The 126,998-nt window shown below is 35.2% G+C and overlaps 3 protein-coding genes and 2 non-coding genes across 8 annotated transcripts; 3 read left to right on the forward strand and 2 right to left on the reverse strand.

Annotated features, from left to right (window-relative positions):
• The first annotated feature begins 9,449 nt into the window (after positions 1-9,449).
• On the forward strand, positions 9,450-9,523 carry TRNAN-GUU (transfer RNA asparagine (anticodon GUU)). The gene has a single exon. It is a non-coding gene; the product is annotated as a tRNA-Asn (tRNA).
• Positions 9,524-9,869: 346 nt separating this feature from the next.
• TRNAY-GUA (transfer RNA tyrosine (anticodon GUA)) lies at positions 9,870-9,961 on the forward strand. Its single transcript is given in 2 exon segments — positions 9,870-9,906; positions 9,926-9,961. It is a non-coding gene; the product is annotated as a tRNA-Tyr (tRNA).
• An 8,463-nt stretch (positions 9,962-18,424) lies between these two features.
• Positions 18,425-111,548, forward strand: LOC114351665 (alpha-N-acetylgalactosaminidase). Of its 3 annotated transcripts, none has more exons than XM_028302951.1 (10): positions 18,425-18,594; positions 57,445-57,857; positions 58,899-59,073; positions 100,605-100,698; positions 104,156-104,331; positions 104,899-105,060; positions 105,896-106,093; positions 106,623-106,787; positions 109,763-109,838; positions 110,591-111,548. In XM_028302951.1, the coding sequence occupies exons 2-10, from the start codon at positions 57,688-57,690 to the stop codon at positions 110,698-110,700; spliced, it is 1,326 nt and encodes a 441-aa protein (XP_028158752.1). In that variant the 5' UTR covers positions 18,425-18,594; positions 57,445-57,687; the 3' UTR covers positions 110,701-111,548. The 3 variants fall into 3 exon arrangements, with proteins under 3 accessions (XP_028158752.1, XP_028158751.1, XP_028158753.1); XM_028302950.1 differs by lacking the exons at positions 57,445-57,857; positions 58,899-59,073 and adding exons at positions 67,076-67,488; positions 68,612-68,786; XM_028302952.1 differs by lacking the exons at positions 57,445-57,857; positions 58,899-59,073 and adding exons at positions 67,076-67,488; positions 68,612-68,786 and having other exon boundaries at positions 109,763-109,835.
• Positions 111,549-111,679: 131 nt separating this feature from the next.
• On the reverse strand, positions 111,680-114,344 carry LOC114351666 (uncharacterized). Of its 2 annotated transcripts, XR_003655798.1 has the most exons (4): positions 114,195-114,341; positions 112,945-114,089; positions 112,761-112,831; positions 112,333-112,424 (listed from the first exon to the last, which is right to left on the reverse strand). XR_003655798.1 is itself a non-coding variant. In XM_028302953.1 (3 exons), exons 1-3 carry the CDS (start codon positions 114,213-114,215, stop codon positions 112,310-112,312), a joined length of 1,281 nt encoding a protein of 426 aa, XP_028158754.1. In that variant the 5' UTR covers positions 114,216-114,344; the 3' UTR covers positions 111,680-112,309. The 2 variants fall into 2 exon arrangements, 1 of the variants encoding a protein (XP_028158754.1); XM_028302953.1 differs by lacking the exon at positions 112,761-112,831 and having other exon boundaries at positions 111,680-112,424; positions 114,195-114,344.
• A 136-nt stretch (positions 114,345-114,480) lies between these two features.
• Positions 114,481-116,058, reverse strand: LOC114351667 (uncharacterized). The gene has a single exon (XM_028302954.1). The coding sequence runs from the start codon at positions 116,010-116,012 to the stop codon at positions 114,801-114,803; it is 1,212 nt and encodes a 403-aa protein (XP_028158755.1). The 5' UTR covers positions 116,013-116,058; the 3' UTR covers positions 114,481-114,800.
• Positions 116,059-126,998: the final 10,940 nt, after the last annotated feature.

Here is a 126,998-nt window from a genome sequence, read left to right on the forward strand (position 1 = left end):
TACTTGTAAGGATACGAAATGGTTTTCCACAAACCCATAACATTTGCTATGTAAGACTGGCTTAAGTCACTAGATGTCGCTAACTTGGTATTTCACGTTAATTTATAATTATGAAACTAGATGGCGCTATATTACGTATTCGAAATAGTGCTCTCTTTAGCTTAGGGAAATACTTTTTGGTTCCTGATTAATTTTGTGTTGAATATTTAAAAGTTAATTATTTCTGAACGTTATGTGTCTATGGCCAAAGTGTGGATTTTGGTGATACTCTGTTGTCTATGATCGATAATAAAAAAAAAAGATGGCTGCGGTCAAAAGTATTGTTTCATTGTGCTCCTGAAAAAGTTCAAAACTCTAAGTAAAATACTCGTCCTTCGCTAGTAGAAATCCCAACAGCACGCTTCCACTGCGCCAAATAAAGTGCGCATAACGTTTGCAAGTGGAAATAAGCAAAAAAAAACAAGTTTTGTCAAGTATAACCTAAGTGACGCCACATGGAGAAACTGCATAATCTACCTATCCTGCGGGAAGGAGAANACCCGCCAAAATACACCTACGCGCATGTAAGAGTAATGTAAGTTGTGGTTCCATTTTAAAACTTTAGATGAGATATTGCGTTTTTAAAATTAAACACACGTGTGAACAAGGGCTTACCTGTTCGTAGCTGGACTGCTACATTCGTAGCGATGGTAACGCGGTGTAGCACGCGCTACGAGCTACGACGTAGAAGCTCCCCCGTAGCAGCTTTACGGGGCTATCTTTAGACGGGCATTATTAGATAGTGCTTTCTTAACAGCAACTATCGGGCTGGGGTAATTGTTCTTTAATCAAATTGATATCTGTGTGGTAGTAGCGCTGTTTTCTTAAAAGCTTTGTGGATCGTTTTGGTTCTATTAAAGGTTTATAAACTAATTCGGAAGCTCTTTTGTTTTGTACTAATTTAGTAGCATATTTATAGTATCTTTCACCTTTAAAGATATTTAAATAAATCCATTTACTACACATTGCAGGTTTGACAGGTGCATGAGGTAAATTTTGACCTTAGAAAATAATAATACTTATTCAGTTTTATCAACAGTCACATTGTGTTCTAAACTAATGATTTTTCGATACCTTTTTTTTTTACGGGAAAAAATTGCGTTGAATCGCATACCTACCCTGTGGGGACAGGGTAGGTTATAAGTTAACTTTCTTACACTCATGTCATGTCATCTCATGTTGATAGATATTGTAGAATTTTGACATTAGATAACTTATAAGCCATAGAGCAGTCTTTCCCAAAGTGGGCGATAACGCCCCCTTGTGGGCGCTGCAGGCTTAAAGGGGGGCGGTAAGAGACCCAGAAAAAAAATCGGGACGTTGTGTAGAGGCTTGGGAGGCGTCATCTACTAGGCGGACTCTTAGACATCGACTGAGCTCGACTCTTGACTACAAAAATGGGGGGCGCTAAAAAATAATTTATTCTCAAAGTGGGCAGTAGACTAAATAAGTTTGGGAACCACTGCCATAGAGGAATTTAAGCGCTGTCACTGTGTGTTAAAAATATCCCAAATAATTTATTTTACATGCATATTATGTTGAAATGAATCTTAGAGGCCTATAACAGATTGATATCTCAAGTGCATTCATTTGATTGCCTTTAGAAGGATCGTCATCATAAACCCACATTACTTAGCTTGGTAACGGCGCAAGAGAGTAACTACAAACTGCCATATTGTTAACTACTAGAGAATAATACTGTTCTTTCTAAAAAATAACAGTCTAAGATGGTTTGATGGAATAATAAAAAAATATACCAGTTACGATACCATGGTAAGCGCTTGCGGGCTATAACTAATGTGAAATAAGATTGCTTATAAGTTTTTTACCAGTGATTTTACCGCTGAACGTTGAAGCACATGATATCGTGCCCTGAGTGCCCGAGCAACTGCACGCAGTAGGATTTATTGAATGCTACTGAGAACGCCACTCTTGTGGCGTAGTTTTGGGCTGACATTGTGTAGGTTTGTTGTCGACACGACAAAAAGAAAAAGAAGACCGCTCATGAGCATAGCCATCTCGGTATAGCAGTAGTGAATGGGTCTGTACTCATTTTTCTCACTCTCCTAGGGTTAGATTGGTTTTTAACCGTATCTTCACAGCATAAAGTTCAAATTGATGTGGCCACCAGAACCTGGTTAAAGAATTTTCCACGCTCGTGGTGATGCCTTTTTGTGGCAGAATGTAAAGGAGAGAGGGGAGTATGGGGAAGAGCGAAGGTTTTGAGTACAACGTTGGTATGGTGTATTTCTACACAAACTCCCTTGTTTATAGCAATTGACTAGAACCAGTAAGAAGTAGTGAGGGTTTTATGGTTAATATAGATACGTATGGCATTTATATTATGTTTATATGGATCCTTCATCACCCTCTGCGCCAGAGTTACAACCAGCATCAACCCATCGAAATTGTTATCTATCTTTAAAGTTATATTTTACACAGCAGCGATGAATGGCTAAAACAGAAATACAGATTGCCACATCAATGGGATTTATTACCATTGCGGTGTCTGACAATCAGGTCAGATATATTTTTAGACTTTGCAGAGATTAGTGACGCAATGCGATGCTCAGACGCAGACACCATGGCGCCTGCTAGACCAAGGTCAGACGGGATGCTAGCCAAAAATATATCTAGACATCCATTTGTCTCGCCATGGGGTTGTAAGCGGAATACCTATCGATAAGAGTCTGGTGGTTCTTGATGTTTTTAAAGATGTTTGTATGTTACTTTCATGGAGTACAAGTTAATCATCAACCACGGCTACGTCATGACATACGTCTTATTACAGGATCTGCCTTCCTCAATCAATCCAACGACTATGAAAATTCAAAATCTACTTCATCATCATTTCAGACACGGGACTATTCCCACCTCTCTTTCCCACCACTGCAACTCCTGTGTAGCCAGGATCTACAGCTTGACCGCCAATAAAAACCCAACCATGAACCAGTGAAGGTCAAGTTTGTCCCTGGGGAAAGTTAAACTGTCATTGGACCCGCATCAAAATTAATCAGAAGAACATAAGAGAAGTTCGAAGTTAAGGTTCATTTTCATAATTTCGGACACAGGCCAATTATAATTAGTTAGTATGCAGAATCCTTTTATGAACTGTGATTGAAAATCAGTGATCACCGCCAATACGTATACCTATGGATAGACAACATGATAGGGTAGAGATATATTGTNAAAAAAAAATTTAAAAAATTCAAAATCAACTTTGTATGGATAATTTTTGTATTATTACTCCATTTTCTTCATTAAACTTTGAATTTTTGATAAATTTCAATATCTAATTACAACGTGTGATATATCATTGGAAAGAAGAGAAGCTGGAGATATTTTTAAGATTATTGGCAATCAATTATCACCATTAATTTTTGTTTCAATCGAATTCGAAGTAGAATTTTTTATCGTGGTTTGTACTTTTGTTAGACTTTGGCGGCTCGTAACTAGCTATTCAATCATTATCTGGATCAGAAATTTATTTTATTTGAATAAAGACATATTCGATATTAATATCAAATAAAAAAAACTGTTGAAATCACGCGAGAAAAAAAATTGAAGCAGTTTTTAGGTCAAATTTTGGAAAAATCTGAAAAAAAATATAAAAATTGACATATCTCCTAAACTATAAAACTTTAGCCATAGAAAGTAAAGTTCAATAATTAGCAAATGACCTCCTCTATACGCCTATTAGCTATGGCGGGTTCAGTTCCAGTCACCCTGTATAGCTTAGGGAAATACTTTTTGGTTCCTGATTAATTTTGTTGTACTATTGAAAGATCCTTTATATTACTAGGGAAAATAAGACATAATAATTTAATTTGCAAAACATAAACAAACATAACATGTACAGGTATAAATGCTGCCTCATCGCAGTGTTTTGTCTTGGCTGGGATTCGAACCCGCTACACCGTAGCGGCTACGGTATTTGGGTATGGCCTGGTGGACCACCAGGGCAGACAGACAAGACAACTAAAGGTTAGTTAAGTACACTCGAATGCACGTTAGAATAATATACTTACATTTTTGTTGCAAAAAAATTGTACCATTGCCTACATAAAGTAAGCAAACAGCAACACTATTTGCCTGTACCGTTGCTGTACTATCAAACTGCGGTCAGTATACTTAAAATTCATGACAGTAGAAAGGTAACAACCGTGACAGACATCCTACCTGTCAGAAATGATATACCTACCTACCGCCCAGTCCACAAAATTACTGGTCTATTGTTCTACGTCCGAACTTTTTTATTCTTACGTAATGTAAGTCCAAACAAAGCGTAAAAAATTTAGGTATGCTTAAACTCTACGTAACCCCATAGAATAAGTTATATTAAAATAATCAAATGTTAAAAGCAAAAACAATATAAAAAATATTAGGGCCTACTTATACAAAAAAAAAACCTATGACCACCAATGTATGTATAAGTACCTAATGATTAAACTGACCATTTCTTTTTAACCAATTTTAAAAAAGAGGAGGTTCTCAGTTCGTCTGTATGTTTTTTTTTGCAAAATAAAGCAGGACCAAACAAAATTGAAATTAATCATTTAGGTTTAATTTATTTCAATTAATGATTATTAAGTTTAATTTATTTTGCCTCTTAATATCCTTGTTCCTTGCGAAAATAAAATACAGTTTGGAGAGGTTAACGGCCACCTTGCTTTAGAAACTTGTTTTAATATTAGGTATATCTAAATAGGCTTTTTTATGCAAATTTTATGAGGTGAAAAACCTATTTGAAGTGATTTTGATACTTTGTTTAGGGTTCCTTGCTCCTTTATTAAATCCAAATCTATAAAAGAGAGTGAATTCAGTATTTGAGGTTGGGTCTGCTGTTATCCGTTATTTTAGTCTTTATTTATATAATCAAGGGATTGAATATATTTTATTAGTACCTACTTTAGCTTCTAACATAAAAATAATACAAAAGTAGGTTTGTACTTTGGAGTGCAGATATGATGTTTGCCGAAAGATATTTGGGAAATACAGAAACACCTAAGTTTATGCAACATTAGTAAACAAATAGAAATTCCTATTTTATAACGTCATTTTAAATAACTGTTATTTAAGTAAGCTCATCAATAAATTCACTTCCAATAGCCACAGCATTTCGCACTTTACGAAGAAGATGATTTTATTTTAAAAACTGATTTTGTTCGAGTCATTGGCCTCATTCGTAACATGAGGAGAAGGCTATTTGTTTTTCCTTAATCATCCTTATGAGAATAATGACTTTTTCGTCCAAAATACAGTCAATGGCAGAAGTTAATGACAACTTTTTAATATACGAATATAGCTCAGATAAATAATGGGCTATGTATTGTAATTTCTCATATCCGCGTCGCCGATATGGTGGGTAAAACTTGACGTGTAGTTTTTTTAAGTTCATCTGAAAATGATGACTATAATTAAAAGTTTTCTCAAGAGCAAGTCAATTTGTTTGAACGAAGCAATTAAATAGTCTACTTTTGGAGCTGGCTGTATGGGACTATAAAAACGGTAAGGTCATGACTGATCAATGCTTGTTTTTGTGATTTATTGCTTTGTTCGCTTCTCGCTTGTTTTTTGGCGAGGATGCTCTTCATCGGTGAGTAATCATGGTTTAATCAGCGATGCATTGTGACTTGTAATGATATCAATTTTGTTTTGCCACAAAAAATGCGACGTTCATCACGTCGAGACCATGATAGTTCGTCTGGCGCGATAAAAAATTAGTTTGAGAATCAGGCTTTGAAATAAATAATCAAATGTATTTATGTATAATAAAATTCGTTGATTGAACACTTTCCTTATTATCAATTAGATACAGTCTCTACCTAGAGTTAGAACATTTTTTGATTACCTATGGATTACGTACTTGACATATTCATTGATAAAACCTTTGCATCGTATAATTTTCACGTTCACAAGCTAGTAACAAAACACATGGACTTACAAAAAAGGGCAAAAAAACGTGTCATGCCTACCTAAGTTTCAAAACAAAAACTGATTCATGATCCGTACTTATGAGACACTTTTTGCCTCAGTACCAGTTAAGAAAAGAATAGAGATCTCAGTTTCGTCATACGCGACGTTTCGCATAGTAATTTGAGTTCGTGGGAACTGACTGCTGAGATGTCTCTACCAAAGGTTCACCAATGTGACACCGAACAAGTTAAGTGAAGCTCCAGGTGATGGTCTGAATAAACTCTAGATAGAGTTCTTGCATTTCAAAAAAAAAAAAAAAGTCAAAAGTCAAAATTTCTTTATTTGTTTAGACTAATAAATAGTTCTTACAAATCGTCATTTTGCTCTTAAGGAGCCTCTACATGTCTCATAATCTTTTTACCCTACCAGCGCTTCGAGACCAACANTTTTACTGATTGCATTTTTGGCATCAGTATCGATCACTAATCACCCCCTGATAGTTATTTTGAAAGTATATTTCATGTACAGAATTGACATCTCTACAGATTTATTATAAGTATAGAAGATAAAATTCGCTGATTGAACACTTTCCTTCAATTAGATACAGTCTCTACCTAGAGTTAGAACATTTTTTAATTTAGGTAACCTATGGATTACGTACTTGACATATTCATTGATAAAACCTTTGCATCGTAAAATTTTCACGTTCACAAGCTAGTAACAAAACACATGGACTTACAAAAAAGGGCAAAAAAACGTGTCATGCCTACCTAAGTTTCAAAACAAAAACTGATTCATGATCCGTAGTTATGGGACACTTTTTGCCTCAGTACCAGAAAAGAATAGAGATCTCAGTTTCGTCATACGCGACGTTTCGCATAGTAATTTGAGTTCGTGGGAACTGACTGCTGAGATGTCTCTACCAAAGATTCACCAATGTGACACCGAACAGTTTAAGTAAAGCTTCAGGTTGGTCTGAATAAACTCTAGGTAGAGTTCTTGCATTCAGGGGCTATTCTTGTAGCCATATCACACTGGGGGGAAAATCCAACATTTTTGAGTTAAAATCTAGTTGATCGATTTGAATTCGATTTTTTCGAAGACTGACAATATTATATAGTCAAACAATCGAATGACCGGCTGAATTCAGGATGCGTAATGTAATTTTATTTTCACGCGAAGGATGTTGCATTTTCTCTTTAGTTACTTTACTCTCTATTGCATGAGAATCGCCTACTTTTAAATGAGAATCACATAAGGTCAGTTTTGAAAGTTTTTCTGCGAATCTAGAATCGTACCTGCTAGTGTTAATCTAATTAGTAGCTTCCTAAGACCAGTCAACACCACCACTTTGTATTGACGTAAAGGTTACGTTATATTAAGTAGGTCGAAGTTTGTACATAAGTATACTCAGTAGCAACTTACTGGTGTCCCAGGTGGTCCCAGGATTCAGCACGTTTGTATCGAACTGAGTACGGTCGAGAAAACATAAAATAAACCAAAGCTAAAGTAACTTTTATAGTAAACTTACATTAGTCAAAAAACAACCCTAAAAGCACAGAATAGCCAACCTATTCTGTGCTTTTAGGGTTGTTTCCTAACTACTTTTGTATAGACTAATGACCTCATGACGATCCCTCTGTAATCATTAAATACCTATGTAAATAAAATTCATACAAGTTTCTGCACAAACGAGCTTTTGTCTATTATGGATTGACCTTGTATTTGATTGTCAGAATTTCTTTAGCACATTTTTCATTACAAATGTGATATAAAACAATAGATTGCTAAACCGCTTCTTGTGATACCCCATGGGAATGTACCATTCAGCCGTGTCCATTGTTCGGTCCGAGAAAATGTAACCCAAGTGGTATTCAATCAATGGACTTTAGGGATTAGGCCGAGATAGAGAAACAAAACGTTTCTCATATTGCGCGCCTTCTTGACTGGTAGCCTCAATATGGTCCCGGTCAAGAGGGCGCGCAATCCGCAATCTTCATCGTGTTGGTTCCCGCTGAAAACCAGCTTTCCCCACATGGAGCTTGCTATGTCGCGAATGTAGTTTAATGTTTAATTAATGTTATATGTACTGTATTTTTATTTTATTTTTCTATGCTGAATAAAGTATTCTTATTCTTATATTGAATAAAAAGTGACTGCATTGAACTTGCATGTTTCTTGTTACTGGTAACTTGTCTTGTAATTTTGAAAATAATACGCGTAGCACCTAATTGAGATGCTTTTTGAGAGTGAGTCGTTTCAGATTATAATTTTGTCATCAATACTTAAATAATTAATGCAAGAGTCTTAATTATGAAATTACCTACATCTTTAATAAATGATGCCTACTTGATTGCCACTAATTATTTTAGGTACTCCTATACATATAGCCAGGATTCACCATTTGAACAAGGGAAGATTGAATAGTCCCGAAGATCTCCCTATCTCAAAGCAATTTGAATCAGAAGAATATTAGAGCTATAAGAATATATTACATAAAATCAGTGAGTTAAGCCAGCGTTTTCACGACCTAGTTAAAAAATATTTATGTGGCAAAAATTGACTTAACTGATTTAAAATTATAGCCTTGAACACTGCCTACGTTGCAACGTTAGCAAGCAATCAAGATGGCAGGGGAAATCAACATTTTGGATAGATATTTTTTTTTGTGAGTGATTCCATATTTCCATCTGAAACGGGAGTTCAAAGTTCGCATAATTAGATTGGGTGCTTTTAAAAGAATAGTTAAAAGTACATAATATACCTCAAATTACAACCCGGGTGAAGTAATCGGCAAAAGCTAGTGATAAAGCTAAATAAATAGCTTTTTATGTGGGGAGAGCGATCGCTCCATAAAATGTACTTTGAAACTAAGTACGCCTGCAAAACTGCATATTGACTAGTTTATAAATTGTTTCCAATCTCTGCCTCTATGGCCGGATTTATAGTAGGAAGTGAGTGGTCCAAGTACCTATGTATTTATTGACATAGTGCTTTGTTCCAGTTTAGTCCGGAAAGGTGAAGGCAATCCAAAGGTTGCCGCTGTGACCCGATTCTGCGGTATTCACGTTATGGGAGGATATTTACAACAATGATACAGTTTAGCCGAAGTGCAGGAGTTCGTTTTACGTTTCATTTCAATTTTGTTGGTTGTATGTTATAGTGTAGTCGTACACTGAACTAAAACAGTTACTTACAGTCTTTTAAGTAGGTAATTACTGTTTTAGCTAAAACATTATTGTTTTTTTTATTACCTTAATGTTAAAGGTTTATAAAGCAATAAAATTTTTATTTTCTGTTTTAATGTAAGTGTGTAGAGGTACATGAATAGGAGGTGCTCAACTTTACTTGTCTACTAACGTGATTCTGTACATCAGCTAAAAGAAAAAAAAGATTTTGTTATTAGGACATAATGGAAACGTGACGACAGATGGCACGATGCGTATAATATTACTTATAGAAGGGGACTGCTAATTTCGGACGAGTGAACATCTGCCTCCGTGGCGCAATTGGCTAGCGCGTTCGGCTGTTAACCGAAAGGTTGGTGGTTCGAGCCCACCCGGGGGCGCAACTTTTTGCAATTTTTTTGTGTAAAAGGAAATTAATTTTTAATTTTGATTTATTTTATTTAATCACAGTAGTATTTTATTTGTATTGATTCTTTATTGTACTTTTCTACCTAATTATAAAATATTATTTTGTTATTTACTACAAAATATGAAATTACTGATTTATTTTTTCAATACAATCCAATTTACCTCTTTAATTTTTGGTTCACATAAAAAAAAGAAAAATTAAATAAACATTCATCATGAACTACAGAGACATCATGATAGTAGAAACAGTGAGCACACTGTATTTGTGTGAGTTACAGCTTATATAAACTAAAGAGAAATTTCACTGTTCTCGCTAAGCCTTCGATAGCTCAGTTGGTAGAGCGGTGGACTGTAGAGGCTATTTCAACACTGATATCCATAGGTCGCTGGTTCAAATCCGGCTCGAAGGAAACTTTTTGCATTTTTTCCGTTTGTTTCAAAGATGTTTTTTTTATTTATATTTTATTATTCAAACATTTATTTTATAAACACATCTCAAATTGCTTAGGCAAGTGGTCAATTTAAATTTCAAGGCTAAATGAAGCAATTGACTCTAGATTTTTTGACTTAGAATGACTAATAGCAAATATTTTAACGCAAGCGTGAGAAAATATAGTTTGATATGTGTTCTGATAATAAAAAGGTTAAATTGATCGACTAAAAGTTGTCGAACTTGGTCCATTTATGATTCATACATAATGTCTTGTATTTTTGCTATATTTAAAAACAACCGTAGCACCGGTACTTGCAAGGTTGGTTAGGTTCAGGGTGAGTACCTATGATACTTTTTGAATCCATGATATTTCTATCCAACGGTAGGAATAATTAAGGTTAAAGATTATTTTATAATTATCATGTCATCATTAATGACAGACAATAAAATCAGATATCATAGACATGTAAAAATATCGGAACAGTAAGTTGGAAATCGTTTACCTTCATTTGGTTTTAAATATGTCAAGTTTGCCCAATTCCAGGTGGCATAACTTTTGGGAGCCAAGAACCTGCAAAAAGCTTAATAAAATACACGTGGGATAGGTTAGGTAGAACTAAAAGCCTAGGCTCAGACCACCAACTTTTAGTTGGCCGATAGTTGGATAGAGCTTTTGAACAGTATGGAGATGTATGAAAGTACGCACATTACACCGACTTGGTATCGGCGTAATGTGCGCACTATATCCCAACTATATCCCAACTAATATTATAAATGCGAAAGTAACTCTGTCTGTCTGTCTGTCTGTCTGTCTGTCTGTCTGTCTGTCTGTCTGTCTGTCTGTTACGCTTTCCCGCTTAAACCTCGCAACCGATTTTGATGAAATTTGGCATAGGGGCCGTCCATAAATTACGTCATCGATTTTTTCAGATTTTAGACCCCCCCCCCTACAATCATCCTAGCGTCATTTCTTAATGACCCCCCCCCCCTTCTCCCAAAATTGACGTCATTACCAGTTTGACAAAATTAAAACACTTGTAGAATCACTTTTTATTTTTTTTTAATNGCACTTTTTATTAAAATTTTGACTAAATTTTTGAAACTCTAAACTGTGTACACATCACAAATGTAACAAATTACATTTGGATCGTTGAGGCAACTTCTTGGCAATGCAGACATGATATTAAAATAAATTTCGTTATAAAAATATACCGATAACATTACAAACTGTGCAACCAAAGTACCGATTAAAGCTAAAATTAAAAACTGAGGGTAGATCAAAAACTACACGTAGGAAAAAAAAAAGAAAAATATTTTTATTATTAGTAATACACACCTAATAATAAACTATCAACAGAATCTCGGCACCATTTTAATTTTGATTTTTTGTTGACCAGTGTAATGTCTTGTATTTTTGCTATATTTAAAATTAACCGTAGCACCGGTACTTGCAAGGTTAGGTTCAGGGTGAGTACCTATGATACTTTTTGAATCCATGATATTTCTTCCAAAGGTAGAAATAATTAAGGTTAAAGATTATTTTACAATTATCATGTCATCATTAATGACAGACAATAAAATTATCGGAACAGTAAGTTGGAAATCGTTTACCTTCATTTGGTTTTAAATATGTCAAGTTTGCCCAATCCCAGGTGGAATGCATAACTTTTGGGAGCCAAGAACCTGCAAAAAGCTTAATAAAATACACGTGGGATAGGTTATGTAGAACTAAAAACTTTAAGCCTATGATCAGACCACCAACTTTTAGTTGGCCGATAGTTGGATAGAGCTTTTGAACAGTATGGAGATGTATGAAAGTGCGCACATTACACCGACTTGGTATCGGCGTAATGTGCGCACTATATTCTTCATACAAATTAGAATCGGGCCCAACTATCTGCCAACTAAAAGTTGGTGGTCTGCGTCTAGGCTAAAACAAATCGTAAAGTTCGTTTGACCCTGAGCTTTGCAAAGGCGGTCTACTTACTGACACCTGACTCAGATTTCTTTAATTTATTTTGCCAATAGACATAATATTTTAATTCAGCGACCAGCCTGTCTCACACGTTGGACGGTTTCCGCCAACCAATGTGAACCACCTTGAATTTAATCCGCCGCCTTTCTAAACAATATTTTGCATAAGAAAATCGCGAATTCGATACAAATTTAATGTTAATCCGAATGTTTTGGGCGACATAATATATTTAGGTGATTTTATATTAAAGCGCTTTATGGGGAATCCCTGAATACTTGAATACTGATGATAAAGGCAAAAATCAGTGTTCAAAAAGTCATACAAATAAATTCATAAAATGATTCCCAGCTGTCAAACGAAAATTTCATCGATCGAACGAACGATCAAAAACTTTATCAGTTGAATTATGAATTATCAGACAAATATTTGCTAACTGCAGTTACCTAAGTATCCTTAAATATACGTCGATCGAGATCGTTTTAATATATCGTCATCCTAATAAACCTTCACGCTTCTAGTAAATCACAGATCGATTATTTAGAACTAAAATTTTAACACCTCTAAACTGGTACATCTAAGTTAGTCTGTAGAGTTCCTTTCCTTCATTAGCGGTACGGATCTTCATTAGGAATATTAATTAGTAAGTACTTATCAAAAATATATCAGAGATCCTGATCAATTCTAATTAAACTCCGCGTCAGTACTTACTATGTCAGATCTCAGAACTGATTAACAAGCCGTTAGTAAGTACTTAATTGCAATTAACTTTGAAGTATAGATCTACAGGGTGTTAGGTAAATGGGTATATGAGCCGACACTAGCCCATGTTAACATGGGCATATAAATGGTATGGTGAAGACAGAAATTTGATATTATCATTTTATATTTTAAAATTTTCATACAAAATAAATTTTATAAAATCCGATTTGTATGAAAATTTAAATATTTAAAATGAAGATATAAATTTTCTGACTTCACCATACCATTTATATGACCATGTTAACATGGGCTAGTGTCGGCTCATATACCCATTTACCTAACACCCTGTATACAAGTAGCAGTGATTAATGTCTATCTAGACTGAAAGCATCCTGTTCTATTCAAGGTCTTTGGGATACGAAGACTTTATCTTTTAATTACTAATCGTTAAAGGTAAATAACAATTGATATAGTTACCAAATCATTACTTGAAGTCATTTATCAAATTCGTTAATTATTTCTTAGGTAATTTTATTAATGCGAAGCCTAAGGTTGGGTTGCACCATCTTACTTTAACTATAGCACAAGTTACACAAGTCAAAAGTTTGTCAACCTCCATACAAAAAACACCGGTTATGGTTATAGTTACTGTTAATGTAACATCACAGTAACATGGTACAAGTCAGCCTAAAGAAGATAAAATATTTCATAGTTAGTATTTATTGAAAAATCATCTGCATGCGTTTAGTTCAATTTATCTAGGTATGATATGATTTGAATGGAGAAAAATGATACGTCTGACCTCATTTCGGATCAATCGCATTGCGTTAAAACATTGCCAAATCTATATTTGATATCATAATTCGACCTGTAAGTACTTATTATAAAAATACTCATACCTAATAATTAGTATTTAAATAACTTTCGTAGTTGACACCAAAACCTATAATCCCAAGTGATAACGTCTCTCAAATCACATCAAACCTGTAACCAGATTAAGTTTTAAAATAATAGTAAACATTTTTTTTCCACTTTGATAGCAACCAAAGTTTTGTTAGCGACTAGTGAAGTGCCGACTCCTGTTGCCAAAATATTTGAAATAGGCACCTACCCAAAGTTCATAGTGCAACAGAAAAAAAGACAGACAGAACCAATGCCCGATAAGGATCTCAATGAATAGCCGTCAAGCTTTAATTAATTATGATTGTATATTTCTATAGATAATGTCAATGTTTTCTTTAGAATCCTGACATTATACATGCCTCAATAGGTACGAGTATTTGCGCAAGCACCGCCCGGTAGGATGTAGAACTATATGGAGCATTGAAAACACACGTCTAATAAAGTTGTAATAATAAACTCGTAAAAAAATCTATATTATCCGTATCCATACTAATATTATAAATGGGAAGGTAACTCTGTCTGTCTTTCTGTCTATCTGTTTTGCTTTCACACCTAAACTACTGACACATTTTGATGAAATTTGGCGTAGAGATAGTCTGAGTCCCGGGAAAGGACATAGGATAGTTTTTATCCCGGTTTTTGAAACAGGGACGCGCGCGATAAAGTTTTTCTGTGTCAGACTAAATTCCACGCGGGCGATGCCGCGGGCGGAAAGCTAGTAAAAAATATTTAAATAGGATTTACGGTTCCAGTTGAAAAGAGTTTTCTTTTACATTGTTACAAAACAAAAAAAATAGTCAATTAAAAAAATAACATTAATAATTTTTTTTGGTATTAATAAACGAATTAGACGCAATTAAAATAATAAGGCAGAATTTTGATTGCAGTTAAAAAGGATAAACTATGTTTTCCTGTATATTACGACACCAATATGAAAGACATGCGACGGTAAAAAATCCTACCTAGAAATCAATATCGTTACACGAAAAACTTATAAAATTTTTAAAAATAAAAGGTAGTTATTGCTCGCGCTTCAGTTACGGCATTACGGTAAGAAAAATGCTTTGTTCGAGGAGGCACGATATCACATTACGACTACGATTTAGTTGCAAAATTTTAACTATTTCAACTAAATATCATGTTAACAGTCATGATGTAGGATTAAGTCGCATTTTCAGGACAACGCATGGAAAGACTATGTTTTTAAAACTTGAGGAAAATCTACAATCAAAAACATGTGGTCGATCGAAATATTGAAATCTAACCAATAACCAACCAAAAACCAACTAGCTAACAGGTCTGAATCAAGTCCTACCTATAAATGGTCGAATTTGAATCAAGTTTTAAGTGTGTAAGTATACCTGCTTATAACAGTCCATAAATAAATATGTAGATTGTAGGTAGAAAGTATAATGCTTCTTCATAGCAACGGCCCATTAGTTGTCCCGAAGCAGTGGTAGGGTTATAGTAATACTGGGACGTGTAAAAGAGCTTTTTATAAACTTACATGCAAAAGAAATTTGACTATCAGTTTTCATAGTTTAGCGTCCCCGTCCAAATTAACGAGCCGTATGTTCCACGTAGAAGACTATCGGAATCTATTATCGAAATATTTATTGTTGCTAGATAAAATCTGTATCAAGGTCGCACGAGCGCCTCTCATCCGCCTCGGTTATAAATATTCATACAAACATATTGAGCAACGCTAAGTATGAAATGATCGTCTTGTGTAGTTACGACATTATTATTTTGTCATTTATAGATTATTTACCTATTAAATTTTTATTTCACTGACAGGAGCGTGTAATCAACTCGCAAACGGTTTGGTATGAATGAGAAAAGGTTTTTTATTTCTTGCAACTAATTTATTTATTTTTATTTAATCTTTAATGCCATATACATTGGTATATAAGACGAACTTAATGTCATAAAATAAGTACTTACTTAGTTTTCTAAAAGTTTAAGTCATTTTTTACACTCGACTGTATGTTACTGTATGTTTGTACTGTATGTCGTGGATTAGTAATTTATCGCGTATAGGTCAATAGATTGTAATGTAAATATTTTCACTATTCGTTTGAAAACAATAAATTATGAAAGGTAATAATTGTACCACCCACATCCTGTCATAAAGTATGAAATAATTTTTAAACCAGCTCCGAGTAACGTCTTACGTCCATAGCGAACAGCACGATTTTCTCATGTAGTAATGTACACGAAGTAAAGACGCCAGCACATTAGACTATACATTTTTGTTGTAAAAGCACCCTTATCATAAGTATATTAGAGGCCACAGTGTTAAGCTTGTTGTGCCATCGTCTGTACCATTATAATGAACTCTTTCAAGCGCATGATTCCGATTCTTCCTCATACATACAACTGTTGTTACGCAAAATGAAGAAACGTATTCTCTCAATCTGAAAAAACTAAATTAGATGCCTTCAGAATGTATTAATTTAGTAAAAATAGTTTATAATATGATAATGTTGTCTAATGAATAAAACAACTACATTATGTTGTATTGAAAGAGTAGGTAACTGTCTCTCTTACATTAAGTTCTCAGTAACATATTGAACCATATTTACAAAATTTTGGAAAGAGATTACGTAGTAGATGGGTCCACCTAGGATAGAAACTAATATGTGTATCATATTCATAGTTACTTAGTCCCCACCTAAGGTCCCTCGATAAGTCAAAAAGGGATTAAATAGGGAAAATATTGTTTAAGAGAGCATCATTTTCAAGTGAAAAACTGTATGTTTGAAATTTTGAAATACACAAAACCGCGAGCAGAAAATAACCTAATAGGTGTGTTTCATCATCATCATTTCAGCCACAGGACGCCCACAGCTGAACATAGGCCTCCCCCAATGATTTCCACAACGGCCGGTTGGTGGTGGCCCGAGTGTAATTCATTCAAAACAATTTTCAAAATAAAATAGAAAAATAATTGTTATAATTTTGATTTTTCAATAAATCTGTCGATGAACCATGTAATGATTTTGCACTAATAACTTACTTTACAGCTGTCATTGCAGCATAAATTCAGGCAGGTATTTTACGCGCCTGATGTTAAGCGAGATGCAGTCTAAGATGGTACATAATATCTGCCCTGTAAGCTCACTCTCGCCTTGAAAAGGCCCGGATTATAGCGTTCGGGAAAGACGTTACAGCAGCAGGCAGCGAGTTCCAGTTTCTATCTGTTCGCATTTACCCGCATATCGTTTGAAGATTGTGTAATATAATGAACAAGGTCATAATCCCAGATTCACTTTCGTGTCTGTTGAATTGGAAACGCTTGTAAATGTATGTTTGTTTTTATGATATATTTAGATCGTATAGTAAGAGCGAAGGTCAATATTGTTGATTTATAGTTTATAGGGCTATGAGAGCTTTCAGATCGTACGTTATTTTTATTGGAAGCTTTTACGTGTATGTTTATAAAGATAGTTACACTGAATTTATTTGTAGCTCAATTATTTCCTTTTTATTTATTGTTTACTTTGTAATGAATTGTTTTATAATTATCAATTAAATTAAGTGCCAGAGAACACGCAAATTTTCATGTTTTGTAGTTAGGAATTATATTGATTAATTAGGTTGTAATGAGTATTTTTCAGCTAAGGTGTTCTATTGTAATAAACACAATTTGAATTTGAATTATTCCTTATCAGGGCTCATTATTTGTTTTTATTGTATTTAAAAAAATAAAGAAAATTACTTAAATTAAATTTATACGTAGCGTTTGGTGCAAGTGTATCTACTTAGCGGTTGTTACACTACAGACCTATTATGATTTGAATTTAAAATTTAATTAGACATTTGTTATGTAAACGCATGTAACTATTTGTCCATCATTACGGACCAACTCAACAGGGAAGGTGACTGTGGCACTAAATAAAGTTCTAATTCGCGCTCGACTTGGAGGGGGCACTGCCGTGCCCCCAGATATAGTAGAGTATTAATCCAAAACCTTATAGACTATATCAATTACAAGATATTGACATCAATGAGTCCACAGCAAAAAGTTTACAAAGAAAGATATTATCGCACCGCAATCAAGTGTTTCGCTGAATATGCATGGATCTTCAATTTTTATTTCCCAGAAATCTATTATTTACGTCTCTTCGGAGCATAATAATGACTAATCATGTCTGCCATTAACAGAAAGTGTTAATGCGATAATACATTGCTCGTTGTATACTAGAGTTGTAATAGGAGATGGTAGGGAGAGGGTAATGTATGGGGTGCCATTGTAGAGCATCAGAATGCGTGGATTTGCCTCGTTTTTTGCGAGGGTTGCATTATACAATCGATAGAACTGATTTTAAATTAAGCTGAAATATATTTAATGTTATGACACAGGATCCCTACTATTTGTTATGTATATTAGTGGTTGGTATGCTAGAATCATTGCAGTTTTAACTCTGACTCTGAATAAAAAAAATTCAAACAAAGTAAACACAATTCATTAGTAGCTCTCTCTTCATGATTATTATTTTGTTACCTCCTTTCTTTTAAAATATTGGTATAATGAGTTCAGATTTTGAGTCACTTCAAGCAATATTGAGTTTGGACTTTACAGAAAAGTTTGTTAAAAGCATGTTGCAGTAATTCGTCATACTTAGTGCAAATATTATCGTTTGTTTTGTATGGTGTTTAACTTCAAGTATAGCACTAAGTTGACCAACTTTGGCCTCACCTTATCAGAAACACAGGTGATACCTAAGTGTTTGCCAAAAGGTATGACTCAAAGTTGACCGGCTTGGCCTTATCACAGGTGATATTTGCCCAAAGGTTAAGCCCACAGCGAATCTCTACTGAGTCCGCAATCCTCCCCAAGCGGCCATTCGGGGTAACGAACGCCCGATCGCTCTCAGTCGCCGCTCCGATAGGACCGCGGCCGCTCGTCTCGCGAAGGCACACGCAACTGCCACACCACTCGCCAATCGCTTCCGATATCGAGAAAGTGAGTGATCGTGTTTGAAAATCGAATAGGATTTTGTTTCGAACGCCGTGTCGACTCCCCTTCGGTGAGTTTTTTTTTGTAACCGGCCAGTTTGAAACCACTTAAAAAATCGATGTGTTCTTTTTACAAATTGCAAACCAAAATTAAAAAGAAACAAACTAAATTAACAGCAATAAAAACAATAATTACACTTCCTTATTCGAACCACTTCGCCAAATATTTATACATTTTTATTACTGAAACAATCTTGCAGTTAAAGAAATACAATTTATATTTTGCTCCAATAATTATGAACTCAACCAATTGAATAAAAAAAAATTTTAAGATATTTTTCAGCATTAAAAAATAATTAAAAATGTATCTTTCTCACAGTGACAATTCCCGAACTCTACATATTGCAATTATGAGATCACGAGATAGCGTGCGGGTTTAATGATATCGACTAAGATTCGATTTCTTTCGACTCGATTAGGCGATCGCTTTTTAGGTGGCTTTGACATTAGAATTTATAATCATGCCGCATTGTTGTAATTATTTTAATGACGTGACGTATCGGTAAAATGAAAATGTAATTATTTTTATACAAAATATTAAAATATTTTTCGCGAAGTTAATACGAGTCAAGGAAATACAGTAGACAAGATCGCCACAGGGACTGCATATTTGTGTGTCAATTGAATTTTTCTTTATTTTCTATTATAATACATTGAATTATCCTCACAAATAACAACACCATTTACAATGTTTTACATTAAATCTGTTCCGAATACGATGACCATTTTGTAAAGAAGACTTTCATAAAAATATTAATTAGCTTGTTTTACATAACGGACCATGCTATACGATTGCCTAAAATTAATTAAGAGGTCTCATTAACATAATCTGTTTTTTTACACGTCCCCGACCATCATCTCATAACAGCATCAAAAGACATCAACGCGCAAGTTTAGCTTATGCTACACTTGTCGAAAAAATATCGACTTATCGACATTTTTTATTCGATATATCGATACTTTACTTGAAGATACCCATTTTTAATCCTTAATACGTAAGTTAATATATTTCTAATAGCAACTTAAACGAAATTTGGTCGTGTTTTGAATGCACCTTAATTTTGTTACAAATGTAGGTTGATCGGTTATTTATTGAAATGATTTATAATACTAAACTTAACATGTTACATTTTAAGCAGAAATATTTATAATCATCCATTAACGAACATCGATATGATACATATCGACATTTTCGGCACTTCCGACATCTCTAGCTTATGTAACGAGTTGCGAGTCGTTACACAAACTTTAATATCAGCTTAAAATGTGTACCATGTTATGCTACACAGATCATGAATACGACAACGTAGTTGTTTTATTTTTTAACTTGTTATTTGGACCTCCATACTCGTAATTTGAATAGAAAAATGAGTAGAGTAGTGCATTAATAAAATATAATTTCTTTGTTCAATGAAGGTTTTCGCGATTGAAAAATCCGCCAGATGGCAATACGTAGGCGCGAGGTCCAAATGCTGCATGATTGGTTATTTTTGACATGACATTGACAGATATGTCAAAATCCACCAATCATGCAGCATTTGGACCTCGCGTCTACGTATTGCCATCTGGCGGATTTTTCAATCGCGAAAACCCTCATTGAAGAGTGTCTGATAGCATAGTGTACATTAAAAATGAACACGTAAACATAATCAAAAAAAATTTTACTAAAACAAAACTATTTTATAAAGTGTCTGCAACGAGAATGGCTACTTAGATTTATGAATAAGTAACAACTTTATGATACCTATCAGATCGACGTCATTTAATTAAATTAGTTTGATATGTTTGCCAGAAACATTTGTTTTATTTCATTATTAATTAAAATGTATTGCCTACGATGTCAAATTTATTATACTATCGTAACATTCTTCGGAAGCTCTCGTCGATATTGTTTAAAGAAGTTATAATACTCGGAAGTAGGGGTATATCCAATTACTAAAGAATCTTAATGTGTAGTATATTTAGACGTATTATGACCCAATTGCATTTTATTTTTGTAGCTGTCCAATGATATAACTGCTCGGTCTTCACTCTACATAATTTAAAGTATTATTACATCTTTGTCACTTTGTAGTCGATAGGACAAATTTTTATAAGACTGTATTTGCCCTTAGATTTTAGAGGAGACCACTTTCGTAAATCTAGACTTTATCTTAAACCTAAACTGCATCTCTTACATCAGGTGCGATTGCGGTCAAATAACTGCTTTGTTCTCCATAAAAAGTGCGTGGAAGTCAATGATTAATTGTTATTTCTATAAATTATCAGTATCGAGAGGGTTAATACCACAGATCACAAAAACTAAAGGGAGATGTGACAATGGGGCGGGGCCGGTGTCGCAGCAATATGCCCAAAAACAGAACACATTGCTGTGACAGCCGTGATGACAGCAGCGACGTCATTATGTAAACATTTTACATTGTTTGCGTAGTACTAAAGATTATTCGAACTTAAGTACTGATACCGCAGTGGATAATGAGCACATATTTTGATTACTTTGTGTGTGTGAATCACTGAGTTTCGAACTCAGTGCTATAGTTGGCATCTCTCTATAGATATCTCTATGGTTAATACTAGTTCTAGAAGTGGAACGTCCGTCCGCAGTCCCAATTATCTGTTACGGCTGTGCCATTATGCAGACCATTTGCAAAACACCTTGCATCGCTCTCTTGTTTGTATTGCATCATATGAGATACGTTATTCGTGAATTTTAGATATTATTATACTTCAACATAAATAAGAATGTTTTAAATATGGCACTTTGAGACGAAATGCAGCCGTGAAAACATGAATTTTTACAATCTATTTTTAGGTAAGATGCCAAATNTCCTTTAATTCAAAACAAAACTATCTTATAAAGTGTCTGCAACGAGAACGGCTACTTAGATTTATGAATAAGTAACAACTTTATGATACCTATCAGAGGTGGAATTGTGTAAAGCAATCGTAATCATTTGACAGTTCATAACGTACGATTAAGTCAGTTAAACAAAGCGTTTGACAGAATAATCGTACGTTATGAACTGTCAAATGATAACGATTGCTTTACACAATTCCAACTCAGATCGACGTCATTTAATTAATATGTTTGCCAGGAACATTTGTTTTATTTCATTATTAATTAAAATGTATTGCTTACGATGCCAAATTTATTATACTATCGTAAAATTCTTCGGAAGCTCTCGTCGTTATTGTTTAAATAAGTTTATAACACTCGGAAGTAGGAGTATCCAATTACTAAAGAATCTAAATGTGTAGTATATTTAGACGTATGACCGAATTACATTTTATTTTTAAATCTGTCAAATGATATAACTGCTCGGTCTACAACTTTATATCATTTAAACTATTATTACGTCTCTGTCACTTTGCAGTCGATAGAACAAATTGTTATAAGACTGTATTTGCCCTTAGATTTAATGAGGAGACAACTTTCGTAAATCCAATCCAGATAAGACCTAAACCTAAAATGCATCTAACTTATCATCAGGTGTGATTGCGGTTAAATACCTGCCTTGTTCTGCATAAAAAATAAGTACGTCTTAATTAACACATTTCGTGGGAGTCAATGTGTTAATTGTAATTTCTATAAATTAGCAGTATCGAGAGGGTTAATACCACAGATAACAGAAACTAAAGGGAGATGTGACAATGGGGCGGGGCCGGTGTCGCCGCAATATGCCCAAAAACAGAACACATTGCTCGTGACAGCAATGATGACAGCAGCGACGTCATTATGTAAACATTTTACATTGTTTGCGTAGTACTAAAGATTATTCGAACTTAAGTACTGATACCGCAGTGGATAATGAGCACATATTTTGATTACTTTGTGTGTGTGAATCACTGAGTTTCGAACTCAGTGCAATAGTTGGCATCTCTCTATAGATATCTCTATGGTTAATACTAGTAGTTCTTGAAGTGGAACGTCCGTCCGCAGTCCCAATTATCTGTTACGGCTGTGCCATTATGCAGACCATTTGCAAAACACCTTGCATCGCTCTCTCATTTGTATTGCATCACATGAAATACGTTATTCGTGAATTTTAGATATCATTACACTTCAACATAAATAAGAATGTTTTAAATATGGCACTTTGAGACGAAATGCAGCCGTGGAAATATGAATTTTTACGATCTACTTTTAGGTTAGATAATTTGTGTATCTGTCCAAATCAAATATCACTAATATCTTTAAATAGGACAGAATAACTATGATTAGATTAGAGTAAGTCTTGAAATTCTTCAGAAAAATCGTAAAAATACATACGCTTCTGGAAAATTATGAATTTTCAAGATTCTTATACGATGATTAGATTTATTTCCTAATAATATAAAATTATCATCATTTCAACTTATGACAGCGTTCACTACAGAATGATATAAAACTAAAATATGGAAAGTGAATAAAAGATTTGATGAGTCTACGACTTTATTGCAATTCTAGCAAATATTATTCCAGTTTTATTGCTGAAAGTGGACTAGCATTACAACACAAGGTTTTATTTCGTGTATTTAGTTGGTTATGAAATTATATCATTGGATTAGTTAGGAACAAGTTACTGAATTAACGAACTAATATAATGTAATTATATTAGAACGTGTCTGAACTATGAATATACATTCATTTGTAGCTAAAATTCCTTGTGGGGCATTATTTTAACAACACAATCCATACCAAGATATAGGAATTTGAATCCAGTTTTGAGCTTTGTTCCTTGTAAGTAGGTATCTTATTTTTAATGACCTTTACCTGGTGACTTCGTCTTTTGAATTTCTATAATTCGATGAACCTTAATATACATAGTACTCTTAAGTGGTCGCATGAGACCGTGGTAACAACTGAACTCTATTGTGTCTCGATTCACTGGTACTTGGAGAGGTACAGAAATATATTATAGTGCGCGTAAATCTTTCAAAAAATCGGGATAAAAAGTATGCTATGTTTTTCCCTGGGTCTCAAACTATCTCTACATATTAACCTATCTAAGGTTCAGTGGTTTAAGTTTGCAAAGATATAATAGACAGATAGAAGTACTTTTGCATTTATAGTTACAATTATTGTTTGTTTGCTCACGTGACACCAGTTCACGTGTTACACCGCGAGTGACGTATATTACGCGTTGATGCGCGCGCGCAAGTAGTGCGGAATCCCGAGTGAAAGTTCAATGCGACCGGCTCAATTAAAGCATGATACTTACGTTTACAGTTAGGTATCATAAGGTTTTAATGGCCGTTTTAGCACCGGTTTTCAGTTTCTACCATTCCGGGAGAGAGCAAACGTTGACAATCGTAATTTAAGACCCAGATAGCGCCTTCCAAGTTTATTTTTGGCCTAAAGAAAGAACATTTATTGTCTTGTATACTTAATCATACTTCTCAATCCTGCAGTGCTAACAACTGATTTTATTTTTTAACACAGTTTTCTTCTTTCGGATCGCTCTGTCTCTGCTAGTAGAATAGTGAGAGGAATACATAGAGCGCTACTAAGTTATTAACTATAGCGAGCGATATACACATAAATATAAACATGTAATTTATTAAAATCATCAAATTCTCAGTGTTACTCCTTTTTAACCGACTTAAAAAAAGGAGGAGGTTCTATGTTTTTGGTACACAATCGTCTCGTCTCACACTGATCTTCCCAACGCGTGATTTTCTCAGAAATTGTTCTTCTCCATTGCCTTTCGCATCTTCTCTGTCCATTGCAGCAATGGCATTGCTACTAAACTAAGTGAATACATAGATCATATTATGATACATAGTATACGAAAAGATTTATAGATAGATAGAAAAAACAATAACACGGTAAAAAAAGTTCACATAGCTAACAAAGCTGGAAACTGTTTAAAATGGATTACACTATGCAAATTCATCATATTAAGTTGCATCATTAGCCATTTATCATGATAATTATCTGTTCTCGGGAAAGGCTAGACTTTTGTATAGTCTGATGTCCTGTTGACTGTACAATTTCCCAGTACAGAGAATGCCATCCGGCATTAAGTCCGCCACAGTACATTACTTGTATGTATGTGCAAAAAGTTTAAATAAATCAATACTTAACAATATTGTAAAAAAAACTGCCCATTCCGATTCTGGTACTCACAGGTTTTTATGGAAACCAACATCTTTATTTCAAAAAACTTTCCCATATGTTAGAATGATCAGCTGTTACAATTTGTTTGTTCAACTTTTCAATGTTTATTTTTAATTGGTTACTTATTGCAAAAGAGTAGGTTATAATAGTATAGAATAGTAGGTTTGCAGGTGGATGTGCCACATTCTGCACACCCTTATCTGTACGAAAGGCAGAGATTAATTGTATCTGTTCAAACCGTAACTTCTAAAAGAATATTTGAAATTCCTTAGGCTTACACATACAATGTAATTTTGTTGGAATAGTTAAGCAATATAGTGAAGAAATGATATGCGCCGTATATTAAGGAATGCTACTTTATTTACTCGTATGTGGTTTATTACTTGCATTTAATAGCATGACAACAAATAAAATATAACTTTCATATTTATCTGTATCATAATTCTTGAACAGATGAAATCATAATAAAAATAAAGCTTAAAAGGCTGATGCGTGCAAAACACTTCATTATTTTGTATTTATTTTACAACTTAACTATATGCAGTTATAGAAAGAAGTTATTAAAACAAAAAACATTATGCTGAAAGCCATGCGTTCTGATTTTAACTTCACTCAATACAAGTGCGAAATATTTAGTGTAAAATGTAAATTACATCACTCTATACACGCGAGAGTCTTTACTATAAAACTCACATGTTTTACCGACTTACAGCACGTATTTCATCACCATTGAGGACTTTGTACGCGATCTGATGAAAGGGAGCTATGCACTGTTGCATGTATATCGAATAAAACTTTAGACTATCAAGAATTTTAACTTTCACGCGGAAAAAAACAGGTTTTACGAAACCGGACGAACGGAAGCGAGGCAAACACGAACGTGCTGCAAATATATGGACAATTAGACAAATACATTATCTCAGATTATTATGGGAAAGTACGAGGACATGGCATATTGTTTAGGAGTCAAATTTCTTTGATGGGCTCACGTAGAGCATATATTAGAGAAAGAAGCGTGCGGCGCATGTAGACTAACGCCCGTACTCACAAAAGATGCTTGCTTAAGTGAAGCAGCAAATCGAATACACAGCGTTGAATAGAGCTCTGTAATTGGGCGAATTAGACAGTGCCAATATGGCAATTAGAATTTTATTGATATCAAAGTCTGATCATCACTTTCCACCAGGCGAGACGCAGGCCGATTTAGCTTCATCGTTGTAGATATAAAAGTGGTTATATGCCTTCAGGGACAGTCGTAAGAAAGTGAGATTCTCAGATGGGACAAAATGAGTGTAAAAAAAACTTTGTTTTTCTTCCCAATTTGTTCAGGAAACTAAAAGCTTGAAGTAACCTAATTTTTCTAAAAAGACAATTAGGTACGGCTTCAGAGGGCACAGTAAGCTGACTGACGCCCGTATTCACAAACATTACTATGAGGACCCACAGTGCGCGTGGACGCACAGGGTGACACACGAACCAATCACAGAGCTCTATTCAACGCTGTGCGTTCGATTTTCTGCTTCACTTAAACAAGCATCGTTTTTTAATACGGGCGTAAGTCATGTCAGACGCCTATTACGGTTCATCATGTTTGACGTTATAGTTGTGATAGCTAAAAAGTTACACGATATAAAAAGTGGTTCAAATTCGTACCACCTACTTCGAAATTAATTGATGTTTAAAGAGTGCAGACGTAATACCATTTCTTCAGGAATTGTTTGTTCCTGTTATAAGAAACAGCCGTATATGTAGTTGATGAAGTGTAACTAACGCACAAATACACGTTCGTACTCATTGATTGACTTTTATTTATCGTGCTTTGATGTGTGAATTTTATCATTTAAACATATATTCGGCGAGAAAAGTTCGAATAATTTCCGGGAAAACCATAAAAAAACTCGAAACTTCACCCTTAAGGGGGTAAAACGGGGTCCACGCGTACGAAGTCGCGGGCGACCGCTAGTATTTAATACAATGTAATACATTAAAATACATTTACAGCGGTTTTTACACAAACGAATAAATATTTTATTGCTTGAATAATACGCTAACTTCAAAATAAATTACTTAAGTACATCTTCATTATGGCCGCGGTTCCGGGTGCGAACATTATTACTTTACGAAACAATCTTCAGTACTAATTATTTTTTAAATACAAGGTCTTGGTAACACTGACTTAATTATTATGCTACTAATAACACTAATAAGTACATTAGTTATTGCGGAAACAATGAAAAGGTATTTATTTTCTTTAATATCTTCTTGGAATCCGGTCCGTGCTGTGAATTGCTGTGTAGCGTTTGGTTATGTTGCCACTGAAATTTTGGTAAATAAAATTACTATGGATCGTTTCATCCACGAAGACCCGCCCCACCATTATTCCACGAATGTTTGAGTGTTATCGGTACACGCTAAATTATCCATGAAGGCTCACGCACACTACAGTAATGACGCGCGGATTGCTCGGATGAAACTCCCCGCACCCTGCGCTTCCCTCGACCAAAAATTGGTGGGGCGCGTCTTCTTGGATGAAATTATACTAAACTATTGAAACCGTTTTAGGTAAAGATGCAGTTTTTCCGGGAAATCCTTTGAAATATTCTCACAAAAGCGCACAATATTTGTGTTTTTATTTACTTGCACTAATAACTTAGCAAAAGAGTAAAGAACTGACCAACTAACTTTCGAAACCGTAATATTACTACGGATGACGTATTGACGGGTGACCATTAAATCATGTTTTATTCATTACAGGACGTACGCAAACTGAAATCGAAAGGCTATGATTAAATATAGTTAGTGGTTTCACAACTAAAATGGTCTTGGAAAAGAAATGGTTGCTATTTTGTAACGAAAATGATGAAAGCAGTTTGCATGCAAATAATTTATGAATGAAAATGGCATACGAAGCAGTCCAGTGTTTTAATTGGATCATAATTTAGCCGTCACATTCTTCGATTCCTATTAGTCAGACTGTTTGTTTATTTGTGAAACGTCAGTTTGTTACTTACTTTAAATGACATGAGCTATACGATCACTTTATGCCAATCATTTCGTATAATTTATGACCGCTGCTGGACAAAGATCTCTCTCACATCCCTCCAATTCCAAGGCCAACGTTGGCCACTTCTTCGCGCGGCCTTCCAAATCGTTGCGACACCTTTTCTAGGTCGTCCCCGCCTCGTATCATATTATAATTCACTTTATAACGGTAACCCGATCAAAACCCGTATCGAGCTATCTATACGACCAAGCATCATAAATATATTATCACAACATCAACAACTATTCAGTTGCTTAACGTTGCATCGAACTTGCTCACGTTTTTGACCTCAAAATGCCGTTCGCGTGGGCTTTTATGTGATTTATGTGCATATACATAAAAGCTACATTCGGCTGCACAAATCGGGGTTATGGAGTCAGTAGTTGCTCTATTATTTGGTGCAATGGCGCGTGTTGCCAGTGCAAGAATATTGCAATATAGTGCAATGCAACGAAAGGTATGCCCAATGCCCATCAGTCGTTTGACTGATCGGTGCAATACAATTGTACTTGCTTGAGGCAGTAATGGATATAGATCTTGTCTCTACTTCAGGAAAAGCTTGCAATCATGTCATCATAACTGGATGAGTGATGGCCGCTGTCATGAATATTTAAAATGGAAATGTAATCTTCGATAGAAGTGGGTGACAACTGATGTCTCAAACTTGGTGTCAGATTTCGTGGTGACCGACATCACACTGTTTGATTTCATCGGTTTAACGTGTCCTTTCTTATGTCCCTCCTAAGCATCGAACCCGGGCTTGATCAAGAGATCAGAAAACAATAACCACAGAGCGCTAAACACAATTAAAGTATCAGCAAGTTTTTACTTGAAACGTTAAAACAGCTGAACACTATTTTATAAAAAAAAATACTTAATAAATGTTAATATTTTATATTGAAAAATATTTTCTTATTTTCTGCAAAATCAACTAAAATATTTGTTTTGCTTTTTTCTAATTTGCTCGTACATTTCCTCTACAACTTGATCATTTTGCTCTGTTTACTCGATGCAGTTTTTATACCTATACAGTGATGGATGGTGACAGATAATCATCTATCTTTAGACACTCGGATACTTCGTGGCTGAAAGCACATGTGTGCCAGTCTTCCTTCTTCCAATTGATTTAGCGAACATTATTATTGATTGAATATTATTTGAGTAATAATCTTGTAAAAATGATTATCTTTAAAAAATGCACCAATAAATAAACTGTTATTGCCTAAAAGATGTAAGCATGAGTTTTATTAATTTAAAAAGTAGAAAAAATACATTCTTATTACGTGGAGATCAATAAGTTAGTGTAAATATTATATGAGTAGTATCTAGTTTTGGAACATTCACCTTTTACGATACGCTAGATAAATTTTATTTTTGCATTTTATTATTTTGAAATCGTACTACTTAATCATTCAAAGTGTTTTTACTTAGGAACCAAACTCAGGACAATTTGCGAGTTCAACATATTAAACTAGACCACGGAGACAAACTTCGCTTCTTTTGGCCATTGATTATACGACAATAAAAGCCTACCGCATATATTTGCTAGTACAGTTCCTCAAAAGTACAAGCTAGTACAGTTTTATTTATTTTTCGCATGAATCACTTAATTTGATTTTCAGTGGTTATCAGAAAATAACGTTAATTGATTATTCGAGCAACTCAATTTACCTATTCGCATGCCACTTCAAGTATAGTGAGATAGCGAATCTAGGTCCATAATTATGCATGTATGCACATTAGTAATGAACCAAGATGACACCTGAAGGCAAGCCCGAGGTCTCGATTAAGAGGTCTGGACGTTACAATTAGAGGTAGGTCGTATCAATGGAGGCAAATGGATGATAACACTGACCTTGCTCATTTGCGTAATTACGTACATCTGTTAAGTGCATAGAGATGCATTATTACGTTATGAAGGACATGCGTATTTTTTATACTGCGGTGTGCGTTAACGATGTCTGTCTACCTTTATGCAAACAACTGACTTTATTGTTCGTATTCAAAAACATTACTATGAGCTCTCTCAGTGCGCGTGGATACACAGGGTCACACACGAACCAATCACAGAGCTCTATTCAACGCTGTGCTTCAATTTCAATTGAATTTGCTGCTTCACTTAAGCAAGCATCGTGTGAATACGCACAAACAGCAACAAACTAAAAAGTACAGCTTTTTGTCTTAACCAAAAACTGAAAAAGTTTAAGAAGCAAAGAAATATTTTTTGAAATATTCTAGCATAAAAGGAAGAAAAGTGACTTGGCGTTGTCATGTAAACCAGAGAACAACATCTAGCTAATAATAAGATTAGGAAATGTCCTACAAGACATGTTTCGGACAGGTATGACGAGATATAAATCGTTTCTAAATAATAATAAAAGTTGTGAAATAGATTTCTCTCAAATTATTGAATTTCGATGAGCTTTCCAAAATAATATTTCCAACAAAAAATGATTAAATTTTTATTTTAAATGTTTTTTTCGTCACGTCATATTATTTTACAAGCACGTATACAGGTAGTTTGACAATGTTTTTTGCTTTCGAGTATTTCAAAAGTTTTTAGAGGTAAGTTTTTGTTCAGGTTCATATTATTATCTCACAATCATTCAATCTTTTACTTCTTAAAAGTATGTTGACTTACTTGACTTAAGGTCCTGTGTCCCCTAGATGGGGCAGAGGGCGTCCACAACAGTCCTCCATCGCGTTCGGTCTTGAGCTTCGCGTTAAATCAAAAAGTATAACTACATAGTTACTAACTAAAATATAACTTTCAACAGTTTTCGTTACCGACCTTGTCTTTCTTGTAACAAATGGAACAATTACAGCCGTGGGCAGACAAATGTGGGTTTGACAGAACTTGTATGAAAAAATTAATGGCACACATAGACATCAATTAGCGATGACGTTTCAAGGATATGCTAAGTTACAAGTTACGAAGATGTAGGTTACTGAAGTAGGTGTACTTAACCTATTCGTTATCCATTGTTATGTTAGTTCGCTATGGAGCAGTGAGAGAGACCCATCACGAGTCACGGTTCGATTCTCAGATAGAAAATAAAATTGTTGATATTATTTCATTGCTACATAAATTTTTAATGTCCAAACGCAACCAAAGCAAACTGACCAGTTCAATCTGAAATTAACATAAAATATTTACATTTGTATCATGAAACGATAAAATTATGAGACATAGGTTAAAAGTAGAGCAATAATACTATGTCCAGACTGTTTCTATGTCATTTATTCAAAAATAAACTAAATGTCACAGTTTTCTTTGAATATTAATAACATCTCGTGACACAAAACGTGCTATAATTGAATATACTGGTTTCACCTTGATCATATACCACGCTCTTAATAGTTAGTTGATCCTGCAATGACCTATAAATGCATTTGCATATGATTTTATCAAGTCACTAGCGGCCGCCCGCGACTTCGTACGCGTGGCGTGGATCCCGTTTTACCCCCCTTAGGGGTGGAATTTCGTAAAATCCTTTCTTAGCGGATGCCTACGTCATAAAATCTACCTGCATGCCAAATTTCAGCCCGATCCGTCCAGTGGTTTGGGCTGTGCGTTGATAGATCACTATGTCAGTCACCTTTGAGTTACATACATTTAGATTTAATCTCCACTAGATGCACGACGACCTTCTCTAATTTAGCAAAGACGTTAGACGTAGACGTTGGCCAGATGGGTAAGGATCNTTAAGGATCTAACGTTCGTAGGGTAATCGTGGAGAAATTTGGTGAGCGTATTCATAAATCGATCAATCGATTCATTCCACAAATAAATGAAATGACATCAATCAAGTGAGGCTCGTATTTTAATTTTAAGCTTCATTCTGTGATACGCACTCTATGCACTTTAGAATAAAAAAAAAGAGTTTTTTAGTTAGATAGAATACGGAAATAATTTTACCTAATATCACGATATTAACACGGACTACAAATTCTAGTTCTAGGTAAAAACTACAATTGTGCGGTATGAATGGGCGCTAGTAACCTTGGTACGATTATTAAAACTGTCAGTTAACGTTTGCGACTTTTTATTCGTGATTCTATTAATTCGTCACGGTCAGGATTCTTTTGTAACATTAAGGAATCCACTAAATGTAACTTTTTAGTGTTTAACCAAACAGATGAGCCTTGAGTTAACGGTTTAACGGATCATTAACCGCTTTAGGCGATGGGTGTTTAATAGGCGTGACACTACTGTTCATGAGTTAACAGTGTTATTAGTGGTATAGTTTTTGTCTTGTTTTTATTGAAGTTAAAAACTAACAATCCATTACTGAAATTAAAGTAATACCTACCAACATAAAAGTTTTTAGGATGATGCTACAAAATAAAGTTTTTAAGGCACATGAGAATTATTAGTAACTCGTCCAATTCTCTTGCCTAATCTATATATACATCGTACATAGATTGTTAACTGATTCGTATTTACAGAACAACTCCTGCCTCTTTTTCCATCTCTGCATTTGCCTAATGTGTAGTCAGAATCTACCACAATTTGCTTTTAATTAAAAGTTTATGTTAAGGATAAGTTTGTGTTAAGGAAAAGTTTATGTTATCGTTTCAGCCAAATGACGTCCACTGCTGGACAAAGGCCTCCCCCAAGGTTTTCCACAATGAACGGTCCTGCGCTGCCCGCATCCAGGCTCTTCCCGCGACCTTTACCAGATCGTCGGTCCACCTAGTAGGAGGCCTGCCCACGCTACGTCTTCCAGCGTCGGTGTTGGTAGCTTGGCATCCCCCGGAGATTCTTCGCACCCCTTGCCCCACCGTTACCGTGACCGCTACCGTGGTCCGGGATAGTGGGGCCGCCGGGGACTAGGGGCCGTTTTTTGTTGTTTGTGCCACCATTTGGAGGGTTTTGCCCTAATTTGCCCTAATCGCCACGCTTGGCTGGCGGGTTGGCGATCGCAGTTTTTTGCTTGGTTTCGCACGCAGACGCTGCTGCCCGTCCGGTGCTACAGGAGTTTGTCACCTCTTACGACACGCCTTCTGTTGGCGGTGGGGAAAAGTATTCTTTTACGGCCGTCCCCACACGGCACAAGTTTATAGGTCATTAGACTCGCAATGCAAAATCGGTTCAAAGCCAGTACAAAACGGATGACAAATTTTACTTAAATTATTAGGTAGCTATGAATTATTCATGAGTGTTAAGTTAACATGCTTTGTTCTTTTGGTTGTACACTTCACCGAAGTCACAACCTTAAGCCCTGAAAAGTTTGACACTCTTGTCAGTAAACTTACAATACAATAAGTAAGCGGCTAATGTCAAAGACCTCAAAACAAAGGCGAAAAGGCCAAAATATTTATCTTTCTGTCATTGTCTTAACATCATTATTTGTTGTGCAAACTGGAGCTGAAAAAGGCACAAAAACGTGGCAAATGGGCAAAGGAGACGAATAATAATTTAATAGACGTTTCTACATATTCGTTGCCAAACAAAGCAAGGCCGGTGGTAATTTTGTACTTAGGTGCGGACGAATTCTTTTAATGTACAGTCCAACCCAATAGAAACTGGCAAAGTTATAAATTCATCACGGTGAAAAAATACTCAAAGCGAGATTTTACTGTCTCAGTATTAAGACTACTTCAATTTGCAATCGAAGGTAGGTTTAGTCATATCACTGTGTTTTGTTATTAGGCTTTATGGGCTTTATAGATTTACAAAAATTGTCCGAGGTTTTTGTCGCGGACTGTATATGTCAACGGCTTATTTCGATTGCGTGTAAAGTACCGTGAAGATACATTTGTACGAGTTTCATGCTTATTTCGTATTAGTGTCAATATAAAAATAAAAGATAACGAAATTACATTTTTATTTTATTCACCAAAATACATTTTTGCAATACATACTTATTGCATTTTGAAATCAACTGCACGCAAGTTTCTGTGTCCTTTAATTTCGTTATAAAACATCTTTATTACACAGGTTATTTGATGAAATATTAATTTTATTTATTTATTTATTTACACTTTTGCACATACAACTGTACAGTGGCGGACTTAATGCCAGGTGGCATTATCTGCCAGTCAACCACAGGTCAAGTAGAGAGACTAAGGCGGTGTAATAAATATGACGTTTAATGTAGCTGTAAATTCGAAAAATAGATAGGTATACCTACCTCTTATTTTATAGCTAGGTATCATTTTTAATCAAAGATAGATTCTTAGTCTAAAATTACTGGGGCCATAGACATTTCAATGTGTAATGTTATTATTTTCCATTATTCGTTTGAAATAACTGTTTTAATTTGTAATTAAAGCAAAACATGATTATTTAAATTGTAAAAGCTGCAAGATTTAGACTTAAACAGCTTCAAGAACATTAAAAAATACGAAAAGGCCAGAAGCCACAGCTGGCCATAATTTGTGCACTTAAATTTTGACTGCATTGTTGAAAATTACTCGTAAGCAGACATGTCGGTTAATTGCACAACGTTAATTTTATTGTTAAAATTAATTACAGTGTTCACACGAAGGCCGATGTGTTAAGTGTTAAGGTTTGACCAGAGCTTTATGGTCAGTTTAACTTCTGGAGCGTTTTGTAATGTAATTAATAATTAGTAACGTGTAGGACGTTATTTATTAACCGTACAAAGGATATTATTTAATTAGAAATATAAAAAACGACCGACATTTATAATGTAATTTTTATGTGACTACGTAAGGAGGTATTTGTCTCTACAATTAGTTTAGAGCAAATTAAGGTATAATTTTCGATGCTGAAAGTGCAATAATTATCCTTTTTAACCGACTTCAAAAAAGGAGGAGGTTATGTAAATACAGTATACTTAAGGAATTCATGAAATATTTTACCACATAAATATCTCTAAATTGGAAATCCTTAAATCCCTTAAAATAATTGTGTAAGTTAAATATGGGCAGGACTAAATTAAAATGCTCAATAGGGTACCAAAACAAATAATATTTGAAAATTATTAATTAAACATGCCTTCTACAACAAACAACAAAAGAACAACAATTTTAAGATTTATAGTATACTTACTAATTAATCTCGATTAACTACAAAACTTTTTGTAACACCTGCTATTACGCGAGCAAGTTATTAATATTTTTTTGACAGTGACATATGTATTTCTGACAACTATGAATATCAATTACTGACTTTGTCCCAGTTTTAATTCTTTTGTTCCTTAATTACTCAATAAATGGGCTTTATTAGAGTTGTTTGTTGCAAGTTATGGACCTTTATGATGGCTGGTAATAAATCACTTTTGGTCAGTGAATTATATTTGAAGTGTCATTAACTATAGAAAATAAATCTTTTCGTAGTCAAACTAAATCAGTATAAAGCTAGGGAAACCTTATAGTGAAAATGCCCATTTTACTGTAATGGTAATTTTTCAAGCATTCGTTAAAATTGATGTAATGTTTATAAGTCAGTAACAACTATTTTGAACTGCTTTAATTAATAATGTACCATTTGCTAGAAGCATTCTCTATAATGTGGAGTAGGCCAAATCCTAAAACCTCTGGTAAATACGTATTCGCGCTCGACTTGGCGGGGGCACTGCCGTGCCCCCAGATTAGAGGTCGTGCTAGATAAAGACTAAATACATGGTCCTTGTGAAAAGCCTTAACCGAAGATTAGTAGTAGGTAAGTCTTGAAGATAACACCATAAGTATACCTACATCAACAAATTGAATTTCAAATACATGTGGGAACAGTATAAAATAGTGATATGAATGCGGTACAATGGTAGAAACCTCGTTCGTGATGGACGACGACTGGATTCGCGAGCGTTTCTCAGTTCTCATAGCATAATGCGTTGGTTGGTCATGCAGATTACAAAGATGATGTTGGATGGGCTAAGATAGAAGATCATGGCGAGTAAAGTATTTTTAGGTTTTATCACAGAATAAGTACTACGTACAGAAGTTTTACTTCGCAAGGGTATTTAAAAAATGTATGCTCTATGTCATTAACAATTAATTTAGCCTGTCTCAAGAGTCAAGCACCATTTTGTTGACAAACGTCAGCGATCGGCACTGCGCCGAAGCTATAGGGCTGACTTCGGTAAAATGATGTGACGTGAGGTGCCAAACTGCGGAAAATGGCGGAGGAAATGCATGATTTAGCATGAATTATCATGAATAATATTAACTACTTATTTACCTCTCAGTGTCTTGAGGCAACTTAAAGAAGTACATTCTGTGTTTTTATTATTATTTAGGCAGTTAAATACTGCACAGTATTTCGTACACCATTTTCTTTATTTTCTTCCATCATACACAAGAATACGCGTGCGTGAGTCAATGTTCGCTCGTATGTGAGGCCTTGTCGAATAGTATCCTATAGGTGGGTCATCGTGCGTGTTTTGTTTTCAATGTAAACTCGCGGAGATGAACACTATGAACAGGCCTGGTTTTATACAGACAATGGCTCCTTTAGCCAAACATTGTAGAAATAGCACCTCAAGATAAATAGTGTTACATCTCATACGGCTACGTTTCAACAAAAATGTAGTCTAACGCCCGTGTTCACAAACATTACTCTGGGGTCTCACAGTGCGCGTGGACGCACAGGGTGACCGCACGAACCAATCACAGAGCTCTATTCAACGCTGTGCGTTCGATTTGCTGCTTCACTTAAGCAAGTATCGTTTGTGAATACGGGCGTAATGTCACCTTTACGTCATCACCACTAAGTTTTATCAATGAAGTTCGGTCAATGCTTTACTTTGGATCGATCTGTAAGCTCACTTGCAAAGTTTAAACTAAATATAAACAAAAAGATTTTGTTTTTGGTCCACTAAATAGTCAAAGTCATCATAAAAGGTTAATACCAACGCTATAAATAAAAGAGAGATCAAATTAGATAAAAAAAAAATTCCCACTTCTCGTTCCCACCACTGCAACTCCTGTGTAGCCAGGATCCACAGCTTGACCGCCACAAAAACCCAACCAATGAAGGTCAAGTTTGTCCCGGGGGAAAGTTAAACTGTCAATTCATCAGAAGAACATAGGAGGAGTTCGAAATTAAGGTTCAACTTCCCTCCATTGTAAAGCGGATGACAGGTGACAAACAAAGGTTTAAAACCTTAAAGGTTTAAGAACAAATTAGTTAATGATAATAATAAGAGTTTCTTACTCAAAATATTACGAGTAGTATTGCAGCAAACTTGAAGAAGTCCTAAGTAACCAAATCAATAAACCTACATTAATGAGAATGCTATAAAAGGAAATCGCGTGAAAATATTTCTTTGCACATTACATAAACAAATCTATCAGTCATCGCCTTACCACCCACACTCTACGCTCTACACCCAGCAACTATGTTGCGATTTTGCATAGAGCGTTACATGTATGGTCGATGTACGGAATTTAAATACATACATACTCGTACTTAACTTTTATGTACTCGTATTATCAATTAAGCAGTCCCTGAGAACATACTTGACTGAAGTAGGCGTTGTTTTATGTATGGCTTAATGATTGTTAGTATGTAGTTAACTATGACGTAAGCATTGGCTTTTTTGTATTCTTATATGCAGGTTTAGTATATTTTTTTAAAATTGATTAAAATAAAAAACAATACAAAGAAGTTTACAGTTATCGTATTAATAAGCCACATTTTGCAAAATGTTCTAAATAAACAACTCTTTCCGTCCTTTTCTGCATCTATTAGAATGAAAGAGACCAAGAAGTGTATTACAAAGTCGATTGAAAATGAAGAAAGTTTTGGAAAGTAAGTTTATTTATTTGCAACAAATTACACTAATTAAATAAGTTTTAATCGGCTTTATTGTGTAGCTAAAATAATTGCAGTTGGCGTTCCAATCTTTGCGTGCTTTAAAAGTTATCTAAGAGATTGCAAATATACAGGATGTCCCCGTTAGTATGTATCACACAAAAAGCAATAAGCAGAACAATATCCGAATCTGAAAAATAAAATTTACTGAACTCTCCCGCCTCTTGGGGAAAGTTGTACCAATTGAGCCGTAAAATCAATCCTTTTTGTTTGATCCATACTTACAAGGACACCCTGTATAAGTGAATTTCAGTGCAATGGCATCGATACAAGTGTGAGATACTGGCTTCGTCTAATTGGCATTGTGGTGCAACCGTGAATAATCGTTTAGCACGAGTTTTTGTGCTCTGTGAACCTTTGTTTCTGTATTTTGCATAATTTGCATGTTCGTCTGTGGATAATGTACTTTGCTGGGTATTGGTTGAAAGCGAAGTATGAGAAAAAATATGATTAAGTACATTATGGAACAATGTACCTACCTATGCTAAATATTCACATTGTAATGTTTCACACCGAGAAAGCTTACGTAGTGCCTGCATAGGTTTTTGGTTTTACTCGTACATACTTATTCCTTCTATTAAAAACTTTTTTTTTTAATTTCGGCGTTGCTCTCGACTACATGATTTGATTTTTTTCATAAGTGTCAAAATATTTTATACTAGCTTTCCGCCCGCGGCTTCGCCCGCGTGGAATTTTGTCTGTCACAGAAAAACTTTATCGCGCGCGTCCCTGTTTCAAAAACCGGGATAAAAACTATCCTATGTCCGTTCCCGGAATTCAAACTATCTCTATGCCAAATTTCATCAAAATTAGTTCAGTGGTTTAGGCGTGAAAGCGTAACAGACAGACAGACAGACAGACAGACAGACAGACAGACAGACAAAGTTACTTTCGCATTTATAATATTAGTAGGGATTGATATTAAGGCTCAGTGTAACCATATTAGGACCATATTATGACCATGTCAGACACTAAACTATTCTTGCAACGGTGTCAGAATAATGTGACCTCCTTTTACACTACATAAAAAAGAGTAAACTATACAATCGATTGCTGAACTATTATGTAAACTATGCGATTCTTATATCATACAGTCCATGCTATAAAATTTTATAATCTTCTAAAATTAAATAGGCACGTTAAAATCTGAATATCAATCGGCAGGTGTTAAAAAGATATGGCGGAATAAACTCAGTCATTGTGCTTTTCCACTATTTCTTTATGTCTTAAGATTTAATCATTTATGACAGAACATAGTATCACAACGTTGATAAAGCGTTAAAGGTAGATAATATTAAATATTATCACCAAATCAGGACGATCTTTTACGAGAACATACTCTTGATTTCACCAGTGGTATTTTCATGCAACCTTGTTACGAATCAAGTGGTATTTATTGTTGTTGCCATTATAATCTGCTGCGTTCCAGGCGTTCACGATGATACCTGCAAATTGTCCTAGATTTAAAGTTCAACGTTTTAAATTAGTCCAAGAAATACTGCGCATTGAAGACGTTTATTATCATGAGTTACTTAACAGTATAGTTTTAGTGATTAAACTTAAAACAGCTTTTGACATTATAGATGGTTGCCAAGAAGGTTTCGTGCTAAATCGAAAAAAAAACTGGTACTTAGCAGTTGATAATAGTGCTATGTCGAATAAAAGTCATACTGGTAGCAATTGAAAGTGGTCTGGCATAAGTTAATCATGACGATGATGATTATAATAATTCTTCTTTGCCTATCGAATGAGCTACAAGTATGTAACGTGATAATTTCAACTTGATTACAGCAACAAAGTGAATCTTTTATCACTGTTTGCTTCACCTTCTAATCCTTGAAAATTAACTACGATACTAAACACTAGATTTCATAAACAAATAAACATTAATCGTTTATGCCTATGATCTAAACGTAATCATAAAATCTATTTCAAATATTGCAAAACGTAGACTTTAGAACGTAACAAGTAGAGGTACGAGTATATTAGACCTTTCTTAGAGATGTAATAAGGCCAGAACAATTTGCGCAGATTGCGTCTCTATATGAAATCAAATGTTCGTAATTAGTCTGGTATTGTAATTAGTTATTGCCGAAATAAGGATTAACAAGCCGTGTCAGTCACTGTGGAAATGGAATAGGTCAGTATGTAACGGCGTACGTGTACGCGAATTAGTACCTGCCACGAATAATCAACGCTGTTAATGTAACTTTAATTGGTAATACATAACTGAAAGAGCCTTTCTAAAAATATAGTTATTTACTCTTGAACCTGAATGTGTGGTTGCCTTAACGGTGTAATTCTGGCAGTAAAATATGACCCTTTCTTCCCTTGGTTGTCATAAAAGGCGCCATAGGGACAAGTATAAATATGTTAAGATTAGGTCTCCCCAACCAGTCTAGCCAGCATAAGAAGTATAGGCCAAATTCCCATTTTCCTCTAGTAAATAGACTATTTGACACCATTCCCCAATAATTCGAAATCACAACTGTTTTAAAAAGACATTTCATTATTTACCTGTAAAATAACATTTTTGGTTGCATTGTAATTGAAAAAAGTAGTTGAATTGAATTGACAAAATGGTGACGTCACTTGCTTGTATTGCCATATAAAATCTATGGGAGACTCTAGTTTTGACAGTTTTAAAAAGTACGTCAATTGATTGGTGGTGTCAATACGTCTACTAGAGAGGATGATCGTACTCCTGCAGTGGGAACTATAAAATGACCTGGTGATAACGATGACCATGAACCCAACGGGTGAAATGGTCTTTCTAAAAGTAATAAATTAAGGCCTAAAGATGTCCTTATGAAATTTTTTACATACTGAATTTCTTGTTACTCTTATCCGTAATGGCATAGGGAACCAGCAACTGGAACGGTTTTTAACGCAGTTCTTGAAACTGTGCAAGAGTTGAACCAGTCATGGCCAAGTGAGACTACAATGTAACGGTCCGTAATTGCGACCAGTGTCATCAACTTTGGTGAACGCATAAAATATACGAGTAAAGATAACATTTATTGCTGCATTTCGTAAAAGCTGGATTAATTAGGTTTGTCGTTTTATGACAGATAAATAAATGAAGATTACGGTTAAAGCAATTTATTTTCTCGTATCTTATTAAAGTTATTTTGATATTCGTTCGTTCGTTTCAGCCAAATGACGTCCACTGCTGGACAAAGGCCTCCCTCAAGGCTTTCCATAACGACCGGTCTTGCGCTGCCCGCATCCAGATTCTTCCCGCAACCTTCACCAGATCGTCTATCCTCGGATTTTGATAAACATATTCTAAATTATTATACTTACACGTTAATCTCTATCATACTTACATACAGTACCTACGTACTCATTGAAAAAAAAAGTAAACTGAATACCATGTAAACCTTTTCAACAGGCTATTATGAAGGCGGTGCTTACACCTCATTGTGTTCAAAGTGAATATTAATACATGATTGTAACCATTGGTTTAACAGCGAACAAACCGCAGCAGGTTTACCATATCAATAGGTCGGTAATGGTCGCCATTATGACCGTTCTAACTCTATAGAGAAAGCACACAATGCTTACAGCCCTTTAAGCTTCGAATTGCCTGACTACAAGTTTGGCATAGATAAACAACAACAGACAGTCTACTTTGTCAAAGTCGCGTCGTAGCAATTTGTCACTGAACATGCGGTCGAAGACTGCAACAACTGAAAATAGGCATGGTTTATTGACTTACAGTGAAACCATCTACATATACTCGTAGCTAATGCATCTATATCTGATTGCCCGTATTTACGTAGATGTTCGAGTAAATAAAGCTTTCTTTGTAGATGTTTTTGATCTCTGATGCCGTTCTATTTTGTATTTTATTTAGTGAATTCTACCTAGTGAAGTAGGTACCTACTGATCTTTTAAAATCTGTGAAAGTCAATACAATAGTGGTTGTACAGTTTTAATTAACTTAAAGATCGTTTATTGCTAATACTTTTTTAAAAGAAAATGCGTAATTATCGCGATCGAAATGGCTCTTCTCATCGAGCTACGTCTCCACTCTAGTTACTTTAACCATTGCGTAATCCCGAACTCTTTGTTTTCACCGCACTTTCGATTTTGTCGCTCGGCGTAAGCACATACCACGTGGTCACATGGGAGATAAGTGCCTCTTAAGTATTTTTGAGATCAGTGGCGGATTTATCGTCAGTATCGGCCTCTTAAATTCGGTAGTTATCTTATTCCATTCAGGCATTGTAACTATTATGTTTTACATTCTTGTACCACAGAAATTAGACCTCAGTAGACGATCTCATAAAGGTTGCAGGAAGGCGCTGTCTATGTTCATTCAGCAGTGAACGCGCTGTGGCTGCATTGATAATGATATTTGACCCCAGATTTTCCTCAAAATCTGCTGCTCTAGGATAAGTAAGATGTATCAAAATCGCTAAAATCAAGTGGCAGTGGGCGGGGCACATAGCTCGTAGAGCTGATGGCCGCTGGGGCAGGAAAGTTCTTGAGTAGCGACCACGAGCCGGAAGACGTAGCGTGGGCAGGTTTCCCACTAGTGTCTGGATGCGAGCGGCGCAGGATTGGTCTTTGTGGAAATCCTTGGGGGAGGCCTTTGTCCAGCAGTGGACGTCTTTCGGCTGAAACGAACGAACTTAGCCTAGTAAATCCGGCACTGTTCTTACACGACTTCTTAGCCACCCACTGGGATTGAAAGTTCCAACTCAGTCACGATTTTGCTGTAAGAATTAGTTGCAGTAGTTTATAATGCTGTACCTTTGAGGAACTCGCCTCGACTTTCGCAATTTCACATTAACAGCTGCGATAGATTTTGGTCCCTTTCTCTTCTTAACAACTGACCAATTAAAGTATGTGTAATCAGGTAAGATACTTTGAACGTGAAATTAAACTAAAACATAAGCATATTCTCGCATCCTTACGTTCTTGTAAAGTAACTAAAGGCAAACAAAAATTGTTAGTTGTCTCTATGTCAATAAACTACTACAAATTCACATGCAGTGGGATTGCCCTTGAGGTTGAGATTCATAGATCTTTCTATGCTAATTTTCATCATCATCATCTATTGTAAAAATTATACCTACTTGATGACCTGGTGAACTTTTTATGATGGACATCTTATATCTATTTCTGCCATGTCTTTTCTCCATTTAAACCTTCCTTGGGCTACGACAAACATTTCTAGACCAAAATTAAAATCGCCCAGCCGTATTTTAAAGAGATTAACGAACAGCGATTGATATTTAACCTTATTGTACCTACTTATTTGCAAATATACAGTTTCATGATCTTGACATGGAATATAATTTACAGCTTGTATATTATCTTAACGGCTCCATTCACTTGATATCAGGATAATCGCTTATTAACATTCCACCTCTATCGGAACATTGCGTGATAAATACCAGTAAAGAGGCATACCTCATTAATGTCATTATTTGAGGTTTTATTAACTTATTAAGAGTACAAATGACTAATTAATAGGGATTAATGATAAATTAGGTGCGGTTGAACGAAAGCTAAAAATTATCAGCTGTTTTGTTTCTGAAATATTCATCCAATGCCTTACGCATACTATTAACTGTTTGATGCCTAACAATTACTTAACTTCATAGTTTTTGTCTACATTATAAATACTAGTATACTAACAAATAATTCGTATCAGACGTTTTATACATTATTTCTCATCGTAAACAATGCATATTGTGTACACATTGTATAATGAGAGAGTAAATACCTGCTGTGGTTGTTAAGGTTACACAATTACTATAAAATTACTTAATATTGAACTACAACTGGTACCAACTAAGAAACAGGGTTTTCCTACGAAATCCACGAACAAATTGACCTACATGTCGATTGTCCAGTCTACAAAATATAGATCAATCCTTACTATTGTCTACATTTCGCAACAGTGGGCAGCCGGTAGATTAATCTTACCAGCCATACGTATTATTATTATTATACTGTACTGTATACAGTTATTATACGTATATTTCTGCAAGTGCAACTGTGACCTTAACCGGTTGGCAATCGGCTAACGTAGCTAAAATTGTATATTAATGTTAGACTGGCCTATTGCTAGTAATTTTATGCCGAAAACTGGTTGGTATATGACTCGAGTAAACTTCAAATCAACTCTATTACGAGGTGAGCCGTTTGCCTCTTTGGAAAAGCTTAGGTAAAGCTTATTGGTACTTAAAAGCTCCAACATACAACTTTTCTTAATATCGGATGTTGCTTTGAAAGTTAATTCATAAGATGATACCAGTTTAATACCTACATGGAAAAACATAAAAATCTAAATGTATGATATGGGTAATAAACTAATTTATTAAATTTTACTACAAAAATCAATTAGCATAGTAATATAGCCAGTTGTAAAACAGAGTGGTTCGGCCTTATTCTGAATTAGGTATATCACAATTTCAATATTAAGTCTGACTGGAACCGGTTGCTGCGACCTATTCTAGAAGCCAGCTTAAAATATGGCTGTGAGTCTTGTCAACAGGCAGCGTATCTATTTAGAAAATATACCTAGGGCCGTATCTTAAAATGTCACTCCAACTCGATCTAATCTCAAACTCAGCTCAAGTCTGTGATTGGTTGAAACCAAGCACTGGACCAAGAAAAGAACATTATTAAAAACTAGTGGCCGCCCGCGACTTCGTACGCGTGGATCCCGTTTTACCCCCTTCATCTATCTTACGCCGTTTAGATTTTTTGATACCAATGTTTTTCCCGCTAACTCCCGTTCCCGTGGGAATTTTGCAATATCCTGTTGTAACTAAGCTTTGAGTTTACTAAGGTACCTAAATGCCAAATTTCAAGCGTCTAACTTAAGCAGTTTAGATTTTTCATAGAAAAGAATTTTCCCGCTAATTCCCGAGCCCGTGGGAATTCCTAAGTATCCTATAACCTGCCCAGGAGTACGAAGAATAATTGTACCAAGTTTCGTTAAAATCCGTCAAGTAGTTTTTGTTTCTATAAGGAACATACAGACAGACAGACAGACAAAAATTTTACTGATTGCATTTTTGGCATTAGTATCGATCACTAATCACCCCCTGATAGTTATTTTGAAAACATATTTCATGTACAGAATGGGGANAAAAAGTAATATGTATCAAAATCGCTAAAATCAAGTGGCAGTAGGCGGGGTACATAGCTCGTAGAGCTGATGACCGCTGGGGCAAGAAAGTTCTTGAGTGGCGACCACGAGCCGGAAGACGTAGCGTGGGCAGGCTTCCCACTAGGTGGACCGACGATCTGGTGAAGGTCGCGGGAGGTGCCTGGATGCAAGCGGTGCAGGACCGGTCTTTGTGGAAACCCTGGGGGGAGGCCTTTGTCCAGCAGTGGACGTCTTTCGGCTGAAACGAACGAACTTAGCCAAGTAAATCCGGCACTGTTCTTACATGACTTCTTACCCACCCACTGGGATTGAAAGTTCCAACTCAGTCACGATTTAGCTGTAAGAATTAGTTGCAGTAGTTTATAATGCAGTACCTTTGAGGAACTCGCTTCGACTTTCGCAATTTCACATTAACAGCTGCGAGAGATTATTGATCCCTTTCTCTTCTTAACAACTGACCAATTATAAGTATGTGTAATCAGGTAAGATACTTTGAACGTGAAATTGAACTAAAACATAAGCTTAAACTTAATAACTTAAAGCACAAATACATTCTCGCATCCTTACGTTCTTGTAAATCTAAGGCAAACAACAATTTAAAATTTAGTTGTTTCAAATATCAAAAAACTCTACTACAATTATTTCAAAAGGAGTGGGATTGCCCTTGAGTTGAGATTCATAAATCTTTCTAAATTTTCATCATCATCATCTACTTATTGTAAAAATTATACCTACTTGATGACCTGGTGAACTTTTTATAATCGACATCTTATCTATTTCTGATATCTTTTCACCGTTCTCATATTTTAAAGAGATTTAGAAACGAACAGCGAATGATTTTTAACCTTATTTGCAAATACTCGTATACAGTTCATGATCTTGACATGTAATATAATTTACAGCTTGTATATTATCTTAACAGCTCCATTCACTTGATATCAGGATAATCGCTTATTAACATTCCACCTCTATCGGAACATTGCGTGATAAATATCAGTAAAGAGGTATACCTCATTAATGTCATTATTTGAGGTTTTTATTAACTTATTAAGAGTACAAATGACTAATTAATAGGGATTAACGATAAATTATGTGCGGTTGAACGAAATCTAAAGATTATCAGCTGTTTTGTTTCTGAAATCTTCATCCAATGCAATGGCTTACGCATGCTATGGAACTATTTGTCGCCTATTATATACTTAACTTCATAGTTTTTGTCTACGTTATAAATACTAGTAACAAACAAATAATTCGTATAAGACGTTTTATACATTATTTCTCATCGTAAACAATGCATATTGTGTACACATTGTATAATGAGAGAGTAAATACCTGCTGTGGTTGTTAAGGTTACACTTACTATAAAATTACTTAATATTGAACTACAACTGGTACCAACTAAGAAACAGGGTTTTCCTACGAAATCCACGAACAAATTGACCTACATGTCAATTGTCCAGTCTACAAAATATAGATCAAGCCTTTTATTGTCTACATTTCGCAACAGTGGGCAGCCGGTAGATTAAGCTTGCCAGCCATACGTATTATTATTATTATACTGTATACAATTATTATACGTATATTTCTGCAAGTGCAACTGTGACCTTAACCGGTTGGCAATCGGCTAACGTAGCTAAAATTGTATATTAATGTTAGACTGGCCTATTACTAGTAATTTTATGCCGAAAACTGGTTGGTATATGACTCGAGTAAACTTCAAATCAATTCTATTACGAGGTGAGCTGTTTACCTCTTTGGTTTGAACTTAGAAAAGCTTAGGTAAAGCTTATTGGTACTTAAAAGCTCCAATATACAACTTTTCTTAATATCCGATGTTGCTTTGAAAGTTAATTCATAAGATGATACCAGTTTAATACATACATGGCAGTGTGTAAAATGTCTATATATTTCATTTATTGAAATGGAAGAATGAAAATATAGTGGACCTACCACATAAAACCAGATTAAAATCAATCATCATTTAAAAACATAAAAATCTAAATGTATGATTTGGGTAATAAACTAATTTATTTAACATAGTAATATAGCCGATATAAAACAGAGTGGTTCGGCCTTATTCTGAATTAGGTATATCACAATTTCAATATTAAGTCTGACTGGAACCGGTTGCTGCGACCTATTCTAGAAGCCAGCTTAAAAGATGGCTGTGAGTCTTGTCAACAGGCAGCGTATCTATTTAGAAAATATACCTAGGGCCGTATCTTGAAATGTCACTCCAACTCGATCTAATCTCAAACTCAGCTCAAGTCTGTGATTGGTTGAAACCAAGCACTGGACCAAGAAAAGAACATTATTAAAAATAAGGGTGGGTTGCAATTCTCTTACAATACAATACAAATAATTTGATTGGTAAACTAGCTGAATATACACACAAAATTTTATAAGAATCCGTCAAGCCGTTTCGGATGAGCTTTGTTGCCAACACTGTGACATAAGAATTTTAAAATAGAAAAAGGTAATTTGAGTTACAAGTTGTGTACCTTAACTAGCTTTAACTTTTGAATGCAATTAAAGAATACGAGTAAAGTGTTTGTTTCTTAAGGAATTAATTTACTTTAATAACACTTAAAGCTTAATTATAAATTCTCCATAAAGTCTTAATCTGTCAATTGACCGTAACAAGAAGTTCCGTCTCCGGTACAACTTAGTTTTGTATGCTGAGCCTGCTGTGAAAGCTAATCTTCTGATCAGACTGGACCTTGGGATTGGAAATTGAACTGTGTTTAATGAAGATTATAGTTCATAATTAAACATATCGACGTTCTAATAGTTGTATAAATGAAGTACTTACATGATAAATTATATCCATGACTGAGAATAAAAGCTTTTTGATTTTACTTTTCATGTCGGTAGTAACATCAAGGAAATGTAGTTCGAGGAAAACGTACATTTAATATGACTGTATCATAAACATAATACGGGAAAATCTACTTATAAGTTTAAATTTGAATAAATATGTGTCGTGACGTAAAAGTCATAACTCTGTGTAAATTGTGCTGAAATACTATGAAATTCAGTGCGGTCTAGTTTGTAGTTATGTCTCAATAGAGCGCATTACCAGTGTCAGGTATTATTTCAAGATATAAATCGTCATTTTGCGATGATTTATGCACATTAATGTTCGTGAATACGTAATGATCTTCGATCGTGTGAGTTACAGATCATAAGTCTGGTATCAGATTATTATAAACAAGCACTTTATTAAGTCTTATATCAGATTATTATTTACAAGCACCTAAACAGGACTGCTGAACGTGATCACGAAAACATGTTATTTAAACAAATTTGTTAAATTTATATCATTTTGTGTGACCTAAGAGAAATCAAAGCCTTAAAATGACCTAAAGTCAGCGCGACATCATAAGCTTTGTTATACTTACTCATATCGGTAAAGTCAATAGACTCAGTAGTGTGTATTTTACATTTGAAATCTTTTACAATAATCATTTTACTTGATAGAATTCCGCCCGTGTTCACAAACATTACTATGGAGACCTCATAGTGCGCGTGGACGCATAGGGTGACACACGAACCAATCGCAAAGCTCTATTTAACGCTTCATTATAGATTTTGTTCCGTTACGTCCCGTCCGCGTCCCTAGTGCATAGTGGTTCTAAATATTATACAAATTCGCACTCATTTTAGCCATACACAGTACACAACTCATTCAATCTTATTATTTTGCAAGAATAACAGCAGTCCATCATCCACCTGCAGTTTCATAGTCTCGCAGCTGTAGCAATAAAGCATTATTAGAAGATAGCATTTGAATGAAACCCTCGTTGACAGCCGCTGAAACAGACTGACAACCATTAAAGCGGTGTTATTGGTCCAAATTACTGCACGACACTGTGATTTGTGGTCGAGAGTTTTGAAATCATACATCTTACTGCTTCTTGCTTGTATTTCAGGTAGCCATTAGCGTTCTGGATCCATTCTACTATTTAAATGATCCAACACATGATTTGTTCTTATGTAATTTAATTATGGATTAAACAGTCAAGATGTACCAGTTACGTCTAAAACCATAATTCATATTATGAATTACGAATGCTTTGTGAAAATCTAAATAATATAACAGTACAGCTTAATTGCTTGATCGTTAAACCAATCAAGGTTGTTTGAAATTAAATCATTAAGGCGATTATGCGATCCTTCACTAGGTATTTTAAAATCTAGAACTACATAACAGTGTTAATTTAATAAAAAAAAGTGCCGCATTAATTTTATTTATTGAATCTATTAATGAAATAGATGATACTGCCTCAAATGCAACGAAAACGCGGGCACGTAGCGGAACGTTGCATTTGGCTTATGTAAAAATTACGTAAAACTCGCGCCTGCGCTGGTTAGACCTGTGGACACGTGACTTTGGGTACTAGAGAGCTCACGTGTATTTCTGGACCTTTTATTGTAGGTCCTTAAATTAGTGCACTTTATATCTGTCTCAGAGCAGTCGTACGAGTACTTAGTATGGTCAATATTTGAAATTCAAGCATTCAGTCTCAGTTAATGCGTTTGTGCTTTCTTAAGGCTCGGCCAAACCAACGCGTGCAGGCAGCGTGCGCAATGGCGTTGACGATGGCGATTAGCCGGGCTAGGATGTGCGCCGTGATAAAATCTTATCGATGCTTATCGCGTAAAATCGATAAAATGACGCGATAAAAGTGATAAATCGATCACTTCACATCAACGCGTCCTGTCATTGGTCGCCATCGCCATTACCGATGCGATCTGCACGCGTTGGTTTAGCCGAAGCTTTAGTATACTTTGATCACTTATTTAATTGTTTATTTCTTTGCCATTCGGCCATAGTCGGCCGTTTGGTGTAGTGGTTCGAAACGGACTACTGTTTAGCGAGCGGAGGTAGCGTGTTCGCATGCATGAACATTTGTTTGTATTGGACTGGGTGTTTTCTATGTATTATAAGTATGTATTTACAAAAAAAATTATTTAAGTTATGTTTATATCCGTTGTCTAGTACCCATAGTACAAGCTTTGCTTAGTTTGGGACTAGAAGCGCAGTGTAAACTGTCCAAGGATATTTATTTATTTATTCCTTCGTCATTTCATTCTTGTTTATTGTAATGTGCCTTGGAGGCAACACTTCAAACGACTTCAAATTATGTAGGCCTTTTAAGGAGTCTAATTGAAACAAAGCTTGCCCTTAAGGACGACATATTATTATGAGCTGATACTAAGAAGAAGCGGTGGAAAAAACTTTAGCGATGGTCATTTAAAAGTATAGCTTGCATCATTATAAGTATCAGCTTCCTTTCACCATCCCTGTAGCTTCATTGCAGTTCCTTATTAAAACCAGAGTGCCATTCATTCGACATTCTGTACGGAATACCAATTAAATTATGTCTAAATTAGGTAAGTGTTCGTGATCGTATTCATGCACAACAAGCTGGTTTCGTAGGAGTCTGGTAGTAGGTAACGGTATCGAATACTGAATTCGGTTGTACAACTATCTTTTCGTAATAATTTAGTGCGTTTATGTGCTGTAAATACTTAAAGTAGCTTCTTAATGCTTGGACTTTAGACTCGGCGATGGTTTAATTATTAGTTAAGCATTCAGGAGGGATATTTTTTCGAGGTACCTGCTTGATGCGCCCATTTTCATACGCACCTAAGCTGCTTAAGCACTTTTTTGGTCTGCTTCAAGTAATAAGTAGTTTAGGTGCGCTTATAAATAGATGCGCTTCGAGTGTGACTTAATTCTTAAAATAATGTTGAGAAAGAATACTGAAGTAAAATAATTTTCTGAGTGTCAATGTTTAATACGCCCTTTTCTCATCTTCCATACCAAATGTGTTCTGTAGATCAAATTACTATACTCTTGTGAAATACATAATTGTGCAAAACCATGAACCCGCGATTGTGTACCAATTATTGTCATTACACATTACATTCGCTATTAGGGCTCATACGGCTCTCATACAAATTGCATGATTAGTCATTATTACCCGTACTTAAACATTAGAGTTACAATAGATAATTTGCCAGAACTGGTAAACTGTCATGTTTAGTGTAATTTTACAGTAGCAGTCCCTATTAACGAGGGTAGGTACCCAATAATACAGTATGGTTCACTAAAGAAAGGTACCTACTTATTACAAGAAAATATTGGATGAAAGCTTTGATATAGGCTATAGAGTTCGAGATTTAGCTCTGATTTACTAACTTTAAACTATTGAAATTCATCTTCAAAATACAGTTTAATATTTAGTTGCTTAAATCTCTACATACATACGCCACAAGAAAAGTCCCAATCTAACATAACATACAATCGAATTGAGAATCTCCTTCTTTTTTGAAGTCGGTTAAAGATATCGCGCCTAACGTTAGACCCAACCATTATAATATTAGCAAAATTATTAGTAGCGCAAAATATCAAAAGATGCATGTACTCGTATCAATTTGTCTCCGCTAGCGGATACGGCCGGGTTGCGACACCGCATGTTAAAGGATTAGTTAACGGCACTAAACGGAGGTTAAGACATGACCTGAGAAGGAAGCGGGTTGTATAACTCGATGGCTGTCAAACCTCTCGTTAACTGGTTCAGATAAATCGTAACGGCTTCATTAGATCTGTACGACATGGTGTAGAAAGCGATACAATGTAAACAAGTAGAGTGGTTACATGCACAATGTAAACAAATAGGTCTAACTTAGGACTTTTTGTTGAAGGCTTTGATTAATTGTGTTTAATCAATAGTTAAATGAAGTTAGTGCGGACGACGTGACATCAAATCAATGACTGTTGCATATTTACATACCTATTAGTTGTAAAGAGTGTTATTTTGCAATAAGTACGTTTGACACAGTTCAAATTAAAAAATATTGGCAAAAATGTTATTCACGATGTTTTGGCTTATTCTATTGATTGAGGAAATATGTAAGCATAGATGAAAAATTTATTCAATAAATTATTACAACGATGTATATGTGTATAATTAAGCGTAATACAAATTAAAATGCAAAGCTTGCCGGAAACTATAGGCAATAGTGTCGTAACTAGTTGCACCCGCACTAGTTGCATTGGGCGTTGCGCGTGCGACTATGCGGCCCGCGAAACTAGTTTTTGAGCGTAACTATGTTTTAATGCCATCTATCGTGGAGCATTTGCAACTGGACAAAGTTATTATAAAAATAATTATTTTATAATGAAATTCCTTTCTTTGCGTTAAATATTGATCTAGCTTTAGGTCCTACGGGGTCCTAATTTATTTGTAACCTTTGTAAAAAAGTTTCTTACTTAACTTCTTAGCCTTTCTTCTTAACTAGTACTTCCACTATTTATTCTGTGCCCTTACTTAAAAGTTATACTGGCAGGGAAATTTTTAAAGCTCGATAATTCCTGTCATTTAAGTCCTTTGAATATAACTTTGTATTTAAACAGTGCGTTACAAAAGTGAAAATTGCCTCCAGAACATTGATTATCCATGGTGTGCCTTACAATAAATAGCTTAACTATAATTCACAAAGAAATTGTTGCAATTAAGAAACGATGGCTCTTATAAGATAGCACAATACACGATCTGTCGTGTAATTTAGATAAAGAATTTTAACTAGTTAATACTTACGTATTAACAATGGCATCATAAGCTGCTTTAGAAATTGTAGAGGCATGCTTGTAGATTAGAATTTGATAAGGCTTTAATCGTGTAAATACCAGTAACTGCTCAAGTTGTGTGGTAATGAATTAACTCTTTCGCTGTCCATTGGAACACAATAGTAAAGTAGTAAAAATGGCGGGAACTATTTATGTTGTAGTCATTACTTATTGGACTGCTAAACTGTTAAATTATACGTTTATCGTTTCACCTGCTCTTGAAGTCTATGGCTGAGTTGCACCACCTTATTTTAACCCTAGAGTGCTCGCGCTATGAGCATTTTGCCGCCCTCTGCAATAAAATCGAGTTATTTTCTACACGATGCGTTTGTTAAAGTCAAGCATTTCAGTAGCTGCCTCCCCATACTTCACCTCTATGTATTAGAAATTAGAAGAAATTTAGTGCACAGGTGACCGCAATAGAGAACGATTGTTGAACGTATGTCACGTNGCATGTACTCATATCAATTTGTCTCCGCTAGCGGATACGGCCGGGTTGCGACACCGCATGTTAAAGGATTAGTTAACGGCACTAAACGGAGGTTAGGACATGACCTGAGAAGGAAGCCGGTTGTATAACTCGATGGCTGTCAAACCTCTCGTTAACTGGTTCAGATAAATCGTAACGGCTTCATTAGATCTGTACGACATGGTGTAGAAAGCGATACAATGTAAACAAGTAGAGTGGTTACATGCACAATGTAAACAAATAGGTCTAACTTAGGACTTTTTGTTGAAGGCTTTGATTAATTGTGTTTAATCAATAGTAAATGAAGTTAGTGCGGACGACGTGACATCAAATCAATGACTGTGGCATATTTACATACCTATTAGTTGTAAAGAGTGTTATTTTGCAATAAGTAAGTTTGACACAGTTAAAATTATAAAATATTGGCAAAAATTATTCACGATGTCTTGGCTTATTGTATTGATTGAGGAAATATGTAAGCATAGATGAAAAATGTATTCAATAAATGATTATAACGATGTATAAGTGTATAATTAAGCGTAATACAAATTAAAATGCAAAGCTTGCCGGAAACTATAGGCAATAGTGTTGTAACAAGTTGCACCCGCACTAGTTGCATTGGGCGTTGCGCGTGCGACTATGCGGCCCGCGAAACTAGTTTTATTGAGCGTAACTACGTTTTAATGCCATCTATCGTGTATCATTTACAAAGTTATTAGAAAAATAATTATTTTATTAATTAAATTCCTTTCTTTACGTTAAATAAAAGACCAAAAATATCGACCCGGTAAATACATCATCATCATCATCATTTCAGCCATAGGATGTCCACTGCTGAACATAGGACTCTCCCAATGCTTTCCATGTTGATAGATTGGTAGCGGTAAAATACATCGAATAAATATAATTTATTTGTAACTTTTGTAAAAAGTTTCTTACTCAACTACTTAGCCCTTCTTCTTAACTAGTACTACCACAGAATAAATTCTGTGCCCTTACTAGTAAAGTTTTACTGGTAAGGCAATTTTTAATATTTCTCCATAGTTCCTGTAACTTAAGTCCTTTGAATGTAACTTTGTATTTAAACAGTGCTTTATAAAAGTGAAAACTGTCTCATGAGCAAATTGATTATCCATGGTGTGCTACAATGGCTAAACCATATAGATTCCCAAAGAAATTGTTGCAATTAAGAAACGATGGCTCTTATAAGATAGCACAAAACACGATCTGTCGTGTAATTTAGATAAAGAATTTAAACTAGATAATACGTATTAACAATGGCATCATAAGCTGCTTTAGAAATTGTAGAGGCATGCTTGTAGATTGGAATTTGATAGGGCTTTAATCGTGTAAGTAATCTTAAATATTGCTTATAACTGCTGAAGTTGTGTGGTAATGAATTAACTCTTTCGCTGTCCATTGGAACACAATAGACTAGTATTATTTTATTATCTGTGACAAAATAGTAAAGTAGCAAAAATGGCGGGAACTATATTATGTTGTAGTCATTACTTATTGGACTGATAAACTTTTAGATCGGCAGCACCATCTTAACTTTAACGGTAACTATAAATATAACACCGGTGCTTTTGTATGGAGTTGGACAGACTTTTGACGTTTGTTCAAGTTAAAGTAAGATGGTGTAACCCGTGCTAAAATTAAAATAATAAAAGTAAATTAAAAAGTGATAAAGTTTGCTACGTGCTACAACTTTATTTTCACAAGTCTCTCTTTATCTAACAAATAAAGTCATCGAACCGACAACCTTACCCCTCAAACATATTTAGTCATTGTAGCATTTATATTAATTCCTTTGTGTTTGTAAACACTTAGTTCAAGAATGTTTTCATAATGCTTCAAACAAACAAATTATCCTGTTCGTGGTTGTAATTTAATAAGTTTTTTTGTTCATAATTATGCAAATACTTACACACGCTTGTTTAACGACAACAATGTACTTAGCGTAGGTTTCGAAACTATACAACCCATTTCTATGATAACAAGTTCATTATCAACAATAACAATGAGTATAATTATAACCAAATTACGTTACAGTTTGCAAGTAGGTAATTAAGTAATCAAAAATCTCAAACTTGTGGGACCCGCTTTTGAAAATCTATCCAGTTTTGTCACGAGTTTTGAAATCTCGTTATGTTTACAACGTAACATCGTGGTCATTAAGTTTTATATGCGGGTGTACAATAAAAGATTACTATGTAGATATAATATTTAATATTAGACCTTAAAACAAAAGAAATAAGGAAAATTAACGTTTGGTTTTTTTGTATAATAGTGCGTAGACGCCAATGGACGCAAAATAGTTAAGGCAAATAAAGTTACGCAATGCTGGCCAGATACAATCAATGTTAAACAGATCTCGTTCTATTGTTTAAAAAAATGTAAATGTCAATGCTACAGATTTCTTTTGATGTCTTTATACGTAATGGGATATGGCCAGTTCTAATGTAGGTTTTTTTTTAATATTTTAAAGAATTACTTAGTATACTTCCAGAGCTAAGCAGACCTTAAACTGTTGCGTTTCACAAGCAATGCCATTCTTTATTTTAGATTAATTAAATCTGTTAATAAGTATCAATCAAAATTACGAAACCTCACGTATGATTGATGTTGCTACAAATTACACGATTCTCGTCCATTCTCGAGTTGACAATGATAATTGTTTCATTACCTCCTATTAATTGCGACAGCCGCTGTGTAATTGTGAGATGATTGTTCCATGATGATTTGTTCAGACGGCACATAAAGCTTTACACTGTGACCTCTTTATGCCTCTTATGTGCTTGTAATAGGGTCGATTTTGCAACAAAAATGCATAGCATGATGTGCTGTCTGTACGTGTACTTGATTTGAAGAAAGGATTTGTCGTGAGGCATAATAGTTTTTTTCTTAGATGATGTATTGCGAAGATATAAACGTAATGTTATTCGTTTTCAGTAATTGTAACACGGTTATAAATTATTCATGATTCAACTAAGAAAAATAACTGATTCATTAACATTGATTTTAACAATAATAAACACCGCCTTTAATTCTGGTGTAAAACACAATTTATTTTTTGTTTTGACTGATTACATTTAATATGGACTTGTAAATTGGTTTAATTGAAGCTTACAAATGTTTTATTTACTGTTAAAATCTAACGAACTACTCAATAAATCTCTCAAAAAGTATAGTACTGAAAATTAACCTTGCTGAATAATAATTTTATTGGAAAACCGTTTATCTATTTTATCACAAATATGCACCAATTGAGTAGAGCCATTAAGCAAATAAGATCAGAGACTTTTAGCCCATGAGATAATATGGGATCCGTGATAGGTTACTGCTAACATGTTTCGTTTGATAAAATCTGGTTTAGAAGCTGCTTACATTAATTGACTAGAATGGAGAATTTCAATGCAACCAATAACTTTTCTTGGTAGATAGTTGTCGTATTTCTGATGTATTTTTTAATCGGTTTTAAATAAAATGTTTAAACTGAATATCGAAATCCCATCGACTCATTTAGTTAAAAGATTTGCCTGGACTTCTTAGTTGCAACATCTTTATTATAATCAACCAAACAATGTATTCAAGCAAATAATGATTGATTTGATTTAATAATCAAACAGTGTTCAAGTATGGCACACTTTGCAAATCTTCCGCACACATGATTATATCGAACACAGTCATAATACAAACGTCAAGATGGCCTCCAGATAACACATAATTATACCACATGCATAGCAGAGATAAGAACAACCATTCCCTGCAATCTTAAATTATTCTCCCCGTAAAGTTTCAGGTTGAAAATACTGGAAAATTAAGTCATCATTTAATTTTTGCAGAAGCTGTGGAAAATTCGACCCTTCTTGGAAACACTTTCAGATTAGATATTTCTAAGTTGTTGTTGATTGAAAATGAAATGATATTAAGATTCTTTTACGATTTAAAATTCCCTATTTGCATTGAGCTCCTACCATAACTTGCGTAAAATCGATAAAATTGTAACAATTCTTAAAAAATTGTTTGTTGACTCCGAATCTGACCCTTTACTATGTTATTCGACTGTTCTCTTTGGGCTATGGCCTGGCTTCAGGCGTTCTTCGTAAACCACCATAATCTATGATAGTCTTTGTATGCGTAATGTACGATCTAACCTTTATGTGTGTCAAAGAAACCCATAGGTATACTCGTATCATAGTCATCATTATAGATAAACTTGATGTAAATAACGCTATAGACAATAACTATGTGATAAAACGTGGCTCTAAGATAAAACGTTACTACTAATTTTATTAGAATTTGTTTACATCTATGACCTTTGGCACGATCATGTGATCATAACAATTTTATTACGATAGCATATCTAAACAAACTCATTACAAGATGAAACTGTTCAATAAGCTGTAAGCATTATCCGTTGTTTGTATTCTATCTTTGTTGTTGGCGATATAGGTACTACTAATTTTCCTTATTATCAATTGGTCTAACTCGTCTTACAATTTCATCCAAGGGGTGCAAAAGTGAGATTTTTCGGAAGACCTTTTCACTAAAGACGTAGTTATGCGTTCGGGAAAATAAAAACAATATGCTAGCTTTTATTTTGTGAGAGGGATAGAGTTTAATCATCATTTTGCTGTGTTAATTGTTTTACAAAAAATAAAACCTTATTTCTTTTGTTTCAGATAAATAACCGGCTGCCCCTGCAAAAGCACAGACAAGACTGCAACCATTAACACCTTTTTCTGTCAACCTCTTCGCTGATAACACATGTCACTGTCATTATCCAGCTGACAGTTCAGCGGACCGCACGCAGGCTTACATTTCTCAAATTCTATTTTGTGAAATCTAACAGTGTATGAACGAAATGAGGATAGGATCTCTGAAAAGATAGCATTCGTTTTTTCATCGTCAATAGTGTTGTAGTGATGGCGTCGTGGAAATCATGTGGACTGTGGACAGTGCTAGTGTTGTGCCTTTTCGGGAAGATTTCTGGACTGGACAATGGGCTGGCGCTCACCCCTCCCATGGGGTGGCTCGCGTGGGAAAGGTTTAGGTGTAATACGGACTGTAAGAATGACCCTGACAACTGCATAAGGTGAGTGATAACATACACAAGCTTATTTTAATTTAAAACTTCTTTAGAAACAAACTTATTTTGCGCCATACGTTGCCTAATACCTAAGTATTTTGGTTGGTTTAATTTCGTGAAGCGTTCACACGTTGACTATTATACCAGTCCTGTCTGATCAGAGTTAACGTGAACAAGTCGGCCATAAGGCAATACTTATTGGTACATATCTCGTTCTTATGCATTTCATTCTAAAAATAAGGGTTCCTTATCAGGACTACGGAGCCCTAAAAAATGGTTGTTAAGATCATTATCGGTTCGATTCCCAATTCGAAGAAGAGCTAAAATTAGAACACATAAATTAGAACTGTCCAAACCGTCTAGCCATGGTGGGAGTTAGGTCTAATCCTCCATCGGCTTTGGGTAAATTAGTGAGAGTCGTGCTCCAACAGACTGAATTACCTGGTGATGATGATGAAGATGAGTGGTAGAGTTTTTGTTAGATGTCAAAATTTTACAGGTGACTTTGCAAACAGTGTCAAAAGTTTTGGGAGCGACTCAGAATCAGTTACTTAATCGATTTACGTAAAGAAAACAAAAATATATTTTTCATATTTATGCTTATTAAAAAACTAGCGGCCACCCGCGAATTCGTACGCGTGGATCCTGTTTTACCCCCTTAGGGGTGGAGTTTCGTAAAATCCTGTCTTAGCGGATGCCTACGTCATAACATCTACCTGCATGTCTCAGCCCGATCCGTCCAGTGGTTTGGGCTGTGCGTTGATAGATCACTATGTCAGTCAGTCAGTCAGTCACCTTTGAGTTATTAGTTTTTGAATAGGTACTGTTTGTAAAGTCACCCTGTATAGAGAGTAGAGACGGATAAAATTGCTCTTTAAAACTACTGAAAATAAATGTATGGTCTTTCTACAATGGAGACTAAATGACCAAAGGTGGAATTGTGTAAAGCAATCGTAATCATTTGACAGTTCATAACGTACGATAAAGTCAGATAAACAAAGCGTTTTACACAATTCCACCTCTGATGATGATCAATCCCCCTTCCAGCGACCGGCTGTTCCGCACGATGACGGACATCCTGGTGACGGAGGGCTACGCGGCCGCCGGCTACGAGTACATCAACGTCGACGACTGCTGGCCGGAGCGCGAGCGCGACCCGCGCGGGAAGCTCGTCCCGGATAGAGAGAGGTTCCCGTACGGGATGAAGAGCTTGGCTGATTATGTGAGTCTTTTAATTCTATTCTTCTCTTTCGTGCTAAAATTCTAAAAATATGGTACAATTAGCCATCTAGTTCCCTAAAGAAAAGCTTTTAGTCCGGCAATTCCAAATCACGTAGGCGAAAGAAACGCGTAAACCGATGCGATAGCGCCGCGCTCTCTCTGAATTTCAAAATGCCCAAATTTAAAAAAAAGTCCGGTAAATATATTAATAAAAAAAGTTGGACACATTTTTATTTGTCAATCAAACAAGTAATAAATTACGATGCGTTGAAGTTCCGCGTGACGTCACAAAGAGCTACACTAAGCACCTTGACGTCACGATCCTCTTCTATTGAACTTTGGCACTCTCTTACTTTTTACCCAGGAAACACTTGGTAAATAAGGACTGAAATCACCAAAAAATATTAAGGATATTTAGGGGAAACACTGGTGTCATGTCGTGAGAGTTCTGAACGTGACGTACGAGTAGGTATAATAATTTTATTATTGTAGTTTCATCTCTCTCACCTCAAATGCAGCGAGATTGCATGTGCAATAAATTCTATTATTATTCTTGACAAGAAAAAGTTCTCGACACAGATAATTTGAAGTCTTAATCATAATAATTTTATGCAAATGTTTTATGAATTTATTTAAAGGCATTTATGGTTTATGTCAGGCCAGAACCAGGCCTATTTTGTATACAATGGAATACGAATGTGGCATATACTCATATAATTTATCAAAAACTGGTGTATAATTTGTTCCGTTAGAATGTCGACATGTGCATATTTTATTTAATTTTTTTTTAGAATTCTAGCAGCAGTTGTGGCTTATAAAACATCTGCGTAGGTTTAATAAATTAATTACTATTATGTTTTATTATCATCAATAAATATCGAAAAATGTAAATAATGTCAGCATCCACAAACTCATTATTCAGGAAAATACTGAAATGTTACACACTCGACTAATAAATAAACATCTTATCAAACAGGCGGTATATTATGTGCATTATCATATAATAGTTTATTTACTTATGTTATGACATTTAATAACAGCTGTGGCCACATCGAGGAAGCGAATCGATGTTAAGTTACTTGCATTTTGTTTAATGAAGTGTAAACAAACAAGACTTGTTTGCTTTCGTAATTTCGATAAAATTGGGAGCTGTTACCAGTATTGTGGCTTAACTGATACTGTTAGGGATATATTAAGTCCGCTACAGAGCAATAAACACAGTGGTTGGTAGTAACATAATAAATATATTGGTATCAAAGCACACGTAGAATATTTACAATAGAGAGTTCGGCACAGCCATTACACAGCTAAAGACAACATCACATTTGAATATNCCATTTCTTAATGATGACGTAATGATTCAGTAAAAACGTTCATTGAACTTACATTTATACGTTAATAAAACTTGTTCTTATGAATGCGAAATACCTAGGACTCGTATGAAATGTGGACTTTCCCGTTTTGGGCCGATATGTTCATCGATCGATGATTTACGGTAAGCAGCCGAGTAACATAATAAATACAGGGTGTTAGGTAAACGGGTATATGAGCCAACACTAGCCCATGTTAACATGGGCATAATAAATGGTATGGTGAAGTCAGAGATATCATCATTTTAATTTTTTAAATTTTCATACAAAATAAAAAAAATCCTAACACCCTGTATAGAAGGTATTTCATAAAAGGTGTCCAAGCTGGTGTTGTATTTATAATAATCAATCCCTCATTTACTTTATGAATTGCTTAGGTACGTCAAAGTAAACAACATTGAAAATAAGTTATTTTAAATTATCCAATCATAATTACTAATAATACAGTTGTTAAGAACTACACGTTCCTGTTTATTAACATACCGTATGATGAAGTAATAAAATAATAAGCAAATGCTTGTTGACAGAAATGTTGATAGATCAGATAGCCAATAACTTTAAAATTACAAATATGATGTTCTTATCTATGCAGTCTTGACATGATTTTCTACAACTTTCTTAATAAATTATAATAAAAATAAACTTTTTTAAAAACAAGCTTTTATTCTGTATTTCGAAAGTTTGTATCGCGCATGGAATTTATTCCTCTTTTTCTCTGTTTGCGCTACAAGCTTTCGAAATTCAGAATAAAAGCTTGTTTTTAAAAAAGTTTATTTTTATTATAATTTTATTTTACACTTTTTAGTTATATCTTAATCTCAGGACCCTGGACGTTATCTAACACTAAAGTGCTCGAAAAGACAAATCCAACGAACCCAAACTCGATGAGTTTCCGCCGTTTTGTTTAGGAGTTCCTATGGCCACCTCCCGACTCCATCATCAGACCAGCTCAATGGTACCATAATATTGCATTGTCATCGGACTTACACATGTATGCAAAATTTCAGCTCAATAGGAAACCGGGAAGTGGGTCAATTTTAAGTTGCAAGATTTGACGACAGACACCAGACATGTGAAAGTAATAAAAAGCTTGTAATAATCTTTTGTAGGAATTATTTCCGATTTAATCAATTTTTGTGTTTAATTCTACTGGCCTATTTGAGGAAGTCGTTAAAGATAATATGCGAAATAGTAATGATGAGGAGAACGTGGAGAAGAATACTGTGGCAAATGAGATGGATTTTTATTTGAAATCAAATCGACTAGATCGAGAAGCTTACAAGTGGTGGTCAGCTAATGAAAAACAATACCCAAACCTCTCGAAATTTGCTAAGTTTATCTTTCTTCTCCCGGGAGTAGCGTGTATAGTGAGAGGTTGTTTTCTGAAACTGGTATCATTTATGATGAAAATCGTAATCGTTTGCTACCTTCAAATGCTGAAAAGCTTGTTTTTATCCATCACAACTTACAGCTGATTAATTTTACTTATTAAAGTATTGTAATTTGATAATAAAGACAAATCTCGATTAATATGATGTGTCCTTTTTTTCCATGACTTGGTATTCGGTATTCGGCCGAATAGTACCTATTATTCGGCCGAATACCGAATACCAAAAAAAGTGGCCGAATAGGCCGAATACCGAATAGTAGCCGAATATTCGTGGCATGTCTAAAGATTATACAACTTAACTTCCACAAGTCTCATTTTATCTAACAAATAAAGTCATCGTACCGAAAATTACCCCTCAAATACATTAAGTCATTGTAGTATTTATATTTAATACCTTTGTGTTTGTAAACACCTATGTAAATTCAAGAATGTTTTCATAATGCATCATCGCAGAATATTTGGTTGACAAATTATCCTGTTCGAGCTGTAATTTAATAAGTTTTTTGTTCTTATACAAATATTTATCTAACCATAACAATAAATAGCGTAGGTTCCGAAACTTATACATGCCATTTCTATTATAATAACAAGTTCATTATCAACAATAACAATGAGTATAATTATATCCAAATGACGTTACAGTTACTTAATTACTTGTTGCAAAGTAATTAAGTAATCAAAAATCCCACATAAATGTCAGAATTTGTGGGACCCGCTTTTGAAGATCTATCCAGTTTTGTCACGAGTTTTGAAATCTCGTTATGTTTACAACGTAACATCATGGTGATTAAGTTTTATATGCGGGTGTACAATAAAAGATTACTTAGATATAATATTTAATACTAGACCTTAAAACAAAAGAAATAAGAAAAATTAACTGTTGGTTTCTTTGTATAATTGTGCGTAGACGCCTATGGACGCAAAATAGTTAAGGCAAATAAAGTTACGCAAAGCTGGCCAGATACAATCAATGTGAAACAGATCTCGTTCTATTGTTTAAAAAAATGTAAATGTCAATGCTACAGATTTCTTTTTTATGTCTCGTATAAAATGGCCAGTTCTAATGGAAATGAAGTTAGAAAAGGTTTTATTATTTTTTTAAATATTTTAAAGAATTACATACCTAAGTAGCATACCTACTTCCAGAGCTAAGCAAAGGTTAAACTGTAGCGTTTAGTTAGATAAAATTAAATAGAGTTATCTGATTTTACACAGATGGGCTAAACGTAACGTAATGAATAATGTGATTGTGAATTAATTCTTGAAAACCGATTTATAGCCTGACCAGGAACATAAAAACTAGAGATGAAACGGATAGTTGTTTGGCCGGATACCGGATACCGGATATCCGGCCAGCTGCTAGGCCGGATAGCCGGATATCCGGCGGCCGGATAGTTGGCCCATTGTCTCGTTGCATGTCGTGACGAGTTTAGCGCCGCACAGGTGTTTCGAACGCGATCAGTGGGTCTATTGTATTAGAAGACTAGACTAGTCACACTTATCAAAAATCGAATCAGTCCGAATAGAATATCAGATTTTGCCACTTATCTAGGGGGCAGATCAATTCAGGTGATTTCGGTTACCATCGTGAGTGTAATTGAATAGCGAAAATTAAATTAGTTTACTTGCTGCATAATCTGACTGAACTGCATCATGACATCAGACCATCAGTGAAAAAATGATCGCCTATTTTATTTGGCAATATTTCGACTTAACAGATATTTACTATTTATCGGTGATCAGCCGTCAGTTCGAGCCTGTGGCAGGCCTTTTTGGAGTTAAATTCTATTGCTTATATCTTAGACGAACTGTCCATTTGTAACAGCTATCCTACTAACATTTCTGAGCTCTTGCTGGACGTCGATACCAGTCAAATGACGATTTCAAAGAGAGGTTGACATGAAAAAATGGTCATCCCTCTGCGATGTGCACGGGCGCTGTTCAGAACTTGGTCTCGGGATAAAGCCACCAGTCTCCCGAAAGCGTCTTAAAACTTTCGAAACCCAGGACTGGCTTATGTGGAGCTGACGTGCGACAGCCCGCTGGCTGAGCCCTTCTTGCAATAGTGCAACGATTTGTGCTGCTTTGAAACAAACCACAGCTAATTTTCATAGTGGACTGTACTATACGATAAACATGTCAGTCAATTTGACAACCTTTGTCGGAAACATTATTCAATGAAAATATTGTCCGAACCCTTAGTATTTCTCTTCGACAAATACTTTAACACATTGTGAACCACTTTTCTTTCACGACTATAAAAAGATTTTAGCAATTTAATTCACAAAATCAATTGCGCACATTTAAAATAAAGTTTGTTTACACTTTGACAGCAATAGACTGACATGCAAGGTGACATGTCAATGAAGTTTTCAGTTACTGTTGCCATTAAAAGAAATTAGTACCATTAGTTTTCCGCAACATGGCGAGGGTTTTTATGTTCCTGGTCAGGCTATACAAGCAATGCCATTTTTTATTTTAGATTAATTAAATCTATTAATAACTATCAATCAAAATTACGAAACCTCACGTATGATTGATGTTGCTACAAATTACACGATTCTCGTCCATTCTCGAGTTGACAATGATAATTGTTTTATTACCTCCTATTAATTGCGACAGCCGCTGTGTAATTGTGAGATGATTGTTCCATGATGATTTGTTCAGACGGCACATCAAGCTTGACACTGTGACCTCTTTATGCCTCTTAAGTACTTGTAATAAGGGGGCGATTTTGCAACAAAAATGGATAGCATGATGTGCTGTCTGTACGTGTACTTGATTCGAAGTAAGGATTTGTCGTGAGGCATAATAGTTTTTTTCTTAGATGATGTATTGTGAAGATATAAACGTAATGTTATTCGTTTTCATTGATTGTTACACCGTTATAAATTATTCATGATTCAACTAAGAAAAATAACTGATTTATTAACATTGATTTTAACAATAATAAACACCGCCTTTAATTCTGGTGTAAAACACAATTTATTTTTTGTTTTGACTGATTACATTTAATATGGACTTGTAAATTGGTTTAATTGAAGCTTACAAATGCTTTATTTTCTGTTAAAACCTAATGAAATACTCAATAAATCTCTCAAAAAGTATAGTACTGAAAATTAACCTTGCTGAATAATAATTTGATTGGAAAACCGTTTATTTATTTTATCACAAATATGTACCAACTAGCTTTCCGCCCGCGGCTTCGCCCTCGTGGAATTTTGTCTGTCACATAAAAACTTTATCGAGCGCTTCCCTGTATCAAAAACCGGGATAAAAAGTATCTTATGTCCTTTCCCGGGACTCATCTATCTCTATGCCAAATTTCATCAAAATATCGACAGATAGAGTTACTTTCGCATTAATAATATAAGTATAGATTGAAGTAGAGCCTTAAGCAAATAAGATCAGAGAATTTAGCCCATGAGATAATGGGATCCGTGATAGGTTACTGCAGTGGTTACTGCTAACATGTTTCGTTTGATAAAATCTGGTTTAGATGCTGTTTACATTATTTAACTAGAAACTAGTTTCAATACTTACAAACATTCATTTCTCTTGTGATCACCACGATCGTATTTCAGACTTTTTATTTATTTATTAGGTTGAGATTAAATCTTTAATGCCACATAATTGGTACATAAGGCGAACTTATTAATTTGATATAAATTATTATTTAAACTGAATATTTAAATTCCATTGAATCACTTTACTTAAAAGGTCTTTCTGCAGACCGATTACATGGACTTCTTAGTTGCAACATCTTTATTATACTTACGTGTATTCAAGCAAATAAATGATTGATTTGATTTAATAATCAAACAGTGTTCAAGTATGGCACACTTTGCAAATCTTCCGCACTCATGATAATCGAACACAGTCATAATACAAACGTCAAGATGGCCTCCAGATAATACATAATTATACCACATGCATAGCAGAGATAAGAACAACCATTCCTCTTAATCTTCAATAGTTTAAATTTTCCCCGTTAGTTCAGATTGTCCCTCGTAAAGTGAATATTGACGATAATTATGACTTAATTGTTTGAAAATAACTCTTAACTATTACCTTTTTTGGAGAAATTTTTTTTAAACGTAAGCTGAGTTAAGGCAATGTAAATTGGTTTCATAGGGAGGCCAATGTTCTGCAGTGGACGGCCTGTGGCTGAATAATGATGATGAAATTGGTTTCGTAACGTTTTGACTTTATAATTGGGCGAACCCTCCAAACAAGTCAGTCAGTCAAGTCAGTCAAAATTCCTTTATTTGTTTAGACTAATAAATAGTTCTTACAAATTTTAATCGTCATTTTGCTCTTAAGGAGCCTCTACATGTCTCATAATCTTTTTACCCTACCAGCGCTTCGAGACCAACATTTGGCAAGTGCTGAGAAGAAGCGCCGCAACAAACTCAGTCACCACTGTCTGCCGGTTAATATAAATAAATAGAAATAGCAGTAGTAGGTACATTCGATTCAGGAGCAGTTCACTGAACAGTTGCAGTTTCAGTTTTCAGTCCACAAGCACCAAATTGCCTACTTTGGTCACATCCTACTTTGGTCAGCGAGTCCATTGGACTTAGCCAGTATCTAGCTAGGTTATGCTAGCCGTTCCCGTATCCGCCACCTGGAAGCCAACGAATAATTAAAATAGACTGTAGGCTTGAAATCTGACTCTCTGCTATATTATTCAACTATTCTCTTTGGGCTATGGCCTGGCTTCAGGTCTTCTTCGTAAACCACCATAATCTATGATAGTCTTTGTATGCGTAATGTGCGATCTAACCTTTATGTGTGTCAAAGAAACCCATAGGTATACTCGTATCATAGTCATCATTATAGATAAACTTGATGTAAATAACGCTATAGACAATAACTATGTGATAAAACGTGGCTCTAAGATAAAACGTTACTACTAATTTTATTAGAATTTGTTTACATCTATGACCTTTGGCACGATCGTGTGATCATAACAATTTTATTACGATAGCATATCTAAACAAAGTAATTACAAGATGAAACTGTTCAATAAGCTGTGCATTATCCGTTGTTTGTATCTTTGTTCTTGGCGATATTATTATTTTAAGACCTTTTCACTAAAGATATAGTTATGCGTTCGGGAAAATAAAAACAATTATGCTAGCTTTTTATTTTGTGAGAGGGAAAGTTTAATCAAGTTGTTGTGTTATTCAAGAGCTACCCTTACTTATGATTGTTTTAAAACGTTATTTCTTTTGTTTCAGATAAATAACCGGCTGCCCCTGCAAAAGCACAGACAAGACTGCAACCATTAACACCTTCTTCTGTCAACCTCTTCGCTGATAACACATGTCACTGTCATTATCCAGCTGACAGTTCAGCGGACCGCACGCAGGCTTACATTTCTCAAATTCAATTTTGTGAAATCCATCAGTGTATGAACGAAATGAGGATAGGATCTCTGAAAAGATAGCATTCGTTTTTTCATCGTCAATAGTGTTGTAGTGATGGCGTCGTGGAAATCATGTGGACTGTGGACAGTGCTAGTGTTGTGCCTTTTCGGGAAGATTTCTGGACTGGACAATGGACTGGCGCTCACCCCACCTATGGGGTGGCTCGCGTGGGAAAGGTTTAGGTGTAATACGGACTGTAAGAATGACCCTGACAACTGCATAAGGTGAGTGATAACATGTACTAGCCTATTTTAATTTAAAACTTCTTTAGAAACAAACTTATTTTGCGCCATACGTTGCCTAACGCTAGTATTTTGGTTGGTTTAATTTCGTGAAGCGTTTACACGTTGACTATTATACCAGTCCTGTCCCGTCAGAAGGTGAAGGAATCGGACTTAAGGCAATACTTATTCGTAAATTTCTGTTCTTATGCATTTTATTCTAAAAATAAGGGTTCCTTGTCTGGACTACGGAACCCTAAAAAGTGTCGTTACGATCATTATCGGTTCGATTCCCAATTCGAAGAAGAGCTAAAATTAGAATGTAACACATAAATTAGAACTGTCCAAACAAACCGTCTAGCCATGGTGGGAGTTAGGTCTAATCCTCCATCGGCTTTAGGTAATTTAGTGAGGGTCGTGTTCCAACAGACTGAATTACCTGGTGATGATGAAAATGAGTGGTAGAGATTTTTTTAGATGTCAAAATTTTACAGGTGACTTTGCAAACAGTGTCAAAAATTTTGGGAGCGACTCAGAATCAGTAACTTAATCGAAGTACCTACGTAACAAAAATATATTTTTCATATTAAACTTATTAAAAAATTTTGGATACTGTTTGTAAGCCGTCTTTCGGCTGAAACGAACGAACGAACGAACTGTTTGTAAAGTCACCCTAGTATTATTACATCTAACAAAACTCTACCACTTATCTTTATCATCATCAGATTTATAGCCCGCTGGACTACGACCCTCGATAATTTAGCTAAAACAAATGGAGGATTAGACCTACCACCATGGCTAGATGGTTTGGACAGTTCTAATTTAGTATTCTAATTTTGTATAGAGAGTAGAGGCGGATAAAAGTGCTCCTTAAAACTACTGAAAATAAATGTATAGTCCTCCTGCACTGGAGACTAAGAGTAGGCGCACACCGTTGATTTTTCGTCGGCCGATAGTTTAGTCGGGCAGTTGTTCAGTATGGGCATGTATGGGAGTGCGCACACTACGCCGATTCGATTTGGCCGATTCTTCATACAATTTAAAATCGGGCACAACTATCGGCCAACTAAAAATCAACGGTGTGCGCGCCTACTAAAAACCTGATGATGATGAATCCCCCTTCCAGCGACCGGCTGTTCCGCACGATGACGGACATCCTGGTGACGGAGGGCTACGCGGCCGCCGGCTACGAGTACATCAACGTCGACGACTGCTGGCCGGAGCGCGAGCGCGACCCGCGCGGGAAGCTCGTCCCGGATAGAGAACGGTTCCCGTACGGGATGAAGAGCTTGGCTGATTATGTGAGTTTTTTAATTCTATTCTTCTCTTTCGTGCTAAAATTCTAAAAATATGGTACAATTAGCCATCTAGTTCCCTAAAGAAAAGCTTTTAGTCCGGCAATTCCAAATCACGTAGGCGAAAGAAACGCGTAAACCGATGCGATAGCGCCGCGCTCTCTCTGAATTTCAAAATGCCCAAATTTAAAAAAAAGTCCGGTAAATATATTAATAAAAAAAGTTAGACACATTTTTATTTGTCAATCAAACAAGTAATAAATTACGATGCGTTGAAGTTCCGCGTGACGTCACAAAGAGCTACACTAAGCACCTTGACGTCACGATCCTCTTCTATTGAACTTTGGCACTCTCTTACTTTTTACCCAGGAAACACTTGGTAAATAAGGACTGAAATCACCAAAAAATATTAAGGATATTTAGGTGAAACAATCTGTCGTGTCGTGAGAGTTCTAAACGTCACGTACGAGTATAATAATTTTATTATTGTACTTAGTTTCATCTCTCTCACCTCAAATGCAGCGAGATTGCATGTGCAATAAATTCTAATTATTATTCTTGACAATAAAAAGTTCTCGACTCAGATAATTTGAAGTCTTAATCATAATAATTGTATGCAAATGTCGACGCAACTATAATTTAAGAATTAAATATTTTCTGTTTACGCACTTTAAGATTTTATTGTCACGTTTTTCAAAATACAGGTATTTAATAATCAGATAGAATAAGTCTTAGAGATAATTTAAGCTTAAAATTCTATTTAAACATAAGTTTTAAGCTTGAATCAAAAGCTTTGAGTTTTTATTTCAATTTAATAACATTCTAAAAGCTCTACCTTGTATGTAATCTCAGGGTAGTACAATTCAAGGTTTAAAATCACATCTTTTGAATAACTGACAGTTGCTATTTATTATCAAACATGATAAGATTACTGTTTTCTTAAGTCAAATAGGTGTATAGGCATAAATTAATGCAAATTGAAAAGCTTTCAACAATAAAATTATCAATTCAGCTTTGTATTCCTTTGTTAAATTAATCATTTGTCTATTGAGTTTCGACGTGTTTATGAATTTATTCAAAGGCATTTATGGTTTATGTATCAAAGCCAGGCCTATTTTGTATACAATGGAATACGAATGTGGCATATACCTACTCATATAATTTATCAAAAACTGGTGTATAATTTGTTCCGTTAGAATGTCGATATGTGCATATTTTATTAAAAAAAAATTTTTGAATTCTAGCAGCAGGTGTGGCTTATAAAACATCTGCAAATGCGTAGGTTTAATAAATTAATTACTATTATGTTTTATTATCATCGATAAATATCGAAAAATGCAAATAATGTCAGAATCTACAAACTCATTATTCAGGAAAATACTGAAATATTACACACACGACTAATAAATAAACATCTAAACAAACAGGCGGTATATTATGTGCATTATCATATAATAGTTTATTTACTTATGTTATGACATTTAATAACAGCTGTGGCCACATCGAGGAAGCGAATCGATGTTAAGTTACTTGCATTTTGTTTAATGAAGTGTAAACAAACAAGACTTGTTTGCTTTCGTAATTTCGATAAAATTGGGAGCTGTTACCAGTATTGTGGCTTAACTGATACTACAAAATCCCTAGTAAGACTAAACGTAAACATGCTTATTTGTAAAAGGTAAAATAAACACTGAAACTATCAATTTACTATCAAGACGCTGTGTTGCTTTGTAAATCCTGGTGCTAACTTATCATTCAGATAGGTATCTGCAATTTTAATGCTTTTCCATCATGCTTGGAGATAGAAGTAAAGACGAGTTGGAGGTTCTTGGGTTCTATACTCAGTTGATGGCAGTGGCAGTGGGCGGGGCACATAGCTCGTAGAGACGATGGCCGTTGGGGCATGAAAGTTCTCGAGTGGCGACCACGGGCTGGAAGACGTAGCGTGGGCAGTCCTCCTACTAGGTGGACCGACGATCTGGTAAAGGTCGCGGGAAGAGCCTAGATGCGGGCAGCGCAGGACCGTTCATTATGGAAAACCTTGGAAACGAACGAACAAACTCAGTTGATGAAACCTGATTGACTGTAAAGTTTTCCTTGCTTTTGGAAGGCACGTTTATGGATGAAAAATATCCAGCTCGAGCAGTTAGCCAGTGATCAACATTCACGGACTGCTCTTGCAGTCATAGTAAAAGCTAATGTCCAGCAGTGAAATAAAGCTAATGGATTTTTTAATTCTTCACATTCCACTCAAACACTAAACGTGAAGTAAAATACAATCGAATACATCTGTGTTCATTCAACCAACGATGCTGCGTGCGTGTTAAGCTACCTCTATGTTTGCGTTGCGCTGTCTTATTAATCTTATTATTAACAAGTTCAATGAATTGCTCTTAAGTTTATGTTATTCGTTAAACATTCTTATTATTTTCTATTTGTTTATTGAGTTTTACCTGCAATAGGTAATACTTAGAATAAACATTTTAATCGCGTGGTTCACTTGTGTCTGTGGTTAAAAGTTTTCTGAAATAGATTTATAAAGATCAGCCTGTGTCAAAAATCTATAGAATCTAACTATCACACAAGACTCATTCACCACAGTACCTACTATTCGTAGATAACTTGACACCCCTTGGAGACATAGGTATTCTTGAACCATTCGAATTCGCAGTCAAAAGTACTTACTACATTTATGAATACCTATAACTATAATCAAATTGGAATTCTAATAACAAAAAATTTGCCGGGTTAGGATGTAGTAATTATAAATCGACGATTTTAACCGACAAATGTATGGGATTATCTTACAAAATCGATAAAACGCCTCGAAAAAAGTTTATCGTGGCGCGCATCCTAGGCCTAATGGTGTCTTTAACCTGTCACCATCGTCGTTAAACTCACTCTCTTTCGCCCATTGTCGCCGATTCACACGGGCATCTTATAGAAACTGACTCGGTAATCCACTTCGTGACTGCATTCAATAGAACTGGATCATTTTTATGCAACGACAATTAATATTGCATTGCGTAACGTTTAAAATCAATGGGTAATGGCGATGCTATTTCCTTTCCCTTTTATTTTTAGGTTGGTACTGTCTTTACTTACCTGTAAGTTGGTATCGTGGAATCGTTTTCGAGTTAGTCGTCAAATCCACTAAAGCCTATACATAATGAGGGCTATCGTTTTTATACTTATCAGTTGGCACCCCTGGCGATTGACAGGACCTTACTCTACAGTGGCGCCATCTTGATGAGTGCAAATACGATAGTCCTCCTACCACTTTCGCGCTCACCAGTTGGTGCCACTGTCTTCGCTACTAGCAAGTGACAGGACCTTACTCTACAGTGGCGCTAACTGGTGAGCGCTAAAACGATAGCCCTCATTACGTACATATAACATGAAAACCGGCATTTATTATAACATGAATAGGTACATTTTTAGAGAACTGCTCCCGTCAGGGGGTTTAATACATATCGGGAAGAAAGACAGTTTATTTTTATACTATAAGAAGATACTTATAATGTTTGGGTTGTTTCGATTTCCGCGTTATTAATCAAAGTAGGCATTTTTTTTATTTTAAGTTTAGTGCTTTTATTATGATAATGGCCTACCATAACTAATGATTTCATTTTATTTTTGATTTTATTTTATGGCATATAAACCGTAAAAGAGCTTTAGATAACATCAAAAATGCGTTACCGTTTTATGTGAATTCTATGCAAACATATATCAATATTTTCAACCCATTAATTTCCATGCCAATGCCATACATTTTATCTAAGATTTTAGCCAAAACATAAACCCATAAAGTTTAATACATTTATATGATAATTCACATCGATTAGGCATTCAAATGCCATACATAGAGCCGTTATGGGCCGACGACCTTATACCAGATTGATTGCTATTTTTTGGATTTTTTCTCTCTTTCTCTTTACATGTAGGAACGTTATAAATCTCGTCGCATGCGCAGGATGTTTACATTTCTTTGTCAACACGCCAAATTAGCATTTACATTATTAGCTAGCTGTTGACAAATATGCGCTAGTTGAAAAACTAACAGTATCTTTTATCTTTTAATGTTGATTTATCGCCATTTTTATTCAAAGTAAACTCTTGCGAATGTTTATGTATATTTCCACAAGTAGGTAGCGTTTTAGTTTTACATTATCAACACTTAAAATCCCACTACTGAACATAGGCATACCTGATAGAATACTTATGAAAGCAGCTCTTGGTTTTTTGCATCCATCATCTTCCCTCAACCCTTACTACCTCAATTACAGCACTGACGTGCTGACTTTGCAAAAAATCGTTTAGACTGCTAGCATAGTAAGGCTAGATTGCACCATCTTTCTTTAATTAAAACAAAATCAAAAATCTTTCATACTCCTTACAAAAAACGTCGGTTATCGTTATAGTTACGTTTAAAGTTAGATGGTGCAACTTAGCACTTTTGCTGACTAATAATTTAAGTTAATGTGCACTCGTTAACTTAAGTTCTAAAAGTCAGACACGTCATATTTATCCTAAGCTAACTGCAGTAGGTAGCAACAGACCTGTGAGAACCGCAAGAGTCCTTCGGTTTCCTACCACACAATAACTGACATGCATCGGTTGAGATGTAATTTATAGCATTTGCTTGCACACGCCCACTTGTGCTTAGATTAATTGCAAACGGGTCACGAATATGATAGATAGATAGATAGATAAAACGTTTAAAACGTTTATTTGCATAACAGAAACACACATTACAAACAGGAAGTACCAAAAATATAAATATCGATGCAACTTTGACGTTTAGCATGTAGGTGTACGTCATCCATTTTGGCATAATACTTTAAGTACAAAGACGATGAAGGTCGCTGCCAACCCGCCAACCTGGAAGTCATTGGGAGAGGCATAAGCTCAACTCAGTAGATCTCCTGTCTCTGAAATGATGCATGATGATTAAGATAGGAGTATAGATAGTTTCATCCACGAAGAAGCGCCCCACCATTCTTTTGCTAACCTTTGAGTGTTATCGGTACACGCTAAATTATCCATGAGTGCACACGCACACTACAATAATATGACGCTCGGATTGCTCGGATCAAACTTCCCGCACCCCACACTTCCCTCGACCAAAAATTGGTGGGGAGCGTCTTCGTGGATGAAACGATATTTCAAATACCTAATATTTACATCAACGAAACACATAATAAATTAACACATATGTAATATTTTGCACACATTCACTGAATGTGTTGAGTAGCCAGTGAAACTTTCTTTCAGCCATAACTCTTATCTTACCAAATACCACACCACCTTTGTTCTCAGTGAAAACACGAATTATTGCTTTTAACTCTCTTTATTTATAGTCTTTTATGTTGTAAGCATCTGTTTTGATATTTTATAAATGTTGTATTTGTATGCTGTGGTCTAGTGAACACACTCAGACCAAGAGTTCCTAGGTTCTATTTGCTAACAGAGGCAAAATTTTCTGCTTGGTTTGGTTGATGGTAGAGCCTACCACCATATATCTTATCGAAGTCTGTCGTCATAACAACAATTTGAACTGTGAACTATTTCGGCAGCTGGAGATATTCAATTTCTCAGAGGTGTAGGATTTTTGATGTAAGTGCTTCCACCTTCGACCTTACTATTATTTTCCATCAAATGAGGTTCAGTCCAAGAGTTTCCAAGATGTGGCTTAAATGTGTACCAAGCCTACAGTCTGTAGTAAGAGCAAAATTAATCGCTCAACAACAAGCATTGCTCCTATAATTTTCATCCCCAACGGCCGGGTGACACCGATCCACAAACAATTGTCAGTTAATCACCGATTAACTCGATAATGGCCGTCACTTGAGACTTAATTGAAAGTTATGGACGCACGCCAGTGGTTTAAGCACTGACATGATGTAGCGACTAACAAGGTGAAGCTGACGGCATGTGAAACGAAGTTAAGTAACCAAGAAATAATTTACAGCGACTATAAAGTGATTTCGCGTGTATTCATTAACCTATAACTACGTCTCTACTATGATACGACATCATTTTTTTCTGTTTGATTTGTGATTGTATTATTAGCATACAATTTCAATTATCTCAATACACACTTTCTTAAATACATAAACGAGACCAATAAATGTAGGTATGTACCTACTGGGGTTACATTGGTCCGATTTAGATGATATCCTTATGGAAAGACAGTGGTGAATGCTTTTAACGTTGCCTGGCCTATGCTAATTATTAAACTCTCTACAAAACTGATGTATGATTATTGAAATATCCTGAAAATTTCACGTAAAGTTCTTTACTCTTTCATATTATGCCATTATTACAATATGTATAGTTTTATTTTAATGCGTACATTTAGTATCTGTAAACATTATTAATAAATTATTAAAGAGCCAATTTGTATAAAAACTGTAATCAATACTTAAATCTATTGTAACTTAATTTTTAATTGCTTAAACAAGTAAATTATACAAACTAATGCTCGATTATCTAAAGAACTAAAGATTAAAGACATAAACATTGATCTGGAAGAAATGATGTATTCTTACGTGATATCAATTATATCATATTAAATGCGTGCGCGGACGAGCGATGTACTCTTGCGCATTGGTACACGCAGGCGCGCGTCAATCATACTATTTTATTACAGCCATCTGAAGAATTATAATCACTCGATCTTTACTGTACATTATTGTTGGAAAATAGCACTTATTTCAAGTGCACAAGATGCTACCTGTTTATCTTAAAAAGCTGTTATCCGTACCGTAAAATAAACATTTATTTATTGTAGATGCAATAGTTATGCATTTAATTTAAGTTGTGTGTTTAGTTATAATTAAAACAAAACACTTTAGTTTTCATGAAAATAATTATGAAGATTTTTTATCACTAACTTTATTTAAATTGGAAATGTAGCATGTCTTAGGATTACCACTATGCATACAATAATATACATAATAAAATATGAATATGTATAAATAAAACAATTCCCGGTTATTACGCGTACATTCCGGTTTGGTGGGGTTTCACGATTTCTATTATTGTTAACGTCTAAGTAAATACTATAATTATAATGTTTATTACCCTGTTTTTAATTTACGCAAGCATAAATAATGCATAATTTACATTTATTTTGCTGTTAAAACACACGCAGGTTTTAAGAGAGAACTCTAAGCTCTTAGGCTGGGTTAAACCATCATACTTTAACTTGGACAAACGTCAAAAATCAGTCAAACTCCAAACAAAAAACACCGGTTATCGTCAAAGTTAGGTGGTGCAACTCAGCCTTAGTGTAGATACCTATTGAAGTTAAAGGAACTCTTTTTTTTCAATGGAACTCATTGTTTAAAATGTGTTTACAAAAGCAAGAAATACACTATGAGAATAAACAAAATCTACATGGGAAAGCAAACAAACATTGAAAATTTTCAGAAACGAATTGTTCAACATCTGGAATCAAATCTAGAACCCATTGTATTCAAGTCGATTCAGGGCCCACCTCTTCTATGTTTTTCTTCTTCGTCGCTACACTTGGCAAAGTGGTTGTGGTCGCCACAACTAGTTTGGTGGCAAGCTTCACAATCCGTCGCCATCCCGCATTGCAACCTTTTTTGTACACTCAATATAAATGCAATAGGTACAATGTTAACAGCACTGTTGTGTCCCGTCAGTTAGAGGTAAGATAGCCAGTTACTGTTCCCCCGTGGTTGAGGATTCCGGGTGAAGCTCGGCTTCCACCTTCGGCCTGATCATCACTTACCATCAGGTAAGATATAGGCCAAGAGCTTCCTTGTTGTGGATAAAAAAAAACTCATGGAATGGAAATAGATGAGCCATTAAAGAAGTGTTAATCGTTAACCCATTCAGGAAACTTAGCAACAGCAACTTTGTATCAACAAAAAAGCCTTTGTTTGCACAAGACGACAAGGAAGTCTGATTGAGACGCCCCCTCTTATTATCGCCACCGCAAATCTGATGACGAATGTCTCAGTAGTTGGATGTTAACCGCCGGTTAAGCTCTAACCGCAGGTTATAGCATCCGCTGGTATAGAAAGTGGCAACCCTTGTTTTATTATTATTTATGTCATCATTGAAATGTTTAATTACAAATATAAAATTATTATATGGGTATTATCTATAAACGAGAAAATATAAGTACTTAAATAAATATCCTTGGAATTTTATAGGAAAGTCTGAAAGTCTTGTCTGTGAAAGCTCTGAAAGTACAATAGGTATGATTAAAAATCCAACTGTATCTCTTTAATTAATAATGTACTGTAGAAGTACTAATAACAGACTACCACATTGTTTATAATAATATGCTATTTAAAAGTAGGTACGTAATAATGACTGTTTAAACCTAGATTTATGTACTACTTTAATAAAACTAAAAAAATGCGTCTAAAGTTCAAAAGTACTATTTTTTAAAGTGTCCATTAAGATTATTAAACCTAGATTTCAAAGTACTACAAAAAAAGCGTCTAAACTAAACTACTTTAACAAACAATCACCTCTCCAAAGACGCACGACAACGCGTGGTAACATTGCCCTCTAAAGAAGATAAAAAACTAAAAAACCATTGTGTTGTTAAATCAAAGTGAAAGTTACGTGTCGTGACGTAATTCGCGCAACGATTTGATAACGTTATTTCTATTATGTGCAAAATAACGGCACAGTTGGATGCTAGTTCAGTAGTCTTGGCTGGTTTGGCCTATGCGACAGCGCACTTTGGGCGACAAAACGTGGCGACAGACGCGGCCACAAAACCATGCGCGCATCATTTCATATTATTAGCTTGTCGTCGTTACATGTCGCGGAGTCGCAACTACAGTTATTATAATGAAATGACGCGCGCATTCGTTTTGTCGCCGGGTTCTGTCGCCCAATGTGCGCTGTCGCTATCGGAATCCACTGCTGGAGGTATGCCTTCATCAAGAAACGTTACAAAGTAGGATCTCCTGCCTTGTTCATCCAGTCGCTGCCAGTAATTTTTCTTTCTTTTCTACTTAGTTTGTTAAAGAGGTTCAAAAACAGTTAATTTTGTACGGGTTGAGTTTGATGTTAATATGGCCAATATACTAAAAGTTAAGGCGTTCATGAATCATGTCTAATTTATCTACATAGGTAATATCACGTAAATAATTTATTGAGTTAGATTCTAATACCCAGACCCCAGAGTTTTGGTCTTAAAGTTGATCATTAGGTTCTTTCTAATGAATTTTAACTTGTAAAAGCTGCCAAATTGCATTAAACTTTCGCTAACTCGTGATCCTATTGTATCTTTGTACATTGGCAATTGATAACGGTTACATTTCTACTTTTATTTGAGACTTTATCTTTTGATTGTGCACTAAATTAAATGTTAGTCTAAGACATTATCAAGTTGTGAGAAATCTGAAAGGAAAGTGAAAATACTGGAATGGGTTTACTGCCGTGAAAGTAATTACAACTGAAACGTTAGTAAACTTGTAGGTTAGTTAAGTAAGTTAATCGTTGCCAGTAGTATTTAGCCTAGTAACATTTATTCGGCATTTGAGAATTATGTTTTCGTGAGAAATGCCTATATCAATGAGTGTTTGGCGGAAAAAAACGCTTTTAAGCAAAATGGCGATCGCTAAGCGGTAAGCGCTCTCACTGCTAAAAAATGAATGAAAAACGTGACTAAATATTAGTTAGCAAATGTGTCCTCGCCGAAAACTGCCGTAGCCTAGATCGCCATATTTTTGCTTACAAGCGTTTTTCCCGCCAAACACACATTTTTTCCGACAAAATTGATCGGCTATCGCTTCATAAAAATGTGTTCCAGTTACATCAGCGTTGATTTATTCTATCAGTGTTATATTATTCGTGTTTTTCATCGTTGATGTTCGTTTCACAACACATTACGGCTGCAGTGATGTTATTGTGGTGCATAATACAGCAGTTCTGTGCGTAAATAGACGTTTGTAGAAACAGATACGTTTAATTGTGACTTTAATGGCGTTTTCTAACGCACAAGTCTAAATCTTGGAGCAGGGTTGTCTCTTCAAAAGTTTGGGTCCAAGAGAAAATAGTCGTAATAATATTCAAGACACCTGTGACGAAGCTTTTTCTTGATTGTGATAATTATGCTACAATACTAAAGTAAGTAGATTGAAGTCATATAAACAAGTCCTATTGTAAATGTTTTCATATTAAGCGAGAAGTGCGTTATGTAACAAAATTAAGTATTAAATATTCGATATCAGCAGAATCTTGGTGACAACCCTAACTNAAGCTAACTGCAGTAGGTAGCAACAGACCTGTGAGAACCGCAAGAGTCCTTCGGTTTCCTACCACACAATAACTGACATGCATCGGTTGAGATGTTATTTATAGCGTTTACTTGCACACGCCCACTTGTGCTTAGATTAATTGCAAACGGGTCACGAATATCGATGCCACTTTGATGTTTAGCATGTAATACGTATCATCGTTCGTCATTTCAGCCAAATGACGTCCACTGCTGGACAAAGGCCTCCCCCAAGGTTTTCCACAATGAACGGTCCTGCGCTACCCGCATCCAGGTTCTTCCCGCGACCTTTACCAGATCGTCGGTCCATCTCGTAGGAGGCCTGCCCACGCGACGTCTTCCAGCCCGTGTTCGCCAATCGAGGACTTTTCTGCCCCAACGGCCATCGTCTCTGCGAGCTATGTGCCCCGCGTGTGTATGTGTGTGAGCGAGCTTGTAGGTGTACGTCATCAATTTTGGCATAGGAATACTACTTTAAGTACAATGAGGAATCAGGCCGCTACCAACCCGCCTATCTGGAAATCATTGGGGAGGCTTATGCTCAGAAGTGGACTTCCTGTGCCTGAAATGATGCACTATGATGATGATATAAGTGTTACAACAAGTGATTGCGTTCATTTCTATTTCAAATATTTACGTCAACTAAACATAATAAATTAACAGATATTTTTGCACACATTCTCTGAATGTGTTGAGTAGCCAGTGAAACTTTCTTTAACTCTATCTTACCACACCACCTTTGTTCTTAGTGAAAACACGAAATATTGCTTTTACCTCTCTTTATTTATGGTCTTTTATTTGTAAGCATCTGTTTTGATATTTATAAATGTTGTATTTGTATGCTGTGGTCTAGTGATAAGACCATACTCAGACCAAGAATTCCCGGATTCAATTCTCGAACAGGGGAAACATTTTTTGGTTGGTTTGGCTAGTGGTAGAGCCTGGCTAACTGCCACCATCTTATCGAAATCTGACTTCATAACAACAATTTTAACTGTGAACTATTGCGACAGCTGGAGATATTAAATTTCTCAGAGGTGTAGGATTTTTGATGAAGTGATTCCACCTTCGACCTTACTATTAATTTCCATCAAATGAGGTTCAGTCCAAGAGTTTCCAAGATGTGGCTTAAATGTGTAGCAAGCCTACAGTCTGTTGTAAGAGCAAAATTAATCGCTCAACAACAAGCATTGCTCCTATAATTTTCATCCCCAACGGCCGGGTGACACCGATCCACAAACAATTGTCACTTAATCACCGATTAACTCGATAATGGCCGTCACTTGGGACATAATTGAAAGTTATGGACGCACGCCAGTGGTTTAAGCACTGACATGATGTAGCGACTAACAAGGTGAAGCTGACGGCATGTGAAACGAAGATAAGTAACCAAGAAATAATTTACAGCGACTATAAAGTGATTTCGCGTGTATTCATTAACCTATAACTACGTCTCTACTATGATACGACATCATTTTTTTCTGTTTGATTTGTGATTCTATTATTAGCATACAATTTCAATTATCTCAATACATACTTTCTTAAATACATAAACAAGACCAATAAATGTAGGTATGTAGTACCTACTGGAGTTACATGGGTCCGATTTATAAATGATATCCTTAAGGAAAGACAATGGTTAATGCCTTTAACGTCGCCTGGCCTATGGTAATTATTAAACTATCTACAAAATTGATGCATGATTATTGAATTATCCTGAAAATTTCACGCAATGATCTTTACTCATTCTAGTCATTATTACAATTTGTATAGTTTTATTTTAATGCGTACTGTTACACCNCCTTAGGGTTGTCAATTGCCATCAGCATACTAGTTACAGCATAACAGTTAGCTGTTATGCTGTAACTAGTATGCTGATGGCAAATAAATCTAACGTTAAGCAGTATCGTTGCTAAGTATCACTTACACATTAACAGTCCTTTGAAGATGTAATTATTTCAAGCATAACGGCCTCAACGTGAAATATGATAAGTCATTATTCTCACTTTTTAATCTTCGAGAATAACACTTGTCTCAATCATTTGAGTAAGACATGTGATAGTTCAGAATCCCCATTTCACATCCACTGAGATGAAAGTAGAATAATAATGGCTATTATAAACAAATACAAAATTATTATGAAGTTGTCATATAAAGTCATTATAACATCAAAATGTCGTGATATTAAACTAGCGTGGGATACAACATTTTAAATAGTTTACCTACTATTATTATGTGTGGTTTTACAGTAAATTTATTGAAATATATGATGCAGTTTTTTAATGTTAAGTGTTGTAACTTCTTTTTAAGTTACCAAAACAATTATTTTTTCAGTTGGAAAAGTGGAGCCTACACTAAATAATTACAAAACTTATTTATTACAATGACCACTTTGGTTATTGAAGAGTAAATAAGTAATTAAGGTAGCTGCTTAAAAAATATTACACCAATTAAAAAAATAAATACCTACTCGTTTTGATCAAAAGATTTATTTATTTGTTATCGCACCCTGTATTGTATTATAATAATAATATGTATGTTTGTTTATTTTGAGTAAAATACTCTCATTGTATTTAATTACCGTATTGAGATTTAAATAATGCAACGCGAAAGTTAAAAAAGTAATTTAAAACGCTCTGATCCTAAATTTAAAATAAATGACACAATAGAACAAATTAAAGTTTGAAAGCAGTAAAATAAGGGATTGAAATGTCAATAAATGCAACAGGCCAAAGGTGGGGCAATGTAGCGGGCAGCTATGGGAAGATGACTAGGTACATAGCGTCAGAAAACCAAATGTACATAGTGGTGTTAAACCTTATTCACAGGCAACTGCAATAATTATTTTAGAAACAACAAACGTTTTTTTTTATTGTATATCGTCAAATTACGTAAAATTCACTAAGATAATCGAAAAAATAAGTAAACGCACTTTCTTTGTTGTAAATACAATATGTAACAAAAACACCGTCCGATCCGAAAGGGTCATAAAGTAGCTTTAACAACATTACCAAAACAAGTATCAAAATTACGTAATTAATAAAAACAATTTTTTTATCGATTTTTAAAGTCAATAAGTTTAGCAATGATTTACCCTACAACGGGGAAATTTTCAAAAAGCGTTAACACTCTGTCGCCGCGCGGCTTTTTTTAAGACGCTGGGGGTCATGACCTTATGACGTCGCTACGCGTGCCGGCGCATCTCTACCCCTCCCGCGTACCCTCTACCCTGTACTATTACTTATTCTGTGCCTCTACACCGCCGTTCGGATTGCCATGTAAGCTATTTTATTTTTGTAAATTTTGTATTTATTTTTCATGGGGTATTTTTTTTATAATATTTTATGAAAATTATTACACAAATGGAATCTTAACTCGATACCTATTAACACCTTAATGGATCGGACGGTGTTTCCGTTACATATTGTATATTAATTGTTAGCAAAAATATGCAAATATTTTAATTGAAGTCATAACCTACTTAAAAATAAAGTTATTTTAAACACTTTCACGTTAATGTGTGAATGAAATTAGTAATTTAAAACAATAATCTTTTTGCTTAACCCTGTCATCTTGTCAAAGAATGTCGCATGTTTTTGTTATTTTATAATCTGTATTGTAATGGCTCCTAAACGTCAAAGTTGAACGAACTTTTGAAGTAGGTAAATATAGACAACATCAAACAACCGTTTTATTCAAATTAGCACTTAGCACGTTCTACGCACAGGGATAATAACCTCAAGTTATACAGGGTGTTTGGCGCATCGTGTGCCAAAATGATTTGGCGGATAGAATGGGTCATTTCCTATATTTTCAGCCCCCATAACACGTTCCATGTCAGGCGGCTACTTTTATATTAAGTTTTTTAGTAATNCCCTAACTGTTATGCTGTAACTAGTATGCTGATGGCAAATAAATCTAACGTTAAGCAGTATCGTTGCTAAGTATCACTTACACATTAACAGTCCTTTGAAGATGTAATTATTTCAAGCATAACGGCCTCAACATGAAATGTTATAAGTCATTATTCTCACTTTTTAATCTTCGAGAGTAACACTTGTCTCAATCATTTGAGTAAGACATGTGATAGTTCAGAATCCCCATTTCACATCCACTGAGATGAAAGTAGAATAATAATGGCTATTATAAACAAATACAAAATTATTATGAAGTTGTCATATAAAGTCATTATAACATCAAAATGTCGTGATATTAAACTAGCGTGGGATACAACATTTTAAATAGTTTACCTACTATTATTATCTGTGGTTTTACAGTAAATTTATTAAAATATATGATGCAGTTTTTTAATGTTAAGTGTTGTAACTTCTTTCTATGTTACCAAAACAATTATTTTTTTAGTTGGAAAATTTGGAGTCTGTGAGACCAACTCAATAATTCTCTCTCTCAACTCAATAAATACAAAACTTATTTATTACAATGAACACTTTGGTAATTGAAGAGTAAACAAGTAATTAGATAGCTAGTTTAAAAAATATTACACCAAAATAAAAAAATAAATACTCGTTTTGATAAAACGAACGATCTCAAAAGATTTATTTATTTGTTTTTGCACTCTGTATTGCATTACAGATTTGTATATTGCTTTTTAATTTGAGTAAAATACTTTCATTGCATTTAAATTGCCGTATTGAGATTAAAATAATAGTTTAAATGTAGTTTAAAGTATTGAGATTGAAATAATGCAACGAGAAAGTTTAAAAAGGTAATTAAAAACGATCTCATCTTAGACTAAATTGAAAATAAATGACACAATAGAACAAATTAAAGTTTGAAAGCAGTAAAATAAGGGATTGAAATGTCAATAACTGCAACAGGCCAAAGGTGGGCCTCTTGTACTAGCTCTGTTGCAATGTTCCGCTACAGCTATGGGAAGATAGCTACATAGAGTCAGAAAAACAAATGTATACAGCGATGTTACACCTTATTTTTAGGTAACTGTAATTACTTTAAAAAATAAACAATAAAAGTTTTTTTTTATTGTAGTGCGCCAAAGTACGTAAAATACACTAAGATAATCGAAAAAATAAGTAAACGCACTTCTTTTGTTGTAAAATATTAATTGTTAGCAAAAATATGCAAATATTTTAATTTAACTCACGACCTACTTTAAAATAAAATTATTTTAAGCACTTTCACCTTAATGTGTGAATGAACTTAGTAATTTAAAACAATAATCTTTTTGCTTAACCCTGTCATCTTGTCAAAGAATGTCGCATGTTTTTGTTATTTTATAATCTGTATTGTAATGGCTCCTAAACGTCAAAGTTGAACGAACTTTTAAAGTAGGTAAATATAGACAACATCAAACAACCGTTTTATTCAAATTAGCACTTAGCACATTTTACGCACACGTATAATAACCTCAAGTTGTATAATTTAAATTGTTATTATGTCTATTTGCGTGTCTATAATTCAATTATACAATTTATTTATTAAATAACACGCACATAATAAAAATTATGCACAGCTAATAAGCGTTAATTAGGCTGTATTTAAAAATAACTAATACTTAAGTAGAGATAATAAACGTAGTAATATTTCGTGAATTCTCAATCTCTCTCTCAATCTAAATGACGATACCTTAGCAAGACAGCATCCTTAGAACCTGTAGAGCGCATTATACATGTGTAATTTATAGTTTGTTGTAGCATACATAAAATATTGCAATGTTTGTCGTCAACTTTTATTAAATTCTCGATACAACTCGTCAGTCTGTATCATAGGTTTCAAAGTTTGATAATTTTGCGGCAAAATGTGACTATCCCCATTTCTCTTGGACGAATAAACCACTGGACATGAAACCCTCTAAGAATCATATGGAAACACGTTCAACCAATTTTTGCGGGGGGAGAGGTATGACAATTGTCAAATAATGACATTTAGTGCTGGAAATAATCGTTAATTTTTTTGTCGATAATTATGTGAATGAACGAGTGAATGAATGAACCTAATGAGATAAAATTAATCATGCGTTGGATATCTTTATGAACAAATTATTTAAATAATTAATGAATTGGATTGATTTAGTTAGACATAATATGCAACAAAGTCAAGTTAGTTACACCATATACAACTAAAGAACGGCAGGACAGATTTTGAAATTGGGATATTGTGTAAGAAGTTCTATAAGCAGTACCATCCCTCTTATGTATTGATTGCCGCATTGCAAAGTTCTTGCAAACCAATTTTATTTTTGGTGAGTACCTACCTATGTCTTGGCTGGATGATGCTTACGAATACGGTAGTGTGAGTAAAAAACTTTAATATTTGTGTTGTGTACTATACAGGGTGTCCCAAAATTAGCACGTCACGCTGACACCAGAGGTAAATGAGCTTAAGACGCAAATAAAATTGGTCATATCTTAAAACTTATGAAAGTTTTCTATGGGCATATTTTATGTTTCTATGTCAAAATAAATATGTAGGGTTGAGGGGGGGGGGAGATAGGGGGGGGGGGAACCGTTGGTACATTTTACANTAGAGTCAATGCACTAATTTAGGGAATTTGTGAAGTTGTTGTTATTATTTAAACAAGATTAGTATACCGTTTGAATGGGGATAGACTAGAGAAGTTTTGATAAAATCCGAAGATCGCTATCTCTTTTAAAAAAAATGTTATAACCATGTAAACTTAAATGTTCAGTCCATTTTTAACTTTTCGGAAAAGTTCAAAGCTGAATTAAAAAAAAACTAGATGATATTTGCCAGTAACTTTAGATTTGATGCAACCCTATATCAATGCACGTCAAAACAAAATATTTACTTTGAGGCTACGCTTAGTAGTTTTTTTTAAATCGAAATTAAATGATGCGATTTGGGTATTTTGGTGAAATTACTAAAAAACTTAATATAAAAGTAGCCGCCTGACATGGAACGTGTTATGGGGGCTGAAAATATAGGAAATGACCCATTCTATCCGCCAAATCATTTTGGCACACGATGCGCCAAACACCCTGTATAATTTAAATTGTTATTATGTCTATTTGCGTGTCTATAATTCAATTATACAATTGATTTATTAAATAACACACACATAATAAAAAATATGCACAGTTTACAAGCATTAGGCTGTATCTAAAAATAATTAATTCTTAAGTAGAGATAATAAACGTAGTAAGTATTATTTCGTGAATTTGTTTCAATCTAGTTGACGATACCTATGCATAGCAAGACTGCAACCTTAGGACCTGTAAAATATTGCAATGTTTGTTTGTCCTAAACTTTTTTTGAATTCTCGACACGTCAGTCTGTTTCATAAGTTTCAAAGCTCTCTGATAATTTTGCGGCAAAATGTGACTATCCCCATTTCTCAATGATGACATAATGATTCAGTAAAAAAGTTCATTGAACTCAGATTTATACGTTAACTAGCTGACCCGGCGAACTTTGTTCCGCCTTAATGGCAATAAATAAGCAGACTTTTTTTTTAATTTCGAACGGGATAAAAAGTATCCTATGTCCTTCTCCTGGCTCTAAACTACCTCCCTGTCAATTTTCAGCTAAATCGGTTCAGCCGTTCTTGAGTTATAAGTGGAGTAACTAACACCACTTTCTTTTATATATATACTAGCTGACCCGGCGAACTTTGTTCCGCCTTAATGGCAATAAAATAACGGGATAAAAAGTATCCTATGTCCTTCTCCTGGCTCTAAACTACCTCCCTGACAATTTTCAGCTAAATCAGTTCAGCCGTTCTTGAGTTATAAGTGGAGTAACTAACACGACTTTCTTTTATATAATAGATAGATAGATAAAACTTGTGTGTTCTTATAAATGCGAAATACCTAGCACTCGTATGAAATGTGGACTTTCCCGTTTTGGGCCGATATGTTCATCGATCAATGATTTACGGTAAGCAGCCAAGTAACATAATAAATACAGGGTGTTAGGTAAACGGGTATATGAGCCGACACTAGCCCATGTTAACATGGGCATAATAAATGGTATGGTGAAGTCAGAAATTTGATATCATCATTTGAATTTTTTAAATTTTCATACAAAACAAAAATTTTCCTAACACCCTGTATAGAAGGTATTTCATAAAAGGCACGGTAATAAATAAAAGGTGTCCAAGCTAGTGTTGTAATTATATCGATCAAACCTTTATTTACTTTATGAATTGCTTAGGTAAGTACGTCAAAGTAAACAACATTGAAAATAAGTTATTTTAAATTATCCAATCATAATTACTTAATACAGTCGTTAAGAACTACACGTTCCTGTTCATTAAGATACCGTATGATGAAGTAATAAAATAATAAGCAAATGCTTGTTGACAGAAATGTTGATAGATCAGATAGCCAATAACTTTAAGATTACAAATATGTTGTTCTTATCTATGCAGTCTTAACATGATTTTCTACAACTTTCTTAATAAAAAAGATATTAGGTACCTACTAGCAATATTGCTTACAACTTAAATAAGTTCGCTGACTAAGCATGATTCGATACACAGGTGCAGACGACGGCATATCAACGTTAACATTGCAGCACCTTATGCAGCTGTTAATAGGGTCTATTTTTCAACAAAATTCTATAGTGTAAAGTACTGTAGACTATGTATTTGATGACTTGTCTCTATCCAGTTATCTATAAGTGTTCAAATCACAATGCACTTTCCATCGCCTATAAGTTTTCTCGACACATCTCATCATATTTCTGTTTCATCCGGCTCAGACCTCCACATCCAATTCTTAACCCACTTTCGTTCAAATCATCTTTGAAATAGTGATGTTCTAAAGCATCGATAGACTACACGAGAAAACTTANATAACTTATGCCAACGTTATTGCAGCAACTGTAGGCACTGTAGTTTAGCACCTCTAAAGAATTTTCTCTACTAAAGACTTTTCTATCTTTTTAAAGTAAACTGAAGTATTACAAATTACAATACACTAAGTAATAAATAAGTACATACCTATTATGACTGTAGAGTCTGTAGTGTGAGTCTATTTACACACGTGTTTTACATGAGCAAAGCATATAGAAGATATGAAATCGAACAGTTTTACTTTTTGAAATTAAGCTTTGCGATAACTTTTTTCATTTAACTATCTAAATTTTTCATCGAATTTTATGGAGTGCTACATCTACACTCTTCACATTCACGGCAAACTTACGAATCTGCTCTTTTAGTGCAAACCATACTCAGACAAAAAACTCAACAACTTTTAAAACGCTCTCTCGTCAAATACATATTCGTAAGTTTGCCGCGAATGTGACGGAAGTCATTTAATCGATAATAGACATCACTACATCGAACACAATTCGCGTCATTTTCCAACATCTTTCACGGTTCGTTGCCGCGAAATTGCGTAAAGAAAGCCATCCTTTCTTATGTTCCCCCAATTAGCCTGTCCTGCTCACTGGGTCTAGAAACTAGCCTAATTCAGTTAGTACCTGTGGTTTTGCTGAGGCGAATTAGCCTAGATTCTTCCACTTCGACTTCGAACTTAACCTTAACTTCGAACTTAAAAAAAAAACAAATATCTTTATAGCTACGTAGCTATAGATCTTTGTAATTTTTTCAAGTTAAGTAAGTTATCTAAACTTTACTCATTTCCAAACAATACGACTGAATAAAATAAAATAATACTTATTTGAGTTTATCGCTCACTCTATTTGGTTTCTCTATTACCTACGTAGTTTTTATAGAGTAAAAAATTCATCACAAAAAAATATTTCAAGAAGTAGGTAGACCATCATTGTGCATTGATGCTATGTATGATTGTAGATTACTTATCATTCGTTTTAATTAGCCGTTTTTCGCCATTACTTCACTCATCACTTCTCACGCGTCTTTGCTCAACACTAAATCCACAACCGAACAAAATCCAGACACAAATCTGCCTCTTAAAGGTGCAAAAACTGCTAAGTAATTAATTAAGCCTCATTATTTGTTTTAGCAACAATCACCGATTACAACTTTCATTCTTACAATGCTGGAATAGGGTTCGAAATTGACTGGATGTTTTATAATGCGTCACGAGTGATACAACGCGTTCATCTGAACCATTTATAATACACCGCACGCACTGCAATCACAGCTGCGTGGCATTGACTTGGCAAAAATGTAACAACTATGTGAAACTTTTTTTCTATAGATACCAATCACATTTGGAGTGTACCGACCAATATATGTAATTAGAATTTTCTTGTCTTACCGCTTGCTGATAATTTCCTTTAAGGAACTTACCTGACAGATTTAAACTAAAATGGATTTCAAGGCTTCGGATTTCAGTTGATATCTGTTAAACAGTGGCCGTTGTAAAATTGACAGGTTACTTGAAGGAAATCGAGTGCTTCAGCTGGGAATTGAACCCATGAAAGTTCTCCAGAATCTCGTGAGATACTCTAATTTAAACTTAGGGTATTGAATTGTAGCGTCGAAATTTGAATAGGCTACTGACATCGAATATGATCTTGATTTGCCTCAAATGTAATTTTTATTAGGGAGATTTGTGTGGAATTAAACGAAAAATAATAGAATCTTTACAATAGTTTTCCAACACCTTGACGAGCGTAAGAAGTAAAAAGGTGAAGGCTCTGAAAGCATTGGCAATGACCGCTCTATGACCTTTGGCGTCTCTAAAGGAAGTTCAAGTGGTGTATAATTTACAAATTGGCAGAAGCAAAAAATACAATGTACATTATCCAAATTATATCCTTTGTCGCATGTGCCTGTTAATTGAACGCAATTCAATACTTATAGGGTTGAGAATCCCATCCTATTATTATAATTTTGCTCTACCTGTCTCTTGTACTCTCCCTGAGATGTTGACTTGAGGAAAAGAGATGGAAAGGATTAAGTTTTTTTGGACAAGGTTTATTTAAAAATATTTTCACGGTCACCTCTTATTGAAAACTTGAACGACTTCCGTCACTTCCATACTTCGTTTAAGTCTGTTAAATAATATCGATTAATAAAAGTTCACACGGCCATGCTCTACTTTTCAATGCAATATTTATTTACGTTGTTTGTTTTGCATTCGCTAAATACACGTTGTCTTAAGGTCAAAATGATATGAATTGAAGACTACTTTTCAATACTAATGCATCATAATGATGTGTTTTGCATTTGCACGTGCTAGTCGCGCGAAACTGCAACCTTACATAACGTCGGTTAAGTTCTATCACCACGTAAGTCATATTTTGGCGGTTTTGCCATTTTCTAGCGGCTATGTAGATAATCGAAAGACGCGTGTCATTTCGTCCAATCTCCTGAAAAGTTGCGAAAAATGACCTACGTGGTGATAGAACTTGTTATGTAACTCAGTAAGTATTTGACACGTAAAGATGGTTGACTGATTGTTATATAGCCTTATTCGCTTCTGCCCTATAAAGGGTTAAAGAACACTACATACAGTACAATATTTGTTACTTCCACAGAATACCTAATACATAGTACAATCTTTCCAAAGTTACCGTAAAATCTTTCAAACAAAATATTTACATAAAAATCAATAGCGCAAGGTTGCTAAACATAACGTTACAAAACAGCTGGAGCACCCAGTTAACGCGTACAATTACTAGTTTGAACCATTTTCTGACTAATGAATATGCAATGATTTCAACCTGTAAGATTTATGCAAATTCGTCGATATTAGAGTCTACTCACACTAGACTAATAAGCGATTATGTTAAAAGTTTCGTAAATAACTTCTGATATAAGATGAGTCGTTTAAAAATTAAGATTCATTTGTAAAATACAGAGCTGAACATGACCACTCCCTTCCGTGGATATAGTAAAAGAGTAGCATGGGAGAAATGTCATCAGGCCTCCTCAACCCGTCTGGCAAGCGTGGAGAGTATAGGCCAAATTATCTGGTAAATTAGAATCTAGAGAGGCCTGTGTTCCTACGCTGGAGCCTGAATAAAGGAGCATCAATTTCAGCCTCCCCCAATGATTTCCACATCGCCCGGTTGGTAGTCCGTCCGCTACCTTCTGATGCTATGATGATATTTAATTTTCAAAAAATGTGTTACAATCCAATATTCATCCATCGTATGTGCAAAAACAACAAGTGGGCGCGGTCTCTTATGCGCGTGAGTGTAAAATAAGGCTCAATGTCAAGATGGAGTCCGCCGTGAGAATGGACCGAATCGCGCCGATACGGTAAGGTCGAGGTCGAAGGAAAAGTGGAAAAAATCGACCGCGCCCTGCTAAATTGAATTAAAAACTTGACACTTCGTACCGATTTCCTCGATATTGTTTAATATTCCATAAAAATTACTGGTTAGGCCAGATGTTTTAGGGTCAGTTGGACCCTTTGGTAACCGTTACTTTTCGAGATGAAAAGTAAGCCTACCATATGCACATTGCATAACAGCACTAAAAGTATTTGTTGTCAATGTGCCGCATAATGCGTTGGCTGTTGGCTACATCTTAACAGTAATACACGCGTATGGTAAAAGTGATAACTCATCACACTACAGAGATATGAAACCCTACAGATTAGTACTACAGCTCTATCTAATCTAGGTTCTAAAAAACTAAACAAAATAATCGAGACGAAAAAAAATAATTGAAAAAGATATGAATCTTTCGGATCATAAGTCAATTCCGCATCAGAGCCGCGCACAATGAGACCCAATAACCGGGCCAAGTGCAAGCCAGCCTACCGGAACACAGCTCAATGAGAAGAGACAGCTCACTTTGAGCAATACGAGTAGCAATTCCATATTTCCATATTTAAAATGCAGTTAAGAGTAACCTACATTTCTCATAATCTGACTTACAAGTCTCCTGGGTGCGTAGTGTGAGTTTATGTCAAACGCATTTGATATCGACTGCGTTAAAAAAATTAAGATTTTAGTTCTTGAAAGTTTCCGCTAGAGGCGCTCTGTACAATTCTTAATAAGTACATTTAATGTCACTTTTTACGCAGTCGAAATCGAATGCGTTTGAAGTAAATTCACACTACGCCCCCTGATCTCAAACAGGGTTGTCTACTCAAGATTTATGCTTTAACTGTTATTAAGCATTGTTCCTATGGTATAGAATAGTCACATGCCAACATCAATCTTTTCTTCACCATGTGTAAGTAAACGTAGATAAGAACAAAAAATGTCTTTTGAAAATTTTCTATATAATATCAAACAGCCCTCGGAAAATAATTTCCTTTAAGCTTGCTTTGAAAACAGCCTTTAGTTTATTATCCTGTTAAAACATTAACGTTACAGAAATTCGGCTCTTATCTTTGGGCTATGGATTATAGGGGAGAGTTCGGTATATTGTACCGCCGGGTAAATTGTACCACCCTCATATTTCGTAAAGTATTCATTGAATGNTAAGTAATAAATAAGTACATACTTATTATGTAAAGTCTGTAGAGTAAGGTATATTTAAACACGTGTTTTACATGAGCAAAGCATGTAGAAGATATGAAATCGAACAGTTTTACTTTTTAAAGTTAAGCTTTACGACAACTTTTTGCATTTAACTAACTAAATTTTTCATAGAATTTTATGGAGTGCTACATCTACACTCTTCACATCCACGGCAAACTTACGAATCTGCTCTTTTAGTGCAAACCATACTCAGACAAAAAACTCAACAACTTTTAAAACGCTATCTCGTCAAATACATATTCGTAAGTTTGCCGCGAATGTGACGGAAGTCATTTAATCGATAATAGACATCACTACATCGAACACAATTCGCGTCATTTTCCAACATCTTTCACGGTTCGTTGCCGCGAAATTGCATAAAGAAAGCCATCCTTTCTTATGTTCCCCCAATTAGCCTGTCCTGCTCACTGGGTCTAGAAACTAGCCTAATTCAGTTAGTGCCTGTGGTTTTGCTGAGGCGAATTAGCCTAGATTCTTCCACTTCGACTTCGAACTTAACTTTAACTTCGAACTTAAAAAAAAACAAATATCTTTATAGCTACGTAGCTATAGATCTTTGTAATTTTTTCAAGTTAAGTAAGTTATCTAAACTTTACTCATTTCCAAACAATACGACTGAATAAAATAAAATAATACTTATTTGAGTTTATTGCTCACTCTATTTGATTTCTCTATTAGGTACCTACGTAGTTTTTATAGAGTAAAAAATTTCATCACAAAAAAATATTTCAAGAAGTAGGTAGACCATCATTGTGCATTGATGCTATGTACACAGTAGATATATATACTGTGCTATGTATGATTGTAGATTACTTATCATTCGTTTTAATTAGCCGTTTTTCGCCATTACTTCACTCATCACTTCTCACGCGTCTTTGCTCAACACTAAATCCACAACCGAACAAAATCCAGACACAAATCTGCCTCTTAAAGGTGCAAAAACTGCTAAGTAATTAATTAAGCCTCATTATTTGTTTTAGCAACAATCACCGATTACAACTTTCATTCTTACTATGCTGGAATAGGGTTCGAAATTGACTGGATGTTTTATAATGCGTCACGAGTAATACAACGCGTTCATCTGAACCATTTATAATACACCGCACGCACTGCAATCACAGCTGCGTGGCATTGACTTGGCAAAAATGTAACAGCTATGTGAAACTTTTTTTCTATAGATACCAAACACATTTGGAGTGTACCGACCAATATAATTAGAATTTTCTTATCTTACCACTTGCTGATAATTTTATTTAAGGAACTTCCCTGATAGATTTAAACCAAAATGGATTTCAAGGCTTCGGATTTCAGTTGATATCTGGTAAACAGTGGCCGTTATAAAATTGACAGGTTACTTGAAAAAAAATCGAGTGCTTCAGCTGGGAATTGAACCCATGAAAGTTCTCCAGAATCTCGTGAGATACTCTAATTTAAACTTAGGGTATTGAATTGTAGCGTCGAAATTTGAATAGGCTACTGACAGCGAATATGATCTTGATTTGCCTCAAATGTAATTTTTATTAGGAAGATTTGTATAACGAAAAATAATAGAATCATTACAATAGTTTTCCGACAGCTTGACGAGCGTAAGAAGTAAAAAGGTGAAGGCTCTGAAAGCATTGGCAATGACCGCTCCACGACCTTTGGCGTCTCTAAAGGAAGTTTAAGTGGTGTATAATTTACAAATTGGCAGAAGCAAAAACTACAATGTACATTATCCAAATTATATCCTTTGTCGTCGCATGTGGCTGTTAATTGAACGCAATTCAATACTTATAGGGTTGGGAATCCTACCATATTATTATAATGTCGCTCTGTCTCTTATACTCTCCCTGAGATGTTGACTTGAGGGAAAGAGATGGAAAGGATTAAGTTTTTTTTTTGGACAAGGTTCAGTTAAAAATATTTTCACGGTCACCTCTTATTGAAAACTTGAACGACTTCCGTCACTTCCATATTTGGTTTAAGTCAGTTAAATAATATCGATTAATAAAAGTTCACACGGCCATGCTCTACTTTTCAATACAATGTTTATTTACGTTGTTTGTTGTACATAAGTAACTTCAGTAGGTAAGTATTTGATACGTAAAGATAGTTGATTAATTGTTAGATAGCCTTATTCGCTTCTGCCCTATAAAGGGTTAAAGAACTCACTACATACAGTGTAATATTTGTTACTTCCATAGAATACCTAATACATAGTACAAAGTTACCGTAAATCTTTCAAAACATTTACATAAAAATCAATAGCGCAAGGTTGCTAAACGTAACGTTACAAAACAACCGGAGCACCCAGTTAACGCTTACTAGTTTGAACCATTTTCTGACTAATGAATATGCAATGATTTCAACCTGTAAGATTTATGCAAAATCGTCGATATTAGAGCCTACATATACAAGACAAATATTGAAAACGAGTTTGTGCGCCTATGTTAGAAGATTTGTTATAACTCTTAATGAAGGGAGAGTTGCAAGAGCAGTTTATAAACGCACACTTGATGTTTAATTTCCTGCAGTGAAGTGGACCACCCCCACTCTTCCCTTGGATGTATAAAAGATGAACATTGGAGAAATGTCATCAGGCCTCCACAACCCGTCTGCAAGTGTGGGGAGTACAGGCCAAATTATCTGGTAAATTAGATAGGCCTGTGCTCCTACGCTGGAGCCTGTATAAAGGATGGTGATGTTCATCATCATCATCAATTACAGCTATAGGACGTCCTCTGCTGAATATGAATATTGGCCTCCTCCAATGATTTCCACAACGCCCGGTTGATAGTGGCCTGCATCCAGCGCCTTCCTGCTAGCTCCTGGATGCTATGATGATATTACATTTTCAAAAAATATTATTACAATCCAATATTTATCCATCGTATGTGCAAAAACAATAAGTCGGCGCGGTCTCTTATGCGCGTGAGTGTAAAATAAGGCTCAATGTCAAGATGGAGTCCGCCGTGAGAATGGACCGAATCGCGCCGATACGGTAAGGTCGAGGTCGGAGGAAAAGTGGAAAAATACGACCGCGCCCTGCTAAATTGAATTAAAAACTTGACACTTCGTACCAATTTCCTCGATATTGTTTAATATTCCATAAAAATTGTGAGCAGTCTATTGACGTGCTAACACTGGTGGGCCAGAGGTTTGAGGGTCATTTTTGACCCTTTGGTTACTGTAACTTTTCCGAGATTAAAAGTAAGCCTACCATATGCACATTGCATAACAGCACTAAAAGTATTTGTTGTCAATGTGCCGCATAATTCGTATTGTGTTGGCTTTCGTCTACATCTTAACAGTAATACACGAGTATGGTTACAAAAACAATTAGTTTCAAGTTATCGTGAAAAGTGATAACTCATCACACTACAGAGATATGAAACCCTACAGATTAGTACTACAGCTCTATCTAATCTAGGTTCTAAAAAACTAAACAAAACAATCGAAAGACGAAAAAAAATAATTGAAAAAGACATGAATCTTTCGGATCATAAGTCAATTCCGCATCAGAGCCGCGCACAATGAGACCCAATAACCGGGCCAAGTGCAAGCCAGCCTACCGGAACACAGCTACATGAGAACAGTCAGCTCACTTCGAGCAATGCGAGGAGCAGTTCCATAAAATTCAGTTAGAAAGCCAAAGCACACGATGCGTCGTACCACCGCGCCGCTGCAAGGCGTAATATTGTGCTTTGACTCTATATTGTGTTCTGCGACGCAAGACATTTCACATAATCTGAGCTTGCATGTCTTATCATTGAAACTGATTACAGAATTGTCTACCTAAGCTTTTGATATTTACAATTTATTCCTATGACCTTGAAAATGATTGAATTAATTTAAACAGGTTTTAACGCGATACGCGATGCGCGATTGAAATGATACAAACGACAAATGTCTTTTAACAATTTTCCACAATAAATTTAGCAGTCTTCTTTATTCTTAAAAAAAAAACTTATGTTTACGACAGGCATTTGCTGCTATCTTTTTATCTTGTTAGTTCAGAATTTGGCTGTTGTCTTTGGGCTATGGATAATAATATGATTCAACTTGAACTTCAGTTTTCGCTTTTAACCGATGTTCAATGGAATTTTACGCTTTCGTCCGATGTCACACTTATTAAGTACGCTTCTGATTCCAAGCCAGTTTATATAGCCATTTTAATTGATTCAAATGGATTTATTTGAAATTAAATATCATATCATTGCGACCTAGCTTTATGATAATACCGTTTCGAATTCGAGAAAATCTTTTGTAAATAAAATTAAATCGAACCCATAGATTAGTTACGTTTCCAACATTAGACAAATACGAGAAAAATGTATTTACGGCTACATTTAAGAATATAAAATCTAGAGCAACTTTTTTGTTATATTTAGGTTTTTGTTGATATTTCTATGAAAAATAATTTGAAACAACTTTCCACGTGTGTACTGAAGTATTCGAAAAATAAGCTTATCCTCCTACTGCAGAACATTTTCATTTTCATATGGAACAGTGTAATTCTTCGATAAAAATTTCCTGCAAGTATTTCACCGAACAAATCACAACACACTCATTATATCCGTTTTTTTACCACCACTAATTCGCAACGCTCGTCGCCAATTGCGGAAGCGAAGTGGCATGTCACTTGGCGCGTGACGGATGACACGTGACATGTGACACGCGATTTACGCGCGAAGGACGTTCGCGGGTGCTGTGACCGACGCAAGCTCAGCATGGCATAAATAACTAGTGTGAATTGTAATCAGATTCATTAGCAACAATTTGATTGACCTTCTTTTTAATCACTTTAGCTGTCTTTTTTATTGGTCTGTCCTTTTTCACAATATCACCAAAGGTCCGCAAATGAGCAAATGTTTTGTGTTACTATCTTCTTCTTGACCAAGTGACCACAAGGAAATACCGTTCTTGCATTTGGCCCGCCCAAATACAGCATAATTTATTCTGTTATGACTCAATTTAGTTACAAGAGCAATGAAGGGCATTATCGCATTCAAAATCAATTTGGTCCACGAAAAATCCAAACAATGTCGACTAATTATACGATAAACGATAGACAAAAGGGTATTTACGAATGTCTTTTTTAGTGCAAACGCGTTTTCCACAGATCTCAGTTGCAACAATCTCATTACAACAATTGCATTTCGAAACACCATGGCCCTGATGTGAACCCACCGACAATGGGTGAACCTTCGAACAATGATACAAACAAGTGTATAACAGCATTATCTGTCACTGATCTAACCTTCGAGGGATCGGGTGTGGTTCTCACGGCTTTCGGTGCAAATAACAAAGAGGTTGCAACTTAGTAAAGGCACTTGATGACCTTTCTTGATCCATTTTTTTTGTGGACCGTTTTCATTGGGTCATGTAAATCCAGTACCTAAATTAGGTTCATTCAGCTTATTATTACATGAATTATCAATGCAATGTGTTAACACTTCAAGGAGCGCTTACTTAAATATTTCATTAATTTCATCAGCTGATTCTGAGAATATTTTTGATTATTATGTTGTATTTCTCGTATTAATTATTGATCCAGTTAAAGCGTGAGGTAATAAAACTTTTTGTTATGAAGTCAGAATCGTGCAGTCAATTTCTTATCTTGATAAAATAGAAACAGATCACCATGCCTACAGACGCATTGTTCATGATATGACCTTTCTGAAGCAAACCTATGGTAAAATTTAACTGCCAATTTGTCTTTAAGATTTATAGTGGTTTATCTAAAGTAGTTTAACCTTCCAGGAACAGTTTGAACTTAATGAAAAATTTGCTATTTGTCGATGGTAGAGCACCTTAAGGTCAAGGTGTGGGCGTTTACTGCTCGACTTGACTCTATGGTCACGGATAATGGGTAAATACAACCTTTCTGGTTGAAATGGAAGTTGAAATCCAATTCAAAGTACCTTTATAGGTTAGAGATAATTTCTGAGATTAGGCTGTTATTGGGCAAAAGCTCGTTATTGAGGCCATTGCTTTATTAATTTCTTGTGCAATATTTGAGTCTAAGCCATAGAAGTCGAGCTTTTATAAGCTGTGCCCGCGACTTCTTTCGAGTATAAACTGTAAAAATCGTAGTGGAATAGGTATGTTTTTCTTATTTTTGAAACAATTTTCATCACTTCTATCGGTCGTAGCGGGTTTCGTTATCCAACACAAAATCGGGACAGTAGGTAATTCCTGAAATAAGCACGTTTAACCACATAATATTAAACAAACTCTTCAGCTTGATATATGACTACAGATTAAGAAACTATGAATAGTATTAAATGTTTCGTACTTATACTACTTATGTTTGACTTTTAACAGTTGATTACTAAGCACATTCAGGAATAGTTGCCGCAACCATAGACAGTGTTGGACCGCCTGTACGAAGTCGTAAACAATGCTATCGAGATTTGCGTCTGCGCACAGTGACAAATAGATCTGCTAACGCCTAGGGCAATCTGATAATATGCAAATGGCAAGTTCATTATTGTTTAGTAATACTTTAATTATTGCGAAATTTGCAAGCTTTTATGCCTGGTTTGTTTACAATTTTACTAAGACGTCACATAAGGTGTATCTTGTTTTAGACGATTGATTGATTCAGATTTGTAATTATAATTGGACAAAGATTCCATTTCTTTAAGTTACGTGATAGAAATGTATGATTTTCTTTTTACGAGTATAATTTTGTGTCCTGCATCTACTACTTATATTATGTTTATTTTTATCATTAACAGACTAAAAAACAAAACTTTCCGAATGAAATAGAAAGAAAAAAAATTCAAATACTTATACAGTGTCCCAAAATTAGCACCACATACAGACCCCAGAGGGCATGAGCCTAAGAAGGCACCAGTATCAGTGTGACGTGGCAATTTTGAGACACCCTGTATAATTAAAATCACAAATGAATATTTTGCATGTGTGTAGCAGTATACTACTAGCAGTTCAATAGAAGGGATTTAGGCCATAGTACTTTAAGCCTCAGCCCAGAAGCTAGTGCTACACTACTTACGGAGTGTAGAGGAAGCCATTACACCTTCCATTAGTGTGCCATCGCGTTTCGTAACACCGAGCGGTTCCCACGGTGGCGTAACTGGGTTTAGACTACCAAGTATCTAGTAGCATGCTGGTAAAGTGATTCAGTGTCTAATAGTAAGAAAACTAGTCATGATGTACCTAGATATCTATTTTACTATGGCATTACTTTAGGAGAGCCGACAAGAACAACGCCTCTATGTAGGATTGAACTCTCTTGATCTTGAAATCTTGAAATCTTTATTCTTACATCGAGGCATGTCTTTGTAACGGGTCATGAAGGATGACTCTAGAATTGAGACTCCAGTTGTTACATTCCACATAATAGAAGAAATTGTACTTTCTTCTTTGCTGGTTCGTTGAATTCTTTAAATTGTAGTGTAGTAACGAGCTCGTGTGTGTAGAGTTATCAAAATTAAATGATCTCTCTCATCTTTTTTGTCTCTAATAATCTTCTTATCTTTATTACTATCTAAAATAAAATACTTAACGCTCATGATTTTATGAATCGTTTAATCGCTTTAGTTTTTTAATTCCCTTTTTAAATCTGCACACACACATGACCTCCGCAGCCTTTTTTCAGCTAACTTCTTTAATATATTTAAAACAATAGAATGAGATATTGAGAAACTAATAGATTTATGATAACAAAGGTGTATAATAGGTACAAGATTATTAACCTTGATGCCTCGTGTAGGAGTGAATGACTCGTCTGTGATATCGTTATACTATTATAATAATCACTTCAGATAATGATCATGCTTTTTGCAATTTAATATTTCATAACAATAAAACAGATTATCTAACTATGAAGGCATAATTGTGCTTCAAAATGGGCTTTTTGAGCAATGAATTTTTGCGGCTTCACAAAAAAATCAATTATAAGTCCGAGAAACAATATCAAAATCACTATACCTAGCTATGAGTAATCTGTAAGACCTATGTATAAAAAGAAATCTATTTTAACTGATTTAATCTTTACTATAAGGTGAACAAAAAGGATATTAAAAATACCATCCTGATTTGCAACGCCCTTCTTGAAAAGTAAAAAGAGACTAGCTATGGGGAAAATAAACGATGCAGGGAGTGTCATAACTTCTTCTTTATTATGTGGATTGCAGTGACTAAATTTACTTTTATATTCTTTGCAGGTACACAGTAAAGGGTTGAAATTCGGCATCTACGAGGACTACGGCAACTTCACTTGCGCTGGATACCCCGGCGTGGTCGGCCATCTACAAGGCGGTTAGTATTAATAAGTTTCCATAATGACATTATTTAGATACAATTATGCCATGTACTGATCTATTTTTTTCTCTGAATAAGTATTAATCAACCCGATTTCATCTTAGTAAGCCCATTCTTTATCAATAGAGCAAAACATTTCTATAGTTAACTAGCTGACCCGGCGAACTTCGTACCGCCTTAGCGTAGAGATTTTCTTTATATTTTTTTCCGTAAAAACCTTGTACAGAGTATTAGAAAACTACAAAAAAAAATCAGCCAAATCGGTCAAGCCGTTTTCATGTTATGTCGTGACAACGGAAAACGGGTTTCATTTTTATATATATAGATTAGTTTTTTGTGTTTTGAATAAAAATCTATCACGTAAAAACATAATGGGGTCTGGATTTGTAGGTGCTCTCTTACCCAATCCACCCCAGATGGAACACTCATGTGTGAAATTTTGTCTCTGTTTCGCTAGAACATTGCCAGAAATAACAGAAGAAGTTTATCCTCTAGGATTAAGCCTAGGCGCAGACCATCGATTTTTCGTCGGCCGATAGCTTAGTCGGGCAGTTGATCAGTATGGGCAATGGGCATGTATGGAAGTGCGCACATTACACCGATTTGATTCGGCTGATTCTTCATACAATTTAAAATCGGGCACAACTATCGGCCAACTAAAAATCGGTGGTCTGCGCCTAGTCTAAGCCTCAGTGATCAACCCGGTGATAGAAAAAGAAGTACAGAACCAAGGAGAATGGAATCTTTACCCTTTAACAAGTCATCAGATTGACATTCGGCAGATCGGCAGTCATTATCGAAATTGTAGCCTAGAAACAGACTGAAAATGAAGTCATCATCACAATTATGGACGGACATAATCACGTATTGCCAAATGCGGCATCACAAGAAAGCGGTCTGCTCTATACAGCTCCCATTCGGTGGGTTGGTAACCTTTATTCTAAAGGTCAAAGGTTCAATTTGCCCTGCAAGGCTTTGATTGTCGATAATATTGGACCACGTTCGATCGTTACAGTCTTTATGATGTCAGACTTCATCAATCAGTGGTTCAGTTAGTTGTGCGTCTTTAATGGTTATTTAAATTACTTCTGTTTCTTCTCCATTATTTTTTCTATTACACACAATAGTCAACATCCAACCAGTGTATTGATTCCCTAAATTGACAACATCATTCACCGTTAGAAAATGATGTCCAGATTCAAAATTTTAAGGCATTACATTTTACTCGTATAAGCCTAGCCGCAGACCACAGACTTTTTGTCGGTTGACAGTTGGGTCAGACTGTTAATCAGTATGAACAATATGGACATGTATGAAAGTGCACACGTTATACTGATTTGGTATCGGCCGATTCTTCATACAAAGAATCTGAAGAAAGCCGACTAAAAGTAGCCTACGGGAAGCCTAAGCCTAAGCTCTGTTACTATTTGAACTGAAGAAAAATTCGCAATAGTATGACCTAATTCCTTCGCAAAGAAACAATAGCGTGTGTCCCAACTTGTTCTACGACCTGCATATTCAATACATTTTATTACCTGGCGATCATACGTGATAACAGACTATTTATATTCCAGTGTCGTGGTAAAGAAAGTGAAGAATGATTGTTAGGGTCAGTTTAACAGGTTAGCATTACGTAAATTGATGACTAAACGTGTTGGTTGTACTTGATTCATAAAATTCATTTTATTATCTGTAAGTAGGCTTTAAAAGAACATACACGCCCCAGTTCTAGGTACTGTTTCGGGTCATTTTTATGAATATAGACCAATGCTGAGAAAAAGCAGCAGATTACGTTTAAGAAACCCACTCAAGCGACAAGGACTGTTACTGCCTGAAAAACGGGGATACTAGGCATCTGAAAAATGTATTGGGTCTTAAGACCCAATGTCAATATACTCAATAAGTGGATCTATTATACCGTTCCAGAGGTTAAGTCTACTAAGCTGTCTGCTTTTCTTCTTCCTTACTCTATCGTCTGTTTCATGAAAAAATGACAGTCAAATGAAAGTAACTAAACCAGTGGTTCTTAACCACGTCACGTCGTTCTTAAGTCACGAGGGACCATTTTACCAAATTTCTATCTTGTCAGGGACCACTTATTTTTTTTTTTCAAAATCCTATGGAAGGGGAGGTCGATTTCTCGCCCACTGTGCGCCGTTTGCGTTGTGTTGCCTCGACTCATCACGTCACGTCACTTGTTTATTACGAAGTCTTCGCGGACCACTTGGAATGCCTCCAGGGACCACCAGTGGTCCGCGGACCACCGGTTAAGAACCACTGAACTAAACGATCTCTAAAAACTGACTATATTTTAAAGAAGTGATTGAACTACTTTACATTAGCTGCTACAAATTCTATGCTAATGGTGGTTGCTCTTATTTATCTACTGAAATTATTGCCCGAGACATAACTCGGCATAGAAATCACGTTTCCAGGTGTAGTGCTGCAAATAATTATGCAAATTGCCATCGCTTGGGTGGCTACAAGACATATGACATACAATATGATCGCATTGCGTGTACCCATTGCTTATCAGTTATCATGCTTCATCACCCTCGACACCACTCTTATTCCAACGTGCTAAGGTCCACATTGATTAGAGTTTTGACTTAATCGTTTGATAAATAGGACAATTAAAAATCTTCCTGTATTTATAAGTGGCACCGTTTTAACATTGTTCCTCTAGTGATGGATGATTAAATTGGTCATTTTTAATATTTTATCATAATTGTTTCCCTATCAGTAGGAACGTGGAAGCTACTGAATATGGAAGTTAGATACATAGTAACTTAACAACTTAAATACTACAAAATAAAAAAAGACGCGCTGATTTTTCAATTTTCGGATTTATAACTTTTAACTGAAGAATAAGTTTGGCACATTGACAGTTTCAATATGGGAAATATGTGAAAATTACAAGTTTATTATTCAGTTAAAAGTTATCCGACGATTGAAAAAGCAGCCCTAAGCTGCTACTTAGGCTTTATTGTTAAGGGATCAGAATACCCGAGCTTTGTCTCTGCAATACAGTTAGAGAACTAGAAAGCTTTGTTGTCCTGTAGTGGGGATTAAATGACTTATTGATGAAACTTTACTTAACAATATTAATTTTGATTTCATTAAATCAAGTAGCAGTCGGCGGAGTTCATAGCTCGTAAAGACGATGGCCGTTGGGGCAGGAAAGCTCTCGAGTGGTGACCACGGGCTAGAAGACGTAGCGTGGGCAGGATGGATGCGGCCAGCGCACCGTTCATTGTGGAAAACCTTGGGGGAGGCCTTTGTCCAGCACTGGACGGCATTTGGATGAAACGAACAAGCGATTAATTTGAGGCATATTTTGAAGCACTTTAATTCCCATTTACAATTTTAGATCAGAATTACGAGCACAATTCTAAATTCCAAAACGTCTCTCCACGAATCCATATCACTCACGTTCACCACTCCTCTTCTCCAGATGCCGCCACATTCGCCTCCTGGGGCGTGGACTACGTGAAGCTGGACGGGTGCTACGCCCTCCCAGCTGATATGGACCACGGGTACCCTGAGTTCGGGATTGAGCTGAACCGCACCGGCCGCCAGATGGTGTACTCCTGCAGTTGGCCCGTCTACCAGATTTATGCTGGGATACAGGTATGGGAATATTAAAGGGGCTCTTGCAATCTCACAGTCTCTCTCAATTTTCAAATTTGGATGTTCAGTATTCATAACAAATATTTTGACAACCTAGAACAGACTATCCTGGCGCCTTAGAACAAGGAGGACCGACTCAAAAAAAATGGCTACTAGTCGTTTTGTTAGCAACACATAGAAGCGATTCTACATAGATTTGGTTCGGATCCTATTGATTCCTGATATTTGTAAGCAGATACCGAAATTGGTATCTGTTGACTGTTCCTTAACTTTTCATTTAAATCTACCTTGACCAGAGTAGATTTTGAGGCACGAGCGAAACTGAAAAGGCATCTTCTGGGCAAGCTCCCTTCACCATATCCGGGGTAGGATTCTTATCAAAAACTAGAAAGGAAAACTTAGGGCTGTGATGAAGTTTTCACTTTTATCTGAGCAATTTCACAGCTCTGTAAATTCTTACCTTCCCAAGTCGATCTTTCTAACATAAATACTACTGCCACCTACCTTGTCTAAATAAGACATATAAACTAAGTTTTCGATCTAATCTGCATCTTTTGCATATTCCAGCCCAACTTTTCATCGATCATCGAGCACTGCAACTTGTGGCGCAACTTCGACGACATCCAAGACTCTTGGGCCTCCGTCGAGTCTATCATAGACTACTACGGAAATCACCAGGACGTCATCGTGCCGAATGCTGGACCAGGGCACTGGAATGACCCTGATATGGTAAGACCATTTTAATTCTAAACTAATCAATGATGAGGAATTTATCTCCGTATTGGAGCCTCCATGATCCAATAAGTCCGTAGTCCAAATACTCTCTCGACTCGATAGTTGTGAATTTGTCCAGGTTGGACAACACTTACTGTGAAAACACTATTTGTTACCAGTTTTCCATAAATGTAGGCTTGAATTAACCTGATTATCCGAAAAAGTTTTTAAATGTACGAGTATTTTATGTTTGATTAATTTTGAATCTCAGAGTATCCGCCCAACAATAGGTATGCATATTACATTGAACCGGAAAACATAGGCTCTTAAAAATTTTAACCACAATGCGGAAGATTAAATCTTAAAGTTCAAGATCGTGGTAATAGTGATCAGACTACCTTTAATCTTCAAATCCTTAATGAGTTAAACACATTATTTGGATTGTTAAGATCTTGTGATTTAGCAGAATAGCATACCATAAAGTGACCTACTTAAATAGGTACTTACTTGTTGAAATACTTGACACCATTTCTTCAGTTCTCCATCATTTCATTAATACACAAGATATTATTGTTTAATCTATGCGCTATAATTTGGTCTGCGTATTCTCAGTTGTCCAATGCTGAATCAATCTCAGTAGGCCTATTAAACTGACGCCCGTATTCACAAACGATGCTTGCTTAAGTAAAGCAGCAAATGGAACGCACAGCGTTGAATAGGGCTTTGTGATTGATTCGTGTGTCACACTGTGCATCAACGCGCACTGTAAGACCTCATAGTAATGTTTGTGAATACGGGCGTAAATTACTGTCACAAAAAGAAGTAATCTCCAAAACTGTCCCTCTTCCAGTTGATCATCGGCAACTTCGGCCTGTCCTACGAGCAGAGTAAGACCCAGTTTGCGATCTGGGCGATCCTGGCGGCGCCGCTCCTCATGAGCGTGGACCTGCGCACCATCAGGCCGGAGTACAAGGCGATCCTGCAGAACAGGAAGATCATCGAGGTGGACCAGGACCCGCTGGGCATCCAGGGGAGGAGGATATACAAGGTGGGGTATCTTCGGTCTTGACTGGACTGGACTTGCGTCTAGTTTGTAGAAGTTTATTTTGAGCTAGAGAAGGATGCCAATTTAAATATCTCATAATCATCGTTATCTGGGCATGTGATCTCCAATGTAGGAGAACAACTCTCTCGAATTTACTACCTACACTCCCCACGCTGACCAGACGGATTACGAAGCTCTGAAGTTTGTTTTTCTGCCGTAGGTTCTACTATTCTACTCGGCCGGAACGCAGCTAAATCAAGATATTTTAATTAACATACAGTTGCTCCTTACATTAAAATTAACGTCAAAAGATTGCTCCCAGCTGCTACTACTTCCTTACTAGGCGCGAAAGTATAGCCCAAACCACTCTATAGTCAGGGGATTCAAGGGTATACCCATTAGTTTCTCTAAGATAAAAAATTGTATTCGAATCCCAATCCCAAGTAACGAATATGCTAAAGGGTACTTACGAGCTCGTAACAGGAAGGCCCTCTTCAAAACCACCCAACCAACTTGTATCCTTTCATTCCAGCACCGAGGAATAGAAATCTGGTCCCGGCCCATCCTGCCCATCCAGGGTCAGTACTACTCGTACGCGGTGGCTTTCGTGAACAGGAGGACCGACGGGACCCCGTCCGACGTGGCCGTGACGTTGAGGGAGCTGGGACTTAACAACCCTGCTGGATATAGAGTTGAAGTGAGTATATCTTTTATCTATGGACTGTGACACCAGAATTATTCAGTTAGGCCCAGAACAGACGGTGAAACGCTACTGCAACTTTCTGATGATTCTGATGAATGAAACTGAAACTGAAAGTTTCAAACTGGTCGTGTCATGTGTGGTCTCTCAACGGACGCTATGGCAGAAACTTAGATGCAACTCAAAAGTAACTAGCAGTTGCAGTTTCGTTGCAGTTGCGTTTCACCGTCTGTTCTGGGCCTAACATTTACAAAAGTTTAATAGGCATCTCATATAAGTACTCTGACTGAATCTTTGATTTACAGGAACATGTTCCATATTGTTTCTGTCGCGATATCATTAATGGTGATGACCACTTCAAACTTGATACTCTTACATACATGATCCATTTATGCTTTAGTCATTTCCATATTGAAGAGGATCGATGTAGTTTTAGTAACTCTCAAAAGTCTCAATCAATTTTATTACTTAGTACTTGATCATTTCTGAACGCCTAGTTCAAATACTGAGCAAAGCGTACACATTCAAACACTAAGCTAATATTTTAACGCAATTGGTATATTAAGTACCTACCTTACCTAAAAGTACATAACACGTTTTATGACTATAATCTTTACAACACTTCCACTGGAGAAAATTCTTTTGGTAAAATCGTCAACGCCCGAGTTTGGAACTCAGATAGCTAGAGAATGCTGACACGGTAATACNGTCCGAAAAAGTTTTTAAATGTATTTTATGTTTGATTAATGTTGAATCTCAGAGTATCCGCCCAACAACATGCATATTACATTCAACCGGAAAACATAGGCTCTTAAAAATTTAAAACCACAATGCGGAAGATTAAATCTTAAAGTTCAAGATCATGTAATAGTGATCAGACTACCTTTATTCTTCAAATCCTTAATGAGTTAAACACATTATTTGGGTTATCTGCTATTAAGAATTTGGCGTGATATTATGATTAGCAGTATATCATACCTAGCACTGTATCTAGTAGTAACGATTCTTGTAGCATCAGTTAAGTAGGATTCTATACTTAGCATTAATAAGTTAAAGTAAGCTGGTGCTAAAGTAAGATTTAGTAACTTACCTTGTGATTTAGCAGCATAGTATATTATAAAATGACCTACTTAAATAAGTAGGTACTTACTTGTTGAAATACTTGTCATCATTTTCTTCAGTTCTCCATCATTCCACTAATACACAAGATATTTTTATTTTTTTATCCACAACGAGGAAGCTCTTAGCCTGTATCTCACCTGATGGTAAGTGACGATCAGGCCGAAGGTGGAAGCGAGCTTCACCCGGAATCCTCAACCACGGAGGAACTGGCTATCTTACCTCTCACTGCCGGAACACAATAATATTGCGCGATAATTTGCTCTGCGTATTATTTCAGGCGGACAGCTGCTGAATCAACCTCAGCAAGTCTTTTATTTATGACTGAATTACTGTCACAAAAAGAAGTAAGCACCAAAACTGTCCCTCTTCCAGTTGATCATCGGCAACTTCGGCCTGTCCTACGAGCAGAGTAAGACCCAGTTTGCGATCTGGGCGATCCTGGCGGCGCCGCTCCTCATGAGCGTGGACCTGCGCACCATCAGGCCGGAGTACAAGGCGATCCTGCAGAACAGGAAGATCATCGAGGTGGACCAGGACCCGCTGGGCATCCAGGGGAGGAGGATATACAAGGTGGGGTATCTTCCGCTTCGTGTGTTTGTTTCTTCAACCATCACAGCTGGAGAAAGGCCTAAGATTGTAGAAGTTTATGTCGTGCTAGAGCAGGATGCCAATTTATATTCGCCAGCTCGGCATTTAGTCTCCACTGCAGGAGGACGACTCTCTCGGCAAATGGAGGATTTGCCTTACATTCTCCACCCTGGTCAGACAGCTTGGGGAGGCAGGCCAAACCAAGCCGCAAACATCAGGAAGTTTGCGGTTTTCTACCTTAGGTTATATTCTACTCTGCCGAAACTACGCAATTATTTTCTATTAATTTACAGTTGTTGCATCTTCTTACGTTAAAATTAACGTAAAAAGTACGCTCTTGCTTGTCCCCACTACTTCCTCGCTGGGCGCTAAAGTTTTCAAGGAATTGTTGTCTTACCCCATATAACGAATATGCTAAAGGGTACTTACGAGAACTTAACAGTAAGGCCTTCTTTGAAACTGCCTTTTTCCTGAATGTTCACATATTAGGTGGTTAAACCAACTTTGTACACTTTTATTCTAGCACCGAGGAATAGAAATCTGGTCCCGGCCCATCCTGCCCATCCAGGGTCAGTACTACTCGTACGCGGTGGCGTTCGTGAACAGGAGGACCGACGGGACCCCGTCCGACGTGGCCGTGACGTTGAGGGAGCTGGGACTCAACAACCCTGCTGGATATAGAGTTGAAGTGAGTGTTATAACTTTTATCCATGGACTGTGACACACTGGTGTCAGTAAACTTCAGTCATAATACAGCTAGGTGTCACATACCATGATTGAATTTTCGATTTACAGGAACAGGTTTTTTATCATTTCTGTAACGATGAGGTTCATTCATGGTGATGAGCCTTCTATAATACCTCTTTTGTTTTTATCATTTCCATATCGAAGAGGATCACTGTGATTTTGGTATATTTTCAATCCATTGAACTCCATTGAAAACTTTAGTTTTATCACCTTTCAGCTTTGAATTTCTAGCATGTCTTAACGCCTTGTTTAAATTTTGAGCAAAGTGTACTCAATCAAAATCTACGCTAGTAATATTGTGATTTATATTCATTTCTATTGCCTACATTTAACTACATTACATTAATAGGACTATTTCATTACATCAATTCCTCTGTAGAAAAGTCTTTTGGATAAATCGTCAGCGCCCGAGTTTGGAACCCAGATAGCCAGAGAGAGCTGACGTAACATTGTGTCCAGTTTTGTGATATCTAAGACTTTATAGAACTAACTCATTTTAACCTTTGTGTTCCCAGGATCTGTACGAGGATGTAGACTACGGCGTGCTGTCCCCACAGACCAAAATCAAAGTGAAAGTCAACCCCTCAGGTAGAAAGTGTCGTTAATTTCAATTTGCTTCAGGCGCTGGATAATCCACTTGCTTTGGTTTGACCGTAGTTGGTAATGTACAGTCACATTATGAAGTAGCTTAATAAAAATTAAAAGCACGAATAATAGAACTATAGCTCCTACATTCTTAGTTATTTGATACTGTGAAGGAGATCTAACATGCAATGTAAAATAGTGACACTATAAAGCGTAGCATCGAATCGTTTAGGCAGCTTATGGATTAGATTACAAACGCACGATGAAATCTAGATTATGAGGTTCCGGTGATGGTATTGTATGATAGAACCCTCAAAAATCTAAAAAAGATACCTAGGTAGCTAGGTGATAATTAGAAAGGGCTCTGAAAGTAAAAAAGTAGAAAGAGACTACCCAAGACAAAGGAAAGGAGCTGCCCCTTTTCCCCTGTAAAATTACCCCACATACCCTTATGTTTCGAGCGTTGGACTGCTAAATAAGACCCTCGCCTTGGCCAGAATGACTCCCATCCTCCTGGATAGCATTAGCATGGAACTAACCTGCTTCCCAGCTGGTTACGACCATGCTTATGATCACCTCAAGTGTAGCAGTACAGTCAAGTCAGCGTCAAATAGTAAGTGACCAAAAAGTCGGCAGCACTACCTTATTCCACTTGTAACAAGACGTGTTGTGCACTTTTTGACTACCTTGGGTGTCCCAAACTATTTGACGCTGTCTGTACCTCGGAATGCCCATATTAACGATGACTTCTCCCTCAGGTGTGGTGATCCTGCGAGCGGACGCGCAGCCCTCCTTCGCATTCAATGCGATCCCGACGCGGACAGCGTACACGCCGCTCAACGACGTTTTCCGACTGACCAAGAAATAACGCCATCTATGAGCGCGCCCCGACAACAAACATGAGCGTATCTTGACTTTAACCAGTGATTTTGATGATAGACAATGTAATAGAAGACGTAGGGTTGGCGTTAGCAGAGTGATTTTCATAAATATTGCAAATACGACCATTTTAATAGTTAATACAAAATTTAATATTGAACGAACGATAACATCAGTGAGCGTTCAAAAAAGCTTCTTTTCAAACCAAATCCTGAGATATTTTATTTTGATCGTATTTGTGGTAACATTGTAGAGTAATAATTTTATAAAGGCAATAGAGTGGTGATAATAATGTTAAATAGGAGATATTTAAACCTTTCTGTAACACCTGTTGAAATTTTATTGCAATGTTTTATTTTTTGTTAAGTTTAATCGTTTTAATCAGAGATACGCTCATAACCTTGAAGTTATGGAGATGTACAGTACGGTAAAGTAAAAACGCCATAAGATAATGATTTATGGACTTCTTATTATTCTTTTCCATACAAACAGTACTAGTTAGTTCAACTTTGATGATTTTGTCATTGGATATTTATGTATTCAATCTGACTGACGAAATCTTTGTAAATAGCACTGAGTTTTCACTCAAAGTAGGAAGACTTTTTGATAAAATCATATCACCGCGTTGTATGTCTCCTTATAACGCCATCTATTAACAATTCCGAGAACTGAATCTCAAGTCAATCTCGATAAGATCTACAAGTACAATTTATTTTGAACTCTCTAAATTAATCTTTTAATTGGAATGAAATATAGTTACCAACCGTTGTGTTTCAAACTTGCCCTAGTTTATATTTTATTTATGTTTCATTGTCTAGTGTGATGAGATGATAATATGTAACAAAATAAATGATGAGGATCGATTTTGCCATTATGTTGTACCTAGGATAAGGATGTACATTTTAGGTGCCTGTAAATGTAAGTTTTTGTAGAGATCTTAATTAATTAATTAAAATAAAATATGTATAATATTTTCATGTTTTATTCTTATTACTATAACATAAATAACTAATAATTTACTAATACTTAATCACTATAAGAAATAACTTAAAATAAATACATAATATCTACACTTTACAGAAGAAAATACGGTATGTAAGGTCTCCTAACCGTATATAAAAAGGTGACTGCACAACTTCCCGCACCGCAGTCGCACGCGCCGCAGTCATAAAAGTTTATGGCTCTTTATAACAGTTTTAATTTTATGAATAGACGGACACTAAATTATATAAACGCGTATCATCTGAAAAATTGAAATACTTTCGGCACGCTCGGTGCAAACAACTGTGCGTTCACCTAAAACCAATCGTGGGAATATCTGAAAACTCGGTGAACATCACACATGCATTTATAATATCGCAGCAGTGGGATGTTAGAAATTAATATGGAAACTATAGTTTACACTCCTATTTGGTATTAAAATGAAACTAATCAGCATATCGTCGATCCCATCAAATCAATTAGTTATTTTAAATTTGAAGACGTTATGAAGATTAAATATTACGAGTGTTAACTGAACGAATTATAACACACAAAAATATGGATAACTCGACTACGAACTCATGAAAAGAATCCAAAATAAATAACGAATTATTAAACTATGCGTTGATGTTCTTGAAAACTAAATCGCTGTTAACTCGGGGCTCTCGTCCTGTAAACTTGAAGCCGGAGACCGTGGTTCCCATATTTTCCTCTTCAATAATATTTACACTTCTGCAAAGAAAAAAAAAACATTATTACACTGAAACACCAATTAGTGTGATCTAGGATAGCTAATGAATTGAGCTTTACAAATAACAAAAAACAGAAGAAAAATAACAAAAGTAGACATGCCAATGAATTTTCAAATTTTTAAATAGTTTGGCATGGTATTTCACATGGTTGAACCAGTATTTACGCCACAACTTGTTTAAATGTTCTAGTAAATCTACACTAATATTATAAAGAGGAAAACTTTGTTAGTTTGTTTGGTTGTAATGAATAGGCTCAAAAACTACTGGACCGTTATAATGTAAATAGGGNTAAAATATAATTTTGAAATAAACTTACACAATTAATGCTTTTGAGGTTTGGTGGTTTCGTAAATATTTTTCCTAATGCTTTAAGCATTTTATCACGTCCTGAAAGAATTTTGAATATATAAGAATTTGTTGCCAATAATATTCTAAATGCTACAGTTATGTGTTCATAACAAAATTTTACACAAAAATATGGTAATCAAAATGGTTATTACCTTTCTGGTCTACTATACTCTTCGAGCGAGGCAATTTCAGTTGCGATTTCTACATACTCATCAGTTACAGCTGGAATGTTATTGACAGCCTTTTTTATATCAATTGGTGCCTTTAAGTAGTCCCTAATAAATATAAACTCATCTCGATCTTCCTTTTCACTGACCGACTCAATTTCCTCTTTAATTGGCTTGTTATCGTCTTCAATCACGTTGTAGATGACACCTCGTATCATGCTTGTTAACCGCTTCTTTCTAGTATTCTCAATTTCCTTACTATCCAACTGTGAACCCCCAAGATCTTTAGTTTCATATTTTTCGATAGCTGTTGGAGGAGGTTCTGATGCTTCATTTTCAGGTTCTTTGCTTTCAACTTTTCCTTCTTCTTCTTTGTTTTCAGGTTGTTCAATACTTGATTCTACTTTTTCGTCGTCATTTCGTTCCGATTTTATTGTTTCGTTTATGTTTACCTTATTACTATCATTAGATTCAACTGCTAATAAGTCTGTTTTATCATTTATATTTACCACTTTATTATCAGTCTTACTCAGAAAATCAATTTCTTTAATAGTGTTCTGACTTTTATTGACTGGAGGATAAAAATTAAGTGTTTTGGTAGCATTAGCTTCCTCATCTTCATATTCATTTTCATCAAAACTATTTAAAATGTTTTCACTATTATACACTACATTATCATTGGTACTGGGCGCTTCTATGTAATCTTCTTCTTCAGTGTCATACAAATAGGTATCTTTAGGTATCTGCTCAACAGGAGATCTTGTAGTAAATTGGTATTTTGATATAAACTGGCGTCTAGGAACAAACTGTGTTGTTGCAGCTATTGTTGTATATGATAATGGAGCCCTCGTAGTTTGAATATTTCTCATATTTTGAGAAATTAAGTTCAGCATAGCTGGTTTTCTGGTTGTAATTGGGTATGGGGAATAAGTTCGTACTTTAGAGTATGGCGGTGAAGTAACAACAAATTTTACCAAACTTTTAGGGAAAATATCTAATTTCCGTCGTTCTTCCGGGAGTTTAGGTGTGGTAATTTGAGGTTTACGGGTCAAGTCAATTGGTTCGGGCTTATTAAATTTGGAAAATCTATGACCCTTGACTACAGCAAGAGTCATGAAAAAGAGCGTTACCTGAAATTAAATAAATCACCGTTAATTATTGGGTTTAGTCACAAAAATCCACTTTTGCTACGCACACTATTATTTTAGACCATCACGAACAGTACTCAAACTTACCGAAAACAGATTGATCTTCATTTTTGTAACTTTAACACTGTCAACTTTCAAAGCAAAGAAAATAACTATAAAACACTTTCCTAGGGACACTAGAGGACTGCACAGAACCTTATCGTCTGAAGGTTTAACGCATAAATCAATTCGCACATCGATTTATAACGTACTCAGTGAAATGGCACTATTATTGTGACGTCTAATTTAGTTGCAGCTCCGCTTTATGATGGGCTCGTTCATTGGGGGAAGTTAATTAATGAGATCATTATGATTAAGCCTAATTATCAATTGCATTAAACGATCGTTGTATAATGAATTACATAATAATCTTAACCTTAATCATCAGATAAACTAATGAGGATTCACGAAAGCTATAGCAATTTTCGAAATTGAAATAGGAAGTAAAACAGATGATTTAAACAAAGTAAAATATTATAATAAAATATTACACAAAAAAGACGATAAACAATTTACAGAATATTACTTGACCTGTCCTGAGATGGACATGTGGCATCTGATAACCCTCGTCAAAGAGAGCGTTCACCCGGTCTTAAATAGGCACACGCAATAATTTTAAATAAACACGCAGAACACAATCAATAAAGCTTAGTTTCATATCAACACACTTCGTACGTCCATCGCAGGCAGATGATTGACAGTAAATCTAAAATCTGGAACAGTACAACAAAATGTGAACCCTTCGCTTGGATTGTCAGGATGCCAAGTCAACCACGAGAAAGCACTGTTCCCTCTACAGATATCCCTACAGAAGAACATTTCTTTAGCTTCCGTCATAGTGTAATACGGGTTGTTGATACCAACAAAAGCTATGCCCCTCTGTGAGAAAGGCTCGTACACAACTTTGTAAAAATATTGAGGAACTGGAATTACTGGATTGTTATTGTCGTCTGTGTACAGATAAATATCTACTCTGCGACCGAATTGATTAAAGAGTTGAGTGACCCCGTAAGTACCGGTGTATACTATGGTGTCATAGCCCGCTCTGTGGATATGATTGCGTAGATCAACCTCCAAGGTGTTCCAGTTTCCCCCATTGAACCCTGTCCATTGAGGAGCGCAGTTCACGTAATGGAATGTAGAGCGTTCACCAAAAGCAAACACGAAGTCTGTCTTCGCCGCAAGATGACCTCTTGAAAGCATTTCAGTCTTGTTCACGTACGTGTCAATCATAGGCCCGACTAGTTGCGCTACAGCTGCTTTCTGTCCTCGCGGTGAAAACAACGAATCCACTGGTATGTTACCGTAATGTTCGTTATCTACGAAAAATGGCCGATCAACTCTAGTCTGGAAAACAGCGTTGTAAGGTTTCTGAGTGTATTTTGAATATATGACATTGAGGCCACCTTCGTTAAAGCAAGATTCATAGGCAGGGTAAAACTGATTTTGTATTTTGTACCCGACTTCGATGACGGGGTTCCCTTCGAAGCATGTGCGGTTTGTGCGTTGACTGAGGTGATTCGGGGGATACAGGCACTTGAACATAGTGAATCTGGCAGGACCGTTGAGCCACTGGTCGTTGCCAAAGTTGTCGCCTCCTAAGCACGAAACAGAAGCAGTTATGACGTTGGTTTTGGTGTCGGGGTGAAGGATGTAGCCTGTGCCCTCGCAGCTTAGGGTCATAGAATCTCCATACTCCATATCGACGTTCCCGAAATTATCAGTGGGCTCCAGAAGTTTCCCGTTCCGAATAATAACAGGTAGGGGCTCCCCGAAATGTGTCCTCGAATGGAGCCTGCATCTTTGCCCCGGCTGTATATTGAAAACGCATAAAATTAGAGTAAATAGTTTTTGCAGATGTATCATTGTTCACATTTCTTTTTGTTTTTATTATTTTGAATCTTTTTATTTCCTTTACATTTTAAATTTGGCTGACTTATTTACATACGAAGAATTTTGATTATTTTGACTATGATTTTGACAAACAGTTGTCTGAAACTGACAAAACATTGACTGATATTTTTTTTATTCAACTAAAAATACTCAAACGCAATGCTTCATTCATATAACGGGATTTCCCCGATCATAATTCAAAACTCTAAATTTTATTCTTAGTTCTTAATCAAGTTCCTTCCACTAACTTATAAAAATATGTGTTTGTATCTAGTTATCTCGAATATGCAAAGTTATCTTCGGTGAACTTGAAACGTGTATCGTGGCGAGACATCAGCATAATCACTGCACTGCAAAAATCGAAAAAGTGGTGTCTAATACACCATCTCACTAGCATATTGCAGCTATGAACAGTAGAGTCGCTTTGTTTATAAGTTCTTCTGGTTAATTTCGTTGCGGGTCCAATGACAGTTTATACTTTCTCCCGGGACAAACTTGAGTTTCACTGGGTTAGGTTTTTATTGGCTGTCAAGCTGTAGATCCTGGCTACACAGAAGTTGCAGCAGTGGGAAAGAGAGTTGCGAATAGTCCCGTAGTAGAGTCGCTTTAAAACATCACATAACATACTACGGCACTAAAAGGCACTAACTAGCACAAATTGGGGGGCAAACCTATAGGTACCTAAAATATTGTACTTTCCTATGATAACACTATCATCATGACACTTCTCATTTGTAGGTAGGTAATTTGGGTTCTAATTTAACTATCTCATGATCTAAAAGGATGCTGATGTGATATGTGATTCGTTTATAATGTTTCTTAATTGGTTTTTCTAATGACAAATCTTACTTTCCAAACAAGACAACTTATTCATACTATTTAAAAAATGAATTTGAGACCTACCTAATGGGGCCTAGGAAAAAAATATCATCATCTCAGCCATAGGACGTCCATTGCTGAACATAAGCCTCCCCCAATGCTTTCCATGTTGCCCAATTGGTAGCATCGGAAAAAATAATCATTTTATAGCCGATAAATTAATTGTATGGAAAACATATTCTTAAGCTACAAAGCAGTCTGAAACTTAAGCTGGTAAGAACTAATGAGTGTTTCAGAAAATATAGAGTCCCAGTTTTCGTGCACAGAACGCAATAATAAGTGCAAACTTTCTTTTGCAGACCGAAAATCACGAATCTGTCAGTCTAGTTAGTGCAAGCCTGCTAAGACAATCTTCATTAGACCACTAGCGATGAGGCTGACACAAAAACCCGTCCTTGGGTGTTGAACCCAAACCCTGGCGGGGTGATTAAAGTATGGTTCGTCTTGTTTATGACTTACCATGTTTTTGCGAGGAACACAAAAAGTATGTCTGGACGTTAGCGAAGAACATGCTACCAACTGGTTTAGTTAAAAAATAAGGTATTCTATAGGACTAAAGGAAAAACCTCTTTTTTTGTGATTCTTGTTGGACTTAACACCATGATTTCGACCAAACTCATGAGTCATTCATTACGTATTTAGAATCGTCTGCGCATATCGATTGAGGAAATTTCGATATGTCACATAATATTAACCACATTGCATAAATTCAAAGCTACCGAAACCAGAAAATTAAATATGAACTTGCTAGGTATTCGTTTTGCAACAAAACGGTACTTAGCTAATGTTCTTATCCTAGGTCCGATCTACCTTTACGTAAATCCATTTAAAAAATCATTAAGCGAGTGAAAACTATTTTAAAGCAACAACTTGTGTAAGAAATTCTTGAATTGTAATAAAATATTTACTTTGATACTATTATTATCCACCTTATTTTAGTTTTTCTCTAATATAAAGTTCACGAAAAGTGACTGTATATCTGTAAATAGAAGTAAAAGTGTAATTGAATAAAGCTTATAAAACAGCTCTACAAAATTTATCACACTTATCTAGCTCTGTCACTGTCACCATACGGTCTACAATCGTTATTGTTTTATTAAATATTCAATTACATCATAATATCTACAATTACAATACAGATACAATAATACCACGATAAGGAAGTTCGTAACGATTGAACTATAAAGTATCAACATTGCAAGCACGTGCTATTTAACATACGAGTAATCCAGTAGGTCTCACGTCTAGTTTACAGAAAAACGTTTACAAAAATACTGTTTACATAACAGTTAGTGACAGATCAGATTAAAGGACACCATCATTCCTGTGTCGGCTCTCGGGAGAAGCAGACGTGTGACTCAGTGTAAACCAAATTGACAATACAGTTCGTGTAAATTGTAAACAAACGCTGTGTTTAGTGCATGATAATAATCATGGCACGAATGGTGAGTCAGCAAGTTCTAATATAGTTTTTGTGAAACTTTCGATGATTTGTTTATTATTAGAAACCGTGGAAATAAGACCTTGATATACCATTACTTTAACGATTTCCGGAGAAAGACTAATTTAGTAATAGCTGGTATGGAATGTCACTAGAAATAGATGTCCTGATGTATTTAGTGTTAATCTTCTATATATATAAAAGAAAGTCGTGTTAGTTACTCCACTTATAACTCAAGAACGGCTGAACCGATTTAGCTGAAAATTGACAGGGAGGTAGTTTAGAGCCAGGAGAAGGACATAGGATACTTTTTATCCCGTTCGAAATAAAAAAAGTCTGCTTATTTATTGCCATTAAGGCGGAACAAAGTTCGCCGGGTCAGCTAGTTATACCTATATTTCACAAGCATATTGCAGTTCTTGGTATTTTAGTGAACTGTTGCTATTTTAAGGCAATTTTTTACTATGTGGTCAATCTCTATAATAAATTAATAAGAAAACTGTAATTCTCCATGCTCATTATGTAAGAGAATATCAAACTGATACACTGTAGAGTGTAGACAATGCACTATGGATGTTATTATGGGAAAATCTATATCTAAATCAATAAATTCAAAACATTTATCTTCATTCATAACACAAGCATCGTGCCACTAGTTTAATAACAAAAGATTATGTGTGAATAGTAACACGTTAATCAAAATGTATTAATTAGTTTGCTTATTAAGATAATTTCTACCAATTTTTTCGCGATTAAAGTCAAATTTGGACGTCCGTGAAGTTATTATTAACAGGTTTAAAAATAAACATCCGTTATCGAGGTATAATAAGATGAATTAGTTTTTCACCAGGTATTGCTAATTGTAATCAAACTAAGTATTGTGGTTTTTAGCTAATCAATGATAATGAATTAAAAATACTAATTAGGTACATCGGATTTTCTAACCGATTAAACTCATTACATTTTACTTCCAAGCCAATGCATTAATTTTGATGAATTTTGGTATAGGTACTAGTAGAGACAGTTTAAACTTTGGATAAGGATATGTGAAAAATCATGTTTCTTTTTAGTAAAAGTTTTTAATAGCTACATTAAGGCAAGTGTGTGATAGGTAGGTAGGTAAATTAAGAGTTTCAATAATCATCAAAGAATACAAATAAAATTGTGAGGAAAACCATAAGAATAAACATCGCTAATGGAAAACTTTAACATGTACGAAAGACAGCTTTAAGCTAAAATCAGTAGTTAGCATCTTATTTAATCACAATAGGTGTTATTTTGCAACTACATAAAGATATGTGTAGGACAGTACCTACATACCGGTTATTAACATCCTTTAGGACGATCTACGCACATACGAAATACGAAGAAGATACAGTTAGTGTCAAATATTAACAGTACAATCATCATCATCATCATCTCAGCCATAGGACGTCCACTGCTGAACATAGGCCTCCCCCAATGTAACCCCCAACAGTACAATAATATAGTTTAATGTAACAAGCTGTGTTAGTTAATTATTTATGAACAAACAAGAAGGGGGACGGAACCCTATTGCCGGTGGTGTATTTTTGATTTTTTTAACTAATCCTAATTATATTTTTCTGTTGAACTCTGGATACCTACATAAATTGTATCTTCAGACAGGAATATTTATCTTTGTTGTAAGGATGATTAAGTTATTTAATTGTTCTAATTAGTCCAATTACTTATCCCGCAGTCAATGACATTTGTGACATGAAGTGTCCAGTCAAGCAGAGTAGGGTAATGAGTAGCAAGTTAATCGCTTGACTCGGAAGTTCTCTTGAGTACAATCCGCAGATTTTAATAGAGCCTTACACATAATTATTAAACGCTTTGACGGCTGATAAAAATTATATTAGAGTATTTATTCATTTAAAGCTTTATATCAAACATCACGGTATTAAAGGCATACTTAATATCATTTTCTGTTCTCTTCCAGTAAACCTTTAAGACAAACGGAAATGAGAGTATGCGATGCATTAGCTAATTTAATTAATTACCATTAATAAGTTAAATTATTTGTACAGACGTCAAGAGTAGTATTATGTTTGATCGAACAAGAATTGAGGCAATTTTTTACTGGCAAGTTTAGCGTGTCTTCCATGGGTTTTTACCGTGTGCGGTAAATGGTACTGTAAATAAAAAATAATATATCTAACATCTAACATACATACATAAGTGGAATTTAATATTTGCTTAGTCCGAATTTTCCATGCTACTGATGCTACTCCAAAGACTTCTATGTATGTTTAATTGTCAACAACATGTGCCTACTCGTACTTTAACAGTGAACCTTGTGAAAATTAACACTGGACTACGATATCCAGCACGTGGTACAGTCAGCATCAAATAGTTAGTTCGTGACACCCAAAGTAAGGCCAATAAGTTCGCAAAACCTCCTCCTTTGGGAGATTTTAACTGGGACCGCAATTGACTAGGACCGCGGTCCCAATCGCCGGATAAAAATAAATAATAATTATCTTCCAGCGACTGGGACCACTCATAAATTTTAGTACTGTACCGATTTTGACTTGAATAATATATGTTTATAAGTTATCTATGAGTGGCCCTAGACGCTGAAAGAAAAATATTAAATTTTTATGGATCCAGCGACTGGGACCACGGTCCCAGTAGCCGGAAACCTCGTCTTTGTTGAAATTGAAATAAGGTTGTGCTGTCAACTTTTTGGCCACTTTGGGTGTCACGAACTATTTGACGCTGACTGTACAACAGTCGACAGCGCATCAAACAAATTGCGAAATGAACTCAATTTCTTAGCTGTAATATAGTACATAAGACCGCAATGTAGATGGTTGTCCCAATAAAAGAGGAAGAAAAATAGCACCATGATTAAAATTTGTTAGATGCATTTCAGATATTTTAATTTTCTTGTATAAAAAATTCTGATCGACTTTTTTCACTGTAGAGTAGACAAATTTCCTGGTACCTATGTTTATTTTCTGCAAAATAGCTTCTATTACAAATTGTAAAGACAGTGTAGCTTGAGTACTTTCGTCCGTACGTGACAGAAAAAGTTAACTAGAAAATTCTAAAATTAGGAATATTAGTATTCTACTGCGAATACATTCGTGATAATAAATAGGTAGGTAACACTGTTAAATATTTATTTTTACGAGGTTCAAAAAACTGCATGTATTTTACTATACAGTTAGCAGTTCACGTATTATTCTTCCTACATCGTATATCTCAGCTTTTATGACGTTTTAAAATACGAACAATAAAATTAATATTAGAATAGGTCCTGTCGTAGTTTTTTATGGAAGTTAAGAAAATATAATTAGTATGTACATAGTAATTAAATGCGTACCTATCTAAAGTGAAAGAAATAAAACTATCCTTTACTAGTACGAATAGGTACTATTGATAATAATTTAAGGGAAACATGTTATTGGCCATATTGTGTGTTAAATTAATGTATGTAAAAATTGTATATAAAAACGCTATTGGTTTTCTCAATAAAAAAAATCGCCGACCACTGAACTTGTGATATTTTATCAATATTGCAGCATAGTGCCACGATAATGACATTGTTAAGTCTATCAAATCACGTACGTGTTAATGAGTAGCCATGTTTTGATCACGGAATGATAAATTTTATCTCATGATACTTCTTTCAGGAGCAATTTAATTGAAATGTCGTCCCAGGAAATGTCTTGAAAAATAATTTTACGAAAACGTCGGTCACAAAAAAGTGACCGACGTTTTCGTAAAATAATTTTTAAGGTAGTTTGCGGCACCCGATTTCTCTATGATGTAGTTTTCTAGGTCCGTACTTTGACGAATTCGAATTGGATGTAATACGAAACCTGTTAACATTAATTAGCTATAACAGGACTTTGTCAATTTAACCAGCAAAGCTTGTCTGAACTTTCCCTAATGCATAATTTGAGAAATAGTGTATTTAATTAATTATTACTAATATAACGTTTTAAATACCTATGTGCTAATCTGTCAAATGCATTCAGCCTATGAGGAAATTAATAAAATCCCTACAAAATAATAACATTCACTTTCAATTTTTCTAAGTCACGTTGGGTTTTATAAATAATACAAGAAGTACTATGTTTGCAAAAACCATTTTCTAAATGTAGAGTCATTTTGCAGGAAAGCAGAAAAAAAAACCAGAAATTACTGTCTCGTTGTTAGTAACTGCGTAGCAAACATTACTTTAAGTTATACTTAACGTTATAGTTAATTTACACACAATAGGCCCTCAATCACCTGAAGAATATTATTGTAATGAGTTACTTGCGTATTTATTTTATATTAACTACCGTTTCCAACTTGACAAACAAAGTTTTGTTGGCATATTATTTACGTAACGAATATTGGGATAGGTACTTTAAATGCACTAAAAGTTAAATAAGAGACAAAATTATGTAAATGAAGATTTTATTTACCATACAAGCAAAAGTTTAATTCTACGAACAGAACTTGGTGGTCAATAAAACATAGTTTCATTTTCACTTTGTTATAAGTCCCGCAGATCTTTATACAGGGTGTTAGGTAAATGGGTATATGAGCCGACACTAGCCCATGTTAACATGGTCATATAAATGGTATGGTGAAGTCAGAAAATTGATATCTTCATTTTAATTATTTTATATTTCATACAAATCGGAATTTAAAAATTTATTTTGTATGAAAAATAAAATAATTAAAATGAAGATATCAAATTTCGGACTTCACCATACCATTTATATGCCCATGTTAGCATGGGCTAGTGTCGGCTCATATACCCATTTACCTAACACCCTGTATAAACTCTTACTTGAGATTGTTTTCACAACATTTAATACATAAATGAAACGAGCTTGTCTGTTGCGTGCACTTGCAGCTTATTTATTATAAAGTGTATTCTGTATTTTTCTTATAAGTGAATATAATTGTATTCTTTTAGAAAAATAAATATCTAAAACCATACATTTTGGCTTAAAGATAATACTTAAATAGGATATGACAGACATCTGAAATCGAACTTGGGGAGCGTAACTCGCAGGATGATTGATGATTTCTAATCATCCCAATCAAGTAAATACTGTCAAAATTGTATCGTATCTGTCCGAGACTCCGGGTAAATGTAGAGAAGTCTAAAAATAGTAATTTACATTACAAAACGATAATAACTTAATTGCGGTTTCCTTTGTTCCAGATAATATTGCTGCTATGTGCGTTAGTGCTGGTATCTGACATCGCTGGATACATAGTACCATCACAGGACACCAAGAAAAATACCACCATGGATAAAGCCACCAGCGAGCAAAAACCGCCACTAAGTTCACAAAAGTCTGAAGACTATATAAAATACAGCTATGTTATAACTACCATATTATAGTAATATGTATTTGTATTATGTTAGTAGCCAAATTCAAATGTCTCATTAAAGTTAAATTTTTAACTGTAAAAAATAAGGAATAAATCTCAACTTTCTCTTAGATATTTTTTAATGTAGAGTCAATCCGAATTTTTTGTTTAAATCTTTGAAGAATACATTCTGTGATTCACGTTTTAGTGCCAAAATAGATATTGTACCTACTTAACTGTGATCCTAATGATAAATATGTGAAACTAGTTATTTAAGTGACTAATAATATTACTTGCAACTTATGCAGTAAAAAATATACACGACTGAAACTTATTTTCTATAGTATTGTAAAGATTATGGCCTAATAAAGTTATTTTTGTAAAATTTGATGTACGACTATTCAATTTTGTAATCAGATTACCGATTCATGCATTAGGTAGGTATGTCATGATGGCCCAATAGAGTTCTTCAATACTTCTTGCAATCTTATTTGAATTAGTTTAGTCAATAACTAAAGTCAATATTTGCGATATAGTTTATCTAAAATTGTATTTTAGACATGGTAGAGTTCGTTCAAATTTTTATAATTTATTCGTACGTTTACTATTTTAGCTACTATATTTTTGTAATAAGAGCGATTTTAAAGTGTCTCATGTGCTAAATTATACCTCAACAATCAATATACATTATACTCAGTATAATTGTTACGGATAATAATATGACAAACGCTTCAACCGGTCTTGACCTCTGGTACTCAATGATACCATAAGTAATTATTGTTACTCACTCGCACCGGTAACTGGGTCTAACAAAGAGTTCACTATATCACTTCGAGTCAAGGATATACTGATGAACTGCTTCTTATTTCAAAGATTCAAATGTAGAGAAAGCCTTGATATTATCTTACTTAGTTTGAAAAATTGATAGAATACTAAATTATTGACAGTTATATAATTTCAGGCACGCATGAAGTGATATGGGTTTGGTTTTGTAACAAGTATAGATGACCTAAATTGAATTGAGTTTTACCTTTATAATGGTAATCAAAGCTCAAACATGATTTTTCACATGAAAAGCTTAAATTACATAACTGGTACTTGAACCCACGACTTTTGACTGCTCTTTGCTCTGACTACAGAAGTCGCAACTTGCAAGTTTCATTATTTCATAATATCAAAATAACCATGTGTAAGTGTCGCCAACAGATAATTTAGAGACACATGAAAAACTAAAGTACATTAATTTGGTAGCTCATCTGACCTCGATTGTAAATTGGCTGCGACATGGTATCTTTAATTTTTATCACCACATGCTACCATTTACTGATTTTTAACTCTTACTATAATGTAGCTCCTATTTTATCTGCTATAAGAGCGATTCAATCAATGAGAGACACTTGGAAGCTTTGTAAGTGTAAAATGTAAGTACTTAGTAGCTTTGTATTTTTAGCATTCGTGTTACAGTTTAGAGGCATAAGGGGCTCTAGACAAGGAGCTTTCTTATAATTAGTCTGACAAAACAATGTGTTGGGCTGTTTATCCTAATGTAGAGTTAACTTCCGTAATATGTACCTACAGGACGTAAATGTACTTATCTAAACTATGGTGTTAAGTATACGAGTACTTAGACTGTTTCATATAAATTACATATTTAACAAACTTACTATACATATAAAGTTTAAGCACAGAAGTATTTAGTGTAAGTATTTAAACTTTATCCTGAGACTTCAGAATCAATGTTCAATGATTGGGATATTGGTAATATACAGGGTGTTAGGTAAATGGGTATATGAGCCGACACTAGCCCATGTTAACATGGGCATATAAATGGTATGGTGAAGTCAGAAAATTGATATCTTCATTTTAATTATTTTAATTTTCATACAAATCGGATTTTATAAAAAATATTTTGTATGAAAATTAAAAAAATTAAAATGATGATATCAAATTTCTGACTTCACCATACCATTTATATGCCTGTGTTAACATGGGCTGGTGTCGGCTCATATACCCATTTACCTAACACCCTGTAGAGGAGCAATGTGTACGAGAAATAAGAATAGTATCTGTACATAACAATTTTAAATTAAAATATGTATAATAATGTATATTGCATATTGCAGAACTAAAGCCGTGTATTTCGTGTATAATCGCAAAGTTCCACATCCGCTGTCCTCAATAGAGTTCGTTGAACACATACTCGTAGAGTAGGTACTTATACTTTACATTAACACGTCATAATTTAAACATAGTCTACCGTTTTACTGGCATACCAGTAGTAAAGACCGTTTAAAGTCAATACTCATTACATGCATTTTACTTTAGCAATCAGCAAGGTACCGAATGTAATTTAAATGTAAAACTACTTCTTGACACAAACGAAATTACTACTCGTAAGCTTAAGAGCGTTTACGCCGTTTGGCGCAAAAACAGTACTTTTTCAACCCGTTACAATCATTAACCAGTTACATTACAAATATGTTATAGGCATAAATAATTAGGCAATTTCGTCGTCTAAATAGTTAGTTGAGAAAATATTTCGATTAGATAGTATTTAAGAATTCTATCAAGATAAGTCCACACAGGTTTTCAAATTTCCACTTTAGCGTCAGTTTACAAGCTGAAATTTTTATAAAAATACTGTGAAAACGATATAACAAACATTTATATCCTATAGCATAGGTCCTTAGGCAAATAGTTAATTGAGAAAATTCTTAGATATAAGCATTTTACAATAAGAAATCACAAATTCAAAGAACGCGAAATACCCAAAAATCAAAATGAGTTTTACACCATTATTCTTTTTTAATTCAACATAAAAATAGCTTAATATAATAAAATAACATCTTCTTTAAAATATTTACTTTGAAACGATATATTATAATTCATTGTTATTGTTTTGCTATAAACATTTGAAAACTATTAAAAAACGCCGTGCGTGAATCATTTCCAATGATGCCCCTTGAAACGCCGCGCTTCGCGTAAACGCTCTTAACTAATTACTTTTCTCTCAATCATTAAATATTGTAGAGACGCAATACACGAATTTTATGTAAGTTAGTAATTTAGGTAATAGTTTGTTAACTAAAATAAAACCTACTTTTCAAGAAGACCCGGTACCATCCATCCTGAATCCCAAAGACAACAATAATCTTAAAATACAAAACCATTGTGCTAAAGCTAGAGATCCCTTTTAATTAATGAAATAACTAAGTTAAAACTAAAGTAGTTACACTCACTTTAGGAAAGATTTCTGGGAGGTTGAAGCTTTTAGAATTATTTAGGAGTAG

Source organism: Ostrinia furnacalis, unplaced genomic scaffold (assembly GCF_004193835.3).
Source record: "Ostrinia furnacalis isolate ACB-3 unplaced genomic scaffold, ASM419383v2 OfSCF1172, whole genome shotgun sequence".
Classification (NCBI taxonomy): Eukaryota; Metazoa; Arthropoda; class Insecta; order Lepidoptera; family Crambidae; genus Ostrinia; species Ostrinia furnacalis.

Coding starts and splice junctions, on each gene's coding strand:
- LOC114351665 (XM_028302951.1), top strand. CDS start 57,688: ATGGCGTCGTGGAAATCATGTGGACTGTGGACAGTGCTAGTGTTGTGC. Junction 100,699..104,155: donor GGTCGGCCATCTACAAGGCG/GTTAGTATTAAT, acceptor CCTCTTCTCCAG/ATGCCGCCACATTCGCCTCC. Junction 105,061..105,895: donor ACTGGAATGACCCTGATATG/GTAAGACCATTT, acceptor TCCCTCTTCCAG/TTGATCATCGGCAACTTCGG.
- LOC114351666 (XM_028302953.1), bottom strand. CDS start 114,215: ATGAAGATCAATCTGTTTTCG. Junction 114,090..114,194: donor TGAAGATCAATCTGTTTTCG/GTAAGTTTGAGT, acceptor ATTTAATTTCAG/GTAACGCTCTTTTTCATGAC. Junction 112,425..112,944: donor GAGTATAGTAGACCAGAAAG/GTAATAACCATT, acceptor TTTTCTTTGCAG/AAGTGTAAATATTATTGAAG.
- LOC114351667 (XM_028302954.1), bottom strand. CDS start 116,012: ATGATACATCTGCAAAAACTATTTACTCTAATTTTATGCGTTTTCAAT.